Source organism: Sinohyriopsis cumingii, chromosome 15 (genome assembly GCF_028554795.1).
Source record: "Sinohyriopsis cumingii isolate HCF-2022 chromosome 15, ASM2855479v2, whole genome shotgun sequence".
NCBI classification, from domain to species: Eukaryota; Metazoa; Mollusca; class Bivalvia; order Unionida; family Unionidae; genus Sinohyriopsis; species Sinohyriopsis cumingii.
In genome coordinates this window covers 91,532,558-91,655,973 of record NC_142975.1, presented here as the reverse complement: position 1 = coordinate 91,655,973, position 123,416 = coordinate 91,532,558, and the positions used below count along the sequence as shown (strand labels likewise).

The following is a 123,416-nucleotide window of genomic DNA, read 5'->3' as shown; positions in this document are numbered from 1 at the left end:
CGAGAAGGAAGCACCAGATCAACAACCTTTTGTGTGCAGACGTCAAGACAGAATTTCAAGAGAGCCTGTTGTCTAGACTTGAAGAACCTAATTTTTCGCCAGATCTACCTCCGGAAGAGATGTGGAATCAAATCAAAGCTGCCATCCTGGAAACCTCAGAAGAAAGCCCTGGATTCACCACTAAGATAAACAAAGACTGGTTTAATGAAAACAACCAAGAAATCCAAGAACTGCTTGCCATAAAGAGATCAGCGTACCATCGTCAGCACCCACCAAAAGCCAGACAGTTACCTACAACCCCCGTGGACGGATATGCCTGTCACGTATTCGGCTCTTCAGCCACCAGAGCGCGTGCAATAGACGTGGACATACCCCTTCCTAAATCTTCGCAAGCGAAGTCAAGCCAAAACACATATCATGGCCAAGCTTATTAACCAATCTAACAACCTATTCTGGCAATCTGATTCAGGGTGATACAAATCCGCCCACCCACCCCAATGTTTTGTCATTCTACATCTGTCCAGCGAATGCATGAAGGCTAGATTGCTGGGAAAAGATATATATGAGAAACACTGGGTCCTTCTCGGGCATCCCCTTAATAATGTTAACATAATTGATCGGCTATATCCATATGATCCAGTCGAAAACGACGTAGAGTTCGTCATGTACTTGTTACTTGTGGATCTATATTTGTAATTCTTTGGGATCGCAGTGACTGATGCTGGATTCTTTCACATCGTATACGGGAGTACCTTGCCCTTGTATCCAAAACCCTTGAGACAGTAGGTATTATACAATACATGGATTATCGAGAACAGCGGCAAAATCGCGTGTATAATCTATCGAGTATAGACCATACCCGTGGGGAAATAGTTGCCGGTCGAAGACTCCCACACATATATACAGTTCTTCCATTCGGACCTCTGATACATCGAACTTCGCTACAAGTACAGAGATTGCAGTGTGTTACCATCAGAGATCTTTTGCGACTTCCCTGTGGCCCGAGCTGCCAGGGTCGTAGAGAGCGATCACGGGCCCAGGAGTAAGAAACACCTAGTTCTTGCTCAAACAAAAGTCTTCTTTTATAAAATAAAGATGTGTTGTTCGGCCCAGGTCCCCTTAAGGCTCTGGGCCCCGGTGATATATCCCTGGTTGCCCCCCTCCCTTGACGGCACTGCGAGCTGTATCTGTCTCGATTTTTGCTATTGTCGATTGTACTATGTTGGATGTGCTATCGAGACCAACTGTGCAGAAAATACATAGTTTTTATGGACGATGCAGTTCCCAGTGATTGTTTTTGGTACAGCTACCTGGATATCGGCAACAGGCGCTTTGGAGGACTCGCCATCCGTGGTTGTACAAAGCACGCTGACTTTGGTATACGTAATGTATCAAAACGTATACATCGTCTGCAAACATCAAAAGAGTACAATTTTATTTTTATTTTTTTATTCAGTTGTATCTTTAATTTCCAGATATTTTTTTAGCTTATTTGGAATTCATTGAAGTTGAGTAGCAATGGCAACAAATTCATCTGCATACAACAGTGCAAATAAATTAGCATATTGAAGGGTTAAACTTTTATTTTAGTCAGAAATGTGTGTCTTTAAATCCTTTAGAAAATAAAATAAGTGATGAAACACAACCTTGCCTAGCCTAGCCCGGCAGAGTAATATTTCTGTCAAGCCATATGGCGTTTTCACACAAGCTTTGACGTTTTCATTTTTTAATTTATGATCAAGCAAACTCCAGTCAAAACAGTCAAAGGCTTTTCACCATCGACCAAAAGAACAAAAATCCTATATCTCTGTTTCCTCGAATATTTATACATCAGTGTGCTTAAGGTAAATATATTATCTACAGTAAAATATCCACTTCTAAAACCAGCTTGCTCTTTACCTAAAATAAATTTTCTTTGATCCAGTTATCTAGTCTCTTATTTAAAATGGAGGTAAATATTTTGCTGAGGACATGTAAATGGCTAATCCCTCAATAATTTTCAGGCATATTTATATTCCTCTTTTGGTGAATGGATGTGATAACAGCCGAAGACCAACATTGTGGGCAGTATCCAAGACCAAATAATTTATTTAACATATATACTATGATATCGTAATATTTCCCGTTGAATAATAATAATAATAATAATGATAATAATAATAATAATAATAATAATAATAATAATAATAATAATAATAATAATAATAATAATAATGATAATAATAACTTAATATTAATTCAATATCTTCAGTTCATTGTTGTTAAGACTTGGACAATGTTATACTCCTTTACTTCCATTTGAAATATAGATTTACGAGTAAATATCGAGTGAATCACGTGGGTGAAAACTCTAGTGTTGTCACCAAATCGAGGAACCTATTTCCGTTTTTTCACTCAGAACAAACGCATTCTCTTTTTTATTTTATGCTCAAATGACTTGTCTAGATGAAGTGCATTAAGACTTTGAAAGTAACGGATTTCTTAAGTAATGTCAGCCGTTTGCCATTTATGTTTTGCAATGACTTGTGTACATTTCCACATTAAATCTGAGTAACATAATTCTTTCTTGATTTAAGATAACAAAAGTACACACTAAAAAGATATGGAATTGGAGATGTTAGTGGATCATCTTAATCACATATTGCCACTCGAATAGACTGATTAATGCATAGACATGAGATATTTCATTGCTTATTTTATGACCGTTAAATTAATATGAATTATCGAAATGTTTTCTTTTGGGAAAAACCGTTAATCAACGTACTAGAATCTAAATGATTGCACGATATATAATTATTATAATCCAAAGTAGGAAACATACACCAGTCGCAGTTAAAATATTGTTAGCGAACGACGGCCGTGCGAATAGTCATTGTGCAATTTAATACACGGCAGCCATACGAAATAGACCATATAGAACAATTTCCTTGTTATGGTGTGTTTTGCTGCAATACATCTGCCCCCAAACCTGCAATGGTATTGATGGATAAATGTTATGTTTAGCAGTTTATTTTATTCACAATATTTTTCACTCGTCAGTGATCGTTCACCGTGCAGATAGATTTTTCTATTGTGGATACATGGCGGTCGTGCGAATAGTCTTTCCAAAAGTTTCTACACGGCGGCTGTGCGACTAGACACTTCCATTCAACATAATGTTTAGGCACAGAAATACTCCATGGTATTTCCAGTGACATTTTCCAACCTCCATCAATCCCATCGACTCGAAAACTTTCAAACCCAGTGTCGTCAACGCTGTCATCAGTCAGTATTTGCCGAACGAAATCATCATCTGGAAGTAAGTCGTTAGAGTTTTCCAGGTAGTGAGTGTCTTGGCCAGTATTTGTAAAACTTCTTTGCAAAAGGCATGGTAAAACTACCACAATGCACATTCCATGGCCAACTGTACCAATCAAATTTAATTTCACAGCCATTAATGTCAAGCTGAAGTATCAAGTATGTAAATAACTGCTTACATAATAAACGGAACCTTTCCGACAGAGCTGAAATGGATGTCATATCCACTGGCAACGAACCTAACCAGATTGGGCATCTCGAAGTCAAGGGGATCGCTGGATGTGAGGTGGTGTCCATGTTCAGTGGAAGGTTCTCACTGTCACCTTAGCCAACACTTTTGTGGTTGCTTTCTGGCGATGCAGGTGTGGAGGAAGAATGTTGCTAAGTACTGGCAGCCATGTTAAAGGAATCACACGTAGTGTTCCGGAGATCATGAACATTGTTGTGTTGAGCTGGACATCAATTAACTTGGTGTGAGATGATCGAGCACAGACAGAAGCGCAATATTTGGCTGTCGAATAACAGAGGGTCAGTGCTGATGTGTTGAGTGTCTGAGCACTAGTGTCCCAGGTTGAACCAGCCAGTTTGCGGAGCAGGTTGTTTCGAGTACTACGTCTTGCTGCAGTTTTCTTTAGGAAGTTGTAGAATGTCAGTGATCTGTCCAGAGTCACACAAAGGTACATAGGTGTTGCATCATGTCTTTGTTGCGCTAGGCTGTAGATGCCATTTCTTGAAGAAGCCGATCATATCCTCCAGGTCCTTGTTCAGTAGCTCTACAAGCTCAGTAAATGAGTGACTTTGGGTCCCGAGAGCAAAGCCATCTGCACACATGAACTTGCATGACTGTGTTAAAGTAAGTCATTGATGTAGACATTGAAAAACATTGGCGAAAGAACAGACCCTTGTGGGAGTCCGTTAGTCTGACGCCTCCACGAGCTGCATCTCTCTCTGATATGCACTCTGAAACGTCTGTCGCAAAGGCACAGTTAGATAGTCTCAACTATCCAGCGTGTCAATACTCTGGAAATTTTTAACAACAGCCCTGCATGCCAAACTGTGTCATTTACTGCTGTTAGATCAAGGAAATCAACTCTGGTTTTAAGGTTTCTCTGAAAAATGTCTTCAACAAATGTAGTCAGGGCAAGGACTTGATCACAAGTGCTACTGACATGCCTGAAGCCTGCCTGCTCAACAGTTATGATATCCTCCAAGTCTGGACCAATTCTTTGGAGAATCAGGTGCTCCGGTACCTTAAAACAGACTGAAAGCAAGCAGATCGGACAATAACTCGCTGCATTGTGGGGATCTTTGCCAGCTTTGGGATAGCAATTCTCTTTGCCTGTCATCACAAAGTCAGCATGCTCTTTTCCCTAACAACCTGGGTGTAAAAAGCGGCGAGCCATTCCTTTGCCTCGGGTCAAGATGCTTTAAGAACTCGGGTAGGATGTTGTCATATCCTGCTGCTTTGCCTGATTTGATGCTGCAAAGCAATGTTTCAAGTTCTGTTCTCGTAAATGCCTCTGGAGTATTTTGGTCTAGTTCATCTGACTTCCAACGGCAGTATTGTTGTCATTCAGCTCCTACTTGACGTTGGTGTTGTTCTGCAGGGGTGCTTTTGCCACTTGTAATAAGTGGGTAGCTACAGCATTTGGTTTGACAACATGGTGAGGTTAAACTGGCGGTTGCTGAGCAGTGCCAAGTCTTTTTATCAAGCTCCACCATTAACGGATCATGTAGTTTCCTTTCAGCGAGTGCATCAGGCAGTATCCAGGGATTCGATCAGGTGATCTGCTATGTCTGGGTCTCCATATGCTTCATTTTCCTTGAAACGAGCCTGACATTCTTCATCCTAAACAGGGTGTATAGACTGGACGACGACCGCGAGGGACAGACTGAGTGGCTGTCTTGAATATGGGTCTTTATAAGTTTTGGTAGCATTGCGTGATTGGGATGCAGCGAGATGGTATAGTGAATATGCTACGCTCCAGTATGTCAGTGTACTTTGTCCAAGTTGCTTTGCAGAATTTCCAACGCCGCTGTGAAGAGCTGTGTATAACCGGCAGCTGATGTCCAATATAGATAAGTATTGGTCTGTGCTGACTGTGTGGGAAGTCGTCTAGAACAGTTTGATTTACTAGTTGAGGCTGGTCACCGATGGATCTGACCCAGCAGAGGTCCAGTGAGTAGTCCTTTTGCCATGTTGCAGAATGACAGGTCCCATGTTGCTTTGAGTCTTGGGTCAGAAGATTGTCATTGTTTATTGCCTACTCTACCAAGTGTTCCCCTTCTTCATCGGGGTCTGAGTATCCCCAGTCAGGGTGATGACTGTTGAAGTCGCCAATATAGACTGCTGGGTGTTCGAAAGTCGGAAGCATATTGTAATATCAGTGGGCACATGTTGCATAATGAAAGGTCCCATGTTGCATTGAGTCGTGGGTCAGAAGAATGTCATTGTTCATTGCCTGCTCTACCCAGTGTTTCCCGTCTTCGTTGGGGTGTGAGTAGCCCCACTCAGGGTGACGACTGTTGAAGTCGCCAGTATAGACAGCTGGGTGTTCGAAATTTGGAAGCATATTGTTATTCCAGTGGGAAGTGGGCGGTTTGTAGACATTAGCAGTCTTGTACCCTGCAACCTGGACCACATCGCAGAATCTGGTAGAGGAAACTGGATATGCATCAATAATGTCGCAGCATGCATACGTATCATGGCCGAATTTGAAGTCTGGCTGTGATGAAATAAGGTCAAATCATCCAATGGTGTGTATTATAATGCTGCCTGGTCTGCTACGTTAGTCTCCTGTTTGAATGTTGGATCCTTTGCTTCCCCAGCTTCGATCGGAGTCTCGGCAGAGTACTGATGCGGAGTGCGACGTGAACATGGATCCATGCTTCTCTGTATATACAATAACTGGTCAACATGCAAATCTTTTAATGATGACCATCATATGTAGTACATCAGTTCTACTGAAAACTATTAGAGCAATTAGTCACAAAAATCTGTTATGTACTTCATCCAGCTGAATCTTAAAAAAACCTATCAAAAACACCAAAAGGTGTGGGAGTATATATATTTATTGATATGTGAATCTTCAGATCATTATCACAATATCAAGCATTAATCGATCAATAAAAAACTGCAACACAAGCTGCATTCACAAGATTCTGTCTCACATTTCATTAAGATGCGGGACAAAAGGGCAGTAATTCAAACAAATAATGCAAGTCCACAGTGGCTTGTTAATATTCTCATCCTAGGATGATGGCCATAATATGTACTATGTTTCTTAGTGATGCCTCAGAAACTGTGACTGGATGCCTTCTCACAATTCTGCCATACACTGCATTCAAAGAAAAAACAAGATAGCCGGTCTGAAACAACAACAGTATTGCAAATGAATCATTAGATTCATGCCCTGTGTTTAATAGTCCTTTATATAGTCACTATTAGGGTATGATTGACTTTGGAAAATAATGGCCAATGGCTGTAAGTGACATTAAAGTTTTGGTCAGTTGTAGTGGTCTTGAATTAAATTTGTACAAAAAACATTATTTTCTTATTTGACTTCTCATGTACATGATCATCAAGCTGTATGCTTATTTATCATCATAAATGCAATCCGTTCACACAGACTGGTAACAGGAATTGCACTAGAATACAAGTTAATTTGTGAAACCCAGCTTCCTTCAAGGCAAAATGGCCTTGACATTGGACCTTTTAACCATCAACTTGAACATGCCTTTTTCATACCAGACGTGCAGATCATCCACAATGTGAATCTACATAGCTGAGAACTGAAATTTGTGTGCACATAAATATACTGTTTTCTTTTTTACATTGATGACATTTAACCATTTAACACAGGTACATGTACAAGTGATGTTCAAACTTTGGTTCTGATCTGTGGTGTAGAAATAATGTTATTGTATGGAAATAATATTTCCTGTTTTAGTCACAATGGCCTTGATCCACGATCTTGTGACCCCCAAAACTCAGTAGACATTCCATGAAGCGTGGTCCATGTGCATGATGTTGATTGGATGGATGATTTTAAATGGTACTTTCAGCAGTTTATTTTGCTAGATCATGCATAGGAAATGGGAGTTAAGTGCCTTACCAAAGGACACTCCAAGATGGATGACCTGAGCTGGCCTGGTTTGGCACTGAATTGGTGATGCTTGGAGTCAAAGATGTGACAGAATATAGAAGGCAGCTTAGGACAACTAAGAGATTTGCCAACATTTTGTTGTGAGTTTTGACTTCAAAAGAGGGAGGATTTTCAATGAGAATAGCAAAGTTTTCATTGTAACTCATATCTTCTATTTTTTTTGTATCCCTGCATGGACCCAAAGCTTGGGGCACTATGCAAATAATTTTTATCCATTTGTATCACGTTTTCTGCTGATTGAACTCTTCAGTAATCCATCCTTAATCAACTAATCAGTTTGTAATTGCCATAAATAAACAATACTAGAAATAATAGAAAAAATGTCAAAAATTTGTTTCAATAATAACTTTGCATACTCAGGAGATTTCATCGTGTGACAGGAGGAATGGGAAACATCCCTTGTCTTGGGAGGAAAACCGGGCCATCTGGGAGGCTCACATGTAAGTAGATTATGAGTCCTACACTCTACCAATGAACAACCAGGAGGCTCACATGTAAGTAGATTATGAGTCCTACACTCTACCAACTGAACAACCATGATTACCTGCATTTAGAACAAAGGTTATTGTATGAAAATCATTTTTTATCTTTAGTCAATGTGAATGTGACCTTTGACCTGTTGGCTTTACCCTCGATTTGCAGTTTCCTTATAACAAGTGCAAGCTATCCACAAAGTTTGGTCCAGGTATATCATGTATAACTGATATTATTGGGCAGAAGTAATTTTCCTTCTTTCAATCTAAGTGACCTTGACCTGTAATATTTTGACCCCATATTTAGCAGCCTCCTTAACCTAAGTGCAAGCTATCTAAAACTTTAGTCCAGTTATATAATGCATAATTTATGTTATTTACGCAGAAAGAATTTTTCTTGCCTCAGTCTGTGACACTGGTGTTTGACCTGGAAACTGATTGCTACAAACCTTGGTAACTGCAGATGGTGGAAACCTCAAATTATTGTACAGGAATAAGTTAGTAACATACTGATGGACAATATGATAACATAATACCTTTGGCAGGTATATTGTAATAGGACAGTAATTTGTCAATATGTGATGACCATAATATGTACAAGGTTTCATTGTGATCATTTAGAAAAAACTGTGAGCCTAGTTGCATTGACAAGATCATGTCATACACTCAAAGGGCTCCAAGTAATAAAGGGTGATAATTCTAACAAAATTGCGAGAGCAAAGTGATTTGTAGCTTTGTTCCAAACTTGACAGTGACTGATTAAAAAATGCATTCCATCGAACACTGCATTCAGCTGCCAGAAAAAGGGCAATAACTCTAACAATTTTTTTTAAAAGTAAAGTGATTTGTAGAGATGCACATCTTTAGGTGATGACCACAATATTGAACATAAAACATGTCGACTAGTTACATTTACAAGAATGTTTGACTTATTAAAGGACAGATTATTGGATGGACTGACCCGAAAAGATTTGGTGCAAAATATTAGCTGACATCAAGTATATCATTCAATACTGACAAAAAATAAAATATATTGAAAATTACACTTGATCTAAGCTCAATCTCTACATTACACTTAATATGGCTGTAGTTATTGCACAAAAATGAAATGAGTGGATGGACAAATGGATAAAGTGCGGAGACAACAAAACCAAATGACGACTCATCTGTTGTATCAAGCACAAAAACACAATACTCACACAAATGTTTAAATACAATTCACATGTATGATCAAATATCAACATAGATCTGGATAAAAAACACTGGATAAAAACAGACAAAATAAAAACAACATGACACCAATATAATTTTGCTGAACATTTATTCAACATGCAAAATTTTCTTCTAAATTTTACTCTACCAATATAATGCTGCTGTAAAAAAGGTATAGAAGATCTTTCTCTTGAATAAATAATGGAATACTCAGAACATTTTAAAATGCCACATTTCCTTTGTCATATGGTAGGAGACTAAACAGACTTGACCTGAAATTAACTGAAGTGTATGTGTCCATGTCAGCTATCAGACCTAGATAAAAACTACAAACTTGGTAAATCTCACTTATGTGAATTGCCATTTGACAAGGTATTTACAAGTCTTGTGAATTGCCATACAGCAATGGAATTACAAGTCATAAGGAATTGCCATATGACAATAATTACAATTCATGTGAATTACCATATGACAATGGAATTACAAGTCAATGAATTGCTATATGAAACTCTAAAAAAGCAAGCAAAAAGATGTCAGTTTCACTGACCTTGAACAGTTCCTTTAAATTTTAAATCCAAACAAAATATTACATAAAAGGATTCGCTTATATATATGTAGCCATAATTCATATTTCAATGAAATAACATACAAGCTGGAGAATAATTATATTTAAAAAAAGAGCAAAAAATAAAATACAATCTTATTTACTCTTATGTTCAGTAAAATTTCAAACTGACCAAAATATTTTAAAGTTTACTGAGTTGTTTGACTACCCATTCTGAAAACAATTCTTAATTAAATAAAAATGATAGGATTTAATGAAATGGGGGAACCAAGCTAAGCTAATTTAAATGAACCAGAAAAGTACACTGCATGCATTAGCTGAATTAATTACAACAACAACAATAAAAATAATAATAATATTAATATTAATAGTAAAGATAACAATAATAATAATAATAATAATAATAATAATAATAATAATAATAGTAAAGATAACAGCAGCAACAACAATAATAATAATATTAATAGTAAAGATAACAATAATAATAATAATAATAATAATAATAATAATAATAAGAAGAAGAAGAAGAAGAAGAAGAAGAAGAATTAAAAAATAATACCTGGTAGATAATAGTATTGTTTTTTGCTTTGGTGTTGGTACTGTTTTACTTGAAAGCCAAAAATGATAAAATATACTGGATCTATACACTTCTGAAATTTTAAAGTTTGATGGCAGTGAATATTACAAGTAAATTTTAAAGTTTGATGGCAGTGAATATTACAAGTAATCAGACCTCTGAAAGTTTCCTTTAATTTACAAAGCTAAAATTATTGAAATCAATATTTGCTATTTCAAAATTATTTAGCAACTGGATAAGAGATAATCAGTGACAGGATAATAGATAAGAGATAATCAAAAGTTATAAAAAAGACCTACTTTTTTGTGATACCATCGACACAGACGATAAGTGAGTCATGAAGGCCATTACTAGTACTTTTTACAAGGACTAATAGTCTTAGTGAAACAATTAACAATAAACTACAATAGGGAATAAATTTCCATTTGTTACATAAGTTAAAAGTTAAAAAGTTTGATAAAAGATGGATTATATTCACTTTTGATGCCAAAAAGTAGAGGAAAATAGGAACATTTTACTGGAAAGAAGTAATAAATATAAGACACACAATTGTCTAAAGTTTAGATTTATAGGAAAGAGATCTAGACAGAAAAAATGATATTATGTTATCAGCACTGGCCTTTAACCAGTGCTGGCACCAGTTTGGATAATTCTGACAGGGCCTCCTGGATTTATGTACAGGTCCCCCTGTGAAACATCATTCAGAAATAAACTTTTAAACAAGATTTGTATCATATTGAACTTAAAATTTTCTTTCATTGCTTTAAAATTAATTTCTCTATATTGACATATTTGTAAAAATTACTAACTCTCAGGGCCCTTGTAAGCACAGGGTCTTATTGGGCCAAATCGGTCCAATGGATCTAAGTCAGGCCCTGACTGTTATCTAATAAGCAGCTGAAAAATGTTGAGTTTAGATTCATGCTGAATAAATTGCATGCCGAGGCTTTTTCCCCAATACTTTACAAAGGAAATGTAGAGGAAATCTACCATAATACAGTAAACTCAGTCCTTTTTAAGTACTTCGTGCTACCACAGGACATCCAAGTTTATGCTGTGATTAGGGACCAACAAGGTGGAGCGACATATTTTATATCACAAGTCTTTGATACATGTGTCATCAAAACATTAAATGTCATGCCCAAAAATATTTTCTCTGACTTAAAAATGTAGCACCAGAGAATGTATTATATTTTAATTAGTGACAATAAGAAGTCAACACTGATGAAAACATCTCTTGAGCTTTTGGAATATCTGACTGTGCTATGAGGCTTTGTTAGATATGTTACACATACGTTGTAATTGGTCAAGCAGATGGATCTTATTTACAGGTACAAGGTCTAATTGGTCAAGCAGATGGATCTTATTTACAGGTACACATTCTAATTGGTCAAGCAGATGTACCTATTTACAGGTACAAGTTGTAACTGATCAAGCAGATGGATCTTATTTACAGGTACATGTTGTAACTGGTCAAGCAGAAGGATCTTATTTACAGGTACAAGTTGTAACTGGTCAGTCAGATGGATCTTATTTACAGGTAGAAGTTGTAACTGGTCAAACAGATGGATCTAATTTACAGGTACATGTTGTAATTGGTCAAGCAGATGGATCTTATTTACAGGTACAAGTTGTAACTGGTCAAGCAGATGGATCTTATTTACAGGTACAAGTTGTAATTGGTCAAGCAGATGGATCTTATTTACAGGTGCAAGTTGTAATTGGTGAAGCAGATGGATCCTATGTATAGGTACAAGTTGTAACTGGTCAAGCAGATGCATCTTATTTACAGATACAAGTTGTAACTGATCAAGCAGATGGATCTATTTACAGGTACAAGTTGTAACTGATCAAGCAGATGGATCTATTTACAGGTACAAGTTGTAACTGATCAAACAGATGGATCTTATTTACAGGTACAAGTTGTAACTGGTCAAGCAGATGGATCTTATTTATAAGTACAAGTCGTAACTGGTCAAGCAGATGGATCTTATTTATAGGTACAAGTCATAACTGGTCAAGCAGATGGATCTTATTTATAGGTACAAGTTGTAAATGGTCAAGAAGATTTATCTTATTTACAGGTATAAGTCATAACTGGTCAAGCAGATGGATCTTATTTATAGATACAAGTTGTAAATGGTCAAGCAGATTTATCTTATTTACAGGTACAAGTTGTAACTGGTCAAGCAGATGGATCTTTTTACAGGTAAAAGTTGGAACTGGTCAAGCAAGTGGAACCTTTTGAGACACATGTATCTATAAAGTTTACCAAAAATCTAACATCAAACAGGTAATCTTGCAATGCATCAAGTTAACAGCTAATTAACCTCCACTTTATAGCCATCTAATATAACTGCCAATCAGTCTGTTGTATGTATTCATCTGCCAATCACCACGCTGGCTAATCAGACTAATAATAATAATTATAATGATAATAATAATAATAACAATAACAACAATAATAACAATAATATCTCTTGTTTATCCAGGGTAACATAATTAGCTAACATTTAGTGTATGTCTTAATGATGAAATGAAAATAAATATCCTGCTAAGTTATGTCTAATTAGTAAAAAAATCTACAAGGTTGACATCTACTGTATTAAAAACATAAATATAACACAAGTTAATAAAAATTATACAAGGTGAACATACTGTTATCATACAGATGAATTACAGCTACCACTTGCAAATATTATGTAGTCATCAAATCAGGTTTGCAGATTCAAGTGTTTGTATTGGCATACTTTCTCCGGGCTAAAATTTTAATGCTTGTTTAATATCATGCTGAAACCTTTTGAAGAAAACTCTGTCAGCATAAGCGAATGATTTCTTAAAATACTCTAGATAGAAATGATTGTTTTCACGCCACCCTAAACATTATTATTACTGTTAGTCATATTCCAATAATAATCAACATCTCCTGAGCAGACTCATGGATCTCTTGAGTCAGGCATGAAACTTTGTAGCTGCCAAGTGGTTACACATAGCAGCCACTGAATCTTTAAACACAGTAGAGTAGCCACTGAATAGTTAAACAAGGTAGTCACTGAGTGGGAAACCGTAGTAGTCACTGGGTGTGAGAACTTAGTTGCCAGTGAAAAGGAAAACTTAAATGCAACTGAGTGGGAAAACATAGTAGCCTGTGAGAGAGAAAACTTAAATCACTGAGTGGGAAAACTTGATAGTCACTGAGTGGTTAAATTTAGTAACTAATGGGTGTGAAAACATAGTTGCCAGTGAGAGGGAAAACTTAATCACTGAGTGTGAAAACTTACTTGCCACTGAGTGTGAAAACTTAATTGCCAGTGAAAGGGAAAACTTAGTCACTGACTGGGAAAACTTATTTGCCACTGAGTGGCAAAACTTGGCAGCTGTAGAATGGTCCAACTTAGTTGTTATTGAGTGGCTAAAGTTAATAGTCACTGACAGGTTTAATGAAATAATGTGATTTCACAATTTTTTTTGAGGTATACCAACTTTCAATTCTTTTTGTGGTTGATACAAAATTCAAATCTGAACGTAAATATAATCATTCCATGGAAACAACAAAATCCTTTTCTAAATCCAAACTTTAAGTATCAACAAAAATACCATGAATGTTGCAACCCATGAAAATTAATTCAAGATATTTTCTTTGTAATATAATTTGAATAATCACTCATATAATTATCATTTGTTTAATTGTACACTGATGAAGGTACATACAAGTTGACAAATCCGGTCTAGTCAGATAAAAGACAACAGATTATACAACTATCCATCCATCAATACCTGCTGCAGTCAGTGTGCCATGGTGCAGTCCTGTGCCTACACTTGCAAACACCTCGCAACACTATAATCTGAAATAGATAAATGTACGCATAAAACAAATATCTTAGAACTGAAATGAAATAGGTAATACTTACTCTGTCACTGGAACAGTGAAGGGGGATACAATTTGTGAATGTACTGCTTACAAAGCAAGGCGTAAAAAAACCTAAAATTTGCAAAAAGAGCACAGATAACAATCAGTTATGTCAATGATCAAGGGCAGTAACTCTTGATCAATACAAAAAGTTAGCAAGCATGCCAAAACTGTTTTAAACTGAGGACAAAGGCAAATTTTGCTGAGCAATATTACAGAAGTGTACCACATAGATCATCCAAGGAAACAGAGGATAGTATTGTGTATGTGGGCTGTGATGTAGGAGACAGAGTGGCAGTGTGTTCTTTATAGTTATTGAATCTTCTAGTCTGATGAGGAAATAATTAAGCTTGGATCGTTTTACTGTGAGTCCTGCAAAAGGAAAGCAATGCAGTAGTAATCAGTGATTTAATACTTCTACCATAACTTGTAATTCATGCCAGAGTATGTGGGTAACATTTTCATTTTGGACCTAAAAGACATCATAAGAAGACATTTAGTGAATACCCCATATTGATAGTATCATCCATTTAGATGGAGAAGTCATAACAAGCTGTGAGTTCAAGGTCCCCATGAACGAAAGGTAAAGGTGGGCTGACAACAATGTCTTAATTTAGAGAGTTATTTATATGCAAATGATTTTGTTGATAATATTTGGAGCAAGAGAATCCATCTGAGGCTGAAAAAACAGCTAGCTGGCAGCCCTGGGATAATGGGAACAAGAAAGGTCTTCCTCATCCCTCCTTGGAAAATGGGGAGGATTTAAAAAACGTTCTTCCTTGGTTTTACCATCCACCTTGTCTGGAAAATGACAGGCATGACATAGCTTTGAATTGAAGCTGCTTTTGAGACTGATGGGGCTACACCTACTTGAACAACTTGACAGTACCAAAGTGGTAGGGGTGAGTGTGCTTCTTGGCCTGTTGTGATGGGTGATGAGTGGCTGTGAGAAACCAATGCTGCTGGTCTCAAGTCCTCCGAAGACTGTCCCTTTGTCAAGAGATGCAGCCCTTGAAAGGTTCTTGCTGTGGTCCAGCCAGTACCACAAAGTCTTGAAAACAACATCCACATTAAGGTGGAGCAGCTCCACAGAGAGCATCATGGACATGGAAAGAGCATGTCTCAGTGCCTTTGCTACAACCTCCAGCAAGCACTGAAGCACCAATGGAGACAATAATTTCTCCTTAAGAAGACTGTAAGACGCTGCCAAAAATAGAATTGCATGTGAGGCACGGCGGTGGATGTCTAATAGCTTAATGTATCTATAGATTGTTTCCTTGGTAAGATCAGGATCATGCACCCAGTAAGTCTCGCAGATATTTTCCAAGAAAACAAATCAGAAAAACAAAATAATGTAACACACACACACACACACACACACACACACATATATATATATATATATATATATATATATATATATATATATATATATATATATATATATATATATATATATATATATATATATATATATATATATATATATATATATATATATATATATATATATGTATAATAGTGATAATACTACTAATAAAGAGTGTTTATTATGTTCTTGGAAACGATGTTTGCTCTAGTTATTTAGTTATTCTTACTTTTTGGTCTCTCATGATATGTATTTATACAAATGTATGTTGAAAATTGTATTACAATTACATATGAGCTGTACATTAATCATACCTGCATAAATTGTTAACTACATGTATATCCAACGTTATCGATATGGAAAAGTGCCTAAACATCTTGAAAAAACAAAAAACGATAATGTGTCTCGGCTATAATGCTCTAAAACGACATTCCCCTGTGAAACGTTGTGAACAATCTTTATACTGCATAAGAAACACTATTAGAAATGACATTCAACATACATAAGAATACTGTGCCTACATAATTCATTTTTACAAACTGCTAATATAATAAATACTTATATGAAAGACTATTTAACATTTATAAATACTGCAGTTATGATAAATACTTTTACAAATAATTATCAATTTGTATTTTTTGCTTGCACTTTTGCTTCATTTCTTTTAGCAATGTAAACTCAGATATAAATAAAATATAGATACATTTCTGCTCAGGGTAAGCAGGTGAAAGGCCAACTACAAGAATTCTGACAAACAATGAGACTGTCAAAAAAGAACATTATTAACTAACACTATATTCAAGGAAAGTCTTTAATCCAACACCATGTATCCTGTGTTGAAACTGTTGTTACATTCCATTTTCTATGTGGAATTATCTTCGACCCACAAATCAATATGCCAGTAGCATACAATTCTGCAATTGGTTTAGTTCATAAAATGTGCAATATTCCTTTAGTTAAGATAGCAAAAGAGACAACTGTCATAAGCCTTATAGCAAGTATTTCTTCGACAAGCCACAAGACAGGGTTAATATAAGATTGCAGGAATTCAGCGTGGCAGGACTCAGATGTAAGATGCTTTTACCATATGTTGATGTGTTGGAAATTGATGAACATTTGTGTGCCTTGCAATTTTAAGGGGCAAACTGTGATTACTTTATCACTTAACATGTGGCCTACACACATACATTAGTGTGACTTTTTTAGCAATAGTTATCACCCAATACTCAACCGTATGAGTAAAAGAAGACAATTTGGTCATCCTGCTTCAGGTACCTAGAAGGACAATTCAATGACAATGTTTTTCAATGGAAAATATATAAATTTCCATTAAACGTTTTAACATGATTAATTATGTTTTGACTCATTTCGAATAAATAAATTACCTTTTACAATAATTTCTTGTAAAAAAATGACATAAAAACTAGTCTATACAATAAACTATCCAATGTTTAACTGATCCTTCCTTGATCTTTTGACATGTTGAAGAAATGAACAAGAAAGTGTTGAAGAGTTCATAACATTTTGCCTACTACCCATCTATATATTCATATATGTGTGTGTGTGTGTGTTTGCCTGCCTGTGTCTTTCTTAAACAAATCCATGAACTTATGTAAAAACAAACTGGCAGGTATAAGATAAAAATATTCCAACAATAACAAAATCTCTTTTTATTAGCCCTAATATGGTATAAGTATCATAATGCAAAGGAAATTAAATGTTAGCCAGCACTGACCTTAAAGATTAATGAGGGTCCAATTGGACATCATGTGTTCCATAGGATGTCCATATGAGATATCCCATAGCAAAATAAAACATACAGAACAGAAGTAATTCCATGCATGCCACATTATCATAACTGCAAAACAAACCACATAAATATGTGCAGGTAAGTACTATCTATATTGCATAATACAGGAAAACAATAACTAAAGTATAAATATACGTACAATGATATTTTAAATTGAACTTCTGTACAAAATGTGAATAACAGTTGCATCAATATTTAGCAATTTAAGGATACCATATTAGAGTTAGATTTGCACTGAATCTATTCATTTATTACACGTATAGTTTGCTTTATACAAATTTACATGCAACAGCCTCCTGTAAGGGAAGATTACCAATGATGTGTTAATGCATGTTTGATTGACATTTATTTCTTTTTGTAAGCAGTGCTAAGATTTTAAAGATGGCCACTGTGGCAATCATATTAGAAATCAGATCGGCAACAATTTTATTTACAACCAACTAGACTTCACAAGAAGTATATCAATGAAAACCCCATGTTGATATAGTAATTCATTCATGAGTAACAAGATTGTCAAGATAACCTCTGTGCTGGCCACAGTTGTTGTCTGAACAGCACCATTTTCATCTAGCTGCGACTAGACATCACAAGGGGTTGTTCAGTAAATCTCCATGTTGCTATGCTCATCCATTCAGGATTAGTAGCAATCCTAATATTTCAAGATGGCCACTACTGGAAACATATTGGAAAAAAAAAATAGCAGCATTTTCATTTAGACCCAACTAGACTTCATAAGAAGTGTTCTGGTGGAACCCTATGTCAACACGACTTTCCATTTAGATGGAATTCTGATAAGCTTTTCACGATTGCCGCAGTTGTTGCAATACACGATGTCTTGAGAATCTTCATTTCTATTTGCGATCAACTAGAGATCGCACGACCTTTCAACATTACTTTCTGTTCGGATGAAGTAACGATAATAGATGGCAGATTATATTGGATGAATTTCTGTGTAAATGTACACACATACTTATGTGTAGGTCAAGAGTGATAACAAACTTGTACTAACGGCTGCATGGACGATGAGCAAACGTTGATCCCATAAGCTTTACTGTTTTACGACTAGCTGAGCGACATAAGAATAGAACTTTCTGTGAGCTGTCTAGCTGTAGGGCACGTGAACATGTTCTTTATCAGTGCTCTTTGTACATAGATAAAATAATCATAATTATATTATTGCACATATGTTAAAAGAGTTGTCCCATCGTAATATAACGTAATGCTTATAACAGGATAACTACAAACCAAATGTTTAAAAATGTCATTGTAACTCAAGTCTCTTTTACATCAGGCCTCTATCCCCTTACGAGAAAAAAGGGATGATGTAAACAATATTACCCTTCTCGTATTAATTTTGAAAAATATTACTTCCAGTGTTAATGCATTTACGACCCGCTGTTTAGGAGATATGGTAAATGAATGACTGAAACATGGATTAATGAAGATATCTTAAAATACATGATGCTAAAGCATGGTAATAAAATCATTTTTGATACAGTTACTCAATATTTCAAAATACAAATATTCTCTTCGCAAATATTTCAACCTGCAAGAGTACTTAAGAAATATATTTTGCAATATTTTTACAAAAATTAGTTACTAATGTAAGATTAATATCTAAATTGAGCAGCAGGGAGGGTGTACAGACCAGGTGGCTCAGATAAATTTAACCCTCCCACCAAACATTTATCCGTAGAAGCCTCAGAAAGCAGAAATAACGCCTCCTACGCAAATTAATCCGCAAAATTTCAACCCAAAGTGCATTTTCAGACATAAAAAAAAAGGCAGCTTTTTTGGGGGGGGTATTGTAAAATTTGTTTGTGCCATAATTGAATTATGGTGCAAATTCCGACTGCGGATACTAATTTTATTTCATAATAAAACAATATAGTTGAAAATAAGATGAGTCGAAAAGTTAGCACAGTTGGAGAGCCTCAATCTGCTAGATTAGCGCGAGAGCAATTAGCGGCATTAAAGAAGTTCATTCCGACAAAACAATTATTTAAGAAAAATGTTCGTGGTTACGAAGATATGCAACATGGAATTTCAGAAACTTCGGCAAAATGGTTGAAGCCAGTGACCGGAACAATTGAGCAGGTTGTATATGGCGACGAAAAAGATCCAGATGCTAGAAAACGTGGAATCTTTCCTATGTTGAAAGGTATTGAGGATCAATCACGAACATTACCCGAGCGATTAGCAATAGCAGCAGCGGCGCAACAACTTGCAATTACTGATGGAGGAAAACCTGGAGATGGAAAACCGGGAGGAAGAAAAATCGCAATGATAAAAGGGAAGTTTAATATTGATAATTTAAGAGAAAATTTCACCGATGAGGGATGGGAAATAATATCGCAGCCCCTCTCGACATTGTATAATATAGATGAGATTGGCCAATTTGCGGAGGAATATTTTAGTAGTCGAACTGAATTTTTGACTGCAGTGGGAAAAAAAAGATATGCAACTCGCGATAGTTGGTACGATATGGTATATAAAATTTACACACAAACAACATCAATAAGGAAGACAGCGGATCCGCGTTACAGAAGATTTTTAGAAACAGCAAGAGATACACAAAGATATAATAAGCAAGTAGCGGACGAAAGAAAACAAGAGGAGAAAGAAAGAAAACAACAGGAAAAAGAAGAAAGAAAACAACTGGAAAAAGAAAGAAAACAACAGGAGAAGAAGGAAAAAACTAAAAAACGAGGAAGAAAAGTAATACCACAGGAAGATATTCAACCACAGGAGCCAATATTTCAACCAGAGGAATTAGGAGCTAGACCAAAGGAAGATATTCCACCACAGAAAAAAGAAAGAAAATCAAGAAGGAAAAAAGATCAGAGTGATGAACCGATAATTGTATCTAAATATAAATCATCACCGGCTAGTAGTGTGTTTAAAATTGATCCTAGTGTAACAGCGGATATTTATTTGAATCCAAAAAGATTTTATTTACTTGGCGACTATGATTCAGTAGTTCAAATAGCTGCGGATGATTCTACGAAAAATAAAAGATTCTTTTTGCGAAAAGAATTTGATGCTGATAAAGTTAACATACTTGATTGGTATGCGATAATGTATTTTGGTAGTTTAGGAAAACCAGTAAGATATTCCGATGAAGATTTTGCGAAATTTTCATCGGATGTTGGTAATTACAGAATAAAGTTATCAGAGGGAAAAGCAAGATTATCAACTTTAATAACACCTAAACAAGATAGTCCTGAAAAGTTTAGTCCTAAAAAAATTTATAATCCCACAGAGGAACTTATTTCTAAATTAATATACCCCAAACTCGAACCATCACCTGAAGAAATTTCTACTTTATTACAACCTCTTCCTCCTCGTCCCACTCCCCTTTCATTACCTACAGGTAAGGAAATTTTGCCACCTAAAAGTTCGCCACCTGAAAGTAGTGGTACTCCTGAAAAGGCTTATATTAGTAATCTTCTTACTATAAGGGAAAAATATCCTAAACAAGATAGTCCTACAGGGGATTTGCCACCAAGGTCATTGTCAGGGACATCTTCAACGCTGTCAGGGTTATCGTCGTCAGGGACATCTTCAACACCGTCAGACGATTTATTTTACGTAACGCCATTGGAATCTCCAGAAACAAAAAAAACAGGAAGTGGATATTCAGTTTGTCCCGATAGTGTTGTCAACGATGTATCTCGCCTCGAAGTATTAATCGGAGGAAAGCGAGCCGGAAATAACTCCCGTGAGATAGTCAACGAAGCATCAGATATTTGTCAGCGATTATTCCGTGGTGGTATCATCGATTCTCACATTTATAAAGAGTTTGTCGATGAACTCATCGATTAAATCAACACAATTGAAATAATATGATTATTCATAAACATCAGCGCAGACCTAATCAGGTTCGCATAGTAAACTCTCGATTGCCAGTATACAAATATATTCACGGTAATGGATTCGGCGATATCGTTGGAAGTCTTGTCACGCGAGTAATACCAAAAATTGGACCCGTGATTAAGCAATTTGGGTTGAAAGCGATAGGAAAGATAGGTGAGACTGCTGTTTCTGGTATCGGTAATTTGGCCAGTAAAGGCTTCAACGCTATCAAAAATAAAATATTAAGTTTAGTACGTAAAAAGCAACCTGTTAAATTACCCATTACCAGAGAAATGCCACCCGAAGTTAGTAAGGTCATAAATGATGCGGCAAATAAAAAAATAAATGATCTAGCACAGGAAGCTGCTATAACAAATCTAGTGCAGGAAGTTGCTAATATAAATCCAGCACAGAATGTTGCTAATACAAATTTAGCAAATACAAGTTTTGTTTCAGGTAGTGGTCTTCGTTTTAGACGATATTATTAGTAATAAATGTTCGCACAAGTGTCAAATGAAGTATTTGATATGGACGAGCCAGTAGGTAGGGACACATCAGTGCGAGATTTTCAGTATTTCTCGTACGATGTAGTTGAGCCAGATTCAAGAAATCGGAAGGAAATTCAAGTCCACGATACAACAAGATATTTTCTTCCATCTGAGGCGTATATCGAATTTGTTGGAAAAATTGTAAAGGCAGCTGATGGTACCAACTACGATGCAAATTTTGGTGTTGGTTTTGTCAATAATGGTATCATGGCATTATTCAAGAATGCCACTTACATGATTGATGGAAGAGAGATTGAATCAATTACGAACAACGTTGATATAGCAACGACTATCATAGGTCTAGCAAGATACTCGGATGATTTTACCAGATCAGCCGGTCCTAGTATGATGTTTGCCAAGGATAATTCCAACTACCCTGAACATTTACCATTTGATATTGGTAGACCGGTAGACCCCGCTGGCCAACCCGCTGATGTTCGTTCAGCGATGATTGCCCCCAATGGTAATTACAATCTTGGATTTGCCATAAGAAAAAATATGTTGAAGGGAGATGAACGAAAATTCTCCTGTGCAATTCCATTATCTCATATTTTTGGATTTTGCAGACATTTCAGAAAAGTTATTTACGGAGCGAAGCATACGATATCTTTCGTTCGAGATGCCAATGATGATAGAGCCATTTGGAGAGATCCTGGTGATCCTGGTAAAGTTGTCCTTGAAAAAATTACCTTGTGGATGCCAGCAATAGTTCCATCAATGATCATAGAAGAAAAATTACTGTCGTTTATGAATCAAGGAGGAAAATCCATCATGTCTTGGTTGACAACAATGACTGACTCCAACGAAAATGTTAATTTGGACGGAATATTTACTTGGCGAATTGCTTCACAGCAAGGCTCTTCCGCACCTAGACATATCTTTGTTGCTCTGCAAAGCATGATCAGAGACGATCAATTACATAGTAACATGATATTCGATCGATTAGAGGCAACAAATGTATCGTTGAGAATAAATGGCCAACAGGAGCCATCCGAGGAAATAGCCATCGATTTTGAGAACAATTCGACGGCACGCGCGTATCATCGATTATTAAGTTTTATGGGACGTGATCAAAATATTGATACCGGATTGCAAATATCACAGTTAGATTTTAATACTCTCTATCCCATCTATTACTTTTCCCTGGAACATCTCGATTTGGTAAAGCAGTCTGTCGTTGATATTCATTTCAAAGCCAGAATTAACACGGGAGGACCGGCAAGAGCAATCGCAGTTATTCTTAGTGATAGAACAATGATCCTAGAAGGTATTAGTGGTAGAATGAGAGTTATCGACGCACCCGTAGAAAACATGTAATAAATTCTAAATTTAGATTAAGTGATTATTAATATGCCATACGATCACGTCAGCGTAACTCTGACTCCCGGTCAGGTGAAAAAACTTCATGCAGCAACAACAGCACGACGAGGTTTAAGTTTAACCTTAAAAAGTAATCAACTTCACGGTGGACCTAACAAACTATCGTTAACTAAAAATCAACACGGACATTTCACCAGAGCCAGATCAGCAAATACTGGTATTCGCTTGAATCTCTCGATAGGTGCAATCAGAGATATGATCAAAGTAGGTGGTATTTTTCCTTTATTCGCCGCTATTCCAGGATTGATAGCTGCGGCGGCTCCCGCGATTGCAAAGGCAGTAGGATTAGGTGCACTTGGAGGGATAGGTTCTGCATTAGGAAGAAAGGTCGTCGGAGGAAGATATCGCAAAAAAAAGGGAGGATTTCTCTTCCCCTCTCTTCTCGCAAAATTGATGCAGCCGCAACAAGGATCAGGACTTTACCTAAGACGACCCCCATACGGATCCGGTCTAAGTCGAGTCTACCAGCCTCAAATTTAGATTTAATAAGTGAAGCAAAAAAAAAGAAAATAAAATTTTTCAGAGGCGTATTTATGCGAGATCAACTACCAGATAAACCAAATTCCACCGAGACAGGAATAATAAATCTCGATGAAAATTCCGGTCCTGGCACTCACTGGGTTGCCTACGCGATTAATCCTCGCGAAATCATTTACTTCGACTCATACGGATTAGCACCGCCAAATGAATTTATCAAATATGTGTCAAAATTAAAACTTCCAATTTGGTATTCAACACTTCCAACACAAACATTAGCAGATCCACCAATATGCGGCCCGGAGTCAATTAATGTCCTTGATGCAATTTCAAAATCATCTCGTCCTTTTCGCAAAATTTTATTTGAATATACCGTAGATAAATATCATGGTTGACATTTACGGTAGGTCTCTCTTTAGGAAAGAAAAAAAAGATGCAGTCGACATCGATACATCAAAGTTTGCAACCAAGAGCGATATTAACAATCTTTTATCACTGTCAGAAGTTGATCCTGGCGAAGTTGCTGTATTTCAAAATACCGAAGGGCGATTACAAACTAGCAACGTCAAAATAACTGATATAATTAAGCGAGACGAATACCACGATCACATTAGTCAATTTACTCGCCAATCGGAGATGGTATTAAAATCTGTTGCTGATATCGCCGATATTATAGCAAAGTTACCCCTGAAGGCCGATAAAGCATTACACGACGATCTTCAGGATAGAATGACAAAAAGACTTAACAGGTTAAATAACGACCTTAAAAAACTTGACGATGTTTTAGATAAATTTAGCAAAAAATTTGACGAGAATATAAAAACATCCATTGATACTTCCTCCGCATCAGATAAGAAAGCCGATGACGATCTTAGCGAGAAAATAAAAAAAATCAACGAGGAAATTACTAATATTCTTGCCAAAATTAATGAAGTAAATATCTCGATGGGTCAGAAACCATCGATCGACGATCTCAACAAAAAAATAAAAAAAATCAACGAGGAAATTACTAATATTCTTGCCAAAATTAATGAAGTAAATATCTCGATGGGTCAGAAACCATCGATCGACGATCTCAACAAAAAAATCAACGAGGAAATTACTAATATTCTTGCCAAAATTAACGAAGTAAATATCTCGATGGGTCAGAAACCATCGATCGACGATCTCAACAAAAAAATCAACGAGGAAATTACTAATATTCTTGCCAAAATTAATGAAGTAAATATCTCGATGGGTCAGAAACCATCGATCGACGATCTCAACAAAAAAATCAACGAGGAAATTATTAAACTCGGCAATGTTGTTGTTCCTGAATTTACCAGGGGAATTAACGCGATGCAAGTACAAATAAAATCCATCAACGATGAAATTAACGTGGTACGTGAATTAGCGCGTCAAAAAGTCGATACATCAACGTACGACGAAAAAATTCAAGATTTAAAAACAAAAATATCGTCAATGAACCTTGGAAGATTATCGCGAATTTCGATACCAACGGAGGTAGAAACAAAAAATCTTACCTGTAGTGTGCCACTTGTGGTAGAGATACGAAAAGAGGCATGGTGGACACCCGAGAATAACACATTTAAATTTAACCCGCCAATTAGTGGATATTATCGAATATTTATTCAATCTATGGCAAATTTTAAAATAATAGCCGCAGGTGGTAAAATTTTTGGTGAAAATTTTAATTATATTATGTACACAGGTTATAATAATTTATTTGTGTTGGAACCACCAGATAGAACCAAGATGGGACCAATTGGTTATAGTATAGTTTTCGAATATTTAGCCGAACGTATTTCGGATTAAATCATGCAATTGTTATCGTAGATTAATAAATGACCGCATCGGATTACCGTTACAATCAGGCACGATCATGGCAGGATTCGTTGCGAAAACAACTTGACGATTATCAAACAAAAATAAATAAATACCAGCGCAAATTAGTTATCATTGATGTTGCAGTGTACGCAGTATCTGCTGTGGTCGCTGGTGCAGGAATAATTCTATCCGCGGTAACAATGATAGCGCCAATTGCAGCAACAATAATAATCTCGTCAACAACAGCAATCGCGGGTGTTCTTAATATCATCGCGAAAAAGATATCCTCGTGCACAAGTGAAAAGTTATCTTCGTACAAAAGTAAACTAACTAAAGTTAGTGACGCGTACTCGAAGTTATCATTGTTACTTTCTGAAAGTCTCAACGATGGTATTATATCCGATCTAGAATTTTCTACAATGATTAGTATTTACTCGGAGATTGAACAAATGAATATTAATAATGTCCGAGTTAGCCCAGATCGTGACAAACACGACACCGCCGACAACAACGTTAATATCGTTAAGTTCAACGAAACCCGAGTTTAGTATTAATTTCTCAACACCAATTAGCGTCAACGAAATTGCATTAACACAATTGCGCGTCTACAACAGCTGGCCTAATGTTAGATCGAAATCATTCGGTAATTTGATGCCAAATAATTCACTTGTTTTTGCAAATAAGAATAAACCCGATGGAACACCCGATTGGATCGTCGTTGGTATACCAACGGGCAGTTATGAAATTGATCAGCTGAATAATGAGTTTACCACTAGAATATCAAATTTAACCGGCGATGCTACTCCAGGAATAAAGATATCTTCACATGATCCAACACTATCGTCAATGATAGAAGTGAAATCACCGTACGTGGTAGATATTTACCAATCATCGATCAGGAATATATTAGGTTGGCCCGAGGTCGCACCTCTGATAAAACCAAAGAAATCGGATGTTATTATTCCAGGTTGGTATGATGAAACCCTTCCAGAACTACCGGAACCAAAAAAGGAAGATTTTACAACCGACGAAGGATGGTATGGAGATATCAAACACAAACCTTTGATCCACAGCGCCATCAATCTCATGAATAACCACAAATTTAACCTGGTAATGTTCGCTTTCACTTTTATTAACGAAAGAATTCTCTCGTGGCTGCCTCTTCCTAAAATCCCCCCAGATGTGAAAATCTTCGACGCTACCCACATTAACAGGATAATAGCCCCCATAGACGGTATCTTGGTAAGAAGAACACTAGACGAGTTTATTCAAGAACACGAATTACAATTAAATTTATTGCGCGGATCATTTCATGAATGCATCCTAAATAAATCTGGTTCATGTAGCGAAATTATAAAGCACGTGAAAATTTTAAATCAACTTGCGAATGATATTGAATATTATCATGATATGTTTATTCAGGCGATAGTCGACGATATATCAATTGCCGACTATGTTCTTCCTATTAGCAAATTCGAGTTGATCAAGAACTCGGGTGAGAAACAAAAATTCATGAGAGTATTTGAATTAACCGAGGAAACACTGCCAAATTTCAAATTTCCTAATTCTGATTTTGATGCGATGAGAAAATCCGTCACTGATACCATCGATGATTTATTTCCGAAATTACATGCCGCATGGACCAAAAAAATACATTCAGAATTGATTCTTAAACACAATAACGATCCTGACAAAGGTGGACGACATATATCGCCGGGTATCGTTAATATAACGGAAGTTATCGCGATTTATCTTCACGCGGATGTTGTCGAGGGTAGCTACAATGTTGATGCGTCAGAATCAAATCAAGCTCATCAGGGTTTTATATTGTATTCATTTTCACCTAGCGCATCTCCTGGTTTTTTGATAATAAAAGAACCAATGAATCCGTTTTACCTGCGATGTCATAATCGATTATTGACAAGAATAAATTTCAAACTAACGGATCAGAAAGGAAATTTACTTGATATACGAGGAGAAACTGTAAGTATCAATCTTTTGGTGAAATCGTGAGAATCTCTGATTTTTAAATCGCAAGTGAGATTTTCCAAATCTGTATCCCAGAAATATTTCTGGGGGAAAAAAATAAATAAAATCCAGGAGAATTTTCAAAAAATTAATCTTTTTTTTTTGTTTTGCGGAGATATTCAATTATTCTTCATCGATTTCCGAATCAAATATTATTGGGATATAAGAAAATTCGATCCAATTGCCGAGATTATATGAAAATGTAGCGTGGATTATTTTTTCTGCCGCTCGCCGCACCGATGCTGAACTAATATTATAATATTTCGCAGCTGATTTCATCGATTCGAAAGCGATCTCCTCACCTGTTTCTCGATTTATCGATTTAACCGCCTTAGCTGGTCGCCGTCCGCTACTGGTATTACCAAATCTTGCATTTTCACTCGGAGTTACCGCGCGAAGATTAGAAAGTTTGTTGTTAAGTTTATTTCCGTCAATGTGGTCGATAACCAAATTATCCTTGATGATTCCATGAAAACACTCGAATATAAATCTGTGAGAAAGATAATTTATTCTTTTATTCTCGTTGAAGTTACACGCCAAATACCCCGAATTACAAACATTACCGAGATGATACTTTGTTTTGATATTTCTGATATTACCATCGGCAGATGCTTCGTAATTCTTAATGGTAGGATGAGATCTATACTCGTGTGAGATTTTCATTGCAGGGATCGTTGATTTGTGATTCATATATGATATTCTGTTTGTTTAAATCGTAATTTGCTTTGAATCGATTAATATAATCTTCCTCACATTTTATCACTGACGAGGATCTTTTTTCATAATATCTCCGTAACTCACGATATTTTTTCCCTCCACAAGAGAAACATAATCTTGTTTTTCCTCGAATACCAACTTGGCAAACTAAACATCGTTGTGGTCCTTTGTTGCCTCGTCGAATTTCGTATATGTGAGCGCCACAATATTCACCTCTGCAGGATTTGTCACATGATTTTGTTGATCCGACTGTTATCCACGCGCATTGCTTCATTATATTTAGATATTTGTCTAAAATATAATAATGGATTTATTTGATCTTGATGAGGCAGAATATATCATTCCTGAAGTTGATAGTGCGAAGAAGGAATTTTTCGATGATGGAGCGATTCATGTTTGGTCGACATGGAAAACTAACTTCGTTAATGCTACGATGAATCTAGAGCGAGCGAAAAAGATAATCGAACATATACAATCTGAACACAAGGAAGAGCGATTTATCTTTGGAATAAAATTTATTGCACAAATGCCTGATGACATTTGGATTATTCGTGATAAACGAGATCCGGTACGCGGTGGTAAGAAAAATGTTGTTCTTGATAAAAATTCAAAACCAGGATTGCTGCTGGGGATTGATGGTCCTTATTATGCTAGGGCGTATCCTTCTAGTGCTGTTGTCTATGGAATTTATCGGCTGAATAATAATCCTGATATGAAAAATCTACCTGCGATGAGGGAATCTCCGATGATAAATTGTGTAGCTGAGCGAGTTATCGAACATATGAAAAATGCTCGTCGTGGATCTGGTCTAACTCAATTGAGATTGGATAAAATTAATTCATGGGCAAAGACAGTTGTTGATGGCGCATCAATCGATGATGTTGCTGCGTTAAGTAAGAAACTTAAATTTCCTATTACGGTTAAAACACTATCGGGTGAAATATTATATTCATCGCCGTATAATTCTCGAGGAACACCAATCGAAATTGTTGATCATAATTCACATGCGTGGAGTCAGTCGGTAATGATATTCCCACGAGATCGTGTTGTTAAGTTTTATCCCGTGGAAAAATCCACGGTGGAATCCAAAGATAGTTCCGATGCAATGTTTAGGTTTATCAAACTATTAGCCAAGTCCGATCCAATATCGATTTGGTTATTTTCTAGCGAAGAAAGATACGATCAATTTATCTTACCACGCGGAGATATTTACCGAGATGAAATATTACATGAATCGATGAAAAATATCGCGGTGAAGTATTCATCAAATCCAGATCGATTACTGACAAATTGCTTTACCATTTCGTCTGTTGCTGCTCATGCTGCTAGAGAAAGAAATTCGTGGAAACCTACAAGAAATGAATTTCTCAATGATATTCAACTTAGCTGTATCGAATACGGCCATGGAGGATTATGGAATACCAAATACTATTTCGAAGATATGATTTCCGTTGATATGAGCGCATGCTATCCTGGAAGTTTCCTTGGGTATGGCGATTGTGCAAATTACTTTGCTAAATTCGGTCATCCCACCAACGAGATGACTAGAGTTGCAATTAACGGACCGTTACCCGATTTTGTCATAACCGGATTCGCTCATGTTACTTCGTTTGAACTTGCTGAAAATTTGCATAAAATTTGTTATATTTGGTTTGGTCGGCATTTATCTCAGCGAAGATGGGTCCCTACGGTATTGTTGAGATATATGCTGGATTCGTCGATGTTAATATCACTGACGGTAAGTGAAGCAATTATATCGTATAGAAAGCAGACCGAGGTGTGGTTACCCACGGATTGTGAGAACGCGAAAGATATTGGAAGAAAAATAATTGGTAAATTTACTCAAGGAGGATCAGTTGATCATAAACATCGCCACGCTAGGTTATTTATCAATGATGCTGAGATGGATTTTATTATTGCCGATACAGTGTCTCGTGGAATATTTTGCAACAGAGAAAATATTATTATTGATGGAACGAAGTTAGGTACAGTGATCACTTATCTCGATGGAGAATCCGCGCAGTATACTCATTTAAGATCATCAATGCTCGCCTATGTGAGTATTAATTTGCTGTCAATGATAAATAAATTTTCTGATATCGCGGTAAGAGTTGCAACGGATTCATTTTATATCAATAAGAAATTTCAATGTAGATTGGAAAATTTAATCACCGATGGTTCCTGGGGAACTTGGAGAATAAAAAACGAGGATATTCTAGATTATTGTGAGGACGCGGATGTAGAAGATTGCGATAAATTTCATAAAGATAAATGCGATGAAGTATCAACAGCAGTATCAGTGTTCGATCCAATTTCACGAAACAAATTCGTTTACCTAAATGGTCCTGGCGGTAGTGGTAAAACAACACGAGCGATAAATTTATTTTCAAAATCTGATATGATCGTGTTGACTCCAACTCACAGGTTAGCGCGAGAAATAAAACAACGTGGCGTTAATTCTTGTACGTATCATAGTTATTTCAAGTATAGCGGTGGATTGTGGGATTCAGCTCGAATGGGAAACAAATATATCAACAAGATTATAATATTTGATGAAATTTGCACGGTAAATTTAGTTGTGTTAAAATCATTTCTAAGTTGGTTAGAAGAAAAAAATACTGCAGTAATAATGTGCGGCGATCATGGTCAACCTGATCCTATTGATGGTGAATCTCCTCACAGGTGGCTTAGAAATTTTGTAGATTATTATGAAGAAATTGACGCTGATTATAGATCTAATGATATTTTACTGACCGAGTTTAAAAAAATGATTCGATTGCAACCTAATAAATTTCAATGTGATGTGATGAGAAAAATAATCGACGAAACTTCGATGGATAATTTTCTAACTTTGTGGCGTCCTGATCATCTGATCGTTGCTAGCAGAAAAATTATTCGTGATAATATTCAAGAAATACTATTTAAGCTTCACTGTGATAAATTTCCAACGTTGCAGGTGCCGTTGTGCTATAGGCCCGCTGATACTAGAAAACAAAATATTAATGTTACTTTGCCGTGCGGAGAAGAAAAAATATTAGTTTTAAATGATATTATTTTCGTTGATATTAATCTTGTCAATGATGCGATAAACGCAGAAAAATCACCATGGAAACTCGGGTACGCAACAACGATTCACTCATCACAGGGATTGACAGTAGATGGCCAAGTTTGGATTGTCGATGATAGAATTTCCTGGTCAAATTTAGTTTATCTAGCAGTTTCTCGAGTAAGAAAATTATCTCAGTTAGGTAGAATTAAATTTCACATTAACGACGATGGTGGTAATTGAGTATCCTTTGGTATTATTTGTAATTCCTCCTTGGTAAATCCGCGTTGTGGCGCTAGTGAATCTAGAAAATAAATCGCTGGCCTTCCTGATGATCTTGTTACAGCTGATATTTTATGTGTCGTAACACTCCAGTTTGGATCAGTTGCTCTTTTTCTGCCACCCTCGGCTTCTCCCTCCTTGTATAAATATCTTACAATAACACTACCTAGCACAGGCGGAATTGTGGAACTTCGCTTTAGTGGTATTTTTGTTTTTGTAATTGCAATTGCGGGCTTCATTGCTATTGTTCGTGTTACTTCGTTATTTAGCGCGTTAATCACGTGAGGTAATCTTGTTACCCAATCGCGAGATCGTTTATCTTGAATAAATTCTCTCGCGTACTGATATCCGAATAATCGTTCTGCAAGAGTTTTATTGAATCTCTCAACGATAGCTTGATTGTGATGAACACCTACAATACCGCGACGGATTTTAACATTATTCTTTTTCATCAGTGAAGTAACCGCACCGAGGAATTCTCGTCCTGGATCAACCTGGAGAAGCTTCGGCCATGTTAATGGAGATCGTGAATAAATTTCGCTAAACGCCTTAGCAATATCTGTTGCTGTTTTATTCGATAACGGTTCCGCTTCCTTGTACCTACTTGCAATATCAACAACCGTCATAACATATTTGTATATAACTCCGTCAACGGTATCGTAAGGAAGAAACATAAGATCAGCCTGATGGACTTCATTAGGGACGCTGACAGAGAAACTCGCATATGATATTTTCTTAGGCGGAGGAAGATAAATTTGCCAAACTGCTTGCCTCGATAGCCACGATTCAGCGACAGATTGCTTTACTTTTGCTGCCTTAGCAAGTTTGTCTATTGCTGATTTTCCTCGCCAAAATCCTCGCGGAGAATAATATATTTGCTCCATTATAAATTACCAGCACCTAGTACTAATTTACCTTTCATCGCGCCTTTTATTAACCAAGTTGCCAATTTCTCTTTGAAATTTTTATCAGGAATAGCATCTATTGCGTGAATTAATTTAATATCAGCGAGATGTCTTTGTTGTAAATCTCCGCTGCGATATGCAAGATCGTGATAGTAGCATGCGTTATCGATGGCGTTTACTGGATCCTCGCCAGGATTTGGTTGATTATTATCGTTAAGTCTTATATCTAATCTTGTACCAGGTCCGCAGTAATTATATCCTGGTAAATGTTTCTCTCCGGGATATTTCGCCCAGGGAGTTCCAGGTAGATTTGTTAAGGAGGTTGCAATATCTCCTCCGGTTCTACTTTTTTTTTTACAAATCTAAACTTAATTGTCTTGCAAACTTCACATTCTCCCTTGATTGCATTTCTGTTGTTGCGTGTAACGACTTCGATTGGATTTATCGTAGCAGTTCGAGTGCGACACTTAACACAATATGAATCCATAATATTCTAATAACATGAATGTAATTGATTTTTCAGCCACAAAAAAACGCGAGCAAGTAAAACATATCGCGTCATTACCAAATTCGATTAGAATGATAATCATTGGCCCGTCGGGATCTGGAAAAACACAATTGTTGCTAAATTTGATTATGCGATGGTTAAAATGGGATAAATTGTATTTGGTTGCGCCATCCGTTGATGATCAGCGATGTTATAAAGTACTAAAGGAATTTAGCGATAATACTGAGGATGGCACAATAGAATTTATAACGGATATTAATGAAACTCCATCAGTGGAAAATTTAGACGGTGATGCTAATAATCTTGTTGTTTTTGATGATGTGATGCTGGATAAGCAAACTAACCCAGCTAGGATATTCTCGCGTGGCCGACACAAGAACACCGATGTGATTTACGTGACGCAGCGATATACGCAAATTCCGAAGGTAATTAGAGATAATTGTAATATTTTATCAGTTTTCAATGGCGTTGATACTCACACGCTAAGGAATATTCATCAAACTTGGTGCAACGGCGACATGGATATAAATAAGTTTAAAAATTTCTTCAGTCACGCTCAGGCAACACCACACGGTTTTATCACGATTAATCTTCATGATCCTCGTAGTAGGTATCGAGTCGGTCTTGATCAGATTTACTCATAAAATTGCAACCGGAATTTGCACCATAATTCAATTATGGCACAAACAAATTTTACAATACCCCCCCCAAAAAAGCTGCCTTTTTTTTTATGTCTGAAAATGCACTTTGGGTTGAAATTTTGCGGATTAATTTGCGTAGGAGGCGTTATTTCTGCTTTCTGAGGCTTCTACGGATAAATGTTTGGTGGGAGGGTTAAATTTATCTGAGCCACCTGGTCTGTACACCCTCCCTGCTGCTAAATTGTGTTTCAATCGTACTCTAATGATTACAAGCAGAAGAAAAAAGTTTATTGTACAGAGGTCCCATATGTAATAAACATGGTTTGAGGAAGCTACAGCAGTACACTGCATTTTATGTGTGACTACATTAATTTAAAGTTTGCCACGTTTCACAAAGTTTGGTTCAGGAATGTGACGTAGTACTAATGTAGCCTAATTGGTTCTTCTTTCATTCAGTGTGATTTCACTTCTGACACTTTGATCTTGGAAGGAATCAAATATGGACAATTGAGTTATTGTATAAAAAACTTTTCAATTATTCTGTCACAGTGACCTTGGTTTTTGACCTTTGACTCAGAGATCATAAGGGTTATCCCTTGAGTAGTGTATGAACCATCCACAAAGTTTAGTAACAGTCGATTTTGGACAACTCGTGTTATGTGCAGAAACCCTATATCTTCTTTCAGTTACAGTGTTGATTAGACTGTTGCGCTGCTTTTAATGCTATTTTTCAGTGCAAGATAGGCTACATATGGCGACTAGTTTAAATGATGGAGGAAGAACACGTTGTAATCCTATTAAAAGTCGCCGACACGCGAGAAGCTTCTTGCAAGCTTTCTCACGTACCCACACTGGCTGAGCTTAAGACTCGAATCCACGTGGACAGAGGTGAGATAACAATGATCTGTAAAGGCGAGCGCTTGAGACCACACAGCCATCAGGGTATCCCTCAGTCACAGTGACCATGAATACTGAAATTTGTCTCCCAAATCAAATTCTTCCTTACAGCAAGAGCAAGCCATCCACAAAGTATGCTATCAGTGGATGGCGGAGAACTAGTTATTTGTCCAGAAATCATTTTTCATTCTCCAATCACAGTCATTTTGACCTTTGACTTGCTGACCCGGAGATTGATAGGGTGCTTTGCTGCACCACGTGTGAGCCTTCCACAAAGTTTATGGACTGTAAATAGAGGATAACTTGAGTTATGACGTGTAAAAGAAACTAGAATCCAACAGATGAACAGACAACTTCGTGCTATAATACATTGCTTTATGGCAGGCATAATACAAACATTATTACACTGCTGACGAACCTTATTACACTGCTGACAAATTTAAGACTATGTGCTTAACTATATTAGCTGAACATATTTTGCTCATAACAAAATCCACTGGAAATGATAATAATAATAATAATAATAATAATAATAATGGCTTTATTTGGAAAAGTTGGTAAACTTACCATTCTTCCGTGAGGCCTTCTGCATGTGTATGTACAAGTTGTGTTTTTATTTTATTTTTAGAATTGGATATTTGATTTACTACTACAATATCATATGTACGATGTATTAACGATGAATACATACAGGATTTATACAAAGATTAGTAATGAATCTGTTGAAGACGTTTCAGGTGAGTACAAAAGGTACATATTTTAAAGAAACTTACTGAAATACATAAAATCATACATATGATTGTTTCTGTAGATGTTGAAAAGGATGCTTCATAAAATCAGTGGATTTGTCAGCTAACCTTAAATAGGGAGGAATGGAATTCCATAGTTTGCTCCAGAAAAATGGAAACTCTGAATTTGGTTTGGTAAATATAAAAATTATGCTTTGCGTTGGATCTTACTTCATACGTTTGTACATTTATTACAAGTCTAAAATTTCACTAAGAAAATCAGGAGCCAGCCCATGTAATGAGTTGTAGACTGGTAAACCCTTATAAAGCTGACAGCTCTGCTGACATAGAAGCCACGAAAGGGTTTCAATTTTTTTTCTTCATGGTGTATCTAAATCAGCGTCACGAATAACCCAAGCAGCTCTTTTATTACCCTTCCCCCACAAAGAATTATTTCTAGATGTAGACTTTCTGTATCACTATTACCCCAGACAAACAGCAATATGTCTAGATGTAGACTTTCTGTATTACTATTACCCCAGAAAAACAGCAATATGTCTAGATGTAGACTTTCTGTATTACTATTACCCCAGATAAAACAGCAATATTTCTAGAAGTAGACTTTCTGTATTACTATTACCCCAGGCAAACAGCAATATGTCTAGATGTAGACTTTTTGTATCACTATTACCCCAGAAAAACAGCAATAGTTTTAAATGTATACTTTCTGTATTACTATTACCCCACAAAAAACAGCAATATGTCTAGATGTAGACTTTCTGTATCACTATTACCTCAGACAACAGCAATATTTCTAGATGTAGACTTTCTGTATTACTACTACCCCAGAAAAACAACAATAGTTTTAAATGTATACTTTCTGTATCACTATTACCCCAGAGAAACAGCAATAGTTTTAAATGTATACTTTCTGTATCACTATTACCCCACAAAAAACAGCAATATGTCTAGATGTAGACTTTCTGTATCACTATTACCTCAGACAACAGCAATATTTCTAGATGCAGCACGACATAGGCATTGTAGGAGACCTTTTTTTGTTGATGAAAATAACATATTATTCTATTATAGCTATAAAGAAGTGGGCTTACATTTTAAAGACCATGTCAAATTTAATTTTCGAGCTCAAGATCAGACTGGTCTATATCCAACCCTTTAAGCATTACACTGAAGTTTTCTTCCCCAGTTGTTACTTTGGTTTGACTACTTATGATCTCAGCTTTTGATGGCAGCATTTATCTTCGTACCACATTGCTCACAGCAGTTATTTACTTTTAACCAAATACTGGTTTAACATAGTGCTTAGCTCATGGACCGTTGATTCAGTGTTATATAATGTTGTTTCATCGGTGAACATGTTAGTGTTGGAAAGCTCAATGTGATATCTTATTTACTTAGTCCGATCAGTATTGTATCTTGCATGAACTTCACCAGCATAACTTTAGTCTACAAAATTTAACATAAGTTTTGAATACAGTGATCTGACTGGCTCATGTTGAAGACCGACTTAAAATTAATCGTCCAGTCAGGTGTCTTAAGTCTAGAGTCAATTCAAGACCATGTCAGCAAAAACGGAGGCCTGGAAATATTTGCTAAAGTGTTGACAAGTTTTGCCAATCAGATGAAAGATTAGTTCATTAATATGCATAGATCCTATTCATTGCTCTGCTCATTAAAGATCTCGACGATATAAGCCAGAGTGGTAAAACAAGTAAGTTTTATAGTAACTATATATATATATATATCCCATGAACTTCACAATTTGATCCATGTGGTCCATGGTGTTGCAGATTTTGCAACACACTGATATTAGTACAATTATCCGAAATTTGATCTCAATTCTGAATTTCCCATTTTTCAGAATGCTTAATTTTCACTGAAGATTTGTAATAATTCCATAAATCTGAAATGGTGTAATCACCGAGAAACATAGAAATAATGAAGCATTTCTTAATATTAAAGAATGAATCTAAAATTCAATGACTGACTAAAATCATTATTACAGATCATTACTTTGATTGCAGTTTATATAAAATAATTTTCAAACAAACTGCATATATAGAAGACCTCGAGTGGGTAATGAGACCAAAAGTGGAACATTATTCAACGAGTTTCATAAATTTAATATTACATCATTACCCATTTGAGATTATTTTTATCACAGCTTTATTTCAGTGGAAATTATTTAGATGAAAAGAAGAATAAATAAGTTCTTTCATTCTGACAAACAACACACGTTTCATTTGTTGTGCGTAAGAAATAGTCCCAACCAAACTTAAACTAGTATTTGACGTTTAAAAGTAGATTGTACTTTTCTTACAAATTATAAATCAAAGAAGAAGCGTCCTTCCGAATATAAAGAACATTCTACACAGACTAAATCCTTTTTCAACACAGAATGTCCAATGTGTTTGATGTTGCATTGTTTGGTTCACCACCTGTACAGTTGAAAATACATGTATGCGTAACCTTAAGGTGTCAAATTCACAACTAAATATTGCATTGATATTGCGATATTCATGTGAAAAAAGGGTTACTGGATGCAGAAATTCCCATATTTACTGTAATGTATTTGTGACCGTATATTTGCAGTGTTTGATTTGGAACAGTATACTGCAGAATATACAAACAAATTTCATTTTGACTCGGAGTTGCATCACACATTTACCGCGAAAATATGCAGCGGTTGGATAAACGTCTGTCAGTTTGGAGACTGGTTTATGTGCACATCCTTCTGTAAACAGAAGTGATTTTATTTACTTCTGTAAGTTATCATTTAAACCACACTTGTATACAGGGTGGATTCCATGCTACAGATTTACTGCCTCCCTCAACCTCCACCATACAAGCAATACCAGTAGTTTCACTTCTTGTTGTTATCGTTTTTGTCTAGTGGTTTTAGCCATTTTTCATGCTATGATATGTTATATATGACATAACAAACCCATGTGGGGTACATTAGCCATATTGAAACGACGAGACCAATTTTCTCCAATTCATTTCGCAAGTCGATTCGAAAAATGGCTGCCAAAAATGATCACTGAAAACAAAAAGTTTCAAAAGGTGTGGTTAAGATGTTTTTCCCACGATTGCAGGCAATCAGTAAAGAGAATACTGCACAATAATTTCATGCTAGTATTTGGATCAATCAGAATCACATAAAGTGATATTTTAAAGTGTGGTAATATAACAAAATATGAAACTGCACATACTATAGGAACACTATACCAACTATTTGATAAAATCTGATACCTACCTTATTAAATATGATAATATCCTGTCTGCCCAAAATAGCATCTTGTGGTATATCCTTAATAAATGGCTCTAATAAAGAAGAAAGGAATTATCATTAATAATAACTACATTAAAGTAGATGTACAAACATAATCTGTAGAAATAAAATTGTTGGGCATTGGAATAACATGACCTCTGAATACACTAAAAATAACATGACCTCTGAATACGCTAAAAATAACATGACCTCTGAATACACTAAAAATAACATGACCTCTGAATACACTAAAAATAACATTCAGTCAACAATATTATGTTTTAGAGTAGATTTAATTTCATATATATCAATTATCCGTGGCACACCATCCCCCATGAATAACTCTCTATGTTTATGATTTTACAGTAAATGTTACAATTACATGGAAGTAATCTCATTTGGAATGTCTAGGTGCCTACACATTTTTGAGTCAGTCCTTTTATTTTAAGTTTTTTTTTTATATACAAGAATTAGTTGGTAATAAAAAATTTCATAAAAAAAATTTCATATTTATTTAAATATTAGTAACTAAAATTACGGTAAGATGTAAATTATCTAGACCCATCAAATATTTGATTAAGTTCATGGGGTCTATCTTGCAAAATTTGTATTTTAACATTTTTTCATGGATGAATCGATGTGAATATAAACACAAATACTTAACTCGTGTTACTAAAGCATGAATTAATGGTCACAGTCTCCTTCTTTAATTTTAGGGGCATAGCAGTATCAGAGATTTATTGTAAGAACTTCAGCTAATGCAAAAAGGAATCTCCTTGAGCTATTTTTTGTGCCATGATTACAGGCTACTCTGATGCGGCAAGGAATGAAGGAGAAGGTTGTGTGTGAATGCTGAAACTTAGCCTTCATAACATCCTCCAGTGATGAATGAGTTAGATATGTCTATAAGGTTGCAATGGCATGGAACTTGTGCGCTTTTACCATCAAGCATGAGCGATCCTTGTCGGTCAGGGACTGATATGAAGGATGACCTATATTTATAGAGTGGCTGCTAGCCCGACAGAAGGATGAGCTGTAGATACATACATAATGGATGGTAGCCCGACAGAAGGATGAGCTCTAGTTACAGACAGAATGGATGGTAGCCCGACAGAAGGAAGAGCTCCAGTTACAGACAGTATGGATGGTAGCCTGAAAGAAAGATGAGCTGTAGTTACAGAAATAATGGATGGTAGCTTGACAGAGGGATGAGCTGTATTTACAGACAGAATAGTTAATCGCCAGGCAGAAGGATGAGATGTATTTACAGATAGAATGGATGGTGGCCCAAGAGAAGAATGAGCTGTATTTACAGTCAGAATAGATGGTGGACAGCCAGTAGAATGAGCTGTATTTACAGACAGAATTAATAGTGTCCAGACAGAAGGATGAGTAGTATTTACAGACAGATGAGCTGTATTTTCGGACAGAAAGGTTAATGACAAAACATAAGGATGAACTGTATTTTCAGACAGAATTGCTAATGACGAGACAGAATGATGAGCTGTATTTTCAGACATAATTGTTAATGACGAGACAGAAGGATGAGCTGTATTTTCAGACATAATTGTTAATGACGAGACAGAAGGATGAGGTGCATTTTCAGACAGAATGGTTAATGGCCAGACAGGAGGATGAGTTGTATTTACATACATAATAGATGGTGGACAGCCAGTAGAATGAGCTGTATTTACAGACATATGAGCTGTATTTTCAGACAGAATAGTTAATGGTCAGACAGAAGATGAGTTGTATTTACAGACATAATAGATGGTAGACATTAAAATGAGCTGTATATACAGATAAAATTTATAGTAACCAGACAGAATGATGAGATGTAGTTACAGACAGAATTAATAGTGGGCAGACATAATGATGAGCTGTATTTACAGAGAGAATTGAAACTGGACAGACAGAAAGATGAGCTGTATTTACATACAGAATGGTTAATGGCCAGACAGAAGGACGAGTTGTGTTTACAGACAGAATGGAAGGTGACCAGAGAGAAGGATAATCTGTATTTACAGAGAGAATTGATACTGGACAGACAGAAGGATGAGCTGTATTTACATACAGAATGGCTAATGGCCAGATAGAAGGACAAGTTGTGTTTACAGACAGAATGGATGGTGAAAAGACACACAGAAGGTGGCAATTATTTAATCCCCTAAAACGGAAGTGTTCTAGTTCATGCTCCACTTTTAAAACGAGTGAGCAAAACCCTATTATTTTTTTACTTGATTCAAGTATAGAAGTATTTTACACGGTAGATAAAATACGAAGTTGTCCGTGAACTAAATTAAAACCATAAGTCAGTAAAATGTTAATATAGGTCACAATGACCTTCTTTTGTTGCATGGGTGTGGAACTAATAGGGATGCATATAATTACCTAATTTGATGATTCTGGTATAAACATTACTTGAGACTGAAACCAAGGCAGTGAAGCATGAAATGTGCTCACAGTGACCGTCTTTATGATGCGGTTGTAGTACTGATGGACTTATATGCCATCATAAAATTTTATGATGAGGTTGTGGTACTGATTGAATTATATGCCATCATACAATTTTATGATGAGGTTGTGGTACTGATTGAGTTATATGCCATCATAAAATTTTATGATGAGGTTGTGGTACTGATTTAGTTATATGCCATCATACAATTTTATGATGAGGTTGTGGTACTGATTGAGTTATATGCCATCATAAAATTGTATTTATCTTTGTATAAGATTGTTGCATAAGCGGGCTAAAATTATTTGGTTTTGAGATAAACCCCAAAACTGGAACTAAACCAGCATAATTTTAAATATAGGTCACGGTGATATTCGTTTGTGATCAGGCTGTGGTACTAACGGAGATGCATACAATCTTCTAGTTTATAGTTTGATTATTCTTGCAAGAACACAGCACGAGAAATAAACTTAAAGCACACAATTTAATAAGTCAGCGAAGAATGAAATACAAATCACATTGGCATAGGTTTGAGATGAGGGTGAAGTACTCCTCAATGAGCATCCTCTTGCCAATTTGTATGATTCCACATATAACAGTATTCAAACAGCATTGCAAAAAGCGTGAGTTAAATGCACAATTATAAACAAGACTGTGCAACTTATTTCTTGTATATATCAATTTAGCCGTCTCAACCTCTTCTCCGAGAGCTGCTGCTATAAACTCCATGCTGGTCTTGGGGGTTGTACAATAACTTACCTTTGCTATGTATAGGTGGGCTAAACAGAATACAACTGTCATACGGAAGATTAGGTAATGAATATGCATTAATATAGTTCTAATTATTAATTATATATTTTAGCGATCTGTATATACGGAAACAGATGCAGATTTAAGGAGGTTGAAGGAGGATATGCACGAAAGGGAGAGCCATAGGGTACTGCCTTTTATCGAATAGAGCTAAAATATGCAATAAAAATGCACAAGGTAATCGTATGTCATTATATAATGTAACGCACTACATTAAGCTACTTCTTCTCTTGTTACTTAGCCTGATTCATTCTGTATCATTCCAATACACTTTTACATTCCAGCACACGTTTAAAGACATTGTGAACCGGATATTTCCTCAGAAAGACAACTTACAGGTCCATGTTCATTGTAAAGCTCCGTTAGGTTGGTTTGGTGTTGCAGATTACTATCAGTAGTTAGAAGAACAGTCAGACGATACTCTAATGTTTCCTCACACGTCTTTTCTCTTTGTAATTCCCACCCTGTTTCCAGCCATTCATAACTCAAACTCTTCTCGTCCATTCGCCACAAAATTGCAACCTGTGAATAATACAAGTGATTGTTCTCTTATATAAATGTTACTTCTGTAAATGATGTTGACGAGGAAAAGGATAAGGGTAATAAAGGAGTCAAGGAAAGGATAAGGGAATAGGTCAGGTGAGGATGAAAACAATTGGCATTTTGTACTTGTCTCATATGAGAGAAAATGGCCAACAACCATATGTAACAATCTGCGTGCATCAGTTGTGATGGTACTGAAACAATAGGACTAATTATTTCTTTGAAGAACAATTTTCATCTTCGAACGAGTGGTAATTTATCAATCACTGATACATACCTATTTAACTATAGTAGAAGGAAATGGCCTACTCAGGACTTTTTACCCAACCAAGTAGGGGCGTAGTACCCCGCCTAGAGGGTTGGGGCCACCGAAACTAAACTGCTATTTTGAAAATACCTTAGGCTGCAAACCCCCAAACAGAAGCAATATTAGTGTGTGGGTTGGGTCACAAAGATGATGTTAAAAGTGAAGAATCCGTAGACCTGGAATTTAAATTATACATTTTCTGACGACCGATCCGGTGTCTTAAGTGGTTAGAGCATCGGCTTCGGATGTGGTTGATAGCGAGCTCGAACCCCGTCCCAGTCATACCAAAGACTTATAAAAATGGTACTAACAGCTGCCTCGCTTGGCTCTCAGCGTTAAGAGGCTAGTGTTAGGACTGGTCGTCTTGGTATCGGTATAATTTGACTGGGTGGGACATGATGATATATGTCTGCTCCATGATGCTCCAGTGCTGGACATCACTATAAACCCCACAATGATGACATCACAGCGATACAACTGAAAAATTGTTATAGGTACGTTAAATTCCAAATCACACACACACACACACACACACACACACACACACACACACACATTTTCAGTCATACTAAATAAAAATGTTTATCAATACTATCTTTTTCATATTCTGATGTTGGTGAAATATTATGTAAAAACAATCAAAGAACAAGTTTTGGACAAAACAAAAACTTTGATTTTCTTATTTAATGTATTATTTTCAGTTCCAGAATTACAGCTGCATTAGTGTTAGTATTTTGATCAAAGATTAACTGGTTTATGGTCAAAATGAATATTTATAAGTAGTCAGTTGTTCTTTCAGAAAACTACATTTTAGCACTTCACTCCATGGAAGAGAGTTTAAAAGTAATTATTACTTGACTACAAGCCACTCCACTACCTTGAAATATGTAATAATAATTGTTGGGCATTTCCGGTACAGTTGGATCGTGACCAAAGATAGCTGTTGTTAGTATCCTTTTATTTCTTACTGTGGGCCTCTGCTTTTGCATATCTTGTTTTAAAGGTATCAAGAGCTGATACAATGTGACAAAACCACATGATGTACTGTCTACTAAGACAGACCATGGAAAAACCATTCATTCATAGAGATTTTGTGTATGTAGTATTTAAACAGTTGGTAAAACGTAACGACCAAACAAGCTTAATCAGCAACTCTTCTGTTGACTGATGCACAAAGAGTGTGTAAAATAAACCTATTCACCTTTGAATTAAGCTTTGTTAGCTGCATATTTATTGGCTGTCAAACAAAGGAGCAACAAATAAACTAGACTTAGTGACCTTTGAATTTTATTTCATTATGGGTTTTTGGCTGTTAAATAGATAAGAAATTAAAAGACAAATTGATTATGTTATTTGAGAACTCATATGATAAAGGTCAAGTTAATCTTTAATGTATGTACCATACAAAACCCTTGACTAACCAGACGTGTCCATCAAATACATGGAGTTAATGATCTTTTACATAATTTTCATCATTCATCCATTTCAATAAAGTCAATGTACATTCATGAGCTTCAAGAAAGATAACTACTGATGATAAAGAAATAACAAGGAAACAAAGTAAAGACTGAATATTGTAGTCAAATCATACCGTGGCTGTATCGTGTTCCTGCATTCTCTCCTTGGTGAGTGCTAACACAAATTCTTTCTGTATATCTTCATAAACGTAACTAAACATGACACGCTCATGGCCAGCCAATTTTGATGTCTGTGCATATTTCCTGAAGGAATCTCTATAGGCATCATGCTCTTTATTCTTCTTTGTGATAAGCACAACACAAAGCCTTAAATAAATAAATATTGATCTGATTTGTGACAAGTACCACACAAGCCTTAAAGAAATAAATTTCTCTGATTTAGGTTATAATTTCATGATTAAATCTTAAATATCTTGATGATTTTAATCAAATATAAGCAATCAAAATTCAGGAATATATGTCTTTTGCTTTTCATTGGATAAAGTATCCAAATGATTATGGTGATGCAGTTTATGAGTTATGGTAGAAAGTTTCATAAAGGAAGAAACTGATGATTTAGCATGTGCGATCTTGTCAATATAAACATGCATAGATTATTTGCTTGAAATAAAACATTTTGTTAGTGATATTATGGGGAAATATAATCATATGGGTCCAACGTTCAACAGAAGCTCATAAATCAACTAAATAATGATATAGAATGATGATGTTTACATTCCGTTGAAAATATTGCAACATTGACCTCCAAATACAATTGTGTTGGAATAAAATAATAATTAACGGAAATGCTATGGGAAACAAAATTGTTGAATCCTAATACTGGGGGTCGGATACTTGGACTTCAGATATGTTCTTCACATTTTTCCGTCAATCAGTTCATGTGATGTGGTAAAATCTGACTAATCAAGATGCCCTTTCGTCTCAAGAAAATAATCTCATTTTCATGAAAAGAAGAAGTGGGACCACATCGCACATTTATATCAAACCCATTGTAAAAGCAATAAAAGTTTTTTCTTTTTTTAATTTAAAAAAATAACACGAAACATAACACTACTCTTTTGACATGTTCCAATACAATTGTCTAAACCTGTGGCAGATTAGAAACTGAAAACTGTATTGCAAATCGACATCAACCACTTATATGGTCCATTATGTTTCAATCAAATCCGTTTGAGAGGGTAATATATATATATATATATATATATATATATATATATATATATATATATATATATATATATATATATATATATATATATATATATATATATATATATATATATATATATATATATATATATATATATATATATAGTAATGAGAGGTTAATATTTATATATATATATCGTAATGACAAACCAACAATTTTATCCCCTTCTCACTGGCCACGGATAAAAATCCTTATTACAAATAAGTGCAAAGTATATATGTTTTCTTCTAATTTGAAATAAACTTACACAATCCGTTTATGAGAAACAAGCTCTCAAAATTCTCCTTTTTTTCCAAAAATTTTTTGAAGACATCCCAATAAAAAAGAAAGTTTTCTGTACATTATACATCACCCACATATTTCGCCTACAAGCTGTGTGGGAGAAGAAATAACTATTGAATTCCCATTTTTGATTTTTTTCAAGAAATTCTACAAATATATACCAGAGAAAAAAGTAAAACCGTAATGCCAATCTACAACAACTACATATCGATCCTGCACAGTTTCACCAAAATCCTTCAAGTGGTGGAAGAAAAAGCGAAATTGAAGAAATTCACAAAATATCCCCTTATTATCATTTTTGAAGATTCTTTCCTAACATTGGTTTGGAAAGAGAATAAAAATCCTTTCGGACATTGACACCAGTCACACATCGAGCCTATAAGTTTGCTCCTCCAAGCAGTATGTGAGAAATCGTGATGACTTAGCGTTGCCAATGATCGACTTTAAAATGAACAAGTCAATCTACAGGGAGCAACAGTAACATAATATTCATATTCTTTGCAAACGTGTGGCGATATGAAATCTTTCAAGTTGGTTAGGAGTAATATCAACGACAATCTGAATTCTTCCAATTCCCCCTTTTCAAAAGTTTCTTTTCTTAACTTGTACCCAAACTTAACCAGAGAAAAGAAAGTGAAACCCTACTGAGCATATATGCTATCCATCTGTGGAAACTACAATGCTTCAATACTATCCTCAAACTCGTGTCACAAAAGAAGAGCCAAGACCCTCTTTCTCACAATTAGTGGAAACAATTGCAGAACGTTGCTGCATATTTACACCAATGTCATCTATCCAGAAATTTTCAGTAAATTCTATATTTATTGTAGGACCTCAGTTTTCAAAACACCCCTTTTTGATTTTTTCAAGGAATTTCATCCAAAATGGCTCCGAGGAGAAGTTAAGCCAACCATATTTCAAACCTAGAGTGCTTATTATTCACCAAGTGGTGTGGGAGAACACGGTACAAGCTGGTCATGAATAGACTGACTGATGCACTGGGGCAACAACAATACATTTGCTAAAGTGCCAGGATAATTAAAGTCAACTAAAGATGCCATATCCCATTACTCATGTAAGAACTCCTAAGGAAAAAGTAACATAGTGTCTAGCATTTTTAATACTACACTTTGTTTCCATGGTAACATTAAAAATAACCAATGAGAAAAGTTCTGTATGTCAAGATATCATGGGTACCAAGTCTGTTTGAAACACCTAGAGTGGTTTTGAGCAGTGCTTCACAAATATGCATTGAAAGACAGACAGATGTTGCGATAGGTGTATAATCTGTAAACCATGTATAGAAAGAAAGACAGAGAGTGATAGCTGTATATCCCCTGTATTACATGCCTGAGGGGGATAATATTTTTTATAATCCTGCTTTAAGAGCACATTTATTGGCTGAAATCACATGCAAGTTTTAAATGCTTACGCTAACTATGGTTGATTGATGGAAACTGTTTCAACGACAGAGTTATTATCTTAAAATCCCAGGATATTTCTTTAATATTTTATCAAGATGAAGTCCATACATTATCATATACTTGTAAGAAAAAGAAGCAGACATAGTTATCTGTGTCATCGCCTGACTAAATGATATTGGAGTCAATGAGTTCTCAATAGCAAAGAGCACACGCTGAACATTATATTTATGACGCGGCACTTCTGTGGAAATTACCTGACGTGCACCAATGCTGGTTGAACTAGATTGAATGATTTGAGTTGTGCTGTGATGGGAAACTAACTGGCAAAGAGACATACGAATAAACATAGCAATAGGTCTATCTCCCCTCTAATATGACATATTGAGTGAATAAATAAGGAACAGATAAGAAACCCGAGAGTGCTTACACTAGTTTTGGTTTGTTTATGGACAAAACAACGAAACACCATTGCTTTAATAAGCTGGGTTAGTTCTACCATTGTTCATCAAATACATGCAATTTGTTTAATGTGTGCTATTACTGGCTGAAATACTGCGAATAATCCGTTTACCAGTACAAACTGAGTTGTTTCTACCATATGTCATTTCCTCTATGCAACTTACTTAATATGTCATTTCCTCTATGCAACTTACTTAATATGTAGTAATACCAGTTGAAATACCATGAATGTTTTGAGAGTTATGTTCAGACAGAAATACAAACCGGTACTATATGAACCTACACATCGTGAGCGAGGCACACTAACCACTGAACCACCATGGCATTTTGGTTCTGATTCATGGCAACCATCCAAGTTATTTATGAGAAGTAGCGATAACCAGCATGTGCTGAGGGTCAACAGACTTACACCATAAACTCTTCTAACATGTTAGCAGTACAGGTACTAATTCAAAGATGTCATTGACACTGTTAATTATTCATAAAATTCATAAATACAAATGGATATCATTCATTTCTAGAATACAAAAGTTGCGGGGGAGGTACTATAATGTGTTGATACAAACCATTTTGTATGCCTTTCAAATCATTATTCATAAAGTCTGCTTTAGAAGCTGTTATTACTAGCCCCCACCCCAAGTTTTACTGGCTGGGACTAACATGCTGGGAGTCGACATGGACTGGACTGACAGTCTGGTTATCAACAAGATTACAAGAATTATGTGTATATGGCTAATCATCGTGATCATCAAGAACAACTGAGGCTGTGAATAACATTAATAGACAAAGATGTTCTAAGATCAATGCACATGCAACAAAACGTGCCTGAATGGTAGATGATATTTTCACTCTGCGTTTAATAGTCCTGCAATCATCCACTTGTAAGGCCAGGCAAACTCTAGATGGTGCTGACCTTGATCTTGTAATTTATTCCTAGAAAGTGGTAACCGTCTTTGAAGTTTGTTCAAAGACGATGGTGCAGAGTACCAACTGTTTCTATTTTGGTCAATGTGACCTTGTTCGTTTAGTTGTCTGACCCACAGTCTGCGGTGTATTTCATTCCTGTGTAAGCATGTCCTCTTTAAAAGGGACATGAGCTTTGAAAACCTTTTATGGTCAACACAAATTGGGAAACATTTCATGTTACAAGCAACGATTCGGCTAGTGATGTGAACTGTTTGTTGTTTAAAATGGTAACTTTTAGTCGTGGGGACCATATACGTTCTGGGTATTATATATCTTTCAAAGGCACAAAATGCACAGTGATTGCAGAACACGAAACTTAAGTCTATTTTGGCAATGTTTGGTAGGGGTATTCTGTCTCATATAAATGAAAAATGTAGCATAAAAATGTGTTGAATTTTACACATTTATATACTGATGTTGTAGAGACCTTTATTTATAATGAAATATTGTAACGCGTCAAGGGTAACGGCAAAATAAAAGGAATGGATGGACAGCTCAAACAATTTTTATTTACTAGATATCTCCAGTGTATTGTAGTGCCACTAAATGATGTTTTTATCAGATTATACTAGCACAAAACAAAACAAATAGTCAAGACAGTTTTTGAAATTGCTTACCGGCTTATATTTGTTTTCTCAACCTAATGTTAGTGTTCAAGATGGTGAAATGTGATATATGTAATATCAATGAGTATAGTATTTGATGATGCCAATCCGGAGTACTGATTTTTCAATTGGTAGCAGACGTTTGTTTTGATGACGACACAGCGACAAGGTCGTCACCGAAATTCCTTCTGCGGAAATGTTTCTCAGATATGAAGGGTGAAGTAAACGTTGAAAAAACTTAAGAAAAGTATTATAATCAGTTTTAGTAGTGTGTCTCAACACCAGAATGTCATATAGGAAAATGACAAATCAAACACTGTTTTCAGCCAATGGTCAGCAGTCTGTCGAGTGTGAAGGTTCTCGAACGGTCAGATTTAAGAATTACTGTAAGAATCTAGGCCTAATATACTTTTAATAATTTAATGTGTCTTTAGAAACTAGTCTACTTTGCTGTTATGCTTGAAGAAATTTTAACAGTCAAGATTTTTGTTGTTTCTCTAAACCTTGATTGGAAGCCAGTTGAGTCACAACTGCAAGAACGACCGATCACACCCCTATTTATAGGTTTTGGGAAAAACTCGAGAAATTCAACGACACAGTTTTCACTAATATTACCAAATATGGAAGAAGTTAGAAAAATGTTAACACGAGAGCCATCTAACTGAACGGCCATTATAAACAGTAGTACAAATGGTGCCCGATTTAAGACGACAAAATTAGCAAAATTTTTACAATATATTATAAGTAGATTGAACACTGAACGGGAACAATTTCACAGGACTGCTGACGAAACATTATGTAAATACATGAACATTATCTTAACCCTGGATAAAAATAGATATAAGTGCGTATTTCCCTACTGAAAGTGGAAAGATATGTAAGGTAGGTGAAGACACTACTGCCATTTACAAAACTGGTATCAAAATATTTCCCCAGATGATTTATATTTGAACAAATCATTCATATATGATATACTCATGCTTCAACAACATTTCTTTTACAGAAGATTCATCTTTCAAAACATGTTACCAACCGTTAATATTATTAGCATGTGAAAAAGAGGTACAAACATTCATTCATAGAGGGAATATAAACATACAAAGGAGCTTATGTATTATAAACATGCATAATGATATATGCAAATGCACGTGATAATTAAATAGTTTGACAGGTAATCAGTTTTGTTTCAACATAACAAAAATGAGCAGTTTAATGTACTCACTCAGTATGACCGTAGACTAATAATGTATATTTCCTAACACAACTTATATGCCTTCTATAACATTGTTTGTTTATCATAATATATAATCATTAGTAATATTCTGGGCAATATCGCTGTAGCCTTTGTTGCATATGGGCCAGAAACAGTTCTTACTGTCAATGCTGATTTGCCTCCATTTAAATTGAGTGTAATTTAAATGACTATTTTCTTTACATAAATCTTTTATATTGTTTAGGACACGGTTAATTTGGGTTTTGATATTTTGACTGCAAAGCCAACAGGCATTTTTTTTGTGATCAACACATAAAGCCATCCAAAATGCTTGCTCCGTGTATATAATCCAGAACTAAATATACTGTCTGGAAATCATCGTGTTCTTATTGTCTTTACCGTGACCTCAGTCACTGAACTTTTAACTCAAAATCAAGAGATTTAATCTTACCTCAAGTGCAAGCTATGCACAATGGATGGTATGGTATTTTGTTCTTAGGCTGCAATGTTTACCAACTTTTTAAAACACGTACACAACTTAAGATAACCAAACAATGCCTATCAGTCTAAAAGATTAGAAAGATAACCTTTTCCAATATTTACCCATTAGAGTTACATAACTATTTAGTGCTATATCAAAACATTTAAGTATCAACAAAGTTATCATTTATTTCAAAGCTATTAAAATTGATCCAATTTGAAAAAAATAATTGAAATATTGCATCAACTTACATTCTCTTCTTGACATTGTTATCATGCGGACAGAGTTCATCAAAATGCCTCTGGGAGGATAGGCGAGGCAGCATGAGGTAGTTGTTTGTCTCCAGTACCTTATATATTGTGTTTGTGTTAAACTGATGCTCCTGTGAGAGAGAAAAATACAACTTCTAAAATTCAACATGGAACTAGTTAAATGCTTGTGTATCTCCAGTACCTTATTTATTTTAACCCTGGGAAACACCTGCTGCTGAGAACAAATACTGGATTTCGCAGCCTCTAAAGTTCAACATGAAACCAGTTAAATACTCAGTCAAACACGCGGTCCACCACCTGTAAATCTCTCATTTGCCGACTATATTTTATTGTTCCTGAAGATTAGTTTTGTTAGTATGTAAATACAGTGATCCCTTATGATAAAGTATTTCAGCATAACAGTCCCTGAATTAACACATAGCACGAATATGGTAATTAATCCCATTATCAAACACCTCAGTATAACACATTCCCTGATATAACATTGGTATGGGTATAGATGCAATTATACAGCATCTCAATCAAACAAACTCTGATATAACACAGATATGGTCATGGATTACAGTACATTGCATCTCAGTTTCCTCATATAACATGGGCATGGCCATAGCTCTCATTATGATGCACTTCAGTATAACATTATACCTACTATAACATGGTTATCGTCATGAATCCTGTTATAAAACACTTCAGTATAAAACAATACCTGACTTACCACAGGTATGGTCATGAATCCCATTATAGAGCACTTGAGTACAATTCAATACCTCATATATCATGGGTATGGTCATATGTCCCATTATAAAGCACCAGTGTACAACACTGTCCCCGATATGAAATTGACATGATCACGTATCCTATTTTAAAGCACCTCTGTACAACACTGTCCCTGACATGAAATTGACATGATCACGTATCCTATTTTATTGTTGCTGTTGTGGGGTTTAACGCCATTTTTCAGCACACGATAGGCTATACAGGGCGGCCAGTATTAATGGTGGAGGAAGAACCCGGGAAAACCCCGGAAAGAACCACCGACCCACGAGAAGCTACTGGCAAGCTTTCTCACATACCAACATTGGCCGAATCTAAGACTTGAACCCACGCAGATAGAGGTGAGATGGCAGTGATCCGTAACGGAGAGCGCTTTAGACCACTCGGCCACTCGGGGCCCCCGTATCCTATTTTAAAGCACCTCTGTACAACACTGTCCCTGATATGAAATTGACATGATCACGTATCCTATTTTAAAGCACCTCCTTATAACATTATATCTGCAATAACAATAGGCATTGTCATGGAGAGCATAATAAAGCAATTCAGGATAATATGGGGCTTGATATAGCACAGGTAATGTCAGATATATGATTATAAAGCACCCAAATATAACAGTTGCTGATATAATGAGGATATGAATGTGGATCACATTAAACAGATTTATAACACAGTCCTTGATATAACACGAGTCTTGGATCCTATTGAACTAACTGTATTATATTTTTCCAACGAATGTACCCCAGTATAAGGCGATCTTGGCTATATTGCAAAACTGAGAATGGCTAGAAATAGTGTAATATGCCCAAGTTACAAATGTGAAGTGTTCTTGACATAAAGTGCCATATTATAAATCATTTTAACAGGGGGTTGGACATTCTGCTTGTCTCACGTTATCTTATAGTCTATTAGTATCATCATATTTTCCTTCCGATGTCGTTTCTTCAGCTTGTGTCTTCATGATGGGGGACTGGACTGTCTAATTATAATAGCAGACTAGACTCCGCTTGTCTCTAAATGACAGTTGACAGGGCACATTGCTCGTCTTTTCATTACAAATAACTATACGCAGCTTGTCTTTGTGTGCATTGAAACTGACTCTTCGTGTTTTTTTATGACTGAAAATTAACTGGACACTGCTTGTTTCTGATGACAATAGACTAGATATTATGATTGTCTTATTACAACTGTATAATGGACTGTCTGGTTGTCTTCTTATGACTGTAGACCGGATGCTGCTTGTCTTCTTATGACTGTAGACCAGACACTGCTTGTCTTATTATGACTGTAGACTCGATACTGCTTGTCTTCTTATGACTGTAGACCAGATACTGCTTGTCTTCTTATGACTCAAGACTGGACACTGCTTGTCTTATTATGACTGTAGACTGGAAACTCTGCTTGTTTTATTATGATTCAGATAATTGTATTAGTTTTTTGCAAGGCGGACTACCTGCTTGGAAAGATGCTTTTGTTTCCGTTGCAACGAACAACCAGTGTCATACAGCTAATGACCAAATTCTAAGAATGTTTCACAATATGAGACCTTTATAAATGCAGTCATGTAGCCTGTTATCCTTTAATAAATTGGTACTTCTCTCAATGTTTTTATGTGGACAACTATCAATCATAGGCCATAATTTGCACTCACAGGAATAAACATTAATTTTCATTTCGAAAAGTTGATTTATTTGGTCTTTATCCTTATAAATTTTTTCACTTTGAGCATAAACTGATCCATTCTATACTGTAATAATCCGTATAAGAAACGTACCACTAAAATGTCATTGAGACACGTGGAAGGCACTTATGTAATTTTCAAATGAACTTTTTCAGTGATCAGATTATTCTAGCACGTAATTTTAAGAATCATCTTCCCTGTACAACATCGTGGAAATGGTATCTTAACACCTATTCTAGTTTTCTCATACATACCAATGTTTCCGTTTTACCTTTGCTTCTTCTGCATGATCCTAGGCCCACAACATTGTCACTAGAGCCGGAAAAGTTTATCTCTGTGACATGTTATTAAGGCAGTGTATACATAGCTTGATGACTTTGCAGGCAACAAGTTTCAAGAATATAGAAGACAAACAAATATGTTAACGTGAGGAAGATAAAACCTGTTTACAGATGCAGAAGTAATTAAAAAAAATGTAAAAGCGACACAGGTGTATTGCTCTTGATTTACACAAATAATCGAGTAGTTACTGTACTGAGTAATAACTAATTACCTAAAAGGGCAAAGCAAACATGTTGCACACATTTTCAGAAAGACCACCCCCAGCAATCAAAAGAATAATAAATACCCACCATGTGAAAGAAGATAAATGGAAAAAATGTTGCAGAAACAACCCTTAAAAGGCATACACGACAAATATAAATTATAGAAAGGGCAATATCCTTACAATACAATATTTTCTGTACAAACTAAAATCTTTTAAAAAGTCATTCTCAGTTGGATGCCCATCACAAGATGGATTCCACAGCAAACATGTTACCAAGATTAATCACTATATATGATTGCACAGGAGAAGTTGGGCTGTTCTACATCTATGAACCTACCGGATATCCCTGATACAGGTGTCCAGTCTATGTCTGCAACTGATTGGCTACTGGGTTTCCTGCATACAGGTGTACGTGTGCTACTGATAGGCTAAAGGGCATCCCAAATACAGGTGTCCAGTCTCTGCCTGTTACTAACAGGCTGAGCAAAGGTATTTCTTACCTGTTTCTGCTTCAGTATGATTCTAAATTCAAAATGTTGTCACTAGAGCAGAAAAAGTTGATCACTGTTTATTAAGTCAGTGATTAGAGCCGGACTATGCATGCAATACGTTTCAACACTGTAGAAAACAAATATGACTGTGAAACAGAAGGAAATGTGAAACTTTATTGTGTTTTTCGTAGACATAGAAATAATGACACACACACATGTCTTACCTATACTCAACACAAATAGCTTTATACTTACACTAATATCGACCGGAACGTTTGTCTCTTCTTTAAACAGCAGAAGAGTCTCCCATTTTTTTTTGACATTGTATTTCTCTATTAACATCCTTGCTTCAGGGTCCTCCGCGTAGACATAAGCAAAGGCTATGTTATCCTGGTAGTATAAGGCAGGAGCCAAAAAGCGGGTGGCTGGCTTCTGTTTGGGGCCAAAGAAGATGACCCTTACATGATTGTCTTCAAAACCGTCCAAAAACTCCTGGAAATTCCAATCTGCTATCTATGAAAAACACAAAAGATTTTTAATCGTGCGCTCAAGCCTTAAATATGCAATGTTTGACTAAAATAGTTGGATATAGAAATGTTCCAATTGCTATTATATGTCATACGCTTGTTTAAATGACCCCAGCAGCAGACAACCTCAGTGCCAACATGTTTGTCATTTATTTAAAAAAACTCTGATAGAATAGGCTGTATCTATTTCATACCAGACATACCAGACACTTAACATCTTTAGCAATAAAAATCATATAATAATAATATTTTAGTGAAAGATTTGGAGATTTCATGATCAACGAGAGAAATTGCATGTGGCACATTATAAGTCATCTAGACTAAGATTGAGAGTTTATTGGGTTGTATCATTTCCACATGTTTTAGCATGTGTGTGCATTTTTATGTAAATATATTTTTTAAGGTGATAAACACTTCATTACCTGAATATGGCTAGGAATGATACATTGAAGAAACAAAATTCAGTGATGCTTATTTAAATGAATAAACTTTGTAAGAAGAAGGAATACAACCGGTTGAAGATGAAACCATCCAAGTGGCTATAGTTTATGAATATAACCATGATAAGGCCAGTGAGTTTATTTTCCTTTAACGTGACTTGTACTTAAAAGAAGTAAGTCATTGATTTACATTTTACTTTTCTTTGAAGTTATAGATGTTTTTGCTACTGGAAGTAACAAGGATCAAGACGACTTAGTACCAGTCATTTTACAATATGTTAATGATATTCTAGGTGGCACAGAAGACATTAAACATTACCTACAAGCTCTGAGTGACATACCCGATATTCTATATAACGTTTACTTGTCAATGAAATACATATCAACAACAAATCTCAGATTAATAAAAAAAAACCAGATGACTGCTGACAATTTCTTTCCATCCATATTGGTAAAGGACTATTTTACTATTCTTTAAGTTATTGAATATAAATGATTTCATATCCAAGAGAGTCATATGATTCACTGTCTGGAATATGTACATGTATGTTGAAACGTACTTGCTACATGCTTGTCCAATGTCATCAACTTAAAAAAGTACCTATACGTTCTGAAAACAAAATTAGCACCGTGGGTGGAGGGATACTTGCAATACGGAAGGAATAAATGCCACCACTCTGATGTGATAAAAGTCAATGGTACAAGGAAGGAAAAACAATGCGTAACTGCCAAAATGTGTCTCTCATAACATCTTTTGAAGACGAATTACTAAGAAGGGTCCATGAATCAGCAAAAGCCATGACTTCATTCTCATGATCAAAAAGTCCTTCTCACCGAGGACTGACAAACTCTCTTGAGAGTGAGGATATTCCACCTGGAAACTGTGGATGCCAATATATCAGCAGAGCCTTAATAAGTAGGAATAAACACCATCCCTTCTCTTTTCTGAAGCCTCTAGATAGAACCCTATCTGGGCCAGGACGGCTATCTTGATCATTCTGAGCAGAGATCTCAATTAGGCATGAAATCTCGATATGCAGTGCAACTACCAACAGAAGCTATTGTCTTTCACGACAACAACACAGGCTGACAAAGGAGTGGAACAGACTACTCATAATTCCGTTAAATTAGTTGACAACAGTTTCATGCAGATACACAGGAGTAAAGGAAAGCTAATCTAAGGGTCAGGTTCCCGGAAGAAGCATTACCCAGTGGTTCATAAGGAGTTTTACAAAAGCCCGCAAAATGCACACAGAGTCTTTCTTGGCATAAGTGAGGAAACTGATATTCTCTGCAGCTCAAACTGCTTGATAGGATTGGAAAAATTTGGGTCTGAAAATTTGATCGGCCATGTAGAGAACTTGCGTCCACTGAACAGGGCCGTACAGTAGCCCCTAATAGAAGAACCTGAACATTCTCTTTAATCAGGTAGAGTAAAAAGCCTGCAACTGCACTCAGAGAGGAAGAGCTTTTTCCTTCTGTATCAATCACAAAAGATTATCCACTTTGCATCATAGACTTTAGATGGACACGGACAGTCTCTTAACCTAAATGATGCAGTTCGCAACCTTGCCTGAAAACTTGTCCTGGCAGATTATTGCTTGAGATAAGCCAGGTATGACGTTTGAGGATCTATGAATTGGTGTAGAGAAGGACTCCCTATGCTTCGACTTCAGGTCCCACCTCTGAGATAATGTTCTGGATTGATCTACCAATAATTCGAGTAGATTGTTGACTCATGATTGTTGGGGTCAATGAGGGGTTCTATGTACTGCGCAGTGGAGGTCCTAATATTTGTGTAGCACTTGCATAATCATTATGAAAGGGGACATTCTCTATATAATTGGCTTATCCCATTAGGACAAAAATATATTGTAATTTCCAGATTGTTTATGTGAACTGTATCTTTTTTCCCGGACAAGGTCCTTTAAAAAACAACACTTCTGGCTCCAAGTGAGTTTCCCAACCAATATGTGATGCATGTATAAATATATGTGGGGTTTATAGGCGTGCATTGTGATTCAAGTCAGAAGCTTGTCCCAACTTGTCCAACAGGACAAGTTGTGAAGAAATTTTGATGTTGGAGAAATGGGAGATACCATGAGACCCTTGTGCAACTCCAGGTTGCCAGAAGCATAAACTGGAGAGGGCACAAGTTATGTCTTCCTAGAGGAACCACGTACGGTGAAGAGTGTAAGGTTCCTAGGCAGGAAAGATGCAAGCCCGCTAACAAAGAAGGGTTGACATGAAAAGCTGCCAAAAGGCTCAGGATCCTGTATACCCTGTCCGGCGAAATACAAGCTCGAACAACTTTTGTGAGTACGATTATCACCACATACATGAAAAGGCGTTTTTGTCTGATTTCTCAAGTTCCAGTGTCTCCATTGTCTCAACTGACACGAAAACCTTAGGGCTGGAGCTTAATTGGCCAAACTGGAGAGTGCACTCTGTAACTGGACACTGGACATTGTAATACGTAACTGTACATAATCCGCATGAAAAATATTCTTCAAATGTATTCAGAATATCATTAAAATTGATATACCAGTCCTCGAAACTGAAGCAAATTTATACTTTATCCAAAACAAAACGGAAACCAAATAATACTTACTGACCTTTCCAAGGTACAAAACAAACAATAAATATGGCCATAAGACATGGATATCCTTGTCAAAAAATGGCCGAATGGAAATAACTAGGTTCATAACGCAAGGACAAATGTTTAACCCAAATATCAACATTGTCACATTTCGGCAATAAAAAATGTTAAAACTGAGCTGTATCTTGTTCTATGGAGTCCGAAAATCAAATTTCGTTTCAGCACCAGCTGTCGCAACCAGTTACCACAAGATTGTTGCTGATTCTAAGTTTGTGTAGAACTACTGTAAAAAAGTTATGCAAAGAAAATGGTGTTAGATCTTAATTGTTTGCTGTTTAGTTAATATAAATGTTTAAAATTAACTTGCCCAATAAATGACTTTAACTGACCCAGGCTAATATAGCTAGGAAATTGTTGTCCCTAAACAGAAGAGCCCTGCTAAGCCTGTTACAATTTATCTCAACTTCTTGATGCAAGAATAGTCTTTTATGTGAGACGGGGCCAAAAATCTATCAAATGTTTACCGATGATAAGAATGAAACCGGACTTGGATTTCTTGATGTGAGGCTTCTTAAGAAAATTTGTTCCATCCAATAAGCCTTAAAATCTATTGAAAAGAAACAAAGTTCGTGATGCCAAGGAAGGCTCAGTCATCAAAATGAAACAGAGGACCATACTGGTTCATTGTTTAAGAGAAAAGTGAATAGGAAATGTGATATAGGTCTTTTTGATGTTCAAACCAACTCTTAATTTTCTTTCAGCCAAAGATGCTCAAAGTTTGTTGTAATTAAAATAAAATTGTGACAATAATATGTCGGACAGACTGAAGAACATACAGACCAGCATGAAGATGAGTATGCGACATCAGCAACATATATTTTCGTTCAGCCAGACTTTCACTTGACTTCATGAGTTTCCAACGCATGAAGTCCTGGTAACAAGTTTCAAGGATCTATCTTTCATCAGTTAAGGTATATGTCTACATTTGGGTCATTACTTGCCATATTAGTCTTTAACAGCACAAGAGCACAATGACGACAAGATGGTGTTTGAAACATCTGGCTTCAAATGAACACAGCTAAAAAAATGTAAATAGTAATTAATTAAAAATTATAAGAGTGTTTAGATCACAGGATTGCAATTTCAAATAGAATCAACTGCTTCGTGAACAAATAGTTGATTTTAGCTTTCTTTTGTTAGCTTCTAAAGCTTCACTAAACGATGAAAAGTCCAGAACTCGTTCATGATATTATTAAACAACCCAAGGCCAATAGATGTACGTGACCTTACATATACACATATCTTCATACCGTAGAGGTAATGTATTCAAACCACAGTTGTTACTGATGTTACGGCTGAGTAACTTCAATTGAACAGCGATATATTTATGGTGTTAATTAAAAATATATATGAATATTTTTTACTTTGTCGATTTCGGGTGAAATATTAAAATATCAAAGAATATACTGCTTGCTATAGAGGCATTGATTAAATAATTGTACATATTTGTAATTGCAATAATATCAATTTCGTTACTACTATCAGTTAACATTAATAATAACTGGTCATTTTTTGCTGTGATTTGTTGAAGTCAAATGAACCAAACACATGGTGTAAAGACTTTGTAAAGAAAAAATTACAATGAGACATATATCTATCTCAGAACTGATCTGGATATTCTGTCTGCAATCATTCAAGTCAAAATTCCATTGTAACCGTTACTGGTTTGCAGATAACTATCACTTTGAAAACAGACACCAACGTAAGAGATATGCTTAAATTAGCCACTAATACTATGTTAAACCTGACATCATTTCTTAATCCCGATTATGTACTAATTTTCACAACTGATAAGCCCATGAAAGCTCGTTTCCAAAGTTTGGAAAATAATCATTTTAGGGATACAAAGAATATTTCTTACTAGACAGAGATCTCATCGAGCAAGAGAGATATCAAACTCAATAAAACTTTCCACACAATATCCTTCTAAATAATATGGATGGGACAAAAAAAATACGTTTATCAAGATACCACAATAGTATTTTCAATTAGACCCCGACATACCCAGCGGAGATTTGTTACCTTGGATAATGTAGATGGTGAGAAGAGACTTCTAGTGAAGTTTTGGAGCGCCTGGTTAGTAACGCTGCCATTGAAGTAACGGACTCTTCCAGCACTAACAGCAATTAGGGAAGGGACAGTGTCAATACCAAAGTAACCCCTTAAATCACCCGATGTTTCTACATTGAAGGTGGCAGCACAAAGTCCTTAAATCAAATTTAGAAATTGTCACAATATAAATACAAATAAAAAATCTAGTGATACTAAAATTGTTGCAAATTTAATAAGAAAGCTTTATACAGCAATCTTGAGTTCTTTTGATCTTCCATATAATACGGCACTGTTACAAAACTCCCATATAATTTACCCTTGTACATAAAATTTCCATATGTTGTAGCCTCGTTTATGAAATGCAGATACATTGTAGCATTGTACACGAAACTCCTATATAATATACACTTGTATATGAAATTTCCATATGATGTAGTATCGTTTATGAAAAGCCCTTATAATGTAGCCTTGTACAATAAACTCCCATATAATGCAGAGTTGTATAATAAACTCCTACATAATAGAGCCTAATAAATAAAACTCATAAATAGTTCAGCTTTATAGTGTATATTTATCCCGTATCCCTTTATGATATATATATATATATATATATATATATATATATATATATATATATATATATATATATATATATATATATATATATATATATATATATATATATATATCCTCGTAGAGCATAATATCAACTTAGCCTGACTGTATACAAAAAGTTTAAAAACATAGTGCATGTGTATATGATATTCCATGTGTTCTGTCTGCTTATTATGGCAAGTGAAATGAACATACCCTGATTTCATTGCACATTATGCAACAAAAGATCCCATCCTATACTATTTACAGCTGTGTGCTATGATATCTGTGTACATATTATCCAAATATACCAGTAAGCATGTAAACTGTGAATTTTATCGTGTAATGCAGTTGAGATTAGACGTAAACTTTGCATTTTAACTATTAAATTACCCATACAATTGAATGTCTGGTGCAAATCTATTTTGCCACATATCCACATATTCAGTATATAAACTTTGTTTTAATAGAAAAACAAAAAGTACAAATTGAAATAACAAAATATTTTGCATAGCAGTTTAACTTTGCTATCAGTTAAAGTTTTACAAGGAAGTACACTTTCTCTACCGCAATGCGCGAATGATAATGTCTAAGAAAAACATAATGTTTTTACTTGCCGGAAAGAGTTCTCCTACCAGAATGGTAAACTCATAGATTAAAAGTGTATAATAACATTCTTTTCAAAGCAAACCTTACCAATAAGCTCGAGTTTCCGTAGGTATTTCTCAAATGTGTTACAGCCCCAACAACAGTCAGTAAAAGCAAAAATAACACAAGGCTTCCTGTGGCTGTTTGGGAGAATATTGGTTTCATATTCTCTGAAAAATGAAACAAGACAAAGAGTCATTGCCACAAATTGAGCGATTTTAAAATGAGCCGTTTTTGTTGATATATTGGATCTTAAATAATCTGACATCCAATATGTCCACTATAACAGCCAATAACACAATTCCCCTTTAGGACAAATTAAACATCCTTATGAATGTTTTGTACAACCATTATGTCTAATTGATGGTCCATCAGGGCAAGTAGCGATTATAAGATTTTCAAAACAAATGTCATGGCATCCATATTGGATGTATGACTGTCATCATTTACATTTTGGAGCAACTAGGTATCATACGACGTCTGTTGGTGAAACCACTTGGAAGAAGTAGACACTGTTTGCAGTATGGACATCATGGTGACCATATTGAAGGTTAGTCATTTTCTTTTATGACCAAAATACACCATGAACACTTGTGATGAAAACCCCATTTAAAAAAAAATCAATTTTAATTTACAACAAATAGTGAAAACAAGTTTTTTTTGCCTCATATTGGACTTCATATCAGCATTATTTAAATTCAGGATCGACAAAACATTATAAGAAATATTTTCGTGAAAACTACGTGATAATATGACCATTCATTCAGGAGAAATAGTGATTACAAGAATAGAAAGATGGCGCTGTCTCAGGCATATTGAATATCAGACACTGTTTAATGTTTGATCAAGTTGTTGTTATAGGGTTTAACGCCATTTTCAGAACAAAGTAGGCTATATATGGTGGCCAGTATTATGGTGGAGGACGAACCCGGGAAAATAACGGAAAGAACCACCGACCCACGAGAAGCTACCGGCAAGCTTTCTCATATATCCACATTTGCCGAGCCCGAGACTCGAACACAAGCAGACAGAAGCGAGATGGCAGTGATCCTTGACGGAGAGCGCTTTAGACCACCCGGCCACTCTAGGCCCCTGTTTGATCAAGTAGCGATCAAAATAAATCTATTGGTGAAAACCCATGTCAATATCCGTACAGGAGGAGTACAATAACAAGATTTTAAAGATGGATGCTGTATGACCACAATGGATGCAATGGATACAACCTGCCACCATTTTCGTTTCGGACCAACTTGACATTGTAAGAGGTGTTTTAGTTGATACGAATATCCATCCAGGAAACGTAATGATAATAATAGCAACATTATTTTCACTATAACGGCAATTTTGCATGTCAGACAGGCGCAAATTATGTTTAGAATCATGCAAACGTCATAATATTTACTTTAGTGAAAACCCATTTTGATATAAATATACATTCACGAGGATTGGCGATAACAGGATATCAAGATGGTAGCCATAATGGCCTAATTTGGACCTCAGATTAACATCATTATAATTTAGGACCAAGTGAATATCTTAAGAAGGCTCTTAGTGAGAACGCACGTTGAAATATCCACGATCCAGAAGGAGTAACATAAAAGAACATCCCATAAACTGATCTGGTGTGTGGCCAGTAAAATGACACGAAGTTTTAAAAGGCAACATTATAGTTTCCTATAGTTTCCTTGTCCACAAAATAACCGATTATAGAAGACCCAAAATTCTAAACTGTGCTGTAGTCTGACTACACAATAATAACGGTGTTAAAGCCCGTTATGTTGTATCTAAACACTGAACCAGTGCTTGTTGAGTCAGAATATAGCACAGTTTGCTGTAATTTCCTTGTCCGCTAAACAAATACATCTTAACTAGTGGATAGGATTATTTGTTTTGACAATAACATTTTATAAAAATGTTGTCTTAGTCATAAAAAACTCTACAATGACAAGGTCACTGAATCTGTGAATATTTATTGCCAAAAATAAATAAACCCACAATGTTTGTGCTTGTGATAACATGTTTGAATAATCAATGAAGAAGGAAGGATATTTGTTATCATCTTTTTTCTTTCTAAATGATCTCACTTTTTTACCTCTTTGGAGTCATTATGCCCCACAATTTCAAACTGCAGCTTTAATTATGTATGTATTTGAAAACTTACAATTAAACATTAAGCAGAATGAAAAATGCTTATATCGAAAGAAAATATAAAACAAGTTTATGCCCTGAACATATGCATATAAATCTTCCAAGGTGTGAATTCTTTTCAGAAAATTAGATCTGTAAATATTATCTCATGCAAGTCTGCTTGGTGCATACGAGCAATATCAATAGATACAAGGTTAGAAATATCTTTTGATAGCGTAACAATGCCATCTTGAACAAAAGTGTTCTAAAAGCGTACATCTATTCGACAGGTGAAAATCGAAACCAGAATATATGTGAATGACAGTTTACACAATGTGTCAGACTTCATAGGTGCGGAAAGTAAAATCATTTTATGAGCATATTTAATTTATAATTCCAATAAATCTCAGTTATTCTGTTGATGACTGCAGCACTATCAAAAGGTATGGATAACATTCGCGAATACATTCGCGAATAATCCAGTCTATAAGGATGAAACAAGTATGGTAGATCTGTACACAACAGTTCAGTGGTCAGCAGCAAACTCTTTTGCTACATGGGAGTCTTGTTCAGACATATGTACATCCTCAGGATGTACGGATCTCAGTCTTACCCATGTGCATTCAGAATATAGCGATGAGCGCTACAAAAAAACGAAGGAAGACAAGACGATAATGTTTAAAGAAATATGTAGACTACTAACCTGAGTGATATGACATGCTTGTCAATTGGATTATCTTTGTCGTAAAATGAAGAGTACAAGTCGTGCTCCAGGAATATAAGTTCATTGGCATAGTAATGCTCTAAGCTTGTTAGACGTGTCTGTTTCGGTTGTCCACCTGTGTCAGAGGTGCATCTAAATTGATCATATGTTTTCCTCGTCTTATGATCTTTCAAGGTCTGCAATATGCAAATGATATATAAATGACTGAACAAATCCAGTTCTATCCACACATTATTAATACTTATGTCATAGTATGGATTTGATTTATCTTGCAACGTTCACTGTCATTAACTGAATGGAAAACTTAGGAGACATATCAGAGTAACGGTGGTGTGATTCTAAGGATATAATTATTTACAATGTTTAATATCAGAATCTGATGGGACGACTTGAAGCATTGGTGCGACTGTGTGGATTTGAATTTTCAAGCAATGATCACTATCAGCATCCGAGGCAACAACGTTGGGGAGAATGTAAGTAGTACAAGCGTCTGTGTGACTGTATGGATAAGACTCATTTGGAAAGTGTCTCTATCACAATCTGAGAGGAAAATGTACGGTAAAAAGTATAGCAGTAATCTGACAAGCTGGACTTTAATCATCCAGTGATTTTAACCCTCAGTGACAGAGAGCAGCTTAGATGGGCATTTGGAATACTTCGGATGACAGTACGGATTTGAATCATCCAGCAGTATTCACTAGTATGGACGGAGAGGATAACTTCTGAAAGAAATTGTATGTCTTTGTGGATTTGATTCGTCAAGCCGTGTTCACTCTCAGCGGCTGTGGGGACATGTTAGAGGACATCTGAAGGAATTTGTGTGTCTAGATTTGATTCGTCTAGCAACTCTTAACTTACTAGATATAGAAATTATTTTGTGACTGTGTGGATTTGATTTGACTTTCTGAAACTATTGTCTAATACACACTGGGCTATGTTTAAATTAGTGTTTGTCAAAGTAGCAATTGACAGTTAAAATGTCCCAAGATCGCTAACAAAACTTTTCAGAGAGTCTTTATGAAATACTATATTTTGACTACTTTTGACTGGTAATTTTTTCTATGTGTATTATTCATAATGAAGAAAAAAGACGACTCTATTGTTGTTTTTAGAAAGAATATAAAAACTCGTCCTCCAAAGTGATAACAAAATCAGCCAATTACACGCACGATTAACACATTGATATGCATGGATCTTATCGTAATCAAAGTAGTCCATGCTCTAGACGATACAAATCCATTTTTCAAGTCTGACGAGAAGTGGATCAGAAATATTGTGTCTAAAGTGGCAACACGATCAGTAAATCACATACAAGATTATCTCATAAACACGGCTGAATGGCGGCGTATATTTCATATCTGATCAAAGGCAGATAAAACATTCGACCCCCTGAGTGAGAATAAAAGAAGCCAAACAGATACAAAATCGTTCTCATTAATATGAACCCAAACACCGGATCAGAAGTGAGGCTTCTTGAGGTGTAACAAATTCAGAAAATCAGAAGCAAAATTATTACCTCACTAGGATGCACATCTCTTTCTCATTATTGAACTGATCGGGGATCTTCACGATAAAGAGAGATATATTCCAAACTTGATCACCATTAATTTAATAATACGGCTTCCGGTATGGTAACAAAGTTTTGAAAAAATTAAAAACACCATTTTACATAAAAACTATATCAAAATGGCTGTCATGTTTTTAATTGAATCAAAATCTGACAGCTAATATATTATTCAAAATTTTAAATTAATTGATTTACCTGCTGAAGACGCAGTTAGCACAAGTTGATTATTGTTGACGAAACATTCTGAAAATAAAAAGTGCCATCATCTTTGCTTAGATAGAAATATAAAGATAAATGTCTAGTACAGCGCCCATATTTTGGTTTTGTATTGACTACGATTTTTCCCCTGCTCAGAGCATAGGATCAGAACAACTCATGCAACTTTCATGGATGATATTTTATTCATCACTTGTTCCAGAACGCATTTACATGATAACACCTAAACAAGCAATAAAATATACTAGTAATATTACCACAACTATAAGCAATCGTTCTTTGGTTATACTGACGCTCCACTGGCCGAAAAGAATTTCCACGAATTGAAGTGAAGACCGTCTCGTCCTTATAAATGCTTTGTGGAAACAAACTTTTCGAGTTAGCTGCTTGGTGAACATATTAGATGAAAGACTGGCACAATTCCATTTAGTATCTATAATGTAGCAGATTACATATTTTGGTGAGAACCCTACCTTGATTTGGCCATCCATTAAGGGGTATAGCCACAACATTTACAGATCAATATGGTGGCCATATTGAGGGTCCAATTGGATTATTTTTTCATTTAATAGTAACTAGACATCATATGAAGTCTTTTGGTGAAAACCACCTATGTGCAAATGACTCTTCTGGAGGCATAGTGATAAAAAGACTTTCACCATGGTGCCAATATTGGAAATCAGATTGCAAACATTTTCATTCATGACCGACTTGCACAATAATAGGCCTTCGGACAAAAAATGACTTTCATTTAAGAAGAGTATCAAAAAGAAGAGTTCCAGATGGATGTCATGTTAGCCATACTGGATATCAGATTGGCACCATTTTTATTTAGGACCATTTAGATCATGGATGAATGTGTGTGTGTGTGTGTGTGTGTGTGTGTGTGTGTGTGTGTTTTTGCGTATGTAAAATGTATATTGCAGTAATCTTAATCGCGCATCTATGTACATATGGAAAATAAACAACATAAACATATATATCATAAGTTCTTCATGTCTATGACCAGTTTTGCTAACGAGAATCCAGTAAATGGCTATATGATCAACTATCTGAAAAGATTTTCCTTGAATCAAACATAAAAACATTTTTCTTTTTGACTGCTGAGTGTTGAAATGTTGTCTGCTATTTTAAACAACAACAAGATATTTAAAGGGCTTCTGATGAATTCATGGAACATATATAAACGGTGTATACAAATATAACATTAAGCCATGTGTTGAGCTCATACAATTTCCAAAAGAGAACTTAGCCATTGGTGCTCTGAGTACAGTCACTAAAATGATAAATCCATTTAATGCATGTCAAAATGGAAACAAAAGAACCCCATAGCGATGCAATTCCATGTACACAGTATCATTTGGTAGTCTAATCGTTGACAAATGAAGCAATACTGTCACAAAACTGCTGTTAACTTTAAACTGTTCGTCAACTATAATCATTATACACATTACATTAATACTGAGTTTTCATAATTTATTATCTGAAAAATAGGTAATCTAAACTTAATTTTCATTGGACCTGCATGAACAATCATGTAATTGAAACGCCTTTCATAATATCAATGACCGCCATATTTTATTTGTTCTCTTGTCTGAAAATGAAACGTTGAGCATAGTGAAAACAAATGTTTGAAAACACTAGTTACCGATGGACCAGGAACCATACTGTGGTCAAAAGAACTAAAATCCAAACTAATAGATTGCAACAGTGCCTTACGAATGTTATGCTGTTCCCCCTTTACTATCAATACAAATATTGGGTTGCTATGCTTTAGTGCTTTAAGTCACAGCAACGCAGGACAGTTAGAGCCTTGATAATTATAAGAATTACCTCTCCGACGCTCACACCAAAATAGCTGACCCAGGCTTATTGGTGGTAGGCTTTGAACTCTCACTCTTTCGTTTGTGTGTCCATCATGTTATCCACCGAGCCACCATGGCCCCCACCAGTAAGAACCAGGATAAATCAGCCGATACTTTATGCAGGGACAGTTACAAAATGTAGTATTTACCCAAACCAAAAATTGGAATTCCTTATCATAAATATCAATAAAAACTACTGAATTGTCCGAAAATCAACTGATACCTTTTCTAAATTAGTAGTGCTAAATATTTGTTTCTTAAATATGTTTTTTCGTTAATGTAGTCATCCCATGGTGCAGCTATCTCATTATGATGTAACACAAGATCACTCAAGCTGAAGATCAAATCCACCACATCGCCATTTTAGATAAATCAAAATGAAAAACTAACAATATTGAAGACTTTACAATCAGTTTATTATTTTACTGGATGCACACTAAACATTTCACCAATTTGAAAAGTAATATGCGCCACGCCTATTGAGCTGGTAGAGGTACACCCCGCTATACATCGATTCGCTCAACGTTATGTTGTATTTATGTCATCAAATAATTTCTATCCCTTTTCGTTACAAGTCGCCCATGATTCATTTTTACGCATTTCGTGCCTATTCCCGGCCAACCACAACAGATGCTCACAGCTCTACTGAGCGTCTCTGGCGCTGATGGCTCCTACAACACAGAATCAATATAGTGTTTGTTCTGCATTCCACGACCGAACTGTATTATCGCATACAGTGCTGTATGTGTTAGGTCTATAAAATGTCTTGAAATATTTTCATACCATTCAATTTCGTTAAGCCTTGTGTTTGTTTTCCCTATGCTTACTTTGTTTAACATTATTACAATTCTATGGTCTTAAAATAAGTAATAGTAAACAGTGAGAAGCAACAAGCTTTCTAACTTTCACCAAAAATAATTTATTTTCCTAGAAAACAAAATGAAAATGTGAAACAAAATAACTTACGGTTTTGCGAATTAAATCCCAAATAATTCTAAAATTACAGACACAAGTCCAAATAATTAAAGTACTGAATAAACTTTATTGGAAATCCAAAGTGCGTCCAACGCTGAAAGTGTTGATGTTCTGTCATGACTCGTAATGTGTTGATGTGCCAACAGTTTTTTGTTGGATCACAATTACATAATGCAAGAATTAAATCCTTATTTTGAAATTTTGCTGTAAATTCAAGTCTATTTCCATAATTGTTATCAAAGCACTTTTTATTTCCAGAGAAGAAATAATTTTAATAATTCCAAATCAAATACTGTACACAACAATAATTGATTCTCCTCAGATGTTAAAGAACGAATGGACTTTTTTTCCTAGTAACAAGATTATATAGTCCTCCACTTGACCTCAGGTCACATTTAGCATTTTGTAGAAACAAAAACCTATTAGTTAATGGATAAAAACATTCTATAAACCACACACATAGAGAATATTTTAGCAAGGTATTAGTTGTAAACGGAATAAAAAATCAATAATTCATGTCAAGTTGAAAATGATCTTGATTTTGGACAAAATTATGCACGACATACAATGTTACATTACAATAGCATACAATGAATTTAGAAAATAACAAGCAATGCAAACTAAATAAAGAAATGTTGACGTTGTTTTCCCTGTTTTCATTTTCTTTTCGCTTTCACATTGTTTTCCATATGTTCACTTTCTTTTCCCTATGTTTATTTTCTTTTCCCTATGTTTACTTTCTTTTCCCTGTGTTCACTTTCACGTTGTTTTCCATGTGTTCACTTACTTTATCCTATGTTCACTTTCGTTTCCCTATGTTCACTTTGTTTTCCCTATGGTCACATTCACTTTGTTTTCCCTATGTTCACTTTCTTCACCCTATGTTAACTTTCACGTTGTTTTCCCTATGGTCACATTCACGTTGTTTTCCGTATGATCATATTCTTTTCCGTATGTTCACGTTGTTTAACCTATGTTCTCTTTCTTTTCCCTAAGTTCACTTTCACGTTTTTTTCCTATGTTCACTTTCTTTTTCCTACGTTCGCTTTCACGTTGTTTTCTGTTTTCACTTTCTTTTCCCTATGTTCACTTTCTTTACCCTATGTTCACTTTCTTCACGTTGTTTTCTATATGTTCACCTTGTTTACCATATGTTAACTTTCACGTTCTTTTCCGTATGTTCACTTTCTTTTCCTATGTTCATGTTGTTTTCCATATGTACACTTCCTTTCCCTTATGTTCACTTTCTTGTTGTTTTTCCTTTGTTTACTTTCACTTAGTTTTCTTTATGTTCATTTTTGTCCTATGTTAATTTTATTTACGCTATGTTTACTTTCACTTTCTTTTCCTATGTTCACTTTGTTTTCTCTATGTTCACTTTCTTTTCCTTATGTTCACTTTCACTTTCTTTTCCCTATTTTCACTTTAACGTTGTTTTCCCTATGTTCACTTTCTTTACCTTTTGTTCACTTTCACGTTTTTTCCCCATGTTCACTTTCTTTTCTTATGTTCATTTTCACGTTGTTTTCCCTGTGTTCAATTTCTTTTCCCTATACTCATTTTCTTTTCCCTATGTTCACTTCACATTGTTTTCCCTATGTTTACTATCTTTTCCCTATGTTCACTTTCACATTGTTTTCCCTATGTTCACTTTCTTTACCCTATGTTCACGTTGTTTTCTTTATGTTTACTTTCTTTACCATATGTTCACTTTTTTCCTTATGTTCACTTTCTTCTTGTTTTCCTTATGTTCATTTGTCTTGCTGCTGGGAGAGGCAATATCACTACTCTGGGTGATAGTCCTTGTATGGTGATGCAATTTCTGGTTTGGAACATCTGTTGTTGGGAGATGCATGTTTTGAACAATGTTTACGTGTAAACATAACAATGAAATTAGTTTTTTTGGGTAATCCTTGTATGATGACGTAAGCTTTGTGTTGATTTATTGTGTGCCTGCATTCAGGGACATATATTTGTACATAGGCCAAAGAAACCTCTGATTTGTGATGATTCCAAATGACAAAAGAAACAAGATTGGAAGAGTTATTACACATGTCTTCAATTCTATGAAGGGTGTTTGGTTGGAATGCAGGATAGGCAAAATTCAATCTAAATATGGAAAACGTCGGCACTGCCTGTGGAAAATTAGGCCCAATTATCTACAATAGGTAAATATTAGGGGTAATACGGACAAAACGGGGGCTGCAAATCATCGTACACGCACCTCTCTATTCAAAAAATTCAATCACACATCATTATGTCATAGACACTCATGTTGTCGATTTATTTATTTCTGCTATAGATATTCACTTTTTAAAGCACGATAAGCTTTGAAGCAATCGTTGTAGAGCCAGTCTACAGCACGATTGTTGATTTTAGTTGACAAGAAAATTTTAATCTGAATTTATTTTTATCCAGTATGCTCATAGGCTTTCCTACCAATATCTTCACTTTAAAACGTTCTTTTCATAACCTTCGTTAAGATACCTGGAAATAATATATCCGCATACATCCATTATCCAATGGAATCCAAATTCTGACCAACAGTGATGTAGTCTGACTTGTCTGAATTCATTTGTACATACTCACCTCGTAGGCTTCCCTTATCTTCATAAATTTCTCTACAGCATTAGAGTCATCATTATTTTCCAGATGCCTGGAACGAGGATATGTTATGTATATATTATGTACTTTAAACCTAAATTCGAACGAACTGTATATAATAATATGGAAGCATATTTATCAATAACAGAGAAAATACAATTTAATTGTTTTTATATACATACAAGTAATGAAAATAATCAATTTCGTGAAAGTGTGTGTTGTGATTTGGATTTTTAGCGTAGCTTTAACAATTTTTCAGTCATATCTCTACGATGTCTGCAGTGAGACAGCTTATAATGATGTCGAGCACTGGGGCATCTTGCCACAGACATATAGCACGATGTCCCACCCAGTCACATTATCCTGACACCAGGCCAACCAGTCCTAGCACTAACCTCTTAATGCTGAGCGCTAAGCGAGGTAGCTGTTAGTACCATTTTTGTAAGTCTTTGGTATGACTCGGCCGGGGATCGAACACACGACCTCCCGCATCCGAGGCTTACGCTCTAACCACTAGACCACCGGAGTGGTCAATTTCGAGAAAGTATTACAGGCGTATTTTGACAATAATTACCTACTTCTGGACAAAATGCCTTTGTCATGTACATCTATATGTTGTGTTTCGCTTTTGGTACATGACTACAGATTCTGTTTTAGACAGAGTTATAAATATGTTGTATGGACGTTGTATAATCAGTCGTCATAATGAACCTTTTTACAAGTTTGGGGCAATTCCTGATTGGATGATTAAAATCAGATGGGTTGTGTTGTGACACAAATCACGTAGAAGGTATTGCGACATTACATACATACATACATACATACATACATACATACAAACATATATGGAGAAAATTGAGCATTTATTTGATTTCTATCTAATTCATGTTGTAATTTGTTTTTCGGGCATGAATCGGCAAACATTTTTTACTGTTGTCTTTGGATTTAGTTTTTGAGTGGAACCATGTATTTAAATTATTTGAATTACAAAGTACTTATATGATGGTGTGGACTAAAGCAACAATTTTGGATGAGTGTGAATTCAGTCAAGGTTGTGGACAATGGCACTGTGATACATCAAGACTGTTAGTACTTCATCAGATTCAGGACCTAGAATCCATTCAAAACACTGCATTCATTTGGAACACTGCATTCATATGGACTTTTGATAAAATGTTTAAAGGTAGCTCTTAAATTTTCATATGATAACATATGCAATTGAATTGATTCTTACTTTTTATAAAACGTTTAAGTTTTGCTTTTCGTTTTGCTTAATTTAAGACCAATGAGCCGTAATACCTTCTACTATAACTGATTTACCATATGTTATGAAATTCTATGCACGGTATGATTAAAACATGGAAATACTTATTCTGAGGGTAATTTCAAAGGTTCAATTTACTTTTAATTAGCGCAAAGTGAAAGAGTCATGCAGCTTGTAATACCCACATCATATACACGTACATGCTAGAAGAGTTAGCTTCCTTTCCATATGGTATGATCTCTCGCCTGAATCGGTTATCACTTGTATCTCACTATGTTAAACTGAATAAAAGCACACGCAATTCAGTTTTTGAAGACAAATTTATCAAACAAATTTAGATGGTGATGGGACACTTGACATACGTGGTCATAACTTCAAAGACCAGAGGTACTAGGTAGGTTTTAATACCTACTTTCGTCACACTTAACATATTCTGATGGTGTGCACCTATTAACCATTAAAGTGGTTAAAGTTGTGCAGGTTAAGATCCCTTGGTGATGAATTCTTTGAGAAAAGAAATGAAAACTGCACTCCGCTTGTAAATTTTACGTTCTTTTTACAGGAGTACTAAACAGATGCACAAAACTTATATGAGATACGGTTGATAAAGTCTGATTCATATTTCATCATATCACGAAGATACGAAGATACGAAGATACATATGGACCTTTATCATATTTGAACTGCACATGCAGGTAAAACTATATATTACCATTGCATTTCATCTGTATTGTTTTATTGTAAATGTTCAAAACATATTTACAATACTCTAATCTTTTTTATCCCAACCATATGTACATATGTCTGTTCCAGCTTTATATCCAAATTAAGAAAATCACAGGTATAGAATAGGTTACGGTTAATAAACACAAACTTATGGAACACAACAGTTTACACCTGCTTTAGTCTATAATAAATGTTAAAAAACCCTGCAGTAATAATAAGCCGTATTTTGCCTAAAAATGGGACGGATAGTAAACCTCTCATTAATTAAAAAATCTTATCTGATATATCACAACTTGCATCAAATCTGAATTCAAATAATCATTTTAGCAATGTACAGTCTGCATATCGCCCTCGCCATAGAAACTGTACTTCTGAGGGTAGTTAACGACCTTCTCTCTGCTTTGGATATTTTAATGATTACATTCCTTACTCTGATTGACTTGTCTGCTGCAGTTGACACAATAGACCATGATAAATTACTTCACCGTCTCCAGCATGTATGGTATTCACGATACAGCCTCACTATGGTTGAAGTCGTCCTTAGTCAACGGGAAATGGAAAATGTTCCAGCCCAGTTGATCGAAGTTTTATTGTTCTACCAAGCTATGTTCTCGACCCGGTTCATTTCATTCTCTGCATTAAAGTGCTCTCAAGTGTCATAAATCGACATCCAGTGTCTCACCAACTGTACGCTGATGACACTCACATATACAAATCTACCTAACTGAAGTTGAAGCTACAATCCAAGGCGTAAAGAGGTGAAATACAGATGTGAAGTCATGGATGACATGTAAGAATCTGCAAATAAATGATGCTAAACCTGAAGCCATCTTGATCACGACGCAAGGACTTTCTCGTTGATATCCTTTACCTCAGACAATAAGTATCAGCATTACCAACATTAAAGTCACACAGAGAGCAAGATACCTTGGTGTCACTCTATCGTCAGTACTCATTACACCAACATGTAATGAACATATGCAAGGCTGCATATCTGGAGATGAAACGCATCAGTTCCATTTGCAATTTTCTTTCGGCTGATGCCACTAAAACGCGCGTGTGTTCCAAATTACATTCAAGACTTGATTATGATAATTCACTTCAATCTGATTCGTTCCGCGTCTACTAAAGAAACCAAAAAGTGCAAAACAAGACTTCTCGGATTATCTTTATATGACAAATACTGAGCACACCTCCCCCTGCTCTGTAACATTCACTGGCTTACCGTTCGATACAGAATCAAACACAAAATATCTTTACTATGCTACATTTCGTTAACTGGCTCAAGTAGAATATACATATTTGACATCACCCATGTGTAAAGCTTAAGCTCCTCTTCCAACAAACGAGTTCTCATTGTTCCCATTGTCAAAACGAAGTAAAACGGACAACGTTCTTTTTGTACCAAGGCTCATCTATGTGAAAGGAATTTCATGGATGCATTCGATCAGATTTGCTTATGTCGAAATAGTATGCGGCCCCTTCATTTAGCAATTTTTAAGAGACTCGTGCTTGATAGTTTTAAGCAACAGACACAACAGCCACTTTCTTTTTTATTTAAGAAAAGATTTTTCAGTAATAGCGATCGCAAGAAGCCTGTTTCAGCTACATCTGCGATATCACCGCTAAGTAAACACCAGTACTTATTTCGTTTGTAATCTAGCTACTGAAATAATGCATTGAGTAAAGTCTCACTTTAAAGAAACGTTGCCGATGCTGAAGAACTATCCTAGCCACGAGTTCCGTCAAAAGACTCCTCTCTTACATGGTTAGGCTTCCTCCGATATACCTAAACTATATATATGCATACGCCACTGGAGAGCTATGTGAAGACATATACTTACCAGTTCGCCAGCTTTTTATATGCCTCTTCAATTTGTCTTTGACTTGCCGTGCGATTTACACCAAGAACATCATAGAGGCTTTCGGCTCCACATACCGACATCAACAAAAGGGCAATTTGAAAGCTGAGAAGAACCCGGTAAATCATCATCGTGTTATACTGAAAGTGTAGTAAAATATTATTTGAAAGATAAAAACATTGATAACGTAAGATCAATCATATTATAAGACCAAACAGCTCCAAACATTCTGCTGATATTGCTGGGTTTTTCCACACAGGTAAGGTTAAATATAAGCACAAGGCGCATATACTATAAATAATGCCTACCGGCTATTGTTGGGCACAACACACATTCTAGACACGTTGTATTATCGATTTGTTCTAATGACTTCATGATTTGTGAGTTTATTCCGTGAATGTCGTTAATAAAGATTTAATTTATGTACATTGATCTATTCTGGTTACATTGGTATTTCAAATTTCCTACAGCGGTTTAGCTGAGGAACTAGACCAACTTTATAGCATATTTTGGTCAAATCAAGGTTAAAATTTCGCCAAATGGTAACATATCATTTGGCCTAATAAAAATAAATTTTAGTAGAAGTTCAACATTGTATTAATATTGGCATATTAAACACGAATAAGCAAGAGTTAAAGCTACATAAAAGGAGAAAAATAATTTATTGAACGAACTGCAAATAGGACAAATGAGATTATCGTCATGGGCTGATATGGCATGCAAACAGTATTTGATATGAAGTCAGCCATCACAGTTATCACACTTTGCCCAGATGCATACAGTATTTGATATGAAGTCAGCCATCACAGTTATCACACTTTGCCCAGCTCATCCAGATCTTCCAAACCTACGAATGAAAAGAAATTGCATATACGACAGACCTCATCATTATTTTCATCATCATTATCAGTGTCACTATCATAAAATGTCCATTTTCCTACCAGTACTTGGACCTGGCTATTGACAGTCAGTCAATTATTTGATGACGATTAGCAATTACCGTTTCTCTTTCCACCAATGATTTTTGTCCAATCTCAATTTAGTTCTGCTCTTCATGATGGTTCATTACTTTTTCTCTTAGACTATTCGAAATCGTTTCTTTTTGTTCCCTTCATTTATAGAGTTTCTTTCTTCTCTAGATTCTGGCTGATTCATTTTCTATATATATTCTGTTTCAGCAACTACAATACTAGTAGCTGCACTAATATATATTTCCTTTTTCTTTTGTCGCAAACTTTTAACACAGATTTCACTTTGTCCTCAATGCTAGTGAGAAGCAGGCTTTCCTGTGTTGTTTCCATGGATTTTTGTGGCACTTAATGGGGATTAAACGATACTAGTTGTGTAAGGGGATACTATACAGACATGGGGACTTTAATGTTAAAATAGTGTGTGTGAACCCTAGGGTCTATGGGAATTTAACATGGGTGGGATACTCTAGGGTCAATTGGAATTTAACATAGGGAATGTATAGCGGCAATGTATTGGGCTGTCTACGGATAAGCAGAATTTAACATGGGTTGGCCTCTGTAGGGACAAGGGAAATTCAACCTAGCGACAATGTATTGGGCTAGTATAGCGACAAGGGGAATTTAACATAGTGACAAGAGATTGGGACTGTCTAGGGTCAATGGGAATTTAATATAGGGAATATATAGCGACAATATATTGGACCTGTTTTTGGACAAGGGGAATTTACAATGGGTGTGCCTGTCTAGTGACAAGGGAAATTAACATAGCGACAGTATATTGGGACTGACTAGGGTCAATGGGAATTTAACATAGGGAATGTATAGTGATAATGTATTAGCCTTTCTACGGACAAGGGGAATTTTACATGGGTTGGCCTGTCTGTGGACAAAGGGAATTTGACATAGCGGCAAGGGATTGGGACTGACTAGGGTCAATGGGAATTTAACATAGGAAATGTATAGCGACAATTTATTGGCCCGTTCTACGGACAAGGGGAATTTAACATGGGTGGACCTGTCTAGAGACAAGGGAAATTTAACACAACGACAAGGAATTGGGACTGTATAACGACAAGGGAAATTTACTATAGCGACAAGGGATTGGGACTGTCTAGGGACAATGATAATTTAACATGGTGGGACTATCTTGGGCACTTGATAGGAATTGAACGTGAATAAGACTGTCTAGTGACAAGGGGAATTGGATAGGGGACGTCACGGTACTGGACACTGGGGAAACAATGATGCAAGTGGCTGACCTCAATCGAGCGGATTAGTAAGGAACATTGTTGCAAGTGGTTGACCTGAATATGCGCTACTCTAGGGCCAATAGACAAGTAGAGACATACACATACATAGATGTATCTACATACATCTATCATGCAAACATGCTATACGGACAAGGGGAAATTTAACATGAATGGGCTACTATACGGACAAGGGAAATTTAACATGGGTGGGACTATGTACGGACAAGGGGAAGTTTACCATGGGTGGGCTACTTTTCGGACACGGGAAATTTACATGGGTGGGACTAAATACGGTCAAGGGGAAGTTTAATATGGGTGGGCTACTATACGGACAAAGGGAAATTTAAAATGGGTGGGACTGTCTAGGGACGATGGGAATTAAACATGGGACTATTTAGGGACATTGGGACCTTGAACATGGATGGGCCTGTCCAGGGACAATGGGGCACTTGTATAGGGCCTGTCTAGGGACAAGGGTGGTAGAGGGCAAAACACAACAGGGACCGAGACAGACGTATACAAATACAAACCAAAGTGTAACAGGATAGACTTTAATGGATGCTTGGATCAAATACAACACAACACAGTGTAATGAGAGATGGAAGTTTATGATATGAATTACAATATATATATATATATATATATATATATATATATATATATATATATATATATATATATATATATATATATATATATATATATATATATATATATATATTACTACAAATACAGTGATTCTTTCATTCAGTTACTTTATCCAAACTTTCACAAATAGGAAAACAAAAGAAAATGATTCATATATTCCAATGTATGACGGTAAGATTCGTCTCATCTCACGCAATGATTATAAGATTCGTGTCAGCTCACAAAATGATTGTAAGATTCCTGTCATCTCACGAATGACTGTAACATTCCTGTCATCTCACGGGAATACAAGTAAGATTCCTGTCATCTCACGGAATGAAAGTAATATTCGTGTAATCTAAAAGAATGAAAGTAAGATTCGTGTAATATAACGGAATGAAAGTAAGATGCGTGTAATCTCATGGAATGAATGTAAGATTCGTGTAATCTCACAGAATGAAAGTAAGAGTCAAATAATCTCATGGAATGAAAGTAAGATTCAAATAATCTCCTGTGATGAAAGTGAGATTCACATAATCTCATGTAATTTCATGTAATGAAAGTGAGATTCAAATACTCTCATGGAATGAAAATAAGATTCAATTATCTTATGTAATCAAACTGACTCAATTGTACTCAATTGAAACAACAATCAAATGAAACAAACGTATGAATCGGTCATTTATACAGCTGTATGATTCATAAATATTTGTAAAAACTTGCAAATGTGTCCACTGACAAACCACACAGTTCTCCCGAATTAATGGATTGGCCCTCACTTGTATCGGCCGCACACCCCCTTCATGGATCCAAAATGCGCACAAGTTTACAAATTAGCGGTTTCATCTTAGTATGGCCTTGATGGTTACATTATCTTCCATATCCATATAGACACACAGATGGCCAGACAGACAGCCTGATATACCCGCACACACATACGCACCGACAGCACACAGTTCTCCTAAATTGGGTTGGCACATTTGTATTGGCCACGCCAACCCTTCATGGATCCACCATGCGCACAGACATACGTATAGACAAACGTACAGACAGGTACTACAGGTACAGACAGCAAAAATAAAACAAACCTGGTCATACTAACATGTACGGAGTTAACATCTATAGATACCTGCTACTAAATTAATCCCCTAGTAGCAATTTGAAAGAAATTATGTAACCCAAATGATGCTATTAATAGCTATAATCAAGGAAAGGCCAACGCGAAAAATTCCTATGGAAAATCCCAAGTCTCTCTCTCTCTCTCTCTCTCTCTCTCTCTCTCTCTATATATATATATATATATATATATATATATATATATATATATATATATATATATATATCCTCAAAATGTATAGCTTCAATGACGTTACTGTAATGGACAGACACATCAAACGTTATGTGTTAACTTAGAATGTAAACGAAGATGAAATTTCACTAAATAGACTATCATTTACACCACAAAAATTACTACCCATCACATTAATTATACCATTTAACACCCCATAAACACATGATCCCAAACGTATTGTGTGTTAGCTTAGAATGTAAACGAAGAAGATGAAATCTCACATAAAAACTATCCCTTACACCACAGAAAACTATCTATCACACCAGTATGTTATCACACATATCATACTCACTATTCAAAATGCCATGTGTAAGCTTAGAATAAAAAAGAAGAGGATGAAATCTCACAAAATAGACTATCCTTTACACCATACAAATTACTATCCATCACATTAATTATACCATTTAAGACCCCCTAAACACACCATCCCAATAGTCTTGTGTTTTAGCTTAGAATGTAAACGAAGAAGATTAAATATTGCAACATAGACTATCTCTTACGCCCACCCATGTTCAATTCCCCCTGTCCGTTGACAGGCCTAATACATTGTCGCTATACATTCCTTATGTTAAATTCCCACTGGCCCTAGAGTATCCCACCCATGTTAAATTTCCAAAGACCCCAGGGTACAAACCACTATTTTAACATTAAAGTCCCCTTGTCCGTATAGCATCCCCCCCACTACTATTACTGTTTCCGTTTTAAGAAAGGCACTCATTTGAAATGGAACAGAGACAGGTGACAAGTCAGAGGCGTAGCTATGATATTTTGCGCCCGGGGACGAACTATAAAATTGGCGCCCCAGCCCCCTCCCCGTTTAATCACATTTTTTAATATTACCCTTGTTTACTTATTATAATGTAACGTTGTAAGCCTCATTTTGGCGCCCCTGTACCTTGGCGCCCGGGGACATATGTACCCCCCTGCCCCCCCCCCCCCCAGCTACGCCTCTGTGACAAGTATTTACCTGATATTAACTTTAGCAACTCATGCAAAATGATCTGACACAAATCAGTATTGATGGGGCTAGAACTCCGAACATTAAGTGATTTTAATCGAGGACTGTAAAGAATATGTAACATCAATATATGGATATTATTCTGACTAGCCTTTTCATTCCGGTTTAATCGAATATGGATTGAATGTGCATCATGCAATATGAGGCATGGTCTAATTCTTCCATCTTTCAGACGTTGACCAACTTTTGTTTGTTACCGGAACTTTTGATAAACATGCAGCTATAAAAGTTGCTAAGTAAATCTGTGTGTGGGCCTGTAGATGTAAATATTCTTTTTGCATTGCGTTTACCATACACCACATAAAGTCCCACGTCTGGGATGGTATAGCATTCATGGCAATTAACATTATGTCGGAACTGTATCGTCCTCTTTGGAAATTTTAGCAGCATAGAGAGAAACACAAATAAACTTAATGGGAAACATATACATTTTAGAGGATGGTAAAAACTGAACATTTCTAGTTACCATGTGTCACCATATTTCTAGGTATTTTCTATATTTAGCATGTATTTTTAGAACTTGGTAAGTACAAGGGGTATTCCGTTTCTATTTTTATAACCCGATCGTAAAGCGGACTTGGAACATTGTGGCAAATTTGTTTAAAGCAATGAATACACTTGGGACCATTTCGTTCTATTGACGTTCAGTACGCGATAGTCAAAAAGAATAATAGTATATTCTGTGCTAGTGTTAACATTCCTACACTTGTCTCTCCTTACAGCCTACGTACAATAGTGAATCAGTGTATGTGTGCGCGCGCGCGTGTGTGTGTGTTTGGTGTCAGTTTTAAAATTCCTCTGTGTTCATGGCCAAGTAACAATCAGATATACATAACGCCTTTACAATGTTCTCTGTACAATAGCATTCAATAATACAAAACACCTTAACAAGGCACTCTGACAGACATCAATTGATAAAATCTCAAATGTAAGATTATATTTCATACAACCAAAGCTACTCAATAAGAACAGAAAAAACAGTATGAAGAACTGATTTTAAATTACGTTCGGATGCCTTGGTCTCATGCCTTTGGCTTATATGCTGTCATATCGACCTTCGGTAAAACGTTATGTCACTGGGTGTTACTAAATGTGTATAATATCGGAATATAGATTAGAAAATATGATATTGGTATGCATCTAAATGGAAACTGCCCTGACTCGGTGGTTAGTGTCTCATGCTCACAACGAAATGCTGCTGGTTCGAGTCCTACTATAATATCACCATGGGTGGACCATCGTGGTGAGTCCTGGGCAAGGCACCTTACTCCAATTACCTCGCTAAGTACATAACCTACACGCCTTCTTGTGTGCCGTGAAACACCAAGCTGAACCAATCAGACTCGAAATAACCACTGCAGCAAAGCGATAAATGCATACATACTACAATCGGATTAAAAACATAAATGAAACAACGAAAGCATTTACAGAGACTGCGTAATTATTTCATTTCGATTCTGGACGCTTTTTTAAAACGCCAAGATATCACTCCATTATGTCGAAAACGAAACAGGTTTAACATGATGTCATGATGTGACGCGCTCCCGTGGTTATATAAATTTCGAATCGAAGTTTCTTGTGATAGGCATAAAAGAAGAAAATATACCGTCGCATTTAGCTATTGTTAACGATCTCGGTAGATAATATAGTGCATTTAATTATATTATTCATTGAAAGAATTTCATCTGGCATCATTATTACAGGTGGTTGTATCAAAATAATATATATTTCGAAAATAAGACACATTGATAGTTTCTATCGTCACCTGTACAGAAAAAATAGATATCCTGTTCGACTTTCCAGTTGTCACAATTTAAGGTGAGATACTTGAAAATAATAATAATAATAATAATAATAATAATTCCATCTAACAGAAATCAGCTAATCATCATAATTTCCATCTCTGCCGCACCCCACCCACGTTAGACAAGGTGATTAAAACTTGTGCTTTGGGTAAGGATACTAATATTCAAACAATCCTTGATGTAAATTTCAGGCAAGTACGATGTGGAGTCTCAACGTCTATTATAAAACATAGAAATGCCAATAAACAAATCAAAGTTTAAAGAACGTTCCACCTGTCAAAACCTTAAGTATCCGACAGCACCCCCTCCCCAACAAAAACCAAAATAAAAAAATACAAAAACCACCATATGTTATTTAAAATCACGGTTTAACGAACTTTCTAGTTTGCGAAAGTGTTTCTTGCACTGCGATTTCAGTATTTGACAAATATGTTGATCCATCAAAGAATGTATTATTTCATAATATCATAACAGTTCCGAAACTGTATCTCATTATAAAGGAAAAATCTCAGTTATACACGGTATTTATATTTTAATAAATCTAGGGTATGTCCCATTTGTATTTACGTCACAAATTTTGTGACTGATTACATTTTAGGGATTACTTATTTGATTATGGGAAGTTGGTGTTGGGGAAATATTTCGCAGCCCGAGTAAAAATCCAGTTTCTTGGTGCAAAAGTGTAGCATTGATGAGATTTTATGATGGTGTGGTTTAGTTTCGTAGTTAAGATCAGGTTATAGCCGGATAAATGGGCATGTTGTTCCTATTTAAATCTAAAGGCGTTAGTGGCTTTTGTTTATTTAAATGCGAACTATTTGTGATAGTTTGTATAATGTAAAAATTGCGAAGGGGGTAAAACATTATCCGGAGGCGTGTTTTATTGTTAGCATGGTGGTAGTTGTAATGTAAACTCACGTGCAAAAAGAGGTTCAAAGTAGTGCTTTTGGTTGATTTTATTCCTAGGAATCCGGAATGACGGTGTAGATACATGAGAATTAATTACTAGGTCGTCCTGCGAGTGTGTCTGCTACACACGAGGGCTCGTTTGTGCAGGTAAGGCGATGGGTGCCGTATTTCAGCGGACCTGGGTTCAAATCTCCCTAGAGTACGAATTAAAAATTCTCTAACCTGCATAATATGTAATATTTGTATTCTTACACCATTTCCAGGGTTGGATTGTGAATAAGTAGGTGGTAAAGATAATTAAATTTTAGATCATACAGAGGTTATGTTGCAGGGTTGACATTGTTAGTAATTTTACCGTGTACATGGCTTGTTCTTGCAACCATCGTTGCACCTGGGCTAAGCGTACACTCTTCAGTTGGGTTTTGACCACACGATACAATTATGAAATGGCTTTTGTGCTCAATCAATCGTTTGAAAAATTCAGTTGTGCCTGAACCCCTCCGTCGAGCAATCAACATGTTAAAGGGATGACGAAGAAACAGTGCTTCCCAACTTGAACAATCTAACTTTTCGTCAACAACCATGAGAGAGGAGGAAGAGGTATCAGAGAAAGATGTATCCATAGTGAAGGTGTTCATAATTTGAAACTTTCAGAGACAAGACAGGATAATTTATACTTTTCAAGACACGTGTATTGTGTTTAAAATGGCGACTTGACACGAAATACAAAATTACATAAGGAGCAAATGGTTAAGTAGATGCCTAACATACAAAGCAAACTGATGAAAATGCAATACAAGCAAATCACTGTACAACATTGTCGACGAATGCATGGTGTCCTAGAGTTTCTAGAGACACTCTGTCATGTTCTTTGAGTCTCTACACTATTGAAAGTCTATAATATTTCCTCCCAGAGTGGCTTTTCATTCGTGTCGTGTCGAGAACAGTACTGCTGTCCTGAAGTTGGTTTTCCTTTGTGTCGGGTTCTTCTGTAACTTTGCCTAACACAGGTTTAAATGACCACGTTTTTCACTTGACGTTTTAAGTCTTTAACACACATCGTTGGCATAGTCATCCACTCCTTGCGTCCAAGCATCGAAGCCATCACTTTTCCAGTCACGAACGTCATTTCAGTGAGGGCGTCGGTCACCAGCTACACACACATCTTCGTAAACATCCAAGGTCGATAAAGTTTTACAAATCTTTTTTACAGCATCGATATGAAAGTGCAATGCTTTTAACAGAATACGTATCTCGTGCAGAGCAGCCAAGATGTCATTGTAACTACTGTTCGCATATGGTCCACAAAAATCTACTGACAATCGAAATGCCAGAAATGTTGTTACATCACATGGCGTCCAAAATTCAAAGGCAACAATTCTTGTAAAAGATTTTGGAAATCCTTCAAGGTCGGAATACTGTCAATGACTTCCTTCCGCATAATCCTTTGCAACACTACTGATAAAGGTCGTGGAAATGTGGTAAGCTTTTATAACTACGTCAGACAAATTGCGAATTGTGTCCTTAGTCATGTAATTTTCCATTACGTTTTTAAACGGAAAGGGTACACTTTATTCCAAGGCAATTATTGGCGATGGTATATCCGTACACGAAAAGACCTTCACAACAGCATCTAAATATGATCACAGATCACTTTTAGTAAAGTTGTTATGTCCACTGACTGCCCCCTCCCCCCGTGATTATAAACAGTCTTGGTAATTCTGTTCTAATTCGTTACCGCCTGGAATTTTACAAACTATTTGAAATTTGTGGTAAGGAGTACGTTAGTAGAAACCTCTCTGTCGTATGGATAGTTTTTGAATGTTCGGCAACCTGCGCAATTCAGCAACAATCCAGCCTGTTATGGGATTCACACCCCATGGGTAATTTAAAAGTCTGTTTTTTTCGGATGCAATTGTTTCTTGCGTTTCACTTGCAGTTTGACGACCTCTTTGCAAATGCGTTCTCTCAACTCCCGAGGCTAACCACAAATGTTCTCTTGTAGAGTATCCATGAAGATATTACTTGGTTCCCGCTAAAGGAAGATAGTAACAGTCCGGAGGCTATCGAATATGTTCTAGGTAATCCGTGTCTCTCCGCTTCCACTCGTGAAGTGACACATCGCAACTGAAGCATCTGACTATTTCCTTCTCCCAAGTAGATAAATCCAGCTCTGGCTAATTCGTCGGTTGTACGTCCTCCCAGCCACACTCATCTGAACGTTTGGAATCGAGTTTCAAAGTCGCAGGATCCAGGAAAATATTCGTCTTTGACGGGTGCATTTGGAGGAGGTGGTAGTGGTGATACCTGAAGTAGTTTGCTCAGGAATGGATGAGATCCGTAGGGTAGCAGACTCACGGTATCACATTTACGAGTAAAACTGAGTGACCGTCTGGCATCCAATCCGTTGAGTGGTGGATGAAAACAAAAGTATTTGTAGTAGAGAAATATCCATGTCGTGCTGAACCGATGTTGTCGAATATGGTAATAAGTATGGAAACCGTGAAGTGAGTGTCACTAAAACTTGTACACTATCTTGTGTACACCTTCTTGGGGTCCTCTAAGTCCCAGTTATTCACCAAATACGCTCCAATATTCTTTTCGCCTGTCCCGTTTCGGGCATGTTAGGTCCAATTGTAATCATTTCGCAGACGTAGCCAGTACAGAGCTTTGAGCGGGTATCGATGTTATATGAACTCGTAATTTTTGAAGGGGGGTATGTCAGCAAGAGAAGTATCAAGTGCAGAAAATTTCTTGTTGTTCGGTGCGCATATTGTCCAGGTCATAATAGTGGGCGTCAGACAAATGTGGGAGAACTGCATGCTGATTAAGAGGCACCGAGTGGCCGAGTGGTCTAAAGCGCTCTCCGTTACGAATCACTGCCATCTCACCTCTGTCTGTGTGGGTTTGAGTCTAGGATTCATCCAATGTGGGTATGTGAAAAAGCTTGCCAGTAGCGTCTCGTGGATCGGTGGTTCTTATCGGGTTTTTCCCGGGTTCTTCCTCCACCATTAATACTGGCCGCCATGCATAGCCTATCATGTCCTGACAAATGGCGTTAAACCCCACAATAACAACAACAACAACAACAAAGCATGTTGATTGGCTTCGGTACTGAAAATCTGTGGAAAATATCCTTTAGCCATTTCTGTCAATCCAAAAGTTTTAGTTATTGTAATCAAAGTCATGGCCAAAGAACTCATGGAATCTTAAGACCGTACTTGTACCACTTGTCACTATTTATGGTGGTGACTTTACGGCATTCTGTAGCTTGTTCTGTATAGCAGCTCAGACGAAATTGTCTCTCGTATCCGGAGAAATTGTGAGCCATCACCGTAGCATAGCGATGGTAGTCTCTGTAACGTTTAATGTCCTCTTGATTCCACGTGTCGTCCATAGGGTCAAAGATCCATCGGGGGCAATCGTAAAGCGTGTTAGGAGCTCGAAAAAGTTTGTCACGTCCTCCAGTAATCGTGCTACAGTGGGGGCAATGAAAAATTATAGGTTATTGGATGCACTTTTCTCACCCATGCGACAGACAAATCTACTTGTTTTGCTAACTTTACTTTTCCTGTCTCAGTCTAGTCATCTCAGACCAGTCGTCTCAGTCAAGGTGTCCACGAGCTCAGAACTACTTTTAAAAAAGAAACCCTTGTTGTTTTCTGCTGTGCCTGACGTAGTTGTACTAAAATCAAACAACAACAACGACAGTAACAAATATATAACAAAAACATAGCATCTTAAGTTATATCCATGTTTGAGAACACACCATACAAAAACATTTCGAGAGAGACAAATGCAAACACATTTGATGCCGAGCTTTTTGGTATGCTTGTTCGTTCCACACTGCATGGTCAATTTTATCCTATATCCAGTCCTAGCCCAGTACAATTTTAAATCAGTTTCATTAAATGTAGTGAAAGCTACCTAACTAGTTTTAAATGCTTCGTGTGAAACAAAGTATATACTGTTAGCTACATTTAATGACGCTTACCTGAAAATGACTGTGCTGCAGATAGGATAAAATTCTCAATGCTCTGTGAAATGAACGGTATTTATAATAGAAAACACTGCTCCATGCATATATAATATAGACCTATACACTTCATAGCCTCCCAACTCTTTTAACTACGGAATAATTATTAACAGCCAGAAAAGTGTTATATAAACATGTTTTTTTCTAATTTTGTTAAGCATCTCCATTGTGCCCCGGTTGAATCAAAAATATAACTACAATATTTAAAGACAAATAATGTACTTACCAGCCAGAAGGAATCATTTATCCGCCAATACCTTAATCCATAAGCAAATTTCACTGTAGCACATGCCATATTTCCAGGACAGAAAAATAAATGTTCAAAGAATCCGTGAATTTGAAAGTTTAGCACATGGTTATTTCACTAGAATCCGTTTTTCAAGGGTCTAATTATACACGGGTAATTTTACAATCAATATTAAGGACAACACAAGTATGTCACGCACAGTTTCACCTCCTCCAAAGAAAAGACTAGTTATATACGATAGTGACACAGATCTCTAATTACCCATGAATAATCTAAACAAAGATGTTACTGTTCGTTACAGCTTGTACTACGTATAACTACAGTAGAGTTGAGTAGCCAATATTGGCACAGTTCAAAATTGGAACTGATGAAAACAAAACAGTTTCTTGTAATAAATATTAATTATTTATTGTCGATTTTATATAACATCCATATATTAAATGTGATAATACCTCATTATTATGCGACGTTTTATGTTGTTATTTTTCTGTGGTCACGCGTATAAACTGTGTACTTAGGACGCAACGGTCACACCACAGCCCTCATTAACATATTTATATTAATACGCGGCATGTAAACATTGGACGTGAACAGAAGTGCATAATTCGTTTTACTTCAAAGGAAAATATTGGTTGAGAAAAATAATCTACGTTGAGGTTAGGACCGAGACAAGGAAATCTCAGTCGCGGGTTTATATTATATGTCTTCCCACTCGGGCAAGCCTCGTGGGGAGACAACTAATATAAACCTTTGACTGATGTTTCCTTGTCTCGGCCGAAACCCCAACATAGATTATATATCTCTCACGCTCGATGATATAGATATAGACGAAATTCACATTCTTCTTGTCATCCTTATATGGTTTTGATTGGTCTTTTTGAATGTAGCATTCATGTTCCAAGTCCATGCTTTTGGTGACAAATCTGATAGCATTGAAGAAATTTAAAATATGGACAAAGTGAGAGTAAAAGAATAAACAAATTAACTACTGATGATGTGGTATGAAATGACATTGCGATTTTCAAAATGAGAGAATAAACCAAAAAGAAAACGTACGTGTCTCTTGGTCTTGCTTTTTATTATAAGGATCTACACTCACGCACTCACACACGTACATCATTCGAACATCATGGGGCGGAAGGGATTTAAATTTTAATTCATTTGTCAATCTTTGAGTAGTCGCTCTTTTCTGTAGACATCGATGGCCCTAAAAATGAACGTTGGGTGTTTTTTAAAATAAAAAAATCAACCACCCCCACTCCCCCAAACAAACTCATGGCCTCAAGTCAACTGCCATATAACTTTGCCACTGACAAGTAATGTTTCTTCACCTGCTACTGTCGATGACTTGGTAGTAATCACTGCTGCTACTAATATCACAGGGTAGATAGCATGGAGAAAGTGATGACTGAGTTGGAATGTTTGGCTTATGAAGGTCTTCTTGTCTTGGGTCGAGTTAAAGAAGACCGATTCATTCGTTTTCTTCTTTCTGTCTTTTATTTACTTCTTCTTCTTGTTGTTGCTGTTGAATGACAAATGCGTGTTCTGCTTCCTTCTAATATTTTTAAAATTTCTTCAATTCTCCTTTCTGTCTCTGTCTAAAATCCTCTACTTGTGATAAGGAAGGAGAAGGTGGCGAAGGTACTGGCACCGGTACAAATTCTTGCTAAGAGGATAAGAAAATTGACTAAATCACACATTTAATCATCCCTTCTGGAAGAATCACTGTCGTTTCTTTGGTAGCTGAACTCACCCGATTTTGTGATTCGCTCTGTAAAGAGACCCATTACGTATAAGAATATTGTTATGTATATTTAATTTAATTTGTTTCTTTAAATTGTTTTTATTCCATTACATGATATTGTAATGTAACTTGATTTTATATTGTCTAGGATAGAGTTCAGTTCTGATTGTTTTTGTTATTTTTTGATGTCAACAATTAATAATAGAAACATTGTATCTAGTTCCATTCCTTGCTTTAAAATGAGAGAACGTTTCAGTAAAACTTTTAAAAAATATTTTCTTTATTCTTTCTCAGAGTAAGAACCATTAAGTGGCTTCAAGGGCATGCCTGGACTACGTGATAAGTATCATGTAGCAAACTTCTATTTTTTTAAAAAGAAGGCTGAACTCTTGACCCCCATCCGGGAACTTGTTTTGCGTTTTAGTTTGTCTTATAACTGATGCAATGATAAGAATTATTCATTAGTGCCATAACACTTGAGACGTCAAGTTGTTTATGTTGTGTAACACTTGAGACGTCAAGTTGTTTTATGTTGTGTCCAGTTTGGGCTGAGTTTTCTTCATCTTATTGAATTGTAAGTGATTTTTTCCTTGGAGATACATAAGTGCTCTAATAATGTTTTGACACAGACATATGCTTAAATTTATAGAGAATTGAAAAACTGCAAAAAATTGGTTGTGATTCAACAATAAACTGTTGACACATCTGTACTTTGAAGGCTATTACAGACGTCATCGCCTTCCATTTTGGATTTTCATCGGGATGTGAACTGTGATTCACTCAGAAATTTTCATTGATAGGACTTGTATTTTTAGTTCTTGACTTATTTCTGGATTGAGTCAGAAAATCGCAAGTTCTATTTTAGGGAATTAAAATATTTGTTAAAGTTTAGAAAGGTTGTTGTCTTCACTCTATCTTGTTACTTATTTTAAGAGGATAGACTTGTAACAATATGTATATGGAATCTACCCCAATTTAGATTTCCCCTCGTACGTATTTAAAGTGAACCGTTAATCAAGTACAATTTGAGCAACTACATGGTGTCTTTCATGCTCTCTATCCCTAGCTAATATAAGTGACGTATTGTTTCCTTAGTCGACATTCTCCTGCGGCAAACTTAAAAGAAAATTATAGTATTCTCAATATAAGACTTATAAACGCCATAGGTTTCTATTGTCAGTCTTTGGAAATTGAATACTGATCGAATATGAATATTTGTATATATTAAAGTTATTAATAGCTGGAACACGGCGTTTCAGTCTATGTTTTAACTCAATAAAAGAACATGTTGTCAGATGTGGGAACATAATTGAAATAGTACATGGAACGTAAATGGATATTTTAAAACAATAATTTTGCAATCCGCGGTAGATTTTTCACGAATTTAGAATCTTAAAAACGTTGGCAATTCAGCATACGAACTTAATACTTTCGAAATTTCGGCATACCAACCCCTACCATGGAATGGGACAATTTCAACAGTACCACATCATGGGTTAAATTCCAATACCACTGTGAATTAATATTTAACGGACCAATGAGTAGAATCAGTGACGCGGTCAAAGCCAAGTACATTCTTATTTGGGTAGGCGACAAAGGTAGAGACATTTTCAATACATGGACTGTGACGGGTGAAGATAAAAGGATCCATCAGCGCCCTTTACCAGATTCAAACATCATGTGCAACCAAAAGTAAATCCGTTATTTGTCAGATTCTAGTTTAACAGTGAAATTCAAGGCTCCATGACAATAGATCAATATGTTACTACAATAAAACTCTTGGCTAAAGACTGTCTCTTTAAAAAACGAAGACGACATGCTTCTTGATAGAACTGTTTTCGGGATGTCATCATTAATATAACGAGAAAAAATATTGTTATCTTAGTAATAGATTCAAGGCATAATGTAAAAACTGTATCACTTTGGTCTAATATGTTCACTTTAATATTTCCTCATTAAGCTGCTTTCGAGTATCATGCTCTCTAAAAGATCGCAGGTCCTCAGTGATTCCTGCTCTTTAAAACGTCGAGGGGCCCTCAGTGTTTAAATGACATATACAACGCAACATCTTCCATAAATACAGAACAATGTCACTAAATCACTGCTACGACTCTATAGTCTTTAAGTAAGAAAAAGAAGCAAAATCAACAAGTGTAGTAAATCAACAAATGCACTTTTTTCAAGTTACAAAGCGAAAATATTTAAAAGTAACTGACAGTTTTGTGAATGAAGTTATAAATAATCCAAAATGTTCTATCACAAATGAAAAGTGTATAATTTTTCTAATTAATTTAGATAATTTTGAATGTGCTGATGTAACAACGGTCTTGATGGATCACAATGACATACTCCAGAATGTCTTGGAATGAATTTTCAGTAATTACAAAGGATCTTTGTAACAAATGTCAATGAGCACTGTCTAATTCCAAAAAAAATCTATAAATAATTGATTCCTCTCATATTAAATCTGGACACAACTGAAAATGATTGCACTGACTGGTCGTAAGGAATGAAATAATTGTGTTTGACTCGACCTCATATATAGAGGATATCAAATGAGCAATGATTTAATACTGAATTTATAAAACCAGTTCTATAATGCCTACCTTTTTTGCGAGCCTTTGTGAGCAAACGTTTCGCATTATTCAACGAGTTCCTTAAATTTAATATAAAATCATTACCAATTTAAGATGATGTTTATCAAATATAGTTTAGTTTAATGGAAATATTTTAGGGATAAATAAGAAAAAAAGATTCTCTTAGGTACTGGCTCAGAAGATGCTCTATGTTGTGGGTCAAATATAGTTGCAGATGCTACTTGAATTATTATTATGCAATTATATAACCAGTAACATTTAAAATTTGTTTCTCAATAAAGCATTTAACACGCCATAATCACACAGTATTGAAATTTCTGTGATGTCTCATAGTTAACTTACTCGCGTTTAGGTGAGTCAAATATTATACTTTACATCAAGTTTCATGAGAATGTTTACACATGTACGATGTAAAGTGCGCCACTTCCACTACCAAGCATTCCATATGTTAGATATTCATGCGACAGGGTGATTATAAAATGCAGCTTTAATGTGATGCATGTGTGACGGAATAATATAAGGTATTTGATTTGGGACAGTATAGTGACGTACATATATTTTTGTTTAGAGTCAGAATTGTAAACCACATGTTACAATACAGAATAAAAAACATGTATGAGCTATTTTATCAAGTAAAAATGACGTGGTTGGATAACATTTTGATTTCAGTTGGGAGAACCACATATATCCACATTCTTTTCAAAACAGAGGTGACTTTATTTACTCTTTCAACTTAAAATTTAAATCACACTTGTCATAAGGTGGGGTCCATATTACAGGTACCCCACTAGCCCTCTATCCATTGACCTATACCCTTAGGCCTTTTTGGGACAAGAACCTATGAAGAAAACTGCCCATTTTCCAAACAGACGTAACATTTTTCTCCCAATGCCCTTTGGACAACCGATTCGGAAATAGGCCGCCAAAATGGCTCACACATTTCGCTTAGCTTTCGCAGAAACTTGCTTAGGTAGTTTACAAAAACAAAAAACAAACTTCTTACTTCACTAGCATCTGTCGGATTGTTATAGTTTTCACCTTGTCTGTAAATGTTTTGAAACCTTGTGCTGTAGGAGACTGTCCCACAAAGCTTACCTTTCTCCTTTTAGATTCAATTTGTTTCTGTTCAGTCAGTTTCCTGTTGCTTTCTCTACATATTACCACTGAATATCTGAACTTCTCATCATTGCCTCTGATTGACTTTCATTCCGTATCCACTTCTCCATAACTGATTATATCATCTGCAATGCTGAGTACTCTTGGCAGACATTCCATTACACCATTTTGTCTGTTTTGAAACTCTTCTGGCGAGATTACTACCGCTAAGTGGCACGGGCATTAAAAAATGAACAACAAATATCACGATTGCACAACTCACCGAATCTGAACCATTCGTGCCAGGCCTAATAATGTTCATCCTCATTTTCAGTTCGCAGGATAAACTAATTCCTCTATGTATTAAACGAATTGCTTCAGAGAAAGCAAGTGGAACTGACGGCTTGGTAATTAAGATCTTCAAATAAATATGTATGAATATTTTACCATTCTTTATGATTCTGTTTATCAAAAATGTTTTACTTTGGGATATGTCCAGAGGAATGGGGCAACAGCATAATTTGTCCACTATTTAGCAGCACTTTAGTTTATAATCTGAGTAAATATAAAGGCTGTTCATTAACTGATGAATGTTTGTGTAAACGTTTATTAAAGTATTGAAATTGAGAAAATGTCTGACTTTTGTTTCGTGCACTATCTCATATAGAACTTTTTGCAATCAGGAATTTTGTTTTTTGAATAATCGACATGATTACCATAGTAAAAGATTTACAGATCCTCACCAAACTTTACGGATCCTGCAACAATCAAACAGAAATCACTTCAGTTTCTAATTCATTTCAAGTTTTTGTTATTGACTATAGTTTAACAGTAACTCAAAACAATAACAACTGTATATTACAAACACGAATCATTGCAAGTTTAAAGTTTATATTCAGTTGTTTGTATCTGTATCAGTATCAGAACTTGGTCCAAAACACTTGATTTTTTGTTTCTTGGTCTTGTAGTATGCCACGGCTTCGTAGCATCTCTTGGGTTATAATCTTTCATGTATGGTGAGTGACAAATCACCACAATGAGTGTGATTTCATGGACGTTTTATGAAGGATTTTACATCTATCGACAAATTCTAGTGAAGCACCCAACCTAATTTCGCTGCTTTCGTTATACTTCAGTCATATTTTTGCATATGACCATCATTTCTACTACTATATTACTCTCTTAACCTGATCATATTTTTGATCGCTTGTCATCGTATATTTTTCGACGTTTAGGTGGCAGCTGTGCACCTTTCCCCTCGCTAAAACTACCCCCATGCTTTTGCTTTGCTTTACCTGTCGTTGGCACAGTGTGTTCACATGGAATGAGGTGCCAAAAAACACAACTGAATACTATATATATAATACATCAGTTTTAACAATACATCTCTTCTATAGATAACTAATACGCAATACTAATGAAAGACGCATATTCATTCTAGAATTATCCGAATTCGTCAGCAAGGTCAGGTGCTTTACATTAGCCAGTCAAATATTAAGCTAGCTTGAACTTTCAAAAACCCATGTCCTGAAGTCGAATCACGTGATGTTTAGTAGGAGAAGAGTACAACTCAACCTTGAGAAAATGAAATAATCTACGCGTCCCGATTAAAACGATTACCTCTTCTTCAAGTGCAACTCATCGATCAGATGATAAAGAATATAAGTATTTAAAATGTCATTAACTAAATGGCCCTTACAAACTATTATGATGAAAATAATTCACATATTAAAGATATATGTAACACTAGAAAATAAAAGAAAAAAGGGACAATCGTTTGATTCTGTAAATGGTGAATAATCCGTTCTGGACTTAAAACAAAACTCAACTGACCTACCGCTAGATCAGACATAACATGCACTACTCATCAACATAATGTACCATATCAAAGCGATGTATTTTCTATGTTGGTTTTTAAACTGTATGATTTAGTATATATATTTTCATTCCTACTGACAATTTGATGAAAATGTTTGTAAAATGCTATCCAAGTTTTGCCTATAGTTATGTGTGTCCTTATTTTGTATTAGTAGTTCATTCTATCTGTGTAAACATTTCATCGTTGCCATTATTCTATTCCAATCCTATGTTATTTTACCAATAGTTATACGCTTCCTTGTATTGATAGTTCATTTTGTCTGTGTAACCATGTGTTCGTTTTCCATGATGTAGCATGCCAAAGCCTCAATATTTCCGTCAATACTTACAATTAAATGTAAGGAGATTAACCTTCTCGGCCTGAACCTTTCATGAAGGATCTTCATTTGCATCGATTCAATTGTCTATGATGTTCCAATGTCCAGAAGTCCCATGTTTTAGTAAATTGTTATGTGTGTCTCTAGTCTGAACTGATAACTAGTACTATTTGCGTAAAAGTGTGTTTGCAATGCAAAAGTTCTTATTCCTCGAATTAATTATGTTTTGTTTTACTATTAACTTTGCACTCATAGTATCATTTTTGTAACATACTTATGGTAATGTTATGTATATTAAAATTGTATTGTGTGATGAAACTTAGTCTATTATTGAGGGCAGGAATTTAAGCCTGCGAGACTAGTCTTTTCTGTTTATAACATTTTACTACACTAATTTTTATGAGTGTGTGTTATATATTAAGAGTATTATTATTTGTAGGTATACCATTCGTAGATTGTATGCTACAATCAGACTGAAAAATATGAGTTGTATGTTGGTATTTATAATTCTTCATCCGTATTAGAGTTCATTCTCTTGTTAAGAATAAATGCTTAATTCAAAGTTGCAATATTAGTCATAGATCTGCAACATTTTACTTTATGGGTTGATGGCATAATTATTACAGGTAATGACATAATTATTAATGCAAATGTAAAATTTAATTCTTCGTGTGCAATGCACATCTGACTACAAAAGGCTAAGACACAGAATTGCCATCCCATAATATGCTCTCAGATGATGCCTATAAATAGCACGTGTTTTGAGCTTGACATTTCTTCAGCTAATCACATATCATGTTACTTTTAAAACCTCGTTTATGATTTTATAATGCTTCAACATCAATCTCAGACTAAAGCTTCACATTTTTATAATTTCTAGTCGCTACAATGTTTATTGAAATCAAACAAGGAATGAATGAACAGCATAGAACGTAATCAATTAGAATAATATGGGACAGGAAATATGGTCTACTGTTAGGTTATTTGCAACTGACTACGCATTTTCTACAAGATAATATCTGTGCACCGAATGATGTTATCACATATCAGCGTTTTCATGCTTGAATTAATTCAATAATGTCTAAAATGTTTATCTTATTATGTTTGTTTTCACCAGTAAAACCACTTTATTATCTAAATGATTTTCTGATATGGTGGTTGTTTCAAGATGTAACTAATTAAAATTGAAAGTCCGTTGTCATTACCTTTGATATAGATGACAAAAGTTATAACTGAATATATATTTTATATGCATGTATCTATAACTTGTGTATGGAAAAAAATGTTTAAATGTTTAATTGTTTAATGCATTTTATTGCTTACTGTAATATGTAATGATAGCGATTAGTGTGCATAAAAATAGGTGAGATGATTTACTCACATCAAACCAAAAGCAATTATCACTAGTGGACTATGGAAAGCGGACATTATTGCAATATTGTCTTAATAAAGGCATATTTAAGTTAAAGAAAGGGGATATAACCTTTGCTGGAAACAAAACTTAATTTAATTTCATTGCTGATATTCTACTGCGTCTGCATTTAGTTATTTGAAGGCTAAGTAAAGACAATTTTCTTTCTAAATATGCCCCCGCTATCAAGTATTCTCACCCATCCCACCCCAAGACGGCGATGAGTTAGAATTATAAAAAATGCAAAACGCTTCGTACTAGTCAATGCTTCTCATTTATTCTGATGATGACTATAATGCATAATTCGTTTCACATCTAGTCACTGAAATCCATGGGAGCAGTTAGTTATAAAATGAAAGTAATATACTTCATCCTGCTGAAACTAGACAATAACGTTTACAGCACTAATTCACTAGAATCAATCTCACATTTCAATTAGTTGCAGGGCAAATATGGCACTAATTATAACAAACTTCGTCAGTGCAGAACGTTTTGTAGACATGCACAAATTGGCTTTAGTTGGGCATGATTCACTCTTGAGCATATTGATCAGTTCATCTTGTATTGTATTGTATTGAACTGAATGCGATGTGCAGAGATCATTCGCTTATCTGACTTGCCATGACCATGACCTCTGACCTCTAGGTCACAGATAATAAATATTTCTTTAATATCACAAATTTAAATTATCCATAAATTTGGTCACAGAGGTTACTCTAGAACACAAGTCGTTCTGGAAAACCCAGTTTTCTTTGACCGATAATGACGTTGACAGTTGACCTTTTGGTATTTAATATCAACAGAGTTCATTCTTACCAAAATTGCAAATCATCCACAATGTGAAGCTATATGGTTGAGAACATAACTTAGTGAGGAGAAATTCTATCTTCTTTTAGCTATTAACCGTGTTTTTTGACCTTTTAGCTCATATGGCGGCTATGCCCACATTTTGTTAGAGATGTGTGATATAGATCTAACGTTATTATTCTTCTTTCGGACACAGTGGCCTTGATCATCACTGAAATTTTGACTCCCAGATCAGTCTTTAACTTTAACCAACGTGCAAGTACTCCAGTTTGTTCCAGGTTCATGATGTTGATTATATGGTTGGTTTCTAATGGAACCGACAACAGTTTATTGGTGACATCATGAAGAGAAAATTGTCCCTGAGAAAAACAAATTGGCCTGGCCTGTTCATGTATTGAATGATCGACTCTTGGATAACGAGTCGGACGCTAAAGCAACTGACAAACCATGACTTCATGGATCTGGAATTAATGGTAACCTGAGGAAACCAAATTGTATCATCAGTCAATGTGTACTTGACCTTAGACCTTTTGACTGCATAATATTCTGCCAATAACTAGTTTCTGCATTCAGATCAAATAGGCAAAACCGCCAAGAAAGTTAGCCTAAATAAATGGAATTGTCTATTTGTACATTTTCAGGTGATGACTATATTATTTAAGACTTTCGTGGTACTTCATAACAAAACATATGGAATAGTTGTTTTCGCTAGTGTGTGACATACGGATGGATAGACGGACCAGAAATGGACAATTTGGTACAAAATCTCATTTGCCCAGCGGACAAATGTCTCAAATACTGCCCCGAAAACAACAAGAACTTAACTAATTGCTCTCGATCAAGATATCGTAAAGCTTATACTTTGTTGTACATTTAAAATAAATATGGTTTTTTTGGCAAACATGTGACATGTCTTATGGATAGACAGACAAAAGGATGAAGTGCACAGACAACAAATCCAAAGGATCACCCATCTTTTGTATCTGGCACAAAAAGCACTCAATACTCACAGAAATGTTTAAATACATTATACATGTATAACCAGATATCAAAATGGATAAATCTGGTCATAAAAACCGGGTAACAGCAGAAAACTTATAAATAATAACACGACAGCAACATAATTTGGTGAAATGTTATTCAGCATCCAAAATTTTCTACTGAACACTTGACAACTTTCCGCTACAAAAATAACTGATAAAGGTGAATGAAATATTTCTCAAAGAGAAAGTAAAAGTAAATATGCTGAGAGATCGTGGCAAAGGAATCACAGAATATAACAGATATGCCTTTAAATGCCAAACTTCCTTTATCTTGTGGTTGGAGACTAAAAAGGATTGACGTAACATTAATTCATATCTGTTTTCATCTCATCTTTCATATCTAGATAACGACAGTTAAAATTCGTACATCCCATTTATGTGAATTGCCATGTGACAATACAATTAGATTTCACTTGTGTTTCAATATAATCCTGTAAATACAAGTCATGCGATTGGTTATATGACAATGTAAGTACAAGTCATGATATTTGCTAAATGATAGTGTAAGTTCAAGTAATGTGAACTGCCATATGACGATATAGTTACAATGCAATTTTGTTGCCATACGATAATGAAAGTACACGTCATGTGATTGGCTGTATGACAATGTAAGTACAAGTCATGTTAATTGCTAAATGCTAGTGTAAGTTCAAGTCATGTGAATTGCCTTATGACAATAGAAGTACAAGTCCCGTGAATTTCCATGTGACAATCTAAGTACAAGTTATTGAACGTCCGTTTGACAATGTAAATACAAGCCATGTGAATGGCCTTATGACAATGTAAGTACAAGCCATGTGAATGGCCTTATGACAATGTAAATACAAGCCATGTTAATTGCGAAATGAGGTATTTTAAATAAATCTAAAAAGTGTTTAAACAAGAAAACTTCTTCAATTCGTAAAGAAATGATAACTTGTGTCATTCTTCCAGTATTCTCATTTCCGATTCAACTCTTTTGGCACCATAAAACATTCTCAGACAAAACTACTTTAATGACAACTTGAACTATATAAATATTATGTTATTTATTTAAATTTCTATGTTTACAGAATCATGAATAATACATGAATTTGTTTTGTTCAAGAAAAAGTCTCCTATTTTTACATCCTTTTATGAATAAATGGTTTGCTTATTTATCATTTTTTTCTCCACTTTTTATTTGATTCTTACTTTTCTATGTGCTGCTCTTTCTGAAAGTAGAGAGACATTTAAATATTTATTTTTATTTCAATTACAATGCTTGCTATGACTTAATTACAACAACAACAACAACAACAACAATAATAATAATAATAATAATAATAATAATAATAATAATAACGTTCTTGCTATGAAGATTTTCCTTTAAACTAAATTGTGATACAACGTCTTGTGATGCATGGAATTGGATAGCTAATTAACATTATCTCTACAGACAGCGGAAATTGATTCGCAATATATCTGACAAACATCCATCAACCACCATATCTGATAAATTGTATGTCTTGAATAGCTACCCATATAAATCTTGATTCAATGAAAGTACACAGAAGTTGACAAATGAAATGCATTCGAAATAGTCTATATAGTATAAATATAAAATTCGAAAAAACAAAAACAAAAAAGAAATACAAATACATTTTAGGTAAGAATATTTAAGAAACTTGTGACAAATACATCTGCTTACAATTAGCAAAGTTATGTTTGAGAGCTTCTAGGGACAATCACAACAATTCATGGACCTGCATGTCGAGCGGAAAAGCAAAGCATCACTGTGAATTTTATGATTTTAACCCCAAGGTAATGGAGATAGCAAGCATGTCACATAATGAATCATCTTGGTTTAATAACGATTCTTTCCAAGTGTGAAGAAACTCCATCATGGCGTTAAGGTTATACATGGAAATGAAACAATATTAATGCATTATTTTTTCTTTATCATCTTAACTCGGCTTAAAAGAGCAATAAAGCTTGTAACTGAATGAATTATCGTAGATTTTTTAAAATCATCTACGCAGAAGAAAAACAACTTTAACTCAAACCTTAACACAAAGTTTCTATGACCTTGACCTTGAATACATGGTGAAAGAAGTGAGTGAACATGTCGAAGAATTAACTGTCTTATCTTCTTAAAGATTCGTGTCACATATGTATCAAAGAATTTAAGCATAGATACAAATGAAACGCTATAACCAAACTTTAATCACATGTTGTAGTCACCATTGTCTACATCGTAAATCTGTCTAACATATCTAGCTATGTCTAGCTAACCAAATAGTGGGCTTTTCAAATATACAATCATTGTTGAGCTTACCCATATAACGAAAAAAACATCATACAATGAAATGTTGGAACTGTAGGTACCAAACCAGAAATGTATTAACATAATGTTGATACCTCACCGAAGTGCTTCAGTACAACGCATCAAGCCTGTTTGGTTTCTTTCATAGCTGGCCAGTTTTTAATTTTATACTTTGTAAAGGAACCAGAGCGAACTTGATCCAGCCATATATTCAGTCCATTTAGTAAACCATAACTCTTGGCTTTGTATACGTAGTAGCATTTTCCAACGCCGTCAAGTGCCAGGACTGTTCCAACACAGCTACGAAGTTTGTTTCGCATCTTAGCACTTGACATGTTCAAACTTGTATCTGTACACTCTTGAAGCAGTTTGTGGAACCAAAGGATGTGATACTCCATGCTGACGTACCCAAAGGTTAGGGTATTGTCTCTATAAATAGAAATGTATAAACGGTTCAGTACATTGACAGGAATACTTGTATGTGGTTTGCTTTCATTAAAATGACTGAAACATAGTTATATTGTTCAACCTTCTCCTAATTTCAAATGCAAGTTATCTTAAATGATTCAACCTTATCTTTATGTAGCACAACCTCAGATACAATTCCAATCAAGTGCTTTATAGTGCTTGATGAAAACAACTGCCATTTTATCAGTTTAGTTGGTCCATTGTAGCAAATGTATCTGCATTTGACTGGTGTACAAGATAAACTCTGATTGACCTGTAAAATTTATTTCCTAGTTCATTATTAGCACGTTTTACATATTAATAAAATAGTGATCACATTAAAAGGTAGGCTTTATGATTTTAAATGGTTGGTCAGTTGCCACCAGTACTTTTAACACAATATTGGCTATATCATTCTGAGGTAATGGGATTTATTCAAGTGATTTTATTCCTACGACACACTGGTCATCCTAAAGTGACCTCATCAGGGATTTAGCATAAACACGAAGAGTAGTATCATTATGGTTTTTTTTTTAAAATTTCGTTAGCTAGCATACACCAAAGTCTTCTATATCCATGTCTTTACCCTTAAGTTATATGTGAGATTATTATTTAAGCAAGCAAACATTAACTCATGATGAACTCCACCCGTGTCAAGCCTCAAGTTAATTTACTATTATAGATGCCGCAATCAGGCTAATCCACCGGCAAACGTGTTGGAAGACTGATTAATGTATTTTCTTTGTAACTCAATTACCATGGTTATCTCGGTTACACATCTACGCGCCGAGATGTTCGAAGTTTCCATCCCCATTATCACAATTTCGATCTCAGCTTTGACACACATTGTGTCGTGCAGAGAGTACTTTGTGTCGCTTCGATAAGTTCCCAATAAGCACTTTGTGTATCTGTTATGTAAACACAGAGTTTTTTTTACCAGCTCTATGCGAGACATGAGAATATATATATATATATATATATATATATATATATATATATATATATATATATATATATATATATATATATCCAGCAACAATTCTGATTTGTGTGCCTATACTAGCTGCCGAAGTTGCAATTCCCTCCACACCGCAACGTGACATATACATCTGGATTTCATGAGCAATGAGGTTCTTTTATTAATTTTATATCGCAGTTGTTGTTCTGCTCCATTTGTTTTCTCACGTCGAGTAGTATGGCATATCCGTGACAGTTCTTCTATTAATAACGTGATCATGTAGGATAGTTGCTGTGTGGGTTGGCATTGATCAGGTACAACATATACACGCACATCTGAGGAACATTAAGTCACCTATGGTTGTGCATTATGAATGATGGGTGGTTGACTAGCGACATGTTTATAGAGAAACACATAAATCACAGCATCAAATGTTTTCTGGAACGATTTTTCTCGTCTTCGTCCACATGCTATTTCTTCTTGTCCTTGTCGAATGATAGTGGAGGTTTTTCTCTTCTTGTCTAAGTCCTTGTTTGTGCAACATAATCAACAGGAAATAAACATGGACAGGATTTGTCGGTGAACTCTATTTCTTGATTGTGAAAAAAATCCCTGAGTGTTTTTATTCCTGTCTGTGTACTCCGTGATCGTGTTTTCACGCATTAATGCAATTATTGAAAGCTAGCTTCCAGTTTGTGATGAAAAGTTAGAATGGTCTGAACTGTCAATTTTATTTGACCCTTAATAATGTTATATCTCAGTGCATACTAGCATTGGTAAACGCTGAAGCAAAATAACCTACGGTAGACGCCTCGCGTTTAATAATCGACAACTTTAAGTGGCAATTCAATCCCGCACGAGTCAAAATATAATAGGTAATTCGGTGTCACCTCATATACAACTCAGTGATTCCGAGATCATGTTGATGTATCTATGTTAACAATGTCGGTTTTCAAAGCGCGTTGAATCATCGCCGCAAACTCGTTTTGCATTAAAACTGTTCCGAAATGCTTGATTGACTTTACATCACGAGTAGGCGAAGGCTGGTTAATGGACGCGTGGCCTATTGCGAGTCCTACCGAGTAGCGTTAGACCTCTGCTTATGGGTATTTTGCGAGTTGTTCCGGGTAGTCGAAGACCATTTCCTTTTTATTCGTTTATGAGACACTATGCCGCCTCCTTTCCTTGAACCATTCCTGATGCTGTTCCGACTGCCTCTAACGCGCTCTCTTTTCCACCTGTTTTTTTGTGTCTGACGTTGATAATTTCAATGTCACCAATGTGTCATTTTGTTTGTCTGTATCAATTTATTATGATACCCATCTTGTTTATCCATTCCAGTAAAACAATTGCCATAGATATTTTACATGACTTTGTTGTATGTGTGCTTAAAATTATCCCAGTATGATCAGATATTTCCTTCACCCGTGTTTATAAGGAGCCCAACAATTTTATGGAAATCATTCTTCTTAGAGTTAGTACGATATAGTCGTTTTAATATAGTCCATTCCTTGCATATCCATCTTCCCCCAATCCCTATTGCGGAACCGATCTCGCATCAGTAAATATTTCACTCTACAACAATATTTTCATTGTTTAGGGTGATGTATATTGAGAAAAAAACCTTAAGGGATAGTCAAAGATTGCCTGCCGTGCTGGTTCATTAACGTTTTGAACTTGTGTTTCAAACTATAAGTTTTAGTCAGTTTTTTCTTGCTGTGGAAGATTTGCAAGTGCCTCATCGGCATTCTCGGTCATAACGTCTAACTCTTTGTAAATTTACTCTAATTGTTCTGGCCTACGCATGATCGGACCAGAATGTCTTTTTGTTCCTGTCATTGTGGCAGTTGTCATGTGTTACATAAGATAACGTCTATGTTTTGGTGTTACTGGAAAAGAAATTAAAAGTGAGGACTGAAGTGTTACCGTAATATCTCCTCTGACGCCACAATTATGTACAACCGATCAATCATTGTCAATGTTAAAATCGTATCCAACAGAATTTGGTTCATCTATGATCCTGCTGAAACAATAATCAACGCATGAACGCAGTTGGAAGCATGTCACCATGTTTGGATAGTTTAGGCTTTGCCTGCAAAATAAAGTCAGTGATGGCAAAATCGCGAGAGCTTTTCAATTTCAAGATCCCATTTTGAATGCCGCTAGTTGTATAATAATGTTAGTGTATATAATGCATTCTTATTGTTATCGATGCCGCATCAAAACTCGTACTGCAAATCCAACTTGTGTGCGAGCACGTAATGGACAAATTATGAGGTAACTGAAGTTTATCTTCGGTGTGGAGCTAAGACGTTCAGGTTGTGGGAATCTTTGGTTCTAATCAGTCCAGGTTAAAGTCTAAACAAAATCGATGATAATGTTGCTGCAAGCATTAAGGAAACAATATGGAACAACATGGTGCAAATATCCCGGTGTAAAGTACATCCCCAGATACAATTACTGTGGGCCTGGTACACGACTGGATATACGATTTGATTCTAATATCTAACAACCAACTGAATTCTGGAGAAGCACTTATAAACCGCGTCGATGTTGCATGTTACGGACATTATTTCGCATACAAATCATGAAGTGATATCGGTGCACATCAACGTACCGGTATTGATCTCAACCAAGAATTGAATGCATTTAATTCAACACTCAGAGATATATTTGGATTTTCAAAGGAAATATGAAGATTAAGATTCTATTAGAAGGCCTCAAAGTGAAAGACAACGTTCAATCATGAAAGGTAACATATATTGATATAATAAACTCAAACAAAACAATATGAATAAGAAGAACATACGTTTAAGCGGACTTTCTAAGTAACATAGTACAGTCCATGTGGTTATTGGAAAGGTGAAGCTGCTGATGAAACGTTATCATGCTCGATCAGGGGTGGTTACATAGGCATTGGGACAAATTTACCTACCCTAGCCAAGATAGTTCTTCCGTTGATATCAAAACGTGTAATAAAGTTTGCTCGGCTAATCGTTCCTGTTGGACAAATTAATTTACATAGCGACCAAGCAATTGTGGAAAGATAGAACCGTACACTTTCCAATCGGTTATGCGGACACGAGATACACGCACGAATTGTTGATGAGATCTTCGACACAGAGTTATCGCACTCTGAGCAATATCGCGATTGAATAACAAGATTTCCATCAGATATAAAAGCATCGTAGCACTAAACAATGAGCCACATGCACAAATGTGTTAAAACCTGCAGAAACTATTAGGCAGAAGGCTGTTACCGGTCCATACAAAATGATGTCACAACCACTATCGTTAGACCCACTCGGAAACAATTGCGTTAGGAATTTGTAAGCGCCAAGGGAGTTTGACGGCGTGTTATTGACCCGGTATTATTGGTCGATGTATTTACAATCTTTGCTTGGATTGATATTCCGGAGACACCAACATATTCTCATTTAGCATCCAAATACCGCTCTGCCGTCCAATCACGAGCAGTAAAGAAACCAAGTAGAACATTTGTGCGAGAAGATTCGCAAGTTATTTCCGCGGAGAAAGAAATATAATCAACGTTTTAATGCGTTAGTGTATCGATTTCCTAGGGCACAAAGCATTTGTTGGGTGACAATCTGTTGGTGTTGGTACTCACAAGAGGTGATTCTGTCTGGGAATATCCATCGCGATTTTTCTTTGACTGGATCAGACCTGCTGTGTGTAAGAAATTGTATCGCTGCCGTTCACAGTCTACATACATGTTGTATTTGATATCTTTTGGTGCAACAACACGGGGCACATTCTTCACTGTAATAAAGTCTTTGGATCAATATCACGTTTTCTTATCATACGATTGACCATATGAGCAATAATTAGAATGTTAAGTGCATCAGTACGTTGATCTGACATGGTAAGGCCGCAATTAAAAATATCTTTGTTTCCCCTTACCCTACCCAACAATTTGAAGTTGGGTAGGTAGGTAGGCTAATAATTTTTTTTTCTCATGAAATTCATGACACTATAAACTGACACATAGGAAACAGAAAAACGATAAATTCAACTTTAATAATAATACTGAAATACAGTAACTCATGAACTGAAATACAGTAACTTGTGAACAAGTTTAAAATGTTTTATAGACTAGATTAGTTTTTGATAAGGGCTATTCCAATAAAAATACTCCCTGCAGGCATTGGCCAGGGTACCAATTTAACAGATTTACTCAAATTTTGAAACATATATTAAATGAGAGTAATTTCAATGAAATATAAAGATACACATGTAAAGGTGCAAGAAGTGTTTTTTTCCGAGTTTTTGAGGAGTGTTGGGTTAAGGTAGATATTTGCTGGAATAACCCTTAGTATTTTTTCTGACTAGGTCAAATGTATAAAAATGTTTTAAAATAATTAATAAAAGTATTTTAAAAGTCTTGAGTATTCTTTCTGACTAGTATCATTGGGTTCAATATATAATGAGACTTAACATATTTGCAAGACCTGTCAAAATGCACAAATATAAAGTTAGACATTGAATAGTGTCTCAAATATGCAGAAACATGTCAATAAAGTAATGTCAGAACACTAAATACATGTAGAAATCTAACTAACAAAAAAGAAACAAACAATGCAAAACATCATTTTAAATGTCACTAAGAGCTGCTGGTTAGTTTTTAACTGGGTTTCGTTTTGGAATGTCCTTTCCAGATGCTAAACATTGCTGGCACACTGGTAGAACAGTACGGAATCTTCCAGTCATTTCCTGGGATTTTTCTGCTCCTATGGCTCCACAATGAGCACAAATATCTGGTCTGCCAATGTTGCTGGCATAGTATGGGAATTCAATGTGTACAGCACAAGACAATTGTAGTCTTACAAACACTTTTCCCTGTAGGATGTCTCCTAAAATATATTAAATAGAACACCAATTATCCAAAATTGAACTTTAATGTCCGAAGGTGACTAGACATGATACACAACAAATAGCATATAGAACCTGAAACTAAATCTGTAAATAATTATCTTTATAAACACAGAGAAACTAGTATAAAAAGATAAATGAGCAACTTGGACTTCACTAAAAATTGGGAGCATGGACCAGGAAACAGGAATACTTGTAAAATAATATTCACATTAAAAGTTTAGTGCAATGGCTAGTACTAAGAGAAAATCACAGTTAAAAAAAGCAATATCTGACATGAAAGAACATTAAAAACTATCTGGGCTCTCTGACAGTGTCAGACATGATTCTAAATCAAGGTAAGAGTCAAACCGCATTCAGTATGTGAAGAGTGTATAGGTATATTTTTGAATAAAGTATTAAGGACTTGGATAAAAGTATAAAATATTAAATCATTAGAACTTACCATCAGGTGTGATAACAGAACCACAAGTATAGTCGTATTTCTCCAAAGTATGTGTCAAAGCTCTCTGGTCTCTTGCTGTTAGTTTCGTCTTAGCGTATATGCATCGTGGTTTTAGACACTCACAGCAGTTAACAGTTTGTCTAACATTCTGTCCCACAAGAATACTGTTTTTACAACCCTGTAAAAAGAAACATAAATATCATCACTTGTGTTTTAAGTGTTGTGTAGTGACATGCCCTCTATTTTGTAACTTATTATGTTACAAGGGGTTCTATTAAAGTTGCAGTTTCTTAAATAACTTTTTTATATACATGTGTTGTTATTATTGCACAATTTATAACTGTTAAATCAATACTTTATAAAACTTCTATATTTTAATAAGATTTATGAACATCCTTACCTGTTGTTCTTGTGCCACAGCAGCTACAGTTTGCTTTAAACTAGACGGCCTGTCCTTATCTGTAGTTTCTTTACCAAGCAGTTCATCAAATGGCTTGTAATGCTGTCCAGTTATGTCTAATATGGGGTCTGGTAACCACGCCCATTCCCTCTCTGGAGTAGGACAGCAACCCTCATCATGACATCTTCTGATCTGAAAGGAGTAATGGCGTTCACGGCAGTGATCAGCTGTAATAAAATACCAAGAGACATGAAAATCTTTTATTTAATAGAAAGGGCTGACATGCAGGGACATTTAACACATCACTTTTGAAAATGAGCCAATAAGTTTAAACTAAGGACTAAATTATGTTTGAGTTATGTTTCATATGAAGAAAAAATGAGAAAATGCACAATGAACGGGTTCCTGGCATAATGTTTAAGAGTAGTGCCCTGGGCCATTAAATTAATATTTCAAAATAATTCCTGTCGACTTACAAAGACAATTTGTATGCAATGTTATTCTATTTTTAAAATTTGTGTATATCTGTAAATAAATCATGATTTATCTGTCAATGTTGAGTTTTTATAATGTAGAAGTCTAACAAATCGGGAGAGCTGCATGTCCACTTTCAGTTTGGAATTATAAAATGCTCTGACACTCACCCTTGAAATTACGGACAGACTGACAAGATATTGCAACTTCAACCCTGGCACTTTCTGAGTGTCGCAAGCAATAAAAATGTTCTGTAGATCTCTGTACTTACCAATAAATTTTTTCAGCTGTGTTGCATGGCTAAGTTGCTGCTGCTGATACTTTCCAACTTTGATGGCAGGGTCTATAAGGGTCACTTCAGCTTCAGCCATTTCAACATCAGCATCCTCTGCTGCTTTAAATACTTTGAAAGACTTTTCCTTAAGTTGGACTCTCTCTGTTCTTGAGGACAGGGTTTTGATCATAGGTTGAACTGACTGTAGCCATTCTGTTTTAATTTGATTGATTTTTCCAGCTTTTGTTCTGATTTCATTCATACTTCCGCATGTTTTCAGAATTGTTTCTACATCAGATGAGGCAAGCTCTCGTGCAAGTACAGTGTTTTGGAAGGCAATGTTGAGAAGTGACATAATCCGCTCAGCCGGATTAGTCCAAGAGTGACCTGGTGCAGTTCTGCAGGCAACTAAGAATTCTAACCGGAGTCTTCTGAATAAAACAATCAATGACAACTTTACTGCTCCATATGTGACCCGATGGTCAGGACCACCATCTGTGTACATAAATAAAGCTGGTTTGTTCTCATTTTTAGCTTTCAGAATAGTTTCAAGCTCTACTATGTGACGGAAGGGGGTGCTTGCCTGGAAGATACTATCTTTGAATGTAACCGAGACTTGTCCCCTGTAGAATGTTTCTGTTGCATCACCTGGAATATCTACATCAAGTACGACAGAAGGAGTAAGTGAGCCTTTGCTCTGCACATCATGATCAAGACAGGAAAGTACTGAATTCATCGGAACTATGGATTTCTTCCCTCTTACCCCTGTTGAGGTGAAGAGATCAGGTTCTCCAAAGTCCAGCTTAGACTTGTCGTCCATACACACAAAATTACTAATGTCTCTAAATTGTGTTGCATATGCTCTACAATATTTAAAAAGAGCTGAACAGTAGTGATCATCTTGGTGTTGTGCACGAAGTTGCCTGGTCTGTACTTTCAATCTAATAGGTACTCTACCTTTGTATAACTTGGCTACATTTTGATGTGCATTTTTTGGAACAAATGCTAGTAGGACTGATGACTCACTGGGAATATTGGTTCCTTCTGGTACTTTACTTTTCACCTGCTCTATCATATCCATAACAGACAAAAAACGTGAAATATGCTCTGTATTGTGTCTCCTCTCATCTGCAGCAACCATGTCCTGAATCTCCTTTTCAAGGGTCTGAAAAAATACATCGAAAGTGTCATTAGGTCTACCCTTATTTAAGTGACGTAAATCTACCACAAGATCAGGATCAATCCCCAAAACAGAAAGACGTACTCGGTTATCTATTTCCTTATTTTGATCTGCTGAAGCATCATTTGTAAAGGTTGTGTAGATAGACCGCAAAATGTGTGGAGGTATAATGGTTCCAGCAATATTTCCGTAAGCATTGAAGAACTCCTGTCTCATTTGTCTTGTGTGATATTCAGGCAGTTTACTGCGTAAGCTGTGCAAAACTTGGTTGTCTCTCATAAACATTTCCGAAGAAGACATCCCATCTTCAGGAATTCTCCAGATAAAAGAAATCGCCCCAATCCCTCCACCAGGGTCGTACCTTAACATATGTACTGGTATGGTCAGACAAAGTTTCTCAAAATATCTAAATCGTTGTTCTGGCCCTTTAAATGGTTCATTTAAATGCAAATCTTCATCAAAGAAGAGAGGTTGAAACATTGCCATCTGAGATACCTGACCATCCAATCGACTGTAACATGGTAGGATTTCATCTTGTCTAGGACGATGTGCAATGGAGAGATTGGAATCAATCTGACGAACTGGATTCATTTGTAATTGTCGTGATATCTGTTTTTCATTTGCTTTTTCTAAATAATCTGCATAAGACTGTAAACATCCAGTTAAGGTTTCAATGTCACCTCTTATGGTCCAATGCTGTGTAAAAGGTCTTGAGATTAGCCTGAATAAACACTGGACTTGTAACTTCAGATCTTTTGCAGTAAGCTGTGGACGTTTTTGCTTCTTTCTTTTATAATCATTAGCACCATCAAACTTTAAAAACCTGTAAAAAAGGTAAGTTACAACAAAATTACTGAACAAGGATAATCAATCTCTGACAAATGTCACGGAAAAGTAAAGTAAGCAAAATGGAGGTTACTACATGTACATAATGGAGAAATTGACAACCGCAATGGTCCTGACTTTGTACAGGCTTAAATGAAACCGTGGAAGGTTGAACCAGATTTTATGGTGCTATAAAACCACCCTCTTCCATCGCAATATTAGGGTTGGGTAGCAACACAAAAGAAATAAAAAAGTCAAGTGTTCAACCAGTTTTTTAAATCTTATGACATTGAACCTTTATTTTAATCAGCTTACCAAATATTAAAAAGTCTATGTCATATTTTCCTTTAACGTGAGATAGTATTGCTTGCTCAGTTTTATCATTGAAAATCAAAAAAAAAACAAACTATGGACATTAAGACACTTACTATATTAAATTTCTCTAGAATTATGTGTTGCAGGAATGTTTGTAATAAATATACATTGAATAAAGATTAATCTTTTACTTCAATTTAATATTATCAAAGATAAACACCTCTCCGGGATGTGCTTGATTCTTGTCAGGTGGGCCGCTCTCTCTTCTATTGTGGACATGTTGCCACTTATGTACCACAAAGCATTTACTAGCACCAGTACTTGTTCAGATATACTCTGGTGGGACATGCTTCCAGGAAATTTGTCTCCACATTCTATCATATCTTTGACTATGCCGTTAAACAACTCATCTTTAGCTGAAAGAATGGAATAAAAAAAACCTTTCACTGAGATGGAATGGCCAGCTTTACTGATAGATAATATTAAATGAGATATGAGATGTGGAATAAGTGTACATGGCACACAAAAAACAGACAGCAGTCTTCAATGTGACACCAGTTACTGTTGGCTGTCTTGCAATCGTGCCCCATGGCAGATAAAATTCAAAACCTTGAATCTAATATCAACAAACGGATTTCATAATTAATAGACTTTAACACTGCCATATTCATTATGCACTGCAGGTATCAAAATAATGTTTTAATCATGTTTATGTATGTCTTTAATGTTTTTATTGTCTGCTTTTGTTTTGTATGTTATATATGTATAGTTTTTGCTATATTGTGTATGCTCTGTGTTTATTGTCGGTCAAAGCTTAAACATTTGTACTTGACAAACAGACTTTAAATATTAGGAAGGCAGTAAAAATTCTAGAAAGATTGCAGTTGTCAGAGGGTGCATGAATTCATTTCTAATAACTGTCAGACAGATGTTTGAAAATAACATTATTTCATATAAAAAAAATTGTTTATACCAGTGAAACGCTCAGCATTTGTGTCCTTAAGTTGTGGTAGCTTTGTTGCCACGGAAGTAGACATTAAAACAGAAAAGGCAGTCCGTGCAGGTGGTGCTTGTTGATTTTCTGTACTAGTAGTAGTTGAGGAAACATCATCCAACCCAACACTTTCATCACGGGTCACCGTAAATGTAACATATTTCAGTCGCTGATTAAACTCTTTCACCACATGCAGACCTTCGTGAAGGTCTGGATGAAAAGTCATCGTTCCATCCAGTTTGTCTGATAAACTGACGTTCAGTACATCTGCTTTATGAGGGCGAAAGTCTGTATCATTGGTAATGTCGTGATATACATCATCCCATGTACACTCCGTTGAGTATTCTAGTATTCTGTTGTTACAAATTTTTTTGTTTGATTTCCCGCATTTTGCGATTACGCTTACACATATAATGAAATCTTCTTCGTATTTTCTTTTGCCGGCCATGCCGGTCATGATGCTTTTCCTATCTAATTTAAACACCTTGCAACAAACGTTTTTCGCGCGCTAGTGACATCGATTTTGTTGACTGCATGAAAATACGGATCGCACAACGAAACGAAACGAAAAAACGAACTTTTGAACAAAACGAAAAAAAAAAAAAAATACTATCGCAAATTTTTCAAAAAATTTTTTTCAGTCGGCGGATTTTAAGAGGGTCGGTCGGGTAAGGGGAAACAAACTTAATTTTAATTTTGGCCTAACTTCACTTGGGGGTCACCTCTGTGGGGTGGGTGGGGGTGAGGATACTCACCACTGGTTTATATTCACCTGCTTGAATAATACACTTGCGCGTAATTTAAGAGTAAGTTCGTGTTGTAGTGAATGCTTTGACCTGTATTAACTGTCAATGACTCTACACCAATACATGTTGTCATTGGTACTCAATGGTTTCTGAGTGAATTCGCCATCACAACGTAATCTAATCTTGTATCAAAACAGTCATGGTGGATCAACGACCCTTGTGTTCTGTCATCTTTTTTTTATTATACCTTCCGACCGTAATAAGACCTTCTCTGCAATGCAGTCAATAAACGCATTTTGACGTACTTTAGACAAATTTTCAGTACGGTGTAAGAATACATCATGTATTCATAGTTTTGAAGTGGAAACGCGGGAGTAAAATATTCAGAGCTGTAATAAGATGAACTGAAAGACACTGGATATATATAACGGATCAGGTTTATCATGCACAATGAAACCTTTTGACATCCCTTTCAGTTTTGAAAATATTAAATTCCAAACCCCATGGATGTTAATGACTTCTTTCTACTGTTTAAAATTGTCATAATCCTTATTGTTTTAAAAATACTTAAAGTTTATTGTTTATTCCTTCAAATGTATCAGCCGAGCGAATTTGGAGAATAAATTATATAGCTAGTAATGGAGCAAATAAAACTATTTTCAAAGGCAGAATGATCAGGAGTTAAAATCAACTACCTATATCGAGTAATATGTTTGAGAAAATTTGGATAATGATAACAATATTATGCTTATATAATGTATGCTTAAGCTAAAAGTACTTTATTCCTTCATTATAAATAGCATGAGATTCTCGAGGAAATTCGTTTTCAAAATTACGCTTCCTGTATCGTATTTGGATACTCTAAGAGACGTTATTCAATTCACGCCATAGTTTCTACGATCTTTTCACGTTTCCAAATAAGGATGTATTCTCCTTGCACGGCACGCAACAAAACGAAGCTGAAAACAGAAGCAGCTATTAGATGAACTAATAAAATATTCTCTGAAGAACGTAACTTTATATTATTCGTAATTCTAAGCATGTATGGTATTAAATAAGAAGACTTTCTTAAGTCATATAGTTATATGTATGGAACATTTTCAAAAGTGTTGACAAAATCGATTCTCTATCTTTACATATCGGCAAATTTTCAAACCTCGTCGACGAAGTAGAACTTCCTCTTTCTCACTGAACTTGCTATTAAGCGAGCGCGATCATCACGGTGTCGACCTTTAAGAGTAAGTCTCCTATGTTCATTTCCTTACGGCCGATTCTATTGGCAGGGTCACCGTGCACTGTATTCGGAAAAGACAGCACAAAATGCAGTTAATAGTGGTCAAAATAATAAAACAAATGAAGAAATAGAATAATAACAATAACCAGAAAAGGACATCAACCTGTATAATAAGAAATTGTCTTATATAGCAACACTCTCTCGCTCAGTTTGGAGCTGGACATAAGGCTTGTAAAGCCAAACTCCATCACTGCACGACTAACGAAGATGGTGTGGGAAAACAACGCGCTGACAGATCACAACAAGAAACAAGTCTACCAGGCCTGCGTTCTCAACACCCTCCTATATGGAAGTGAGACCTGGGGTACCTATATCATGCCAGTGCGTTGGCTGAATTCCTTCCATATATGGTGCCTAAAACGCATCCTGAAAATCAACTGGCAAGACCGCGTCCGACACACCGAGATCCTGCAGAGTGCAAGTATCCTCAGCATATACTCCCGGCTGAGCAAACGCCGCCTTCGATGGCTGCGACACGTAAGACGAATGGAGGATGGTAGGCTGCCAAAAGACATCCTATATGGACAGCTGGCACCAGAAGAGTTGGCCAGCCCTCACCCCGTTTCAAGGATGTGTGCAATATGGACATGAAGGCATGTGACATTTCACCCGACGGCTGGTAAGTGCAGGCCAAGGACCGAGGCACCTGGAGAAACGGTCCGTAAGGGCATAGCAATCGCTGACGTGAGGAGAGGCCAGCTGGCGGTAGATAAATTTGAGAGAAAGAAGAGCGCGGCAGCAACCACAGCAAATCAGTATTTCATAGTGTCTGCACCAGCTGCATTAGGGACTTTTACATAGGGCTGCACAGCCACAGCAGACATTGTCACAATCCCAGAGACAGACGACACTACTCGCATGGTCTCTCTAGATTGAGCCGCTAATGATGATATGAGAAATATACCGGAATTCCTTAATATACTACTACTACTATTCATACTCATGTTACCAATACTATAACACTTCAATTCAATTATGAATATATTGAAATCTTCATCGTAAACGGGTGCACGTTTCAGATACGGATGCACTTAATGGTTAGACACATTACTGAACTTACATATAGATCTAAAAAAACACCGAAATATTTTAATGCGTTTACATTAAACTTGCAATATGTTGCTCTACCATCCTAAATTTTCTTTGAATATAAACCAATAACAGCATGGTAAAATAATTTTAGACAATCATTATATTAATTTCCATTGAATTGTCGCTGCTAATAAAGAAAGCAGCGACTGTCTAAATGAAAATAGCACATTCCAAGATTAACTTGGCATAGTCATATCTGTTGCAGAACTTGACGGTAAAAGGTCAGATTCGTGAATATAATATTTTGCCAATAATTGTCGCATGAAAACAGAAGCGAAATGCATGTTGTGTGATATATTCGGATGTGCAAGAAACACGCTACACCTAATAAGCTATTCCCAAATCGTTTTTCCTTCTTCACATTAATTGTGCACCCTTACTGTATGCATTATGCAGATTAGATGTGTAGATAGTATTGATTGGATATCTGTGTGCAAAACATCCATATAAATTTAAGCTAGTACTTCTGTAGTATATAACGTCTGTCTTGGATACATTTATTTCGGAGTATTAATTTTTAAAATTATACAACGATCAGACAGAACACAATGCACATGTACATTTATCGCTAAGACACAAAATTGTAATCATCAGTGGTATCACAAGGCTCTGGTGCTACGTGGTGATGGACCATCACATGCAGCAATTGAGTGATTGGTGTACGGATTGTGTCGGCGATGTGGTGGCTATAAGGTGAGGTGGAAGCTCTGGAATGAATTTATGGTTTCTGCAGCAAACATAAAATAATCATTGGATTGTTACTTTTTGGAAATTTAAGAGCTGTTATATAACTTCCTCGTAACACATAGATGAAGTTTCTTAACCTTACTGGTGTAAATTCAACCTGGCCAAGTTCAAACACGTAGTTGAAAACGCCACGTGCAGAAAACGACATTATCATCTCTCAAAAATCTACGTTTGAGGAACTACAACGACTAGTTGAAAGCAAGCAGTTTAATTATGACCTATCAGTTCCCTATCCAGTGAAATTTCCGCGAGGTTTATATCATGAAACTAGACAGAGCATCAGGGACGACAACGATGAGATTCGCAGTGATAAAGCCGCGCAGGACCAATCGAAGTGTCAGGTTGAGGATGAGGATACGTTAAAACTTACAGATTGTTAAACCACAACTCAGAATTACTAGCAATAACATTGTATATGATGTCCAAACGACGAAAATGGTGTGGAAATCGGTAATGTCCCTGCACGTAAATTTCTCGAACCAAAGAAACATCATGCGGAATATCGGAACTTGACCTGGACTTTCATAATAGGGTTATGCTGTTGAATATCATCATTAGTTGGCTCAGGTTGAATCCATTATACCTGACAGCACCATCCGCTGATGAGAAGCAAAGCTACAACATTCTTAATGATTTCAAACAAGTGCATGATGAAATTTTAAGCATGAAGTGATTTTTCAGCCGGTCGAATTTATCACATAAATAAATAAAGCCGTGTCGTTTGACGATTTAGATGGGACGTCGATCGACATTCTCATCGTATCAGACAATGTCATGCTTGACAAGCAAACCATTGCTACACGAATATTTTCTCGTGAACGTCGTGAAACCACACAGGTCATCTATATCACGCAATGATACTTTCCGATCCCGAAAGTTATTCGTAATAACGTTACCATGTTAGTGGTGTTCAGTGAAACTGGAGCACACATGCTAAGATATATGTACATGGTGTTCCGGAGCGCGAACAGCAAGCACAGTCCAGAGTTATCATCATATACCTCGCGAATCCATGCACGCGTATTCGTGTTGGTCTCGATCGGATTGTTTGACAGCACGTTAACGCGCCGAGCGTATACGCTTTTGTTAAAGACATACGTTATCTAATAAAATGCAACACACACGAGTGACTCACACCAGACGATTAGCTTGCTGGACGCTAGCGAGGTGAACATATATCTGTCTGTCCGCCTTGACATCAAGCATAATTTATACTAGCGAAGACGATCTCGCCTCGGGATTTGAACAGACATTTGTACCCATAATCAAACTTGCTGTCGAAATCGCTGCTAATAAAGCGAGGACAAGGCAAACTCTGGAGAACTGTCAGCGACCGATATCTCAGTAGAACGAGCTGAGCGAATCGGAGTAGCCACCGAAGCTGCCAGTCTCTCCATGCATGAAATTGAATGTAGAGGAGACATGCAAGAACGTCAAAGGTGTGATGATGCACCTTATAGATGTACAACACCTAATCTTGACATTCGTGCACGTGAAGCCGATCGTTTAGGGAAACGAGGACGATGAGTAATTCACATAAATATATAAACGAGCAAACAAAATTGCAATGTAAAGTAAGTTAGCCAACAATGGGCGCACGACTATGCGGTCAGAACCAGCTGTCACGTTGTTGTGTCCTGGATAAACAATTCATAAGCTAGACGACAATCATAAGGGACACACGATATCAAAGGACTGCAAGATTATGCATTTTGAAAATTTCAATATGCGAGTCAAGTCACGGTTTGCAGAGCTGAATCCACAATAGTTCGCGAGCCAGCAGAAACAAATGCAGTCTGTTTAGCAAATGCCCCCTCAGTCATGACAGTGGATCAGCGACCTCAATCGAAACCTCCAACCAGTTGAGACTTGACAAAGAAAACGAAAGCCTCTATGCAATCCCACATATTGTCTGATACTGATCCCCATGGATGGTAACAAATCCGACGACATAATAACTGAAGCCATGAGAAACTGTCAGGGATCGGTAGCCTGTCGCATCATGGACCCCGACGTGTTGCGAACATTCATACACGGATAGATCGATGACGTACTCATATAAATAAAGGAATGGCGTTTCCGCAACACATCAACGCCACTCACGATAGAAGTGTCTGAGAGTACGAGCAACACAAATTTGAAATAGTTTCTCCCATCCACATTAAGAAGCCTGTTGCTTCCACGAGCATTGTACTATCACTAAATATTCCGCTTGCGCCTTCGGGCGTGGGAAATAGTCAGTCAAACATTCGCGCGGAACCATTATGTTTACCTGCGGTCAGTTCACTCGTGTTAGCCTGGACAACTAAATATGACGGAATCCCGATTGGCACTTGGTCAGCATTCCCACGTACCCTTACGAAATCGAAGCCATCGGCGAAGAATATCAGCAGCGTGTACGAACCTACACTCAGGGTCTCGATCGAAATATCCACTGAGAAATACCATTTTGGTTACATTAAGGCGTCGATCGGGACCGTGTTAAGATGTCCAAAAACTATCCTGCACTTCGCGATTTATCAACTGGCGTAACTTATTAAAGACTAGTTTCTTACTCTCAAACTCCTTGACTCTATTACAGGTATAGCTGGGTATTAAATAACAACAAAAAACCAATTGCCAGTAGAATTTTGTTTTTGTCACTTTAAAATTGCTTCAACCAACATCATACATAGCTAAATCCGAGTCATTGAAACAGTTAACAAATGCAGTGATATAGATGAGAGAGATTATAATGCAGATTTTAAATCACTGAATATATTCTGAATTTATTACGAGTGGCAAAAATAGACAGTAACATTTTCCTACTCTAAACATTAGAATTTATTAGAAAAACACACTAAGTTGCTGTCTTAACCTTTCATAATGTTTTTATTTAAGTTCTCCTTCCACATCATAATTGGTAAAACGAGATGTTTATTACCAGTGGCAGCCACGGTGAAGGTGACACCACGATATACGCCTAAAGGGAACAGTTGAGATTAAGAAACAAATTATTGGTAAATAAAAAGAAATTTAAGGTACATGTTGCTTGCGGTATTCCTTCAGTTAAAAATTTTATACACTATTCATAAAGTGGAAAGTTATGTAAAATTAAGTCGTATTTACGGCTAATAATTTAAACAAATATGGAGAGGATACGATGTTAACTGGATGACTTGTGGTCCAAACATAATGGAAAGCCTTACATATCACTTTGAGATCACAGATTATTTGAATGTAAAAGAGACTAGATGGTATGAAGCAATTATTATAAAAAGTACTTGCATTATTTTGGTGGTGCCATCCCTTTATATGGAGTTTGTCCTGGCGACCTAGCCATTTACATGAACCCAGACCTAGCACTGTAGAGTTCAGCTAGCAATTCCGAGGATTTATAAGCTAAAAATTCATAGCCCATAATTATTAGGAAGGTCATATAAACACAGCCATACATTTATATTGCTTGTCATGAACTCTGCCGGTATCAAGTCAGAGACTTGAGCCTTAGCTTTTCTTCTTGCAGTTGTTGGAACTCTATACACAGGGTCGAGCTAGAAATGATGGCTCACGTTTTTCATCGTAATGAGTGAGCTCCTGTCAAGTTATGGGAGTAATATATCTGTAAACCATTCCCTAAAACTTCAACAGTCATCACAGCATCATAGTTGTTGTGGGTTTTTGATTTTCATACTTGGCTCTAGCCTGGCGTGATTCCTAGCAAAGGGCACAAAGCATACATTTCTCCCACAGATATGTTATGGACAGTGGCGGAAGCAAAAGTGTGTTTTACCCTCACCCACTTTACTGTGTGGTTGGTGTGAATCCAAGTTTAATCCTGATAAATTATATGATGACGATGCTCTGTGAATTTGATTAATTTGTCTTAAATATGCATATCTTAATTTGTCTTAAATATGCATATCTTAATTTGTCTTAAATATGCATATCACTAGGCAATAACATCTTGCTTTCCACAAATCGCCTTCCAACAACATGTTTGTTGAATCTGAAATAAGGAAAACAAAACAAATAATGAGCGAAAATCTTGATAAATGTGTGTATATATATATATATATATATATATATATATATATATATATATATATATATATATATATATATATATACATACATACATATATATATATATATATATATATATATATATATATATATATATATATATATATATATATATATATATATATATATATATATATAATTACTTTACAAACTATCCATATAAAACATGTCTTTCTTTAATATATTAGTGAACATAAAATTGTATGCAAGACTTGGTAATTTCATTATTTCTTATGAATAGTGTAAATATTGGTGCACTAAATTGAAATGGAAGAATTAGCAGACAAAGGCGAGAATTTTAATAGCTATTCACTTGGTCTTCTGGTTTTGTCTAAACCATGTTATTAGCATTTGAGTTGCTTTCATTAGGTTTGTCAGAGAAGAGAAATATTGATAATAATGAGCAGAATAAATAAATTAATAAGTGCACTGTCATTATATTAGAAGTTAATAGAAGCGAATCTAAAATAGAAGAAAATAGAAATATAACAGAAATGATGTCATCTAATCTAAATTGAGATTTTCTGTAGAAAATGTAGAATATGAAACTTTGCATTAAATTGAATGCATAGGAAATTGCATTTATTTCATGTTCATTGTAACTCGGAAATACCATTTGTAATCGTTTGTTAATAAATTTAAAATATCCGTCACTTGTCAGGCAAGAGGTAAGTGCATGCAAAGGTCATTATTTTCATGACAGAATTTACTTTTAAAATATATTCCTTCTTCGTGTTTCTTTCTTAATGACGACTTTTTATCACCGTTTCTCTTCTGAATCTATGAGACAGGTCATATATTGTTTGAGCTTAGAAACCAAGCAAGCTGTAATATTTGTTATACCTGAAACCCTGATGCTTCAGAGTTCTCCAATCATTTGAACTGGATATATCTGGACTTCAAACATCAAGTTTCTTTCCTACTAAATCGACAGGTAAGCATATAGATGATGAAGGATTTCCCTCACGTACAGGTCATGTGTAGTTCCTGTAATCATCCCCTCGTTGGAGTCATCCTGTTTCCTCCTTGTGATCGGTACGTGTTTTATTTTTGACTCGTGCAGAGATGTGACCTCAGAATCCATGATTCATGCAGATATCGGTATTTGTTCGCTATTTAGTATCGGGATGCCAACTTTATTCCGGTAACCTATCAATAAATATAAACTGATATTGAGAGATAGAAAGGCATCCGTGGTTTGAAATTTATGAGCATGTTGCAGCATGCTCAGCTTCACTTTATGTCACATTATCCAAGACAAGGAAGAACTATTTCTAACTAGTATAGTTTGTTTATTTTACTTTGATAACAAAACGATATAGATATTAAATATAACAGAAATATGTATTTCTTTTCCAATTAAATAGCAACTGTTCCCTCGTTTCAAGTGGATATGTGCAGAGCTTAACTTAGTGAGTGAAACAAATGGAGCTCGTATAAATTGTTTATATCCCTTTATGAATAGCTAAGGGGGTTATAATGTTAACTTTGCTTATCTCTGTATGTTACTCCTTGATTCATGTTTTTAATTTATGGCACTGTCTAGCATATCGTTAATCTTATAGGCATACAACTAAGTATGTATGTGAATTTTGTGAGCATACCATCCTACCAACAGTTAATCATGTTTTACTTTAATTTATTGCTTTCCTAACTTCTACTAAGTATTTACTGATTGGTCATTGAAACATCATAAATTAAGCTGCAATGATCCTTCAACAAGGAGGAGGCTGACATTAGTTCCCTATGTACACATATGCTTAGTTAGTTCATTTTTTCTAAAAATATAAGTAAATTATGAAATATGTTATTTCAAAAGATAAAAAGGTATCTTATATCATGGTCTTTGCTGTTTGAAGGCAGCCTTCAACTAAACGGTTTAAAAGACTTGCGGTTTCAGTTCATAATGACCGGAGGTCAAAAATATGATATAGTCAGTACTGACTTCTGTATACAGAAATCACAAGCCTTTTCGGTTGAACATTGTCTGTATACAGCAGTGAACATGCTATATAGAACATTGGCCACAAAAGATAGGAAATCTAGTTATTGTGGCCGTATTGAGCATGTGAGTGATCTATGTGAGGAGATTATCTCTAATACACGTCTGAATGTACTCCAACGGTTGAAACAATAGTGTTAACAAATAATGTCTCACTAAAATGATACTAATTTGTAGACTATTCGAATAAAACAATATTATACATTAGACAATAAATTTACGGAATTATTCCTGAATATAATTTTCCCATCTTTTCTACCTCTATTTTTTACCAGAGAAATGTAAAATTCTATCCGAACATGAGTGACCTGCAGACAGTGGGACAATAATATAAGCTAGCCAAAGCATCATTCTAATATCTTACATAAGGAAAATTGAATATCTAAATACTCTGTACACAGAGATGAAATCTGTAATTAAATTAATGGAACCTTTACGATATCGAGCAATTTACTGATAAGTATTATTTGTGGAAGAATGCTAAATACATTTGAGCAGTATAATATTCTTATGATAAATGTTCTTTTGGAAATTCTTGAAAAAATATTTTGCAACAAACATCGATACAGTCAACTTTTATTTTATTTTAAAAACCTACATTTAATGCACAAAAATTCAGATATGGTGTATACTTGATCATCACCAAATATGTTTGTCACCTATAAAAGTAGCAAGTTTACACTACAGATTTTGATAATGAACATCCATGTCGTCTATGGAAAGAAAGGTCCATGTGAGAAATATTGATGATTATTTAGAAGGAAAATACTTATAATTATCTATATTATCTTATAATTAAAATTATAATTACAGTCTGTATTTTGTTGTCTATTCTCTAAATATATTTTAAAGTGACAATTATTTCTAACAATATGATCCATCTAACACTTATCAAAATAAATGTTATTGTTATTGTTATTGTGGGGTTTAACGCCATTTTTCAGCACACGATAGGCTATACATGGCGGCCAGTATTAATGGTGGAGGAAGAACCCAGGAAAACCCCGGAAAGAACCACCGACCCACGAGAAGCTACTGGCAAGCTTTCTCACATACCTACATTGGCTGAATCCTAGACTCGAACAGCCGCAGACAGAGGTGAGATGGCAGTGATCCGTAACGAGGAGCGCTTTAGACCACTCGGCCACTCGGGGCCCCATTAAAATAAATTAATTAATTAATAAAATAAATAATAATACAGATAAATAGGTTATTGACAAAGAAGATGACATATGATAGGCAATCGATATCTGCTTTAAGACACTTAAAATTTATTATTATTATCCTAAATAAATGATCTTCAATATTTGTTTAGAATATGATATCTTAACATAAGAAGCTGTACATAATGCATTAGAACAAAATTGAATTTTTCACGTACTTGCTGCCTATTATGCATACAAAACGATATTACTTCCTAGATATTAATTATTTCTATAGAAGTACATTTATAAATTATCAGTTTAATAAATGACACTAAAATTTCCGAACTACATGACATTACCAAAGAAATATGACAT

General features: G+C 35.7%; 4 protein-coding genes across 6 annotated transcripts in view; all 4 read right to left on the bottom strand.

Moving 5' to 3' along the window:
- Positions 1-7,926: 7,926 nt before the first annotated feature.
- LOC149782296 (dnaJ homolog subfamily C member 16-like) lies at positions 7,927-75,495 on the bottom strand. Its single transcript, XM_089933684.1, has 13 exons — positions 75,341-75,495; positions 71,492-71,558; positions 66,042-66,089; positions 64,259-64,455; positions 61,477-61,598; positions 60,157-60,341; positions 54,764-55,021; positions 50,995-51,125; positions 44,217-44,409; positions 42,112-42,297; positions 38,496-38,563; positions 17,305-17,427; positions 7,927-14,135 (listed from the first exon to the last, which is right to left on the bottom strand). The coding sequence occupies exons 7-12, from the start codon at positions 54,848-54,850 to the stop codon at positions 17,313-17,315; spliced, it is 780 nt and encodes a 259-aa protein (XP_089789810.1). The 5' UTR covers positions 54,851-55,021; positions 60,157-60,341; positions 61,477-61,598; positions 64,259-64,455; positions 66,042-66,089; positions 71,492-71,558; positions 75,341-75,495; the 3' UTR covers positions 7,927-14,135; positions 17,305-17,312.
- Positions 59,087-75,441, bottom strand: LOC149782297 (dnaJ homolog subfamily C member 16-like). Its single transcript, XM_089935111.1, has 6 exons — positions 75,341-75,441; positions 71,492-71,558; positions 64,259-64,455; positions 61,477-61,598; positions 60,157-60,341; positions 59,087-59,152 (listed from the first exon to the last, which is right to left on the bottom strand). Exons 1-6 carry the CDS (start codon positions 75,439-75,441, stop codon positions 59,087-59,089), a joined length of 738 nt encoding a protein of 245 aa, XP_089791237.1.
- Positions 75,496-96,869: 21,374 nt separating the features above from the next.
- The window catches only part of LOC149782294 (dnaJ homolog subfamily C member 16-like), a 106,987-nt gene continuing 80,440 nt past the window's right edge, over positions 96,870-123,416 (bottom strand). For both annotated transcript variants that reach the window (XM_089933683.1, XM_089933682.1), the window contains one exon: positions 96,870-101,177. In XM_089933683.1, the coding sequence (XP_089789809.1) occupies positions 100,871-101,177 (307 nt within the window). In that variant the 3' untranslated portion in view covers positions 96,870-100,870. The remainder of the gene's footprint in view (positions 101,178-123,416) is intronic.
- LOC149782295 (uncharacterized) lies at positions 106,173-112,698 on the bottom strand. Of its 2 annotated transcripts, XM_089933680.1 has the most exons (6): positions 111,930-112,674; positions 111,177-111,372; positions 108,634-110,639; positions 107,889-108,115; positions 107,489-107,666; positions 106,173-107,024 (listed from the first exon to the last, which is right to left on the bottom strand). In XM_089933680.1, exons 1-6 carry the CDS (start codon positions 112,405-112,407, stop codon positions 106,789-106,791), a joined length of 3,321 nt encoding a protein of 1,106 aa, XP_089789806.1. In that variant the 5' UTR covers positions 112,408-112,674; the 3' UTR covers positions 106,173-106,788. The 2 variants fall into 2 exon arrangements, with proteins under 2 accessions (XP_089789806.1, XP_089789807.1); XM_089933681.1 differs by lacking the exons at positions 106,173-107,024; positions 107,489-107,666 and having other exon boundaries at positions 107,918-108,080; positions 111,930-112,698.

Coding starts and splice junctions, on each gene's coding strand:
- LOC149782296 (XM_089933684.1), bottom strand. CDS start 54,850: ATGTTAATAGAGAAATACAATGTCAAAAAAAAATGGGAGACTCTTCTG. Junction 44,410..50,994: donor AACAATGTCAAGAAGAGAAT/GTAAGTTGATGC, acceptor TATTTATTTAAG/GCTTTGTGTTGTGCTTATCA. Junction 38,564..42,111: donor TTTACAATGAACATGGACCT/GTAAGTTGTCTT, acceptor CTTCTTTATTAG/AGCCATTTATTAAGGATATA.
- LOC149782297 (XM_089935111.1), bottom strand. CDS start 75,441: ATGTCGGTATGTGGAGCCGAAAGCCTCTATGATGTTCTTGGTGTAAAT. Junction 71,559..75,340: donor TATAAAAAGCTGGCGAACTG/GTAAGTATATGT, acceptor TCCTCGTTCCAG/GCATCTGGAAAATAATGATG. Junction 61,599..64,258: donor AAGCATGTCATATCACTCAG/GTTAGTAGTCTA, acceptor TTCATTTTTCAG/AGAATATGAAACCAATATTC.
- LOC149782295 (XM_089933680.1), bottom strand. CDS start 112,407: ATGACCGGCATGGCCGGCAAAAGAAAATACGAAGAAGATTTCATTATA. Junction 111,373..111,929: donor AAATGCTGAGCGTTTCACTG/GTATAAACAATT, acceptor CCATTCTTTCAG/CTAAAGATGAGTTGTTTAAC. Junction 107,025..107,488: donor TTCTGTTATCACACCTGATG/GTAAGTTCTAAT, acceptor AATATATTTTAG/GAGACATCCTACAGGGAAAA.